Raw genomic sequence first — 144,179 nt, 5'->3', positions numbered from 1 at the left:
ATTGATCCATATCCAAGGAAGGCAATGCTTTTTGGGGAGTCAATGTAAAGTTTCCAGTGAAGGATTCAATATGACGAGAAACCTGGAGCGTGAAACGTTTAAGCTTCGGACAACACCAAAAGATGTGGTAAAGATTCACCGGTTGACCACAACCTCTCCAACAGAGGGGGGAATGGTCCTTGTTAATGTGAGAGTCTAATAGGCGTGAGATACCACCTGGTAAGTAGTTTAAAATGAGACTCATGAAGAGTCATCGATATGTTAGACTTATACGTATTTTTTATGGCAATGTCCCATTGCTCAATTGGAATAACAATCCCAAGGTCGGATTCCCATCTCCTTAAATATATATTCTTACAAGAGAGATCCTCTCTATTGAAAAAAAGAGTACACATTCCTTAGGCTCCAGGTATGTTTATTATTTAAGCTGCACAGCAGTGAAGACACAATTTCATAATTAAATGCTTTGCCTAAAAGGATTTTTTGTACCTTATCTTTTAACATTAAGTAAGGGAAAAATTCAGAGGAGGGGACATTATATTTGGCTTTTAATTCGCTGAATGTGAGAAAAGTAGACCCATCGTGTATGTTTTTTTTATTTTTTTAATACCCAAATTATTCCAAATTTCTGAGAGAGGGAAGATAAAATTAAAGCCACTACAGTCACGAAGCGGAAACCTCAAAGCCTCTTCAACTTTGTTACATTTTTTATATGGTTTGATCAGTGCTCTCCATGCAGAAATGATGGGACTGAAAATAGGATAAGAAGATACCTTTTGAGGCTCTTGAAACAAGAAATAGAAAAGCAATTCTTTTAGAGAGCCAAATTTACTTATCTTTCTTTCCAGGTAGAACCAAGCTGGGAATTTTTGTGTACTGTTGAGCCAATAACAGCTCTGCTTAATTAATAAGGCCAAGTAGTATGCATGTAAGTTAGGCATGCTCGTACCTCCTCTGCTCTTACTTTTATATAGAATTTCTGACGACACTCTAGGCCTCCTACCATTCCACATGAATGAATGATTTTAGCAAATTTTGTATAGATTGAAATGGTAGAGTGATCGGGAGCGTCCTAAAAAAAATAGAGAATTTTGGGCAGAAAGATGGATTTCGCAACCATCACCCTACCAAACATAGAGAGTTCAAATTGTCTGAAAAAGGAAATATCCTTGGAGACAGTTGCAAGGATCCCATTTGGATTTGCCTTGACAGTTGCTTGGATAGAACTAGCTATAGTGATCCCAAGATAAACTATCCCTTTATCTTCCCAGGCAAACTCAGTACTTCTCTTTAGCTCCTCGATTTCTACCGAAGTCATGTTGAGGGTCAAGAATTTCGACTTGTGAAAATTAATTTTGAAATAAGAGGCCCTTGAAAACATTTCCAAATCTGCAGCAAGTGCTCTGATGGAATTCAAGGGGTCCAGTAAGGACAAAAAGAGGTCATCAGTAGAGATGAGCGACTTTTCCTTTTTTCGGGTCGAGTCGGGTTTCATGAAACCCGACTTTCTAAAAAGTCGGGTCGAACGAAATCAGCCGACTATAGGGAAAAGTCAGAGTCCGACTGAAACACGAAACCCAATGCAAGTCAATGGGGGAGCAAAGTCGGCAGGGAGTGGAGGACAGTAAACACACCTACAGTGCCCATTTCAATGCCAACGACATCAATTCTTATTACTTAAGCTTGGCAATCTTAATTTACTTTATAATAATAGTTACACATTGAAAACTGGGGGTTATTTGGCTAAAGTTGTGGGGGGGTAGGGCTGGCGCCAGGTTTTTTTTGGCCTGGGCCAAAGAGTGTCAGTGCGCCCTTTTAACACATACCACAATTCATAATGCTCCGATACGGTACAGAAATATAGGTATAGTACAATGAAAAATACTTCACTGCTTACATGACTGATATCTATTTTAAATTCTACAATAGCTAAAAACCGGACAGTATATTACTCCATACAGTATTATGGCCATCACCTAGTGCGCCATACAGAATAATGAGCCCCATATATTTCTCCATACAGAATAATTGGTCCCATATAATGTTCCACACAGTATATGATGAGCTCCACATAATGCTACAGTATATGTTGGTCCCCATGGACGATGCTCCAGTGTGTTATGGGCCCAAATAATGCTCCATATATAATGGGCCCCATTTCTAATGCTCCAGTGTATAATGGGCCCCGTAAATGCTGCTTCAGTGTCTGATGTCCCCCATTTGGAATGCTCCAGTATATGTTGGTCCCTATGGACGATGCTCCAGTGTGTTATGGGCCCAAATAATGCTCCGTATATAATGGGCCCCATTTCTAATACTCCAGTGTATAATGGGCCCCGTAAATGCTGCTCCAGTGTCTGATGTCCCCCATTTGGAATGCTCCAGTATATGTTGGTCGGTCACCATGGACGATGCTCCAGTGTGATATGGGCCCAAATAATACTCCATATATAATGGGCCCCATTTCTAATGCTCCAGTGTATAATGGGCCCCGTAAATGCTGCTCCAGTGTCTGATGTCCCCTATTTGGAATGCTCCAGTATATGATGGGCCAAATGGATGATGCTCCAGTGTATGATGGGCCCCATATATCATTCTTCAGTGTATATTGCTCCCCAAAAAATGCTCCCAACATTTAAAAAACTTAAATACCTCTCCTCACTGGGCACTGCTCTACTCTGGACTCCTCAGCATTGCCATTTTAAAGGTCTCTGCACTTGTACTGTTTCGGTAGAGGGCATACAGACGTGATGTCATCGTGCTCTGTAACCTGAATGTCACTGTCAGGAAAGGCGGAAGACGTCACGGTGGTGGAGCAGGGAGAGGTAAGTATTACAAGCATGGGGGGCCCACTCGGCGACAGCACTGGCACAGGGCCCCCTCATAGTAAGACGGTATGTCTGACGGCGAGTGGGCCCTCCCACCGGCAGAGACACTTTTGCGTACTATGAGGGGCCCTGTGCCACTGCCGTAGCCCACGAGTAGGACCCCCCCACCTGCTCAGGGAACTGGCACTTTCATCTGCACCTTCTTCTGTGTCACCGTGTAAGGAGGTATAGTATGCGGGACGGGGAACCTGAGTTTAATCAGTGTCACATTCTGGCTCTGTAGAGTGCAAGGGGAATGTAGTGCTGTGGGTCATTGTACTAGCAGAATCATCTAGCAGTGGCTGTGCATCAGTGCACTCCATCTCCGATTCATGTTGGACTGGGGAATTCAGAATTTCACTTGATAACACAGGCATGGCCTGTGAAAAGAGCTCCATGGAGTAATCTGAAGTGTGGGCTGCCGCAGCCTTCACTTTTAGTGGGGGTGAAAGAGACAAGGAAAGGGGTGGTTCCTGACCAGAAGCCTGCACTGACGACTCAGTGCTTGCATTTTTTTAAACTTCAGAAGAGGAGGTGATAGAGCTGGAGGCTTTTTCAGCAATGTAAGGCAAAACCAGTTCATGATGCTCTGGCTTTAAAAGAAGTTTACCTACTCCCAGAAAAGGGAGCATTAAGGCCTTCTTGTGCCAACTGATGACGCAGGCTCAATACCTCCTGCCTTAGCTGCTATTGTGCTTTTGGCAATACCAGCAGATGCACCACCATCAGTACCAGCTGGCCCCCCCACACCCACGTCCACGGCCTCTTCCACCATACGTAATAATTTTAGTGAAAATGGACTTAAAATACCAGCAGATATATGGTACTGTTTCAGAAGCGGACAGCTCTATATAGTCTAGGGATAATTGTAAAACTCCGTATATATTTCATGAGTCAGACACAGATGGTCATAGGCTCAGTATGGATTAGACAATAATCTAAAAATTTGCAAAAGGGTACAGTATCACTAGATACAAAGTATATATAGTATAGTTTAAACATACTGAATCTCTGTCTACATTTCAGGAGGCAAACACAGAAGCTCTCAGACCCAGTATGGATCCGACAATATAGAAAGTTGAGAAAGGGTACTATGGTGCCCCTGAGGGTACGGTCGCCACAAAGGTACTGCACCTCATCCAAAGGTGTAGTATCCCACCCTCAGGTAAGGAGGGATCACCACTCAGGACTCCTAACCCTGCACTCAACACACACATGTTAGTCAGTGCTTTCTGGGTGTACCTGACGGGAGGATGGCCTTATCCCAGACTGACTAGGAAAGGGTATTGGGGGTTAGTGTGGAAGGTAGGTACAGTGGGAGGAGCTTAGGTAGTGGAGTGATTGTGGACCAATCAGAGAGAGCAAGCTGACAGTTGATGAGTGGAGCTAGTCAGAGGTAAATGGATCTTTCAAGAGAGTTGTCAGTCGGTGACAGGACAGAGTAAGAGTAGGATTGCTATGAGAGGGCTGAGGGTCAGAGAAGAGAGAAAAATCTTGTCCAAGCTCCTAGACTGGAAGGAAGGGGTCCTTGGGGCACGGGAAGTGCAATAAGCTACCTGTGAAGCCTGTTTCTGGAGAAGGAATAAAGGACCCCGGAGCATGACCCACGTCGCCCGGTGTGATCCGTGGCTGCCGGCTTGGGACACTGCGAAGGTCCACAGCAGGAAGGAAGGGAGAGATCAGCGCAGAGACACGGCCTAGAAAGGATACACAAGGAGGAGTCTTGAACAGGTGTTCCTGATCTAACTTGGAGTTTGCCGGAACCCTCCCTTGGATGACACAGTACCAATCGGGTCATCTTGTGCACAAAACTTTTGAGGAAAAACTCAAACTGCACCCAACTGCGTCCTTGGTGGCTATTACAACTCACCTGCTACACACGCTACACTCACCATCACCGGCTCACAAACACCATCTCAACTGCCCAGGGATACAGCTCCACCTGTGGAGAGCTTCATCATCTTGTCTGCTTTAACACCGGCACAGAGGATCTGCATTGCAGCGTCGGCTACCCTAGCCAAGTACCACGGATGGCGTCACGATCCCCCTTTTCCAATTTAATTATACCATCTTCCCCCTCATCTGAACTGTCATCTTTACTGGACACCCAGGGCCACGGACCAGGTCCCAATCACCACCATGACATACTTCCCCCTTAAAAGCCTGAAAGGTCCGGTACTGAGTAACCCCCAGCCCTACGTGGCGTTTCATTTTAGCACCAGATAACAGGGATATATTGTACAGTTTCAACATTAGAAATCTACGTATATATTTGAGGAGGCAGACAGACGCTGTCATGGCCAGTATGGATTCGACAACAAACTAAAAAGTAGAAAAAGGGTACAGTATCACCAGATCCAAGGTATATATAGTATAGTTTCAACATTCAAAATCTCCGTATTTATTTCAGCAGGCAGATACAGACGCTTTGAGGCCCAGTATGGATTACACAACAATATAAAAAGCAGTAAAAGGGGAATGGATCCCAAGCGTACTGCTGTATACAGTGTTGGGGTCATTTGGCGATCTACATATATATTTCAAGAGTAACACAGCCTCTCACAGGCTCAGTATGGATCACACCATAATATAAAAAGAAGATCCGCAAGAAATAATCACACACGTGTGCCAATGTTCCAGGTGTCAATGATGCACTTTGAGTGGTGGGTGAAGGATGAATTTCGGGCACAAAGGGTACTGGATCAACAGATAAAAGGTATATATAGTCTACTTAAAATACAAAAAAAATTCCGTATGTATTTCAGGAGGCAGACACATATGCTCACACGCTCAGTAAGGATTTGACAATAATGTAACAAGTTGAAAAAGGGTACAGTAGATACAAGGTATATATAGTATAGTTTCAACATTCTAAATCACCGTAGACATTTCATGAGGCAGACACAGACGCTCTCAGTCCCAGTATGCATTAGCCAAGAATATAAAAAGTATAAAAAGGTTACTGTATCACCAGATGCAAGGTACATATAGTATTGCTTAAACATTATAAATCTCCTTATTTTTTTCAGGAGGCAGACGCTCTCAGGGTCAGTATGGATTACACAATATAAAAAGCAGTAAAAAGGTAATGGATCAGAAGTGTACAGCTGCATACAGTGTTGGGGTAACTGTAAATCTCAGTAGATATTTCCAGAGTCAGAAACAGACTCTCACTGGCCCAGTATGGATTAGACCACTATATAAAAAGCAGTAAATGGGTAAGGTATCACAAGCGTACAGCTGTATACAGTGTTGGGTTAATGTTAAATCTCCGAATATATTTTTGGAGTTACAGACAGACGTTCACAGGCTCAGTATGGATTACATAAGAATATAAAAACTTGAAAAAGGGTAATGTTTTACAATCGGTCAGATGCATACAGTGTCATTTTAAATCTCCTTATATTTTACCAGAGTAAGACACAAACTCTCACAGACTCAGTATGGATTACACCCGAATATAAAAATGAGAAAAAGGGAAATGTATTCAAAAGTGTTGGAGTACTTTAAAATCTTCGTTTATATTTCTGTGTCAGTCTGCCAGTCCAGACTCTCCACTAGAGGAAGGTAGATGGATAAAAGTACAGACGTAAAGTCGAGTGATTTTAGATGTTTTTGAATTTGTAATCACGGGAAAACCTCCCGGGAGAATTCGCAGAGGCGATGCTGACCCTCAATAACTTTAACTGTGGATACAGCTAAAATGCAAATTAGTGAAGAAAGGGTTGCTGTATCGCAGTTGCGTCGATCCCATCACCGTAACTCATCTCCATCAAATTGTGATCACAGGGAGAGCTGTAGACATGGTCCTCACTGCCTATCATGATCTGTCTGGTCACTTTGGAGTGCAAAACACACAAGGCCGTAGGGGATTCTATTGGATTGGTATGACAGGACACATTGAAAAATGGTTGCAGGAATGTCACGTCTGTGACTATGAAAAATGTGAAAGGTGATCATAAAGAACCATTGCATCCGATTGGGAGTTGACGTCCATTACAAATGGTAGCCATTGGTAATCTGAAGGTAGAGGCCAGCAGGACAGGACATGGGTACATCTTAACCATCATCGATCAGTACACCAAATTTGTAGTGGCCGTCCCTGTGACGGATTTAACTGGCCAGACTACACAGCGGTGGAGCAGGGAGAGGTAAGTATTGCAAGTGCTGTGTCCCTGAGCAAGCAGGGGGACCCACTCGTGGGCGCCGGTACTGGCACAGGGCCCCTCATGGTACGCCAGTGTGTCTGACGGCGAGTGGGCCCCCCCACTGTCAGAGACACTTTATTGTACTATGAGAGGCCCTGTACCAGTGCCGTCGCCCAAGGGTTGGGCCACACACCTGTTCAGGGCAACAGCACTTGCCCGGGTGCGGCAGGTGTTGACCCTGGGGTGGGGGGGGCAGCCCATTTTGGGTGGTTTAAAAAATGGCATATGTTGATGTGTAGGCTGGACTTTCAGCTGCTGCAAATGGAGGAATTGGAGAAGTCAGAGGAAGAGGAGGACAAAAGCGAGCCTTTTTTCTGGCAACCTATGTGTTATCAGAGGAGGGTGGGACAAAAATCTTTTGAAACCCATGCATGGTTCGTTTTAATGAAGGTTAGATCATCAACATTTTGGGTCGACATACGGGTCCTTTTTTCTGTCAGAATTGATCCAGCAGGACTGAAGACTCTTTCAGATAGCACACTACCAGCAGGGCATGCGAGCTCCTGTAAGACATATTGTGCCAATTCAGGCCATGTGTCCAGTTTTGAGGCCCAATAATCAAAGGGGAATGACCTGTGAGGGAGAACCTCGATATGGAAGTAGTAACCATAGTTGACAACTGCTGTCTCCTGTCACTTGCAATCGATTCTGTATTAGCTGTCGTGTGCACGGGACTTGAGAAATCAGACCACAACATGGTCAGGAAACCCCTGTCTCCAACGCCAGTTCGGCTGTGTGCACCACGAACACCACTTCCATTTTGCCCACTACTGCTCGTGGGAGAACCAGCTCCGCTGCTGTGTGCTGGGAATGCCTCAAACAACCTGTTTACCAGAATTGCTTGTTTGTTAGCCAATATTAGCTCTAGGTTCTCCTGTGGAATGATGTGTAATTTGCCTTTATAGCGTGGATCGAGGATGCTGGCCAACCAGTAGTTGTCATCCCTCATCATTTTTGCAATGCGGGGGTCCCTTTTTAGGATCCGCAAGGCATAGTCACACGTGGGTCAATGTTCCATGTATCATTGCTGCACTGCCAGTGGTGGGTGGAGGAGCACTTTCTCACAAATCCACATCCTTCCAGTCACGCACTAACCCTGTACCTGACCTTGGCACACCCACATGTTCTCTTGCCCCCTGAGAAGCATCCTCCTCCCCAAAATAATCATCCCCCTCATCCTCCTCATCTTCCTCTTCTTCCTCCACCTCGTCCACGACAGTTCCCTGACCAGACAATGGCTGACTGTCATCAAGGCTTCCCTCCTCCTCCTCCTCCTCCTGTTGCTCCTCAGCTGCAGACGCCTGATCCTTGATGTGCGTCAAAGTTTGCATGAGCAGACGCATAAGTGGTATGCTCATGCTTATGATGCATCGTCTGCGCTTACCAGCCGTGTGCATTCCTCAAAACACTGAAGGACTTTACAGAGGTCTTTCAGCTTTGACCACTGCACACCCGACAATTCCATGTCTGCCCTCAAACTGCCTGCCCGTGTATCCCCCCACAAATGCATTGCAGCCTGCCACTGTTAGCACAGCCTCTCAACCATGTGCATGGTGGAGTTCCATCTTGTAGCAATGTCTATGATTAGGCAGCGCTTGGGGAGGTTGAGTGATCGCTGCAGCTTCTGCATACGACTTGAGCGGACGTTTGAGCGACGGATGTGCGAGCACACTTTTCGCACCTTATGGGGCAGGGTTGTTAACTTCGGATAATTATTTAGGAAGCACTGCACCACCAGGTTCAAGGTGTGAGCCAGGCAAGGTATGTGTGTGAGTTTTGAAAGGGCTATGGCTGCCACAAAATTCCGCCCATTAGCACTGACTACCTTGCCTGGCTCAAGATGTAGACTGGCTAGCCATGACTCAGTTTGTTGATGCAAGTACTCGGCCAGTACCTCCGCGGTGTGCCTACTGTTGCCCAAACACATCATTTTTAAAACAGCCTGCTGCCGCTTACCACTAGTGGGACACCTCGTATGCAACACTGACAGATGTGGATGGAGTGCTCGTGCGACTGCGCTCTGTGGACGAGCTTTCGCTTCTGGAGGAGGAGGAGGGTCGAACGCCTACACCCAACTGTTTCCTATACCGTGGGCTAGGCAGCACTGTTCCACCGCCGCTGTCCCCTGTGGAGCCTGCGTCCACCACATTAACCCAGTGCGCAGTGATGGACACGTCATGGCACTGGCCATGCCTACTGGTCCATGCATCTGTTGTGAGGTGCACCTTTCCACTTACTGATTGTTTTAGTGCATGGTATCACGATTTGTAGTTTTGCCCTGTCCTGTATTTGTATAATATGTCATTTAACTTTTCTCTGGTTGCATTTGCTGTAAATTAACCATGTCTCCTTCCCCCAATACTTTGCAATGTCTTGTGATGTACCTGGACCATAATCTAATTTAGGCTTGTGTCAACAGCTAGTGGAACTTTGGCTATTGTTTCCTAAGCAGAAGATAACCTACAATACACATCCTGTAGACTCAGTGGAGCCCTTACATTTCTAGAATCTTCTGATGGACAAACCATTGAATAGTAGGTGTGACCCCTACCCCCTTTCAGATGGGCTGATCCCAGGAGCCCTGACAATACATTCTTTCTTTAAGATCAGTTGTGATTTGAGTGCAGACGTGAAGGAGTCACGATCTGAGTTGAGGCCAGCTCGTGACGTCCGTGAGATTGTGTGGAATCCTGTGGACTATTGCAAGGATTATTCTTATCGCATCTGGCACAAGGACTATCGTGAGGTGCCCGGATTTGTTTCCATTGTGTGGACTTATTGTGGACTTCTCATGGACTCCAAGGACATTATGGATATTTGATGTTGTATGCTCCCTGCCTTAATAAATCTTGTTGGATCGTCCCTCGGCCTGTTGTCCCTTCTTGCTCTGTCGTATACCCCGTCACACATGGACAATGCGGTCTTTCACATGCCGGTGGAGGGCAGGGATGGCTTTTCTAGAAAAGAAGTGCCGACTGGGTAGGTCATAGCGTGGGACAGCGTAGGCCATGAGCTCTCGGAAAGCTTCGCTTTCTACCAAACGGAAGGGCATCATCTCTAATGAGATCAGTTTGGCAATGTAGGCGTTCAAAGCCAGTGTACGCGGATGAGTACTTTCTTGTCCTACTCAGAGTGTCTGGTAGGGTGAGCTGGACTTGAGAGCTGCATATGGGGGAACTAGCATTGGACATGACGGACTGAGAAGGAGTTGGTGATGGTGAGGGTGTTGATGGCCTAGATTCAGTGTTTCCTCGCGAAAATATTGTGTTTGCGGGACTGGTTTGGCCTAGCGACGACACCTCAACATTTCTTGATGGTGGTGTGCTTAGCAGTGGCCTTACAGTGGGGGAAGCGATGGAGCGTTGCCGGCTAACGAGTCGGAGTAGGTGCACATGTGCTACCTGAGCTTTTGTAGTCCGTCCACGCTTGCAAGTGCATGTTGGTTAAATGTCTAAGCATGCAACTGGTATTCAAATTTCTTAGATTTTTCCCTCTGCTAAGGGTCCTTCGACACTTCTTACAGATAACCTTTGCGTTATCAGTAGGATTTTGTTAAAAAAAGTGCCACACTGCAGTCTTCCTACTATGGTACAAATTTTCAGGGCTTGCACGCTGTGTTAATTTTACCGTCTGGCCAAGCTGTCCTGCAACTCTTTTAGTTTTCTTGCCAAGGTTTTTGACAGCTACGGGCCTGCCGGATAACCACTGCTGCGATGACGATGCCTGCTGCGGATCCTTCTCCTGTTCTGACCTATTGCCACCAGCAGCCTCTTCCCCCAATGGATGCCAATCCAGGTCAACAACTGGGTCATCCATGACCTCGTCTTCAATGTCATACAGCAAAAGACAGCCAACAGCACAGCAGGAGTTTTGTGGATGCAAGCTCCAAGTTCACGAACCCAAGTGAACACAAATGTCCAATAAAAAGAAAGAGAGCAGCATCCCATCCAGGTAAAAAATTGTGTCAAAGATTTACTCGTCTTCAATGTCATCTGCACCTTCCTTTGTACCTTCCTCTGTGTCACCGTGTAAGGTGGTATAGTATGCGGGAAGGGGCACCTGAGTTTCAACAGGGTCTGATTCGGGCTCAGTAGACTGCGAGGACAATGTAGTGCTGTGGGTGAATGTACCAGCAGATTTGTCTAGCATTGGCTGTGCATCAGTGCACTCCATGTTAGATTCATCTTGGACTGGGGAATTCAGGATTTTACTTGATAACCCAGGAATGGTATGTGAAAAGAGCTCCATGGAGTAATCTGAAGTGTGTGCTGCAGCATCCTCTTTTGGTGTGGGTGAAGGACACAAGGAAAGGTTGTTCCTGACCAGAGGCCTGCACTGATGACTCTGTGCTTGCAGTTTTTGTAACTTCAGAAGAGGAGGCAATAGAGCTGGAGGCTGTTTCGGCAATGTAAGCCAAAACCTGTTTCTGATGCTCCGGCTTTAAAATCAGTTTACCTACTCCCAGAAAAGGGAACCTTAAAGGCCTTCTTGTGCCAGACGATGACACAGGCTCAACACCTCCTGCCTTAGCTGCTATTGTGCTTTTGCCAGAAACAGCCGATGCACAACCACCACCATCAGTACCAGCTGCGCCCCCCCACCCATGTCCGCGGCCTCTTCCACCAGACTTCCTCATGTTTGGGAAAATGTACCAAAAATACCAGCAGAGAAATGTAAGAAGTGAAATCTCTATATATTTTGTGAGTCACAGATGCTCACCCAGTATGTATTTCACCGTAATCCAACAAGCAGATATACGGTACTGTATCAGAGGTGTGCAGCTGTATATGTTGTTGGTGAAACTGTCAATCTCCGTATATGCATTTTCGGAATGTCACACACACACACGCTGACTCTGTGTAGATGTGACAGTAATATGAACACCAGATATCCGATACTGTTTGACACTCGGACTGCTCAATACGGTGTATAAAGAAATAGAAATGTCCGTATATGTATTTATGGAGTGTCACACACACACGCTGACTCTGTGTAGATGTGACAGTAAAAAGAACACCAGATATTCAATACTGTTTGACAATCGGACTGCTCAATATGGTGTATAAAGAAATGGAAATAATAGAAATGTCTGCATATGTATTTATGGAGTGTCACACACACACACACGCTGACTCTGTGCAGATGTGACAGTAATAAGAACACCAGATATCCGATACTGTTAGATAATCGGACACCTCTATACGGTGTATGTATGGAAAAATGTTAATCTCTGTGTATTTTTTTACGGAGTCACACACATATAGCATGTATTTGTCCGTGATACCAGCCGGTACACGGTAGTGTGTGAGGAACGTACACCGCTATATGGTGTGTGAAAAAATGTACGCTCAGTATCTACTGTGCATAAAAAAAGGAATAAAAGGATTTCTGCTTATAAAAAAGCAGTCTGCACAGCAGTGTGCAAACAGCAATGCAGCTATCAGGGAGTCTATAAGGCAGTCTAATCACCAACAGAGCTGCTGCTCACAAATATATCCTCCCCTGTCACTGCACACTATACAGTTGTGTTTTACAGTGACATTCGCTATCAGCACAAGCAATTTTTTTTTTCCCTGCCTAAACACTCTCCCTATTGAGAACGATCAGCAGCAACCTCTCCCTATGCTAAGATCAGCAGAAGTAAGATGGCGGTCGGTGGTCACGGCCTTTTATAGGGACTGTGATGCCACACACAGCCAACCAATCACTTGCATGCCCTTCTCTAACATTGTGGGGGCCGCTGCCGACGTAATCGCGTTGCCCACAGTGTGCGTCCTTCATGATTGGCTGAAAATAGTCGCTGGAAGGATTGTCGGCGACCTCATGGCCGACCTCACGCTATGGTCGGGTTTCGATTGGTGAAACCCGACTTTAGCAAAACCGGCGGATTCTGAATTTGGCCGACTCGTTTCGCTCAACTCTAGTCGTCAGCAAATAATCCAATTTTAAAACGACGGGAGGGGAAATCAAATCCTTGTTCCGTTTGAAATAGGGAACGGGTTTGAGAGGCAATGATTAGCATAGATTCTGGCAGTGGCGGCAAAATATAATGCGAAGACTGATGACTGGAATCCTTGGCTGAAACCAAATTTAGTTAAAGCTGCTTCCAGGTAAGACCAATTTATCCTGTCAAAGGCCTTTTCTGCGTCCAATGCAAGAAACGCCGATCTAGTATTGGATAGATTTGCCCTGGTAAGTAGATTCAAAACTCCTTGTTCCATCTGCCGCCTGACGACCCTCGATAAAGCCAATCTGGTCATAGGATAACAACCGAGGGAGTATGCCTTTTAACCTTTCGGCAAGCAATTTAGAATAAATTTTAATGTCAGCCTTTATGAATGATATTGGCCTGTAATTTTGCATAGTCTCCGGTCCCCCCCCCCGCTTTTGGAATCAGAACAATTACAGCTTCAAGCATCTCCTTTGGGAAGGAGCCTCGAGAGGACGCTGCATTAAACACTGAGACCATATGTGGAATCAAGGCTTTAGAAAAGGACTTGAAGTATTCAGAGGAGAAACCATCCGGTCCCGGGGATTTTTGGGCCTTTAATTTATTAGTAACGGACAACAATTCTCCCTCCAAGAAGGGGCAATCAAGGAGTTTCAGGTCAGAATGAGTCAACCTGGGAAGGTCAATGTCCGCCAGAAAATTATTAATAGATTCGTGGTTCACAACAGGGGCCCGAGGGTCATCTTTAAGATTATACAAACACTGGTAAAATTCTGCAAATGAGTTAGTGATGTCTCTAGGGTGTGTTCTTGGTTCGCCCGAGAGGGAGACTATCTTGCTTATCCTTCTGTTGACTCTTTCCCGTTTCAGTTTCGCCATCATGTATCTGGTAGGTCTGTTCAATGATGTATAAGTCTTATATTTTGAAGCTTTGATTACTGCCTCGAATTCTTGGCTAATTTTGAGTTTTAGGCTTTGTCTAAGTTTTAAAATTTCCCCTTGAAGGGCAGGGGAAGGAAGTGACAGATTATTTTGTCGTTCCTCTCTCTCATTGATCTGTTTTTGCAAAGTGGCATTTTTTTCTCTGTTTTTCTTTCTATACCTCGAGGAAATCTGGATGAGTTCCCCGTAATACAGCCTTGTGGGCATTCCACATTGTGAAAATATCAATTTTGTCTGATTGGTTTTCATTGAAGAAGTTGGCAATATGATTTTCAATCTCTTGTTTAAACTCAGGTATTTTAAAAAGTGATGGGTTATTTTTCCAGAGACGGGTATTCTCTAGAGATGGGCCTAGTGTGAATTGTGCTAAGACCGGGGAGTGATAAGATAAGGACTTATTCAGGATTTTAATACTTTGAAACTTAGTCAATGAAAAAATATTTGTGAGAATCAGATCAATTCGTGAGGATGTCATGGACATCGTAATAGTGGGTGTATTCCCTTGAAGACGTATTAAGGCAGCGTAATGTGTCGTAGTATTCATTTTGAATAAGCCAATGTTTAAGTACTGGAGCCCTATACCTAACCGATGATGTAGAATCCATGCTGCTGTCAGGTATTATGTTAAAGTCTCCAGCCAGGACAAGGTCCCCAGATTTAGTTTTGATAATTTTCTTTTGGAGTTTATTTAGGAAAGAAATTTGTCTTTTATTGGGAACATAGGTGTTCACTACCGTGCAGAGCCTATTATTGAGGAGACAGACAAGGATGTGATATCTCAGTGAGCTCATTGAGCAATTTGAATGGGACATCGCCACTTACCAAAGTAATGACTCCAGCTTTCTTAGAGGGACCTAAGGACTTGAATTGATGAGGGTAGTTTTTGTGCTGGAAATATGGTTGGTGGTCGACCGCCATATTAATTTCCTGTAAACAAACAATATCAGGGTGAATACAATTAATCTCCTTTCATATTGCAAATCTCTTATTGGGACTATTAAGACCCCTGACGTGGTAAGATAAAATCTTCATAACACTTCCTGAAAAGGAACAGCAAGTTAACAAACAAATAAAAAATAAGAAACAAATAGGCAAACTTGCCTAAAATTTAAACCAAAAAAGAAGAAATGGAGAGCTATCTAATAATAGGTAGCAAAAGTTCTCCTGGCGGACTTCAATACAGCTGAAGACTCACCTAAATTTGGGGCAAAATAAAAAAAAAAATACAAATAAGTGGCCGAGATCCCAGAAAGACATCATACATTTAGAGGTATAATGTATCATACTAAAAAAACATGTGGGAACAAAGATAGGCATTAAAGACAACAGACATAAACATCCCAACGCCTAATCTTTTTCCCTAAAAGCTGGTTCTTCCCTGAGAAATGCCAGGAACCGCTGTCCCTCCTGAAGGGTGTTGATTATATAGTTTTTACCATTATACCAAGTAATCAGTTTGGTAGGAAAGCCCCACCTGTAGGAGACTCTGAAGTCCCTGAGTTTTGTGGTAGTATCTTTAAAAGACCTGCGAGCGTCCATCGTGGCTTTAGAAAAATCGGAAAAAACCTTGATATTTCCATGAGGATCTGGACAGGAGCCCCTCTCCCTATTGGCCTTCAAAATTTTCTCCTTAGTACCGAAAAAATGGATTCTAAGAATGGTGTCCCTAGGCTTTTCTTGAGAAATCCCCCGTGGGCGAGGGAGACAATGGATATGGTCAATTTGTAATTCAAGGTCTGTTAAGTGAGGGACCAGTTTTTTAAATAGGTTCTTTGCATACCCTGAAAGACACTCTGGTGAAATGGACTCTGGGATACCCCTTAACTTCAAATTGTTTCATCTATTTCGGTCCTCGAGATCGGTTAATTTATTTTTAAGAAGTAAGACCTCTTCCTGAAGGACCGAATTCTGTTTAGCGAGGAATCCAGTGTCTTTCTCTACTGTGGTTAATCTTTTTTCTTGTTTTTCAAGCTTTTGGTTAAAACTGTCACATGTTTCTTGTAGAGTCCTGGTTTGTGTTTCGAACCCTATTTTCATTGCGTCACTGAAAGATTTGAAGACACTTGCTAGAAAACCTTCTGTAACTTGTTTACTAGAAATAAGATATTGGTCTAGATCAAGTGAAGGAGGTGCAACTGCCATAATTGGTGCCCAGTTTTGTGTGTTCTTTTAACCCTTTGTCTCTCCGGACTATTGTTAGAGGAATAATCATCCGAGAAACTTTCAGATTCCGGAGTACAAGAATGGGAAGTACTCTCCTGATCATTATGAACTTTTCGTTTGGCGGAAATAGTGATGTCCATCCCCTCTAAAGGAGAATTAATCTGGTCTGGAGGGCTGACTACCCCTTTAGGCTATGTGCACATGTAGCGGAACTCTCGCGGAAATTACCGCGAGAATTCCAGATTCCATTTCGCGGGAAAATCGCATTTAAATTCCCGCGATTTTCCCATGGAAAAACTAGCGTTTTGCAAGCGTAATTAGCTTGCAGAATGCTAGCGTTTTCCAAGCAATCTATAGCATCGCTTGGAGAACTGATTGACAGGTTGGTCACACTCGTCAAACATAGTGTTTGACAAGTGTGACCAACTTTTTGCTACTGATGCTGCCTATGCAGCATCAGTAGTAAAAGATAGGATGTAAAAAATAATTAAAAAAATAAAAAATATTGTTATTCTCACCTTCCGGCGTCCCGCGCAGCCTTCCCGCCTCTCTCCACGCTCCCGATCCCAGTAATCCTTTGTGCGAATGACCACGAGATGTCGTACTCCCGCGAGATCGCGACGTCATCGTGGTCATTCTCGCAAAGGATTACTGGGACCGGGAGGGTGGAGAGAGGCGGGAAGGCTGCGCGGGACGCCGGAAGGTAAGAATAACAATATTTTTTATTTTAAAATTCTATTTTTTACAGGGATATGGTACCCAGAGCCCGGAGGACAATCTCCTCTCCTCCGGACCGTGGGTACCATCCGCAAATGTTCTGCTTACTTTTCACATGGTGGGCACAGCCACATGCGGAAAGAAAGCAGAACAATGCATTCCTATGGGTGCGGGATAGCTGCGATTCTGCTAAATTAATGAGCATGCTGCGTTTTTTACCGCGAAGCGATTCCGCCGCGGAAAAAAAACGCAGCATTAGCACAGCATTGCAGAATCCCATAGGGATGCATGGGATACTTATTTTTCACGTTTTCGTGGCAAAATTGCGCATTTAAAACCGCAACCACGACTTGTGAACATAGCCTTAGAGTTACCTGTAGAGGAGGGCAAGTTAGTTTGAGATTTTGACACTGAATTTTTTAAGCCAGAGCCATTACCCCCCTTATTAGGAAAAGGAAGGCCTCGACTAGTCTACTTTTGGTGGGGACCTCAACCTTCCCAGGTCTAACAGGCTAGGAAAGTCTTCATATGACTGTGAGGTAGCTCCCATGTGGGACAGAGTGTTTTTTTGAGAATTAGTTTTGTTTCTCAGTTTTGCAGCATCCATTTTGTTCAAGAACCCTTTTAGCAAGGTTTGGGTTGCAAATATATGAGAATTAAATGAAATACTAGAATTCAATTTTTAGAAATAGACTCAATGGGATATAACATAAATATCACTAGATTTAAAAAAAATGTACGAGAGTTAATGTGGATTATCAGACAAATAGAGAAATTACGAGATTTCAGAAAATATACGAGAATTAATAACACTTATCAAACAAATCACGATATTAAGATCTCCTAACTATAGAAATAGAAATATACTCTCCGAATGTCCCTAAATTAGAGTACTATGACCCGGTTGTATAACAGGAATAAGGAATAGAGTAGCAGGTGAGTGTCCCTTTAAGAACTAGTTTTGCACCAGCAAGGTATCTTCATGGTGGACTCTTCCTGATTGGTTCCAAAGAGAACAAGGGTGGGGTATAAAAAGCAGGAATCCAACAAACGAATCCTTCAGATGTGTAGGTTTCAAAATTTGACAACAATGAAACCTCAGTTTTTACAAGTACTCCTGGTAGACCAGAACAGACAGTCAGCTGGGTGGAGGTTGAATTATAATAGCCAGAATCTCCTTTAATTGATGCAGGGATTGTAGGTTTCTCCAGAGGAGATCACAGCATACTCTCGATGATTTCTGAGGGAACAGCTTTATGTAGTCTGCTTTGTTACTTGACTATCACTACAGATGTCTGCCCAGTAATGATGGCTGGACCAATGGAGTAAACAGGTATATACTCTTTTGCGGCAAAACCTTTATATTTTGTGCAGGCTGAGTGAAAAGATCCAGGACCCCAGCTGTCAGATGTCACCGAAGTTAGTAAAAGGGTCACTTAATAAAAGAACTCAAATGGGAAGAGTGCAGAGTCCACTGTATGTAAATAGTACTAAGGCTAGTTTCACACTTGCGCCATTTTGCGCAGCGCTTCAAGCACACATGAAACGCATGCAAAAATCACTTGTGAACGCAGCAATTTTTCGTCGCATTAACGTGCGCAATACGACAAAAAAGCAGCGTTTGTATGCATTTGCAAGTGTTTTCCATGCGTTTGCGTTTTTTATGCGCATGGGTTGTCTTGGTGTCACATTTCACAGGAGGAAAATCCTTGCAAAATTCTTGCAACAGACCAATGGGACACCAGTGGGCGTGTGTCATGGGAATTCTTTATATAGACCCTGTTTACAGCTGAATTCTTCACATTGGCTTGCATTTTCTCTTGTCAACATGGATCTGCGCTGGAAGAGTTTTCACTTCAACTTGGATCTGGACATCAGGATGGCTCAGGCTTATGCAGTTGCTTGCCAGCAACAAAGGGAGAGAGAGACAGTGAAGACGGCAGCGGCGGTGTTTGTGGATACATCCGATTGTTGAACTCCGGGAGAGCCGTGGAGCGTACCACACCCTCTACAGCGAGCTCCAGGCAAACCCGGAGAAATTTACGGATTATACCCGGATGTCCCAACAAAGCTTCAAGGATTTGCTTAGTTGTGTCCAAGAAGTCATCCGGAGAAAGGACACACAGCTCCGTCGTGCGATTACTCCTGAGGAACGGCTCCTGGTCACATTACGGTACGTAGTATTGCAAAACCAATGTCTGCATAATTTTCTTTGTTGTGACATGTAACATTCCAAAGTTGGCAGAATTATTGTTCTGCCATGTAGTAAACAAAAGGCTGTGGTATTTTTTTATGACATGTAACATTCCAAAGTTGGCAGAATTATTGTTCTGCCATGTAGTAAACAAAAGGCTGTGGTATTTTTTTTATGACATGTAGTAACCAAAAGGCAGCAGATGTATTGTTATGCCATGTATGTTTTTTTTTCTTTATTTATTTTTAAATCCATTTACATAAATATTAATTTTTGTTCTTTCTCGGTTTCACAGATTCCTGGCTACTGGAGAGACCCTCTCTTCACTACACTTCCAGTACCGGATTGGAATATTCACCTTGTCTGGAATTGTTGCGGACACCTGCCAGGCTTTGTGGAACGTTCTATGTCCTGAATTTATGCCCCTTCCCACCACCGAAAAGTGGATGGAAATAGCTGAAAAATTCTTGACAGTCTGCAATTTCCCCAACTGTTTTGGAGCGGTGGACGGGAAACACATCCAGATTATCAAACCAAAAAGAACTGGATCGGAGTACTATAACTACAAAAAGTACTTTTCTACAGTACTCATTGTCATTTCGGATGCAGACTGTATGTTTGTAGCAGTGGGCATTTGGCCGTGGGAATGACTCCCAGGCTTTTAAGAACTCTGACATGGGCCAGAGGTTGTATGGCAACCACTTTAATTTCCCCATGCCACGGCCTCTTCCCAACACCGAAGGTCTGCCACAGCCCTTTGTGATGGTTGGGGATGAGGCATTCCAGATGTGCCAAAACCTGCTCAAGCCCTACTCCAGCCGGGACTTGGACGCCGCCGAAATAATTTTTAATTGCAGGCTGACCAGGGCCAGAAGAACTGTAGAGTGTACCTTTGGTATACTTGCCTCCAGATGGCGCATTCTCAGCACAGCCATTAATCTGAAACTGGAAACAGTGGATGAGGTGGTGAAGGCGTGTCTGGTTCTACGTAATTTTGTGACGGCTAGAGAGCACCCGAACTTTGAATTCGATGATGCTGCTCCTAATCCATTGCCTGAATTTACTCAGCACCCTCTCAGGTCATCCGTTAAAGTGGCCCAAATGAGGGATCAATTTGCGGCCTACTTTATCTCATATGTAGGATGGGTGGAATGGCAAGATCAAATGGTCTAAAAATGTTTTCTTGTGTGTGTTAATAAAAGACCTTTTTTGATACCTGTACCGAGTGCACTCTGTATTTTCACACTCCAATGCAATAATCAAATGGCCAGGTGTACCAGTCAATTCATGATGCTGTGTTTGTGCATCATAATTTTGCTAGTACTCCTGACCAGGTGACTATACACACACACACAAGTTGTATGACCTTTATCATCTCTACAGTGTGTTTTCAATTAGCAGGGACAGTGGAGATAATACAACTAATATTTGTGTCACAAGCCCTGATGTTACAATTAGTGATTTTGCACTAGCATCCGTCACTCTTTATGACAACTAACCATGTGACTACAATATTATTTGTAGGATCACCACTGTGTTTGAACGCAGACTGGAGACATAATAAAGGTTATACAACTTCTACAATACCCAGGACCTGGTGTCATGCTGAAGTGAGGACGCACAAAGTAACGCATCCAGACTTCAGAAAGTTATCACACATGGGCAGGAGAATACATATGAGTGAAACTACAGCATTGCTAGAGTCTGCTTGAAATATATGCAGACTGAAGCGACGCTGCATGTTAAATATCATGTGTATTCACCTGCCCAGGTGTGACAAATAGGTATGATACAAGGCCATTACCCCCATCATGTCATCAGTTTAGTTACCACACACTGAATAGAGGATGTGGTTAATTAAAAGGTATATCTAGAATCCCTTGCCTTGTCTCACTAATATTGAAATGATGATGGTAAAAAACCAACATGGTCAATTAACATTTGATGATACCGGGCAAGGTAACATTAGATATGCCTTGCACTCAACACCATCCTCTATAGCAGGGTTCCCCAATGCCAGTCCTCAATGCCCACCAAAAGATCATGTTTTCAGGCTTTCCTTTGTAATGTACAGGTGAAGCAACACAAAGAAAAGCATGAAAACATGATCTGTTGGAGGACTAGAGTTGGTGAACCCTTTTCTATTCAGTCTCAGCAATATTAGGTGACTGAAGCGACTGGTGTTGAAAATTCAAGTCATACATTTGTGTTTTTGACACCACATAGCTAAAATACTGACACAAGAAACATGAGTCAGTAATGGAGCTATGTGCTATCAAAAAGGCAAAGTGTACGTCGCTGTGTGTGTATGGCGCAGTGCGTGGAGGCGGCAAAAGACACATTAATCCAAACCGTGTTTTGTGAAAGCAGATTTGCAAATTTATTTTTTTTTTTTTAAAAATATTAATTTTAATGTCAAGGACGTTTGGGGAAAGATTGGGATACCTTGGGGGTGTGGAGAGAGGAGGAACGGTTGGAAATTGAGGAAGGGGTTCTAGGGGAAGGGGCCAACTCGCGATGATAGCGGTACTTTCATCTGGGCCTTGCCGCTGACAGGGCCGGCGTTATGGGCAGGCAGACCAGGCAGCTGCCTAGGGCCCCCGCTCCTCCAGGGGCCCCCAGCCAGCGGCACATCACACAGCCACTATGGGGCCCCTGTGAGGCAGGAGGGCCCGCCTGCCCCCAGCGCCGACTCCCACCGCCGCACTGAAGGAGGCAGTGATGGGGGAGAGAGCGTCAGCTGACGCTCCCTCTCCCATCATTCCCCGCTCTGCCTCTGACACAGCGGGGGCGCAATGACGTCATCGCGCTCTCACTGTGTGCAGGAAGAGACAGGAGCAGCCAGCAGCGCGGGCATGAGGAGAAGGTGAGGAGTGTTTTTTTTTTTTTTAAATCAGTGCGAGTACTAGACTGTGGGGCCACTTTAGGGGGACTATATACCATGCTGGGGGGGCGCTATATACCATGCTGGGGGGCTATATACCATGCTGGGAGGGCCATATACCATGCTGGGCTGTATTATACCATGCTGGGGGGACTATATGTATACCATGCTCGGCTGTATCATACCATGCTGTGGGGCTATATACCATGCTCGGCTGTATTATACCATGCTGGGGGGGCTATATACCATGCTGGGCTGTATTATACCATGCTGGGGGGGCTATATACCATGCTGGGCTGTATTATACCAGGCTTGGGGGGGGCTATATACAATGCTGGGCTGTATTATACCGTGCTGGGGGCTATATACCATGCTGGGCTGTATTATACCATTCTGGGGGGGGCTATATACCATGCTGGGCTGTATTATACCGTGCTGGGCTGTATTATACTATTCTGGGGGGCTATATACCATGCTGGGCTGTATTATACCATTTTGGGGGGGGGCTATATACCATGTTGGGCTGTATTACACCATTCTGGGGGGACTATATACCATGCTCGGCTGTATCATACCATGCTGGGGGGGGCTATATACCATGCTGGGCTGTATTATACCATGCTCGGCTGTATTATACCATGCTGGGGGGGCTATATACCATGCTGGGCTGTATTATACCATGCTGGGGGGGCTATATACCATGCTGGGCTGTATTATACCAGGCTGGGGGGGGCTATATACAATGCTGGGCTGTATTATACCGTGCTGGGGGCTATATACCATGCTGGGCTGTATTATACCATTCTGGGGGGGCTATATACCATGCTGGGCTGTATTATACCATGCTGGGCTGTATTATACCATTCTGGGGGCTATATACCATGCTGGGCTGTATTACACCATTCTGGGGGGACTATATACCATGCTCGGCTGTATCATACCATGCTTGGGGGGGGGCTATATACCATGCTGGGCTGTATTACACCATTCTGGGGGGACTATATACCATGCTCGGCTGTATCATACCATGCTCGGCTGTATTATACCATGCTGGGGGGGGCTATATACCATACTGGGCTGTATTATACCAGGCTGGGGGGGCTATATACAATGCTGGGCTATATTATACCATGCTGGGCTGTATTATACCATTCTGGGGGGCTATATACCATGCAGGGCTGTATTATACCATTCTGGGGGGGCTATATACCATGCAGGGCTGTATTATACTATGCTGGGGGGGCTATATACCATGCTGGGCGGTATTATACCGTCCTGGGCTGTATTATACCATTTTGGGGGGGCTATATACCATGCTGGGCTGTATTATACCATTCTGTGGGGGGATATATACCATGCTAGGCTGTATTATACCATGCTGGCCTGTATTACACCATTCTGGGGGGTGCTATATACCGTGCTGGGCTGTATCATACCATGCTGGGGGGCTATATGCCATGCTGGGCTGTATTATACCGTGCTGGGCTGTATCATACCGTGCTTGGGGGCTATATGCCATGCCGGGCTGTATTATACCGTGCTGGGCTGTATCATACCGTGCTGAGGGGCTATATACCATGCTGGGCTGTATTATACCATGCTGGGCTGTATCATACCGTGCTGAGGGGCTATATACCATGCTGGGCTGTATTATACCATTTTGGGGGGGCTATATACCTTGCGGGGCTGTATTATACCATGCTGGGCTGTATAATACCATTCTGGGGGGGCTATATACCATGCTGGGCTGTATTATACCGTGCTGAGGGGCTATATACCATGCTGGGCTGTATTATACCATTTTGGGGGGGCTATATACCTTGCGGGGCTGTATTATACCATGCTGGGCTGTATAATACCATTCTGGGGGGGCTATATACCATGCTGGGCTGTATTATACCATTTTGGGGGGGCTATATACCATGCAGGGCTGTATTATACCATACTGGGCTGTATTATTCCATTCTGGGGTGCTATATACCATGCTGGGCTGTATTATACCATTCTGGGGGGGGCTATATACCATGCTGGGCTGTATTATACCATTCTGGGGGGGCTATATACCATGCTGGGCTGTATTATACCATTTTGGGGGGGCTATATACCATGCAGGGCTGTATTATACCATACTGGGCTGTATTATTCCATTCTGGGGTGCTATATACCATGCTGGGCTGTATAATACCATTCTGGGGGGGCTATATACCATGCTGGGCTGTATTATACCATTTTGGGGGGGCTATATACCATGCAGGGCTGTATTATACCATACTGGGCTGTATTATTCCATTCTGGGGTGCTATATACCATGCTGGGCTGTATTATACCATTCTGGGGGGGGCTATATACCATGCTGGGCTGTATTATACCATTCTGGGGGGGCTATATACCATGCTGGGCTGTATTATACCATTTTGGGGGGGCTATATACCATGCAGGGCTGTATTATACCATACTGGGCTGTATTATTCCATTCTGGGGTGCTATATACCATGCTGGGCTGTATTATACCATTCTGGGGGGGGGCTATATACCATGCTGGGCTGTATTATACCATTCTGGGGGTGCTATATACCATGCTGGGCTGTATTATACCATTCTGGGGGGGCTATATACCACGCTGGGCTGTATTATACCATTCTGGGGGGGGCTATATACCATGCTGGCCTGTATTACACCATTCTGGGGGGGCTATATACAGTACCATGCTGGGCTGTATTATACCATACTGGGCTGCATTATTCCATTCTGGGGTGCTATATATCATGCTGGGCTGTATTATACCATGCTGGGGGGATATATACCATGCTGGGCTGTATTATACCATACTGGGCTGTATTATTCCATTCTGGGGTGCTATATACCATGCTGGGCTGTATTATACCATTCTGGGGGGGGCTATATACCATGCTGGGCTGTATTATACCATTCTGGGGGGGCTATATACCATGCTGGGCTGTATTATACCATTTTGGGGGGGCTATATACCATGCAGGGCTGTATTATACCATACTGGGCTGTATTATTCCATTCTGGGGTGCTATATACCATGCTGGGCTGTATAATACCATTCTGGGGGGGCTATATACCATGCTGGGCTGTATTATACCATTTTGGGGGGGCTATATACCATGCAGGGCTGTATTATACCATACTGGGCTGTATTATTCCATTCTGGGGTGCTATATACCATGCTGGGCTGTATTATACCATTCTGGGGGGGGCTATATACCATGCTGGGCTGTATTATACCATTCTGGGGGGGCTATATACCATGCTGGGCTGTATTATACCATTTTGGGGGGGCTATATACCATGCAGGGCTGTATTATACCATACTGGGCTGTATTATTCCATTCTGGGGTGCTATATACCATGCTGGGCTGTATTATACCATTCTGGGGGGGGGCTATATACCATGCTGGGCTGTATTATACCATTCTGGGGGGGCTATATACCATGCTGGGCTGTATTATACCATTCTGGGGGGGCTATATACCACGCTGGGCTGTATTATACCATTCTGGGGGGGGCTATATACCATGCTGGCCTGTATTACACCATTCTGGGGGGGCTATATACAGTACCATGCTGGGCTGTATTATACCATACTGGGCTGCATTATTCCATTCTGGGGTGCTATATATCATGCTGGGCTGTATTATACCATGCTGGGGGGATATATACCATGCTGGGCTGTATTATACCATACTGGGCTGTATTATTCCATTCTGGGGTGCTATATACCATGCTGGGCTGTATTATACCATGCTGGCCTGTATTACACCATACTGGGGGGGGGGCTATATACAGTACCATGCTGGGCTGTATTATACCATACTGGGCTGTATTATTCCATTGTGGGGTGCTATATATCATGCTGGGCTGTATTATACCATGCTGGGGGGATATATACCATGCTGGGCTGTATTATACCATACTGGGCTGTATTATACCATGCTGGGCTGTATTATACCATTTTGGGGGGGCTATATACCATGCAGGGCTGTATTATACCATACTGGGCTGTATTATTCCATTCTGGGGTGCTATATACCATGCTGGGCTGTATAATACCATTCTGGGGGGGCTATATACCATGCTGGGCTGTATTATACCATTTTGGGGGGGCTATATACCATGCAGGGCTGTATTATACCATACTGGGCTGTATTATTCCATTCTGGGGTGCTATATACCATGCTGGGCTGTATTATACCATTCTGGGGGGGGCTATATACCATGCTGGGCTGTATTATACCATTCTGGGGGGGCTATATACCATGCTGGGCTGTATTATACCATTTTGGGGGGGCTATATACCATGCAGGGCTGTATTATACCATACTGGGCTGTATTATTCCATTCTGGGGTGCTATATACCATGCTGGGCTGTATTATACCATTCTGGGGGGGGGCTATATACCATGCTGGGCTGTATTATACCATTCTGGGGGGGCTATATACCATGCTGGGCTGTATTATACCATTCTGGGGGGGCTATATACCACGCTGGGCTGTATTATACCATTCTGGGGGGGGCTATATACCATGCTGGCCTGTATTACACCATTCTGGGGGGGCTATATACAGTACCATGCTGGGCTGTATTATACCATACTGGGCTGCATTATTCCATTCTGGGGTGCTATATATCATGCTGGGCTGTATTATACCATGCTGGGGGGATATATACCATGCTGGGCTGTATTATACCATACTGGGCTGTATTATTCCATTCTGGGGTGCTATATACCATGCTGGGCTGTATTATACCATGCTGGCCTGTATTACACCATACTGGGGGGGGGGGGGCTATATACAGTACCATGCTGGGCTGTATTATACCATACTGGGCTGTATTATTCCATTCTGGGGTGCTATATATCATGCTGGGCTGTATTATACCATGCTGGGGGGATATATACCATGCTGGGCTGTATTATACCATACTGGGCTGTATTATACCATACTGGGCTGTATTATACCATGCTGGGCTGTATTATACAGCCCAGCATGGTATACAGCCTGTATACCATGGTGGGCTGTATACCATGGTGGGCTGGGCTGTATACTATGCGGTGTGTTATATACCATGTAGGCAGCGTCGGACTGGCCCACCCTACGGTGGGCCCTGGCATCTGGTGGGCCCTGGCACCTGCTGGCTTACAGGGCCAGCAGTTGCCTAGGGCCCCCGCTGCTCCAGGGGCCCCCAGCCAGTGGTGTGTCGCACACCATGCAGCTGCTATGGGGGCCCCTGCCAGCGGAGCAGCAGCGGGTGTCAGGAGGCAGGAGCCCCTGTCCCCGCTGCTAAAGAGAAATGAATATTCACTGCGAAGCAGTGAATATCATTTCAGGTCTCCACCCCCAGAGGCCCCGCCCCCAGCCCAGTAAGTCGCTCTGCATCAGGGCCGGCGCCGCCCTCAGTCCCCTCTGCTCCTGACTCACAGCCAGTGGGCGATGACGTCACTACATCGCGCACCCGCTGTGTGTCTGGCAGAGGGGGCAGCTCCTGACACTGAAGCCGGGATCAGCGTGGGAGCGAGGAGGAGAGGTGAGTATTGTGTTTTGTTTTGTTTTTTTATATCTCTCTCACTCTCTCTATCTATCTATCTATCTATCTCTCTCTATATATATCTCTCTCTCTATCTCTTATATCTATCTATCTTTCTATCTCTATCTATTATCTATATCTATCTATCTCTATATCTATCTCTATCTATTATCTATATCTATCTATTTCTATCTCTATCTATCTATCTATCGCTCTATCTTTATATCTATCTTTCTATCTCTACATCTATCTATCTATCTATCTATCTATCTATCTATATCTATCTATCTTACTCTATCTATCTCTATATCTATTATCTCTATATTTATTATCTATCTAGCTACCATCTATATCTATCTATCTTTATCTATATATATCTCTATCTAATATCTATATCTATCTATCTCTATACCTATCTATCTATTTATCTATCCGTTATCTATCTCTATATCTTTTCTCTGTATCTATCTCTATATCTATATCTCTCGCTATCTATCGCTATATCTCTATATCTCTCTATAGCTATCTATATATTTATCTATCTCTATATCTATCTCTCTGTATATCTATCTATCGCTCTATCTCTATATCTTTCTATCTCTATATCTATATATCTATCTATCTCTATCTATTTATCTCTATATCTTTTCTCTGTATCTATCTCTCTCTATATCTATCTCTATATATATCTATTATCTCTATATCTATATCTATTTCTCTCTATATCTCTCTCTATATCTATCTATCTATCTCTATATCTATCTCTCTGTATATCTATCTATCTTTCTATCTCTATATCTATCTCTATATCTATCTATCTTTATCTATCTATCTATTTATCTCTATCTATTATCTATATCTATCTCTATCTATCGCTCTATCTCTATATCTATCTATCTATCTACATCTATCTCTATATCTATATCTATCTATTATGTCTATCTATCTAGCTATCTCTATTATCTATATCTACCTATCTCTGTATCTTTCTATCTTACTCTATCTCTATATCTATCTGTTATCTCTATATTTATTATCTATCTTTATCTATCTCTATCTATTATCTATATCTATATCTATCTCTCTATCTATTTATCGATCTCTGTATCTATCTCTCTCTATATCTCTCTCTCTCTATCTACTGCTCTCTCTATCTCTATCTATCTTTATATCTATATCTATCTATCTATCTCTATATCTATCTATTATCTCTATATCTATCTACCTATCTATCTCTATATCTATCTCTATATCTATCTCTATATCTCTCTCTATATCTCTCTCTCTCTATAGCTATCTATATATTATCTCTATATCTATCTATCTATCTATCTATATATTATCTCTATATCTATCTATCTCTATATCTATCTATCTCTATATCCATATCTATCTCTATCTCTATCTATCTCTATATCTATCTTTCTATCTAACACTATATCTCTGTATCTATCTCTATATCTCATTATCTATCTATCTCTATCTCTCTCTCTTTATCTATCTTGATCTATCCATCTATCTCTATATCTATCTCTATATCTATCTATTATCTCTATTATCTATATCTATCTATCCATCTATCTATCTAGCTATCTCTATCGATCTCTATATCTCTCTCTATATATCTGTCTATCTTTCTAACTCTATATCTGTCTATCTCTATACATATCTCTATATCTAGCTATTATCTCTATATCTATCTATCTATCTATCTCTATATCTATTATCTCTATATCTATCTCTATATATATATCTCTATATCTATTTTTATTTATAGCCATCTATCTATATTTATCTCTCTATCTATCTATATATGTCTATATTATTATTATTATTATTATTATTATTATTATATCTGTATATCTCTATCTATTACGTATCTCTATCTATATATCTATCTCTTTATCTTTCTATCTATAGCTATCTATCTCTATATCTATCTATCCATTATCTATTTTCTATCTATCTCTATATCTATCTACCTATCGATCTATCTATCTATATTTCTTTCTATATCTATCTTTATATCTATCTCTATCTATCTCTATCTATCTCTATGAATCTTTCTATCTATATCTATCCATTATCTATTTTCTATCCATTATCTACTATCTATCTCTATATCTATCTATTTCTACATCTATCTTTCTATCTATATCTATCTAACTCTATATCTATATATCTATATAGCATTATACCCTATGAGGGGGTGCATTATTCCCTATGAGGGGGGCAGTATTATACCCTATGAGGGGGCAGCATTATACCCTATGAGGAGGCAGCATTATACCCTATGAGGAGGGCAGCATTATTCCCTATGAGGGGGGCAGTATTATACCCTATGAGGGGGGCAGTATTATACCCTATGAGGGGGGCAGTATTATACCCTATGAGGGGGGCAGTATTATACCCTATGAGGGGGGCAGTATTATACCCTATGAGGGGGTGCATTATTCCCTATGAGGGGGGCAGTATTATACCCTATGAGGGGGGCAGTATTATACCCTATGAGGGGGTGCATTATACCCTATGAGGGGGTGCATTATACCCTATGAGGGGGTGCATTATACCCTATGAGGGGGGCAGTATTATACCCTATGAGGGGGGCAGTATTATATTCTATGAGATGGCTGCATTATATTCTATGAGATGGCTGCATTATACTATGTGAGGGGGCTGCTTTATATTCTATGAGGGGGCTACCCCAACTCCTGCTACATAATTAAGACATGTACAACCTTATATTATACCCGGATATTAGCATTTTACCGCATAATTGGTGGTCTGGTATTTAACTCTATGCAGCTACATAGTGGGCCCCAAGAATGATTTTCTCTGGTGGGCCCAAGGTGTTCCAGTCCGACGCTGCATGTAGGGTACATTTTACACTATATTCTATAGGGGGAGGCTGTGTTAAATAATATGAAGGGCTACATTATATTCTATGGGGAGGTGGGCTGTATTATATTCTATGGGGGACGCTGTATTATAGTTATTATATGAGGAGGGCTACATTGTATTCTATGGAGGGGCTACATTATACTATATAAGGGGCTTCATTATATCCCATGAGGGGGTTGCCATATATTCTATGGAGGGGCTGCATTATACTATATGGGGGGTGGGACTGCATTATATACTATGGGGAGTTACATTATATTCTGTGGAGTGGCTGCATTATATTCTATGGGGGTTACATTATATTGTATGGCGGGGCTGCATTATACTCAGTGGGGTGGCTGCATTATACTATATGTGGGCTGCATTATGCTGTATCGAGGACTATGGGGAATACATTATATGAAGAACTATGGGGTGCATTATGCTATGGGAAGTGATTTGTACTACATGGGTGACTATGGCGGTGCATTATACTATATGGAGTGTATTATACGGAGGACTGAGCAGTGTATTTTAATATATGGAGGGCTATGAGGAGTGTAGTATACTATATGGAGGACTGAGCAGTGTATTTTAATATATGGAGAGCTAAAAGGAGTGTATTATACTATATGGAGGACTTTGGGGCAGATTATATTATATGGAGGACTATGGGGTGTAAACTGTAGATGTCCTGCTGATAACATGATACTGTATGGTGATCTGTTAGGGTGGTTTCACATTAACGTTGCAGGCCGCTAAGCCCCCCGCTCTCTGCCGCACCTCCTTCGGTAGCTCCGCCTACGGGCGCATGACGCTTTAGCACTGGGGACGCACACGGCCGCCGCTAAGCCCCGCCACCTGCCGCACCTCCTCTGGTAGCTCCGCCTATGTGCGCATGACGCTGCATGCGTCCTGCATCCCCTATCTTTAGCACTGGGGACGCAGGCTGTGCGCAGGTATGTGTTTGGCGGTGCATGCGTCCTTTTGACGGTGCGCCGAGCGCACCAAATTGCAACAGGTTGCGTTTGGCGCTGGTCGGCACACCGTCAAAAGGACGCATGCGCCGCCAAACGCATATCTGCGCACGGCCCTTCGTCCCCAGTGCTAAAGATAGGGGACGCAGGACGCATGCAGCGTCATGCGCCCATAGGCGGAGCTACCGGAGGAGGCGCGGCAGGTGGCGGGGCTTAGCGGCGGCCGTGTGCAGGCCGATGCTGCGGCCTGAAACGCTAATGTGAAACCACCCTTAGGGTGTGTGCACACGTTGCGGATTAGTCTGAGGCTTTTTCTGCAGAGAATCCATATCTCTTGGCAGAAACTGCAGGGTAAAACACATGCATTTTTTCTGCGGATTCCTAGCATGTGTACAGCGGATTTGATGCAGGTTCTAGTGCGGTTTGGCAGTGTGAATGAGAGAGAGATTGATTTGTATGTCCCGGAACATACACTGCAGCTGCGGTCCCGCAAAAAAGACGTAACATGCTGCGGAAAATAAACCGCAGCAAATCGGCGCGGAATTTTCCGCAGCATGTGCACGGCGGATTTGGTTTTCCATAGGTTTACATTGTACTGTAAACTGCATGGAAACTGCGGCGTAACCGCAGCAAAAACCGCAACATGTGCACACACCCTTAGTGATCTTTCTGTTCCCATCATTCTTTCTCAGATGGTGGAAAGAGGCCGGGAAACAAGCATTGAACAACTTCAATTTTGACGATCATTTAGCGGCCCGAACTCAGTGCATGTAAATACAATCGAAATGCTTCTGTGTGATGTGCAGTATGTTAGCATTTGGGTCCCCATTTTAAACTTTGCCTAGGGCCCCACTTTGCCTAAAACCGGCCCTGGCCGCTGAACCACTGCGAACCTGTCCCTCAGCACGAACATCAGTGTTGAAGCGGTCCTTCATCGAGCGCCAACGTGTGCAGACTTTGTTCACTGTTGGAAAAACAAATAAAAAATGTTATACAATGCACTGATGGCAACATCATTACAGCACACAAACCGAAGTGAACTTTGCAAACAGTCAATGCGGCATCACAAAATAATTCTAAACACAAAGCAGTCACTGTTGATCCAGAGAGCACTGCTGTGTTTGAAGCAAAAATATATCTTGCAACAAACACACCAGTACCTTCAGGAGCAAGACTGACTCCAGAGTCAATACAGCAGTCCAATACACAAAGCAGTCACTGTTGATACAGAGGACACTGGTGTGTTTGATGCAAGAATATATCTTGCAACAAACACACCAGTACCTTCAAGAGCAAGAGTGAAAACAGAATCAATACAGCAGTCCAATACACAAAGCAGTCACTGTTGATCTAGAAGACACTGGTGTGTTTGAGGCCAGAATATATCTTGCAACAAACACACCAGTACCTTCAAGAGCAAGAGTGAAAACAGAATCAATACAGCAGTCCAATACACAAAGCAGTCACTGTTGATCCAGAAGACACTGGTGTGTTTGAGGCAAGAACATATCTTGCAACAAACACACCAGTACCTTCAAGAGCAAGAGTGAAAACAGAATCACAGAGCAGGTTTATACTTACTGAACGCCTTTTTGGAAGCTGCAGAGGCGCTGTCCCAGCCATCCATCACCGCTGCAGCCACCTCATTCCAGAGCTGCCGGGTCACCACACTGTCCTTGTACTGCTGGTCACGGCTGTCCCACAACGGAATACGCTCCTGTACGAGGTTAATCAGGGCTCATTAACTATATAGATGTCTTCGGCATCCCGTTGTGGAACCTAGAAAAAAAAAATTATCTTTGAAATTTTGGAGAATGAACGCCCTCCCCTTAGTGAATACGAGGGGGGTCGCATGATGGCACGGCTCCCGTAAATAAGGAGTTATATGTCAGTCAGTTGGTACAAGTTTTTTGCTTTGATAATAAAGGGTTAACGTTTTACAGTAAGCTGTGCAATATCACGAGCAGGTTCTTATGGTTTGTGGCAGTTGGTCTTTCCCGCTCTTTTTTGAACCCCTTTTTGATTGGCTGTCAGAGGAATGAGCGGGAAGAATGTCAAGTATAGAAGCTGTCAAGTATAGAAGAAGCTGTTTTGAGCCGTTTTTTCAGTTTACCTCAAGAAGATTCAAGACAACCAGGACGGGGATGGATTCGTTACTTCAGCAGCTAGTTCTGAGGGCTGAAGAAGAAGGTGTCATCGAGTGGTTAAGGAGCTGCCTTGAGAGGAGTCCCGCTGTCGAACCGGCATCTGCTCCAGTGGTTTTACCGGCTTCGGTGACAGAATTCCCACTCCCTTCCCACTCTTCAAGAGCGGATTCTATGCCGTCGGATTCAAGCTGCAGCTCAAGGAGGAACAGGAGGGCCCGTGCTGCATATTCTCCTCCACCGCAGGCATCCAGGTCGGCTGTCAGCGCACAGGATGTGCGTAGTAGGAGCCGCGAGAAGTCACACTGGAACCCGGGCAGCCCAACGCGAGAACTCCAGCAAGGCCAAGGAAGCTCAAGGCCCGCGTCATTAGATACAGCCGTAGTCTCGTCAGTGAGGCGACGGGGAGGAGCGCTCATGGAACCAGCGGTAAATTTGAATATGTCAGAGACATCTAGCCACGGTAGCCGTAAAAGAGCTGCGGCAGCCCAGGGAACCCCAGCACCTGCCAGGTACCGATCATCAGCAGTTTCTACTGCAGAACACAGTGAGGCTGTTGCCGCTGCTTTATCTTGGAGGGCTTTTTCGTCGGCAATGGATTCCGATGGATGTCAGCTGTCGTCTCCTCACCAGCATTCGCCTGCCGTTGCAGGCTCGAGTGCCGAAGCTTCTCCGGTCACGCACGCAATACAGGATCAAAGGGGTGAGAGTTTTAATGTCCCTTTATCCACCCCATCTTATGCTAATTTGAGGTCTTTAGTAAAAGATGTCCTGAGTGAAAGTTTGGCTGGATCTGAGTCTGAGTCAGTCTCGGTGTTGCTCCCCCCTGAGATTTCAGCTAACAACAGGGTGGTTGTAACACCGGGGCTGCCAGAAGTCTTGTTAAAAGAATCACTGTCATGTGAGATGTCCCCACTGGGTTTCCACCTTAGTATGGCGGTTAAAGAGCAAATTTGGCACAGGGAGTATATTGATATTTTCTCCCTTTTACCATCAGTTAAGGAACAGCAGCATAGATACGAAAGGAAAGATGAAGCTGAAGACAAGAAATGTGTTGTTATTCAGAGGTCATTCAATAATTGGCTTCAGGCATTTTCTATTTATGCTGCTATATTGGGTGAAAGACACCATTCTTTATGTTCGGGTCTGTTTCAGCACTTGGACTCCATTTTGGATGCATATCGGAACTTTGGGGGCATGTCATGGTTACAATATGATGAAGCATTTCGTCAAAAATTAGCCATGCATCCATATCTGGCATGAGGTAAAAAAGACCTGGGATTATGGTTAAATTTGATGTTGCACCAGAAGTTCCCATCATACAGACAGAATGCGAATATTCCTAGTAAAAAAGGGGTTTGTTTCGCATTCAATGATGCAAGCTGCAATTGGGCTGCGAACTGTCGTTTTCGACATGAGTGCTCCTTTTGCGGGGGTGCACATGCAATGTTTAAATGCTTAAAACGTCAATTGCATAACGGGCAACAAGGCCCCAATAAAGAGTCACTTCCAAAAAGCTCTGACCCCGGTGATGCTACAAAATATGGTCCCATGGTTAGAAATCTATCCAGACAAGGAGATCAGTGATCTACTGTGGAATGGTTTCTATAATTTAGATTGTGAGCCCCATCGGGGACAGTGGTGATGATGCGTGTAAAATGTAAAGCGCTGCGGAATATGTTAGCGCTATATAAAAATAAAGATTATTATTATTATATTATTATAATGGTTTTTTTGTGCCGCCATTTTTGGGTAAAGGTTGCAAACAATGGAACAATCTACAATCAGCTTTAGAGTACCCAGTGATAGTCGAGGAAAAAATATTAAAAGAGATTGAAGCAGGTAGAGTAGTGGGTCCTTTTGACTCTCCTCCTTTCACTGACTTTAGGGTCTCTCCTTTGGGATTAGTTCCTAAAAAAGAATTGGGTTCGTTTAGATTAATTCATCATTTATCATATCCCAAAGGTAGTTCCCGAAACGATGAGGTGAATACAGAAATTTGCTCAGTAAAATACGCTTCGTTTGACGTTGCTGTAGAGTTCCTTCAAAGTTTTGGTCACAGGTCACTGTTGGCAAAATCTGACATAAAAGCTGCTTTCAGAATATTACCAGTTGACCCGAGAGGTTTCAATTCACTTGGTTTTTGTTTTAATGAAAATTTTTTCTTCGATAAATGTCTCCCTATGGGGTTTTCATTATCTTGTTATTATTTTGAGTCATTTTCGACTTTTATACAATGGGTAGTGGAGTTTGATTCGATAGGTGGTGGAGTGTTACATTATCTAGATGACTTCTTGTTTATTGATCTTAGAGATTCTGAAGTTTGTTTTTCTTTGTTAGATAAGTTTTTGAAGGTTTGTGAGCATTTTGGGTACCCATTGCAAAGGAAAAAACTGTGCCTCCGTGTACTTCGTTGGAATTTGTAGGTATTCGGATTGATTCTGAATCCATGACATGCTCTCTACCCACTAAAAAGATTGTCAAGATTTGCAAAATAATTAACCTGTTTTTATCAAAAGAAAAAGTTTTACTGAGGAATCTACAGTCGTTATTAGGTTCATTGAATTTTGCCTTAAAAATCATACCCATGGGTAGGGTGTTTTCTAGAAGGTTATACGATGCTACAGCAGGTAACCTTTCACATAATTCACACCTGAGATTAGGCAGCAAGCTGAAGGAAGATTTGAGGACTTGGTTGTTGTTCCTATCCAAATTTAACGGCAAGTGCATGTGGCAGACACCGTTCGCAGTTGCTGATTAGTTGAACTTATATATTTTTACGGATGAGACAGAAGGTTTTGGCTTATCTTTTAATTCTCATTGGGCAGCGAAAAAATGGCCTCTCTCTTGGGTTTGCAGTAAAATTACGAAGAGCGGGGCAATTTTAGACCTTTTTGCCATATATTTAGTCATTCATTTGTGGGGATCTAGCCTGTGTAATAAGCGTATAGTATTCCGTTCTAACAACAAATGTTTAGTTTTTATGTTAAATACGTTTTCAGCTAAAAATAGATGGGCTAAACAAATTCTTAGGCCTTTGGTCTTGGCATGTATGGAATTTAATATTTGGTTGAAAGCCTTGTTTTCAAATGAGTTGTTTAATGATCGTGCTAAATTTATTTGTCACCACCAGTGGTCAAAGTTTTTGGAACATGTTCCCAGAGTCGACAAGGAAGGAGCAAGTTGTTCGGAGAATATATGGGACATAGTACAGGCCTAATTTAACATTTTATTGAAAAATCCTTGGCTGATAAAACTTGGTCTGATTATTCAGGCGCTTGGAATGTATGAGTAAAATTTTGTACCATAAACGGTTACTCATATAACGAAGCTAACGAAGGACCAGCTCTAAGATTTGCTGAGCATTTAGTTCTGAATGGTATGTGTTATTCCGCGTTGGCAAAACACATTGCTGGTGTTTCATTTTTTCTTAAAATTCTTGGCAAAAAACCGTTGAATGACAATTTTTTAGTAAAACAATTTTTAAAAGGTTTCAGAAGGGCTAATTTTAAGCAGGATGATCGTCGTCCCGTATCATTTCATATATTAAAAGACATTTGCTCATCCCTCTCATCGGTTTGCATCAATTTTGAAGAAAGCTGTTTGTTTTCAGCGATATTTTCATTAGCATTTTTTGCGGCGTTGAGAGTCGGGGACATAGTTTCTCATTCAAAGAGCTCACCTTGTGGCCTGGAGATAGAAGATGTAAAAGTATATGAGTCCTCTGTTGTTTTATTTATTAAAAGGTCAAAAACGGATCAGTTAGGAAGAGGATCTTCGGTTAGCTTATCTGCAATTTCGGATTCTGTTATTTGTCCGGTGTCGAACGTGAAGAGATGGCTTAGCATGAGGCCAAAGCTTGTAGGTCCATTTTTCATTCACCACAATGGTACACCGGTGACGGTTTTTCAATTTAATTTCATTTTGAAAAAATGCTTGGTCCAGTTGGGTTTGGAGAGCCTTAAAATTACATCCCACTCTTTTCGTCTTGGAGCAGCAACGGAAGCTGCTAGGTTGGGTTTTCAGGATGATAAGATAATGAAGATTGGAAGGTGGGAGTCGAGAAGGTTCAAATTGTATGTTCAGCCAAATTTATATGAATGTTAATGTTTTATTCATTTTGTAGATCCTATAATTGTGTGGATCATCGGACACTCGTTTATTTATTGGGCCGAAAGAAGGGCGATGATGAGGTGCTATACAGAGAATCTCTCATTTAATACTTCTTCTCTCCACATTTTTTGGTTTAGCAGAAGAGGGATGTTATTGAAGAATTTGATAGTATTTATGCAACAGCTGTTGGAAAGTCATCCTTATCCGGATTTAATAATTTTGCATCTAGGGGGTAACGATTTGGGCAAAGTTAACACTCTTGATTTGTTAGCCTTCATGAGGAGGGATTTGAGTTTATTAAAAATGGAGTTTGTCAAATCAGTTTTCGTATTCTCAGAAATTGTTCATAGGCTGTTATGGGCAGAACACAATATGTCATTTTTGGAAAAAATTAAAAAAAAGGGTCAACAGGAGTATACAGAAGCTTATGGTTCTGATTGACGGATTATCTTTCAGGCATTTTGACTTGGAGGAAGCAATCCCAGGAATGTATAGAAGGGATGGATATATTTTAATGGTTTTAATTGTTATGATGAAATAAAATTGGTTTTAAGTAACTAAAAATAAACTCCACGGCCATTTTATGCCAAACCAAAAAATTCTGTCTCCTGTGTGTTTTTTATTTTGAGAGTGGGGCCTGTGTCATCATGGAAAAGATAGAAAAAAAAAAACAGAAAAGAAGCAAGATAGAAGATGAACATCAGGACAGAAAAAAAAATTACAGAAAAAATGACATTGAAAGACTATATACTTACATAACGTCTCCTCGCCGGGACTTGGCTACGCTGCTCCCGCTCTTCGGCCTCACTTGCCATGTCCAATGTCTGTAAAGAAAACAAATTATTACACATTTCTAGAGGCAGCTATACTTACCAAAGGCAGCAAGATCCTCACCTCACGATCTGCTTGGGACAGTTCTTGCCGGGATGGAGAATATTGCGTTCCAGAAGACATGCTGCAATTTAAACAAAAAAAAACATTAGTACATAAAAAATTTTACAGGACAGGCAGACATTATGTTGAAGAATACTCACTTTTTGGATGCTGAAGCTTGAATCCAAGGCTCTTGTCTGGGCTTCTCTTCAAGGCTGTCTGTAGCTGGTTTTCTCTTCAAGGCTGTCTGTAGTGGTGTGGCCCTGCAGACACCTACTTTTATGTAGACTGCTTCCAAACAATATTGCTTGTTTAGATATTTGTTTAAACCTCCCCCTAGACATTGTTTAATGAAGTCACGTGCGCGCACAAAGCACTGATGTGCGCACGTCTAAGTGCACACCAGCGACCCCATGGACTGTAATGCTATTTTTTGGGCATACCGTGCGCGCGCGATTTTTTTAAGAGGTTGGGCGGAACAAAAAATGCAACATGTAGTGTACGGCGCGTCTGGGGGCACACCTGGAAAATGCGCAGCGCACGCAAACGCTGATGAGCGTGTGCAATCGCTATACACTGCACACGTCATTTTAAATATATGGGACCACTGCGCGTGCGCCCGATAGCGCACGATGCGCTGCGCGATAAAACGCTAGTGTGAAACCAGCCTAAGACGGTTTGTGAGGAATGGGTTAATCCTTTCCTGTCATAGAAATACTGCAGGCTGTCCAGACTGTTTCACAGGTGGATAAGGACCCAAAATTGCCTCTCATAGATATTAATAGGGCTCAGAGAAATGGACCCACGGGTAGAAAAAGTTATTAGTAATACATCATGAGCTGCTGCTGTCTGAGAGCTGGTCCCGCTGCTGTGTGTACAAGCGTCACAGCTGGGACTATTTTTGTAAGCTGCAGATGTAGATCCAGCCACTGCAAGCCCGTCCGCCAGGATTAAAAGACAAAGATGTCGGTGTGAAGCAAAAAAAGAAGAAATATGCAGCACTCACCAATGTAGCTGAAAAACTGTGAGTCTTTATTTCACATAATTTCCATCAAATGTGTGGACATGCAGGATGTGGAGGAATGCTAGGGGAGGGAGGTGCCGGACAACGGCCGTTTCGCGATTACTCGCTTCTACGGGTACAGGTAGAAGCACCTGGACCCGTAGAAGCAAGTAATCGTGAAACGGCCGTTGTCCGGCACCTCCCTTCCCTAGCATTCCTCCACGTCCTGCATGTCCACACATTTGATGGAAATTATGTGAAATAAAGACTCAGTTTTTCAGCTACATTGGTGAGTGCTGCATATTTCTTCTTTTTTTGCTGAACATTGAAATATTCATGTTTTTCATGCAAGCACCTCCATTTTTTGACTGAATCATATGCTGCAATACTTCAGATAAATAGCTCCGTCTGGTGATGTGGTGATTTGTGTGCCCTAGTATGCTGTTCATCTGTTTGCTCTTTGCAAAGATGTCGGTGTGCCTCAGTCTAGAGGGTAGGGATGGGTACCTCAAGGCAGGAAGGGACGTCCCCACCAGTTCTACCCGAAAACCGCTGCACTCGTCTTCAGATATCATCGTGGGCTTCCCTGAGGAGACTAAGTGTTATCACTCCGCCCCTCAGCTCTGATCCGTCACGCTGCAAGCCCGCTGAGATTAAAAGTCAGGAACGTTGTTGTGCCTCCCTCTAGACTGAGGAGACTGGTACCTCTTGGCAGGGGGTGATGAATTTAGTAATCCTCTTGTCAGAAAATAAAAAATCAAATGCTGCACTCGATATGAAATTATCTCCTCAGGAAGGTTGACAGTGATGAGCGGTATCCTTATGCTGCTTCCGCACTGTTCACGCTGTCAGTTCCTGAAGGGCTGATATTTCACTCTTTCCCAAAAAATTAGATTTTAAACTCTGCACCACCTCTGCAAACAGCTGAAATTCAGTGACAGTAAATTCCATGGTGCTGTTTCGTGTTAGTCACAGAAGAAAGAATTGTTTGGAGTGTGGATGAGGCCTGTATGAGAAAGAAATACTACAAACAGTTTGAAAGTCAGATGTCCCCTACTGTATGATAGGAGCACAAGAATTTTTTGTAGCCTCTTGATTAGGCCTCTCTAACACACTAGATGCTACAAACTATTTGGAAATCAGGTCCCCTACTGTATGACACTAGGAACAGAAGAATTTTTCGTGGCCTCTGGATCAGGCCTCTATAACATACTAGATGCTACAAACTATTTAAAAGTCAGGTCCCCTACTGTATGACGCTTAGCAACAGAAAATTTTTGTTGGTTATGTGCGTGACATCTGCAGACAGCTTAATTTCAACCCAACAAAATGACAAAGTATTATATGAGGGGCTGTCTAACTTTTCACAACTGAAAAAGTCTAATTTGTTTTAATGTGTGCTAGATCTGCAGACAATTCCATATCACCACAGCAGTAAATGACAAGGTTAGATGCAGCAGGTTGTTTTACATTTAGCTATTGAAAAAATATTATATAGACTGCTATACTCGTGCAAGGAGTGCAATACACTTGTAGGACATGTGCCCTGCTGGCTTTGTCTGTGACCAAAAAAAAGCTAAAATCTTGCTAACAGTGCCAGCATCAGGAGTAGCCTCTCTGCGCTGTTACAGTGTCTAAGTGACGCTAAGGCCAGTTTCACATGCGTACGCAAGAATTTACATAAGACACGCCCATTTCGCTGGGAAATAGCATATGCATATATACACACACACACACACACACACACACACACACACACACACACACAGTTAGGTCCATATACATTTGGACAGAGATAACATTTTTCTAATTTTGGTTCTAGACATTACCACAATGAATTTTAAACAAAACAATTCAGATGCAGTTGAAGTTCAGACTTTCAGCTTTCATTTGAGGGTATCCACATTAAAATTGGATGAAGGGTTTAGGAGTTTCAGCTCCTTAACATGTGCCACCTTGTTTTTAAAGGGACCAAAAGTAATTGATCAGATTATATAATTGTAAATAAAATGTTCATTTCTAGTACTTGGTTGAAAACCCTTTGTTGGCAATGACTGCCTGAAGTCTTGAACTCATGGACATCACCAGACGCTGTGTTTCCTCCTTTTTGATGCTCTGCCAGGCCTTCACTGCGGTGGTTTTCAGTTGCTGTTTGTTTGTGGGCCTTTCTGTCTGAAGTTTAGTCTTTAACAAGTGAAATGCATGCTCAATTGGGTTGAGATCAGGTGACTGACTTGGCCATTAAAGAATATTCCACTTCTTTGCTTTAATAAACTCCTGGGTTGCTTTGGCTTTATGTTTTGGGTCATTGTCCATCTGTAGTATGAAACGACGACCAATCAGTTTGGCTGCATTTGGCTGGATCTGAGCACACAGTATGGCTCTGAATACCTCAGAATTAATTCGGCTGCTTCTGTCCTGTGTCACATCATCAATAAACACTAGTGACCCAGTGCCACTGGCAGCCATGCATGCCCAAGCCATCACACTGCCTCCACCGTGTTTTACAGATGATGTGGTATGCTTTGGATCATGAGCTCTACCACGCCTTCGCCATACTTTTCTCTTTCTATCATTCTGGTAGAGGCTGTTCTTAGTTTCATCTGTCCAAAGAATGTTCTTCCAGAACTGTGTTGGCTTTTTTAGATGTTTTTTAGCAAAGTCCAGTCTAGCCTTTTGATTCTTGATGCTTATGAATGGCTTGCACCATGCAGTGAACCCTCTGTGTTTAATTTCATGCAGTCTTCTCTTTATGGTAGATTTGGATATTGATACGCCTACCTCCTGGAGAGTGTTGTTCACTTGGTTGGCTGTTGTGAAGGGGTTTCTCTTCACCATGGAGATTATTCTGCGATCATCCACCACTGTTGACTTCCGTGGGCACCCAGGTCTTTTTGCATTGATGAGTTCACCAGTGCTTTCTTTCTTTCGGATGGGTTTTTTCTGTTTTTGCAGCTTAAGGATGGCATGTTTCACTTGCAAGGAGAGCTCCTTTGACTGCATGTTTCCTTCACAGCAAAACCTTCCAAATGCAAGCACCACACCTCAAATCAACTCCAGGCCTTTTATCTGCTTAACTGAGAATGACATAACGAAGGGATTGCCCACACCTGTCCATGAAATAGCCATGGAGTCAATTGTCCAATTACTTTTGGTCCCTTTAAAAACAGGGTGGCACATGTTAAGGAGCTGAAACTCTTAAACCCTTCATCCAATTTTAAAGTGGATACCCTCAAATGAAAGCTGAAAGCCTGAACTTCAACTGCATCTGAATTGTTTTGTTTAAAATTCATTGTGGTAATGTCTAGAACAAAAATTAGAAAAATGTTGTCTCTGTCCAAATATATAAGGACCTAACTATATATATATATGCGTTTTTGCATGCGGTTGCGGACGATACGATGCGGGCTCAACCGCAAATGTGAACCTAGCCTTAAACAAGATGTTTGCTTTTATATGGAAAGGGACATGTGATTTCAGAAGCCAATGACACAAGCCATTGTGTCAGGACATTGTGGATGCTTCCTACACCCTGATTGGCTAGCCGCAATGTGCACGTTTTGGCGCTTTTACACAATAAAAACTATTTTATAGAAAAAAATATTTTTGCATCGCTTTATTCTGAGAGCTATAACTTTATTTTTCTGCTGATAGAGCTATATGACGGCTTGTTTTTTGTCTGGACAAGAAGATTTTTTTCAGCTGTACCATTTTTGTTTACATTTGTCTTTTTGATAACGTTTTATTGCACACTTTGTTCGGCGGCATGATGATAAAGCATTTTTTTTCCTCTTTTTTTTTAAAGGTGTTCACTGAAGTGGTTAACTAGTAGGACAGTTTTATAAAGCAGGTCATTACGGCATGGCAATACCAAATATGTGTACTTTTATTGTTTATTTACTGTATTTATTGGAAAAATCTTTTTTTTTTCCTTTGGGGACTTTTTTTAATATTTTTCTTTTTTTTTTGTTTTACTTTTTTACATTGTCCCATTCTGGGACTTCACTATATAGTGCCAGATCACTGATATGATACTCTGCAATACTTCTGACAGGCAGGGAAGGAGGCATGTCGTATCACCTTCCCCGCAGGACCCCGCAGCCATCTTGAGGACAGGGGTCTCCATGGAGACCATCAGGACAACGCGATCGAATTGCGTTGTCCTGATGGAACCGCGCAGGGAATGAGTTCCCTGCGTGATGCTCCTCTGTCGCTGTCAAAAAATTTTTTCGATAAAGGGAAAAACATGCAATTATCATCACTTTCCATCAAAATCAGAATGCTCTATGGATGAAAATATTTGGTGCATGGACAACTATACTTTATGTATAGATTAGTGATTTTGTCCCATTAGGACAACCCCTGTCCACATGCCGTGTTGAGGCATATGGCTATCGTAAAAATGGGTACCCTGCATGAGATCCCCTTCTGAGCCAGTGTGAATAGATGCCAACAAGCATAGGTCTTGCTCTGGGAGGCGTGGGTTCTTCATGTTTTACATAGTCAGCCATTAATGGGAATGGCTCTGGTGTAATACTAAATTTCCCATTCATCTTCCCCAAGCAAAAATCAACTCGTCACGGGCATTAAATTTTAACTACAGTGTCCAAAAACCCCCATCTTGCATGAAAGCTTTTTATTAACCAGACTCAAGTGAATAATTATAATTATTGTGGTTGGTAAGAGGTTCGTGACCATAGTTTCCTGCAGAAGAAGACCACTCATAGTCCATCCCTACATGGAGGAATCTTTCTATATGGTGCTCACCCATTGATTGTACTACTTAAATAACTACAAAATTTTTTTATTTTTTTTTACCAAAGTAACTTGATGTGTAGGGTGTAATTATTATTTTACTTAGTCCGGAGTCACACTAGAGAGAAACACGGACAAGTGCTATGAGAGAAAAAAAAAAAATCGCATAGCACTCGGACCAATGTTAATATATGGGGCAGCGCTCATCATCAAAATAAATTAGTAAAAAAGCAAGTGCATTAAATAACATAGGGTACTTGGTAAACACTATTTTGATCAAAAAAGTATAAAGATGTCCCACCACGGCAAGGTGTACCCATTACCCATTTGAGACAGTAACTACACTAATGGTTAATGCACTTGCTTTTTTACTTATTTATTTTCATTAGGGTATATACACACATTGTTTTTTCCTTTGGTTTTGCTTGCTTTTATGGCCAGTGTGAACATGCTTTTACATCATGCATGTCATTCAAGTCTACTCCAGTTCAGTTTTTTTGGTTTTTCTTCAGCATTTTTGTATTCAGTACAAACAGGGTGTGGCCTCCTTTCTACTGAGCTGTGTAGTTCACTTATAGTCCCTCTGAAGCTGGGTATCTGTTTGGGACCCAGAGACTCTGCCACTATTCACACTAGGTAGGTTTTAACCGTTAGTGTAGTTACTGTCTCAAATGGGTACACCTTGCCGTGGTGGGACAGCTTTATACTTTTTTGATCAAAATAGTGTTTATCAAGTACCCTATGTTATTTAATGCACTGGCTTTTTTACTTATTTATTTTCATTAGGTTATGTATACACATTGTTTTTTCCTCTGGTTTTGCTTGCTTTTATGGCCAGTGTGAACATGCTTTTACATCATGCATGTCATCAAGTCTACTCCAGTTGTTTTTTTGGTTTTTCTAATGTCACAATGGGGGCAGGCTTTGCAGCGTTGAGAATCCCCCCCATGTGCTCACCCACCTATCCACTCTCTCTTTCCCCATGTGCTGACTTCTCCCGTCTGTGCTCTCTTCTTTGACCTGTCTACTCCATGTGCTATCCCCCTTGTCTGCTGTTTCTCTCCTTCCTGTGCTGTCCCATTTGAGCTGTCTCCCCCTGTGCTCTGTCTCTCTCACCCCTGTGTCTGACCGTGTACAGAACATACCACAGCTCCTGGGCAGGGGAGGAAGCAAAGGACAATACTGACATTACAGCAGGAGATCACAGAGGATAGATTTTGTGAGTTAAAATATTGTTTAAAAACAGTCAGTGAAACATTTTACCTCACAAAATGAATCCCCTGTGATCCCCTGCTGTAATGTCAGTATTGTTTTTTGCCTCCTCCCCTGCCCAGGAGATGTGCTATGCTCCGTACACGGTTGGACACAGACAATTTTTAAAATGAACTTTCGTTCGTGGGAAAACCCCTTTATTGTGACCGACTTCCTCTGCCTGTAGACATGTCACGCATCTGCTGCCGGGATCAGCCGAATGATTCACTGCACCTGCGTGTAATTCGCGCAGGCACAATGCGACGGTGTTCCGCTGGTGGTACCGTGCAAGAGGCTGTGTGTGTGAGTGTATGAGTGTGACTGAGTGAGAATGTGTGTGTGTGTGGTGCGTACGGCATATAGAGTGTGTGTGGTGCGACGGTGTTCCGCTGGTGGTACTGCGCAATAGGTTGGTACCAGCAGCATCACTTGGGTGTCCCAATATAGCGGTCAGTGAACTTCCTCCGCTTGGAATTCTTGAATACGGTGACATCTGGACAGAACAGGAAATGAAAACATTACAAGGCAATTATATCAATAGATATATATTTATATTTCATAGAGATATAGATAGCAGAATAGGTGAAAAATCAATTGTTGGCATCTGTAAAATGGACACCCCTCCATTATTAACCAGGCAATTAGCAAGGTGACATTAACCCCTTATCACCCCATATGCCACCCCTACAGGGCAATGGGAAGAGAGCAGGTAAGTGCCGGAATTGGCGCATTTTACAGATGCTCCTTTTCTGGGGTGGCTGGAGGCAGATTTTTTTTTTTTAGCCAAGGGGGCACAAAAACAATGGTCCCTCTCTAGGCTATTAATTTCTGCCCTCAGTCACTGGCTTTCCCTCTCTGGCGGAGAAAATTGTGTGTGAGCCCACACAAGTTTTTTCAGTGAATTAATCCTTTAATTAATCACCTACAGCTCCAAAATTTTACACACACACTACAAACATGATTAGTGAGGGATATATGAAAATATAACGGCTATGCAATGGTTTACTGTATGTAAACCATGTCTCATATCCTGTCGGGTTCTGTAATGATTTTACAGAAGCTGACAATTGAATTATTGGCTATTCTGCTATCTACCTCTGTATGAAATATAAATATATGTGTCTCACTGATAATATATATATAGATTATTAGACTGTATATATGTTTTCACGAAGATTTGAGGCTATGGACACATTATATGTCCATTTTGCAAGCCGGCGAAAAAATATCGCCGTACGGATGTCACACGGTTGCTTAGATGCGAGAAAATCGCATCCTCGCATTGCACACGGATGACATACAGATCACTGTTCAGGGACCATTTCTGCAATTCTCGTCCATTTAAAATGGACCGTATTTTTTATACGTTGTGTGTGACTCCAGCCTTGTGATGTGTATCACAAGAAACAGACACAAAATGAATGAAACCACCAAAGAAAATCTTCAGGAATTATGTATCAATATATCAGGGTTTCATGGGGACTCATTTGTTCTTTCTAATTAAAAAAAAATCCTGTGCAAGCCGTATTTGGCTATGAAAGGGGCACATATTCATCTGTTAGAGAAAAAAAAACCCCTGTGACTCTGGTCCGTTTACTTGACTGTATCTAGGAGACCATGATATTTCCAGAGTACTTCATTTTAGCAATGCTTCACATTCAGCCTTATGATTCCTCTTTTCATTTTACTTTCACCCTGTACAACCAGCAGCCTAATTAGGACATCATAGTAGCTCCATATACAGCTTCAGTACCAAAGACATGACTTTGTGAAGGTCCATCTACCCATGCATGGTCTGTATTTATTCCACATGGATCTATGGAATAACAGGGTTTGGTTTATGTAACCTGGAAGTAAAGTAAAGAACCTCAGAGTGTATTTGCTCCTCATATCCCCTTAAAGGGAACCTGTCAGCAGGATTGTGCACAGTAACCTACAGACAGTGTCAGGTCGGCACCGTTATACTGATTAAAATGATACCTGGGTGATGAAATCCATCTTGTGGTTGTTAAATCTGTATTTTCAGTTATGAGTTAATGATATGCTCGCTCGTGCTTCGGGGCGGCCTGTGGGGGTCTTCATGTGGTGCTCTGATTAGGTATTCATCTGTATGGCTTCTGACAGGTCACCGATCCCTCACTGACCTGCCTCCTAGTTTATGTAATGAATATACTGTATGTACATACTGAAAAAAATGGATTTTTGTGATAACTCACCGTAAAATCCTTTACGCCGAGACGTTCATTGGGGGACACAGGTACTGTGGGTGTATGCTACTGCCGCCTGGAGGCTGACACTAAGTGAAAAAAAGAAGTTAGCTCCTCCTCAGCCGTATACACCCTGCTCTGATTGCTGGCGGAAACCAGTTTGGTGCAAAAGCAGTAGGAGATCAAACATAAGACAAAATCAACCTTAATGCAGGTAACAACATGACTAGAAAGGGAAAAACCCACCTAAGGCTGGAGTCACACTAGCGATAAAATCGGACGAATGCAATGCGATAAAAAAAAATCGCATTGCATTTTTCCCAATGTTATTCTATGGGGCAGCTCCCATCATCTGTTTTTTTTTCGGAACGCTTCCTCGGACCGAGACAATCGCAGCATGCTGCGATTGTCACCGATTTTCGGATCGGACTCGCCAATGCAAGTCTATGGGTGCGATTAAAAATCGGATTACAAATGGACCACAAGTGTGACTTGCGATAAAATCGCAAGACTTCTCCAGGTCAACAGGAAAGAGCATCAGGCATTGGCATTGAATGTCAATTTGATGCTTAGATGCGAATAAAATCGGTTCATTGCCGAAAATTCGGATGACAGACGGATCCCTGGACAAGAAATCTTTGTGCGATTTCGTACCGTAAAAATCGGACTGAATTTTTAATGGTTGTGTGTGGCTCCAGCCTAATATCAAAAAATTCATATTAGTTAAACAAACAAGAGCCAATTGGTTAACGGGGTGGGTGCTGTGTCCCCCAATGAGCGTCTCACAAAAATTCATGTTTCTCCTTCGCCTCATTGGGGGACATAGGTACTGTGGGACGTCCTAAAGCAGTCCCTGGGTGGGAAGTTGACTTACCGATCCAAGCGACATGCACCGCCTGTCTAAAGGTGTGCCACCGCTGCTTGGAGAATCCTTCTAGCCAGGCTCGCGTCCGCTGAAGCCTGAGTATGGATATTGTAGTACTTGGCGAGTGTGTGCAGGCTGGACCAGGTTGTCGCCATTCAAACGTGTTCTGCTGATGCCTGGTGCCAAAGAGCCCAAGAGGCGCCCAACGCCCGAGTAGAGTGTGCTCTGATCCCAGCTGGAACCGGTGCGCCTCTGATGCAGTAAGTCTCTTGAATAGTCAAATGAATCCACCTGGCTATGGTCAATCTCGAGGCAGCGAGCCCCTTCCTGCGACCCTCAGGGAGCACGAACAGCACGTCTGACTGACGAAAGGGTGCAGTCCGTGACACGTACCTCCTGAGAGCTTTCACCAGGTCCAACGTGTGAAGAGCCTTTTCCACACGGTGTACCAGTGCCAGGCAAGACAATATCCTCATTAATGTGAAATGAGGAAACGACCTTTGGCAGAAAAGGAGGAGCTGGTCTGAGAACCACCTTATCCTTGTGGAAGATTAGAAATGGAGCTCGACAAGATAGAGCTGCCAGCTCCGAGATCCGCCTGATTGAGGTTATAGCTATGAGGAATACCACCTTCCAGGAAAGGTATGACAAGGAGACATCCTGTAACGGTTTAAATGGAGCTTCCTGCAGAACGCTTAGGACCAGATTAAGATCCCAGGCGTCCAGGGGCGCCTTGTAGGGAGGCACCAAGTGGGAGACTCCCTGGATGAAGGTCTTTACCTGCAGATTGGTAGCAATCCTGCGCTGGAACAGGACGGATAAAGCCGATATCTGTCTCCTGAGGGAACTTTGGGCCAAACCTGAGTCTAGGCCAGACTGGAGAAAGGCCAAGATGTTGGGAATAGAGAATCTCAGTGGGGAACAGCCGTGATCCCGACACCATGAGAAGAAACTCTTCCAGGTGGCGTGGAAAATATGTGCTGAGGCGGGCTTCCGGGCGCTAATCATTGTAGCAACCACCTCACGTCCAAACCCAGCCTGGGTCAAAATCCAAGATTCAACGGCCAAGCCATCAAACAGGGCCCCTGAGTTCGGCTGGGAGATCAGGCCCTGGGAAAGTAGATCTGGGCGCTCTGACAGCCGCCAGGGCATGACGGTGAGCAGCTGCACTAGATCTGCGTACCACTCCTGACGAGGTCAGTCTGGAGCCAGCAGAATCACTGGAACCCCTTCTGCCTTGATCTTTTTGATGACTCTCGCATCTACGGCGACTGCCTGGGGGTCCCTGGACCGAGTGACAAAAACATGCACCTTGGCGTTCACCCTGGAGTCCATCAGGTCCACATCCAGTGTTCCCCACCGTTGGCAAATTTGCTGGAAGACCTCAGGGTGTAATGACCATTCCCCGGATGCAAGACCCTGCCGGCTTAGGAAGTCTGCTGCCCAGTTCTCTACGCCCGGGATGTGGTCTGCCGATATCACAGAATGGTTTCTCTCGGCCCAGTGAAGAACGTGCCCCACCTCGCGCATGGTTGCTTTGCTGGTGGTGCCCCCTGATGATTTATGTAAGCCACCGCCGTGGTGTTGTCCGATTTGAATCTGGACGGGGCGGCCTGCTAGAAGATAATGAAAATGTTGCAGAGCCAGCCGGATCGCTCGTATCTCTAACAGGTTGATCGGGAGGCCTGCCTCCTGTGGCGACCACCGTCTCTGGGTCGTGTGATGGCGAAAAACTGCTCCCCAGCCGATGAGGCTGGTGTCAGTTGTGACCACCAGCCAATGGTCTGGGGGAAATGGTTTCCCCTGGAGAAGGGAGGAACTGATTGTCCACCACTCGAGTGCCTGTCTGACCTGTGTGGCCAACTGGCACCGGTGATCGAGCATGAATGGGTTCTTGTCCCAGGATGACAAGAAGGCGTGCTGCAGTGGGCAAAGATGGAGCTGGGCGAACAGAACCGCATCTATTGCTGCCACCATTTTCCCTAGGGTCCTCATGCAGAAACGGATGGTATAAGGGACTGGTTGGCAAAGTGTCCGGACTCCCTGCCGGAGAGCTAGGGTCTTGTCGCGAGGGAGAATTACCAACCCTCGGGCGGTGTCGAAGATCATCCCTAAAAAGGAAATCCTCTGAGCTGGAACAGGGGATGATTTCTTCAGGTTGACCAACCACCCTAAGTGGGAAAGAGTATCTAGCATGATGTTGACACTCTCCTCGCCCACCAGAAATGAAGGGCCCTTGACCAAGAGGTCGTCTAGGTAAGGTAAGACGACTATGCCCCGGGAGCGCAGGATGGCCATGACGACTGCCATGACCTTTGTGAACACTGTGGGGGCGGTGGCTAGCCCGAAGGGCAGTGCTGTGAACTGGAAATGTAGGCCGTTGATGGCGAAGCGTAGAAATCTTTGATGCGGAGGAAAAATGGGGATATGTAGGTAGGCGTCCTGGATATCGATAGAGACCAAATATTCCCCCTGCTCCATGGCAAATATGACTGAACGGAGGGACTCCATCTGGAAATGTCTGATCCTGATAAATCTGGTCAGGAGCTTCAGGTCCAGAATGGGCCTGACAGACCCGTCCTTTTTGGGGACCGTGATCAGGTTGGAATAGAAGCCCTGAGATTTCTCGTTTTCTGGTACGGGAACAATAACTCCATTGTGCTGGAGCAATTCGATGGCCTTAAGTAAAGCCCCTGCCCAGGTATCCACCCTGGGAAGATAGGAAATAAAAAACCATCTTGAGGGGTACTTGACAAACTCTATTTTGTACCTGAGGACACCAGCTCTCTTACCCATGTGTCGTGTGCGACGGTAAGCCAGACGCGGTGAAACCAAAGTAGGAGACCGCCTACCTTGCTGGTGTCGCCTGGAAAATGCCTCGAGTCATTTGGCTGAGGATCTCTGGGACCTGGGTCCCCTTGATCTGGGCTGGCAAGTACGCATCCTCCCCCAACGGGTTGGCTCTATATGAGAACTGACGATCCCTGTCCTGGTTGGGACGACCTGAAGCGGTGGAATTGGCCGCTGTAATCCACCCGGGGTTGCGAAAGGCCCGAAAACGTGCCTGAAACTGGTGACGAAACGGCTGTTTGACCCTTTGTTGAGGGAGAAAACCGCTCTCCCCCCCCCGTGGAGTCAGAGATGAGCTGATCTAACTTCTCTCCGAATAGGCGAACGCTCTGATAAGGCAGAGAAGTCAAGGATTTCTTGGAGGTTATATCGGCCCGCTATGTTCTTAACCATAGGGCTCGCCTAATGGCAATTGCATTTGCGGCAGCAAGTGCCTCATAGTTGGCCGCATCTAAAGATGCATTGATTATGTAGTCACCGGCCATAGTGATCTGATTTGCGACCTCTGATACTGTAATAATAAGTACGATATGGCTTCGCTCGAACATTCCAGAATCTCCCATTGTTACACTACAGATAAGACCCTGCCTGTCACGCAGCTGCAACCCCCTTTCCTCCCCCCTCGGCTCACATAAAACCAGTCTAACCTGAATCCCCAGTGTGAGCTCCTTCCTGCCTCACAGCGTGGGGTCTCTTTGTCTCTGAACCATGTGCTCAGCTACTCTCATAGAAAATAATAGAGATCTAATCATTCGGTCAAAAACGCGGCGCGTTTATGATAAAAACACGAAAATTACATTTCTGTGTAGGGCACGAAACCTGCGTTCTGGATCATAATTTTCACGGTTCCAGCACCCACAGAAACCGAGAACTGGATTTCTCCTAAACGGTGGGACATAATTACTGCATGTTTGGTCTTTATTTATTGTCTGTGACACGCTGAAGAAAATGATACCATGTGCGTGTTTATATGAGGTACCCTCTGCGAGATATAGTCATAAGTTTTGTAGTTAGAATTGTAACTCCTAGAGCAGGGGGAGGAACATCCCTAGACCACCCCTTTCGTGATGTCACAAACCCAAAGCTATAAGGTACTCCCTCCCTAAAATTGGTCATTTGAGCTGGAGGTTTGATGCCAAAAGGACCCCAGATGCAGGGCGATGTATGGCCCCGCCTCCCCACATGGTTAGCCTAAAGATCATTAAGCAACTGTAAGTGTTGATCTCTGGTAATTCCATTTATTTTATATTTGCATTGTACATACCTAATGTCTCAACATTGTAACATCTTTTATCTGTGTAATCACTACCCCCTTTTGGGGAATAAATTATAACTTTATTAGTCTGTCTTCATGCTCTAAAAACGAACACGTGCCTTTAAGATAATTGCTACTGAATTGGGTTGGCTTCGAACCCCTATATTAAGTTTATAACTTAATCAGAGAAACTCTGGAGCTGGTGGCGGCAAAGTGTGATCTGGGCTCTGGGTACTGCTGAGTGACGAAAGGGATTGTATAAGCTGATTGGGTGGCTGCGGCCAGAGCATTTTATAATTCCCTCACTGCAGCGTGCCGGGTGGCCAGACCTCATTGAAGCAGCCGGCCGGTGACCAATTATCTCAGGTGTAGTTCCCTGACTGACCTGAGGGTAAGGGGGGCGCCGAAGAGCTGTGAGTTCCAAAGTGGAACTGAAAGTTTCGTGAAGTATTGTGGGCAGTGGTGGGACAACCAAAATAACCCCCTGCGATAAATTGTTAGGGCAAGACTAGCTTGCTGGGTTTTTTTATCACGTGCCAGCGGTGGGATAACTAAGATAAGCCCCCCTGTGCCTGTGATAGCCGTGTGTCGACAGTGCATCACATCCCTCCGTCCGTGACATACCGGTGTCAGCAGCAGGATCGTGACAGATACCTCTGCCAGTAGGTCCATATCCTGCAAGGTTCTGTTCAATGATTCCGTCCAAGAAATCATGGCCTTGGCCACCCACGTTGCAGCGAACGAGGGAGAGAGAGCTGACCCTGATGCCTCAAACACTGAGCAAGTCAAGCTCTCTATGAGGCGATCAGTGGGATCCTTAATAGAAGAACCACTAGGTACGGATAACAGGGTTTTAGAGGCCAAGCGTGACATGGGTGGTTCTACCGCTGGAGATTCCGCCCATTTCTTACGGAGATCTGGGGCAAACGGATACCTTGTTTCTGACCCGAGAAGCGCCTGTCTGGCCCTTCCCTGTGTCGCTGCACTATATCCTCAAACTCTGGGTGAGTGCAAAATACTCTGAGGCCACTTGACTCGCTTAAATGACACCTTATGGACTGAAGCTGAGGTGGAATCATCCTCAATCCCCAGAGTCTGGTTGACGGCCTCGATGAGGCTGTCAACTGTTTCCTGGTAACCCGGAGTATCTAGGTCAAGGGGTTCGTCCGAGTCGTAATCTGAGCTTTGCTCGCTATCGACTACTGGTGACGGAGAGCGAGAAGAACTCACGGATGCCGAGGCACCGCATGGACCGGGAGACGCCATGTGGGTTTGTTTTCCCCGCGCCTGCCTGGTGTGAGAGCATCCCCTTCAGGCCGGAGGCTCCTGTGAGGTGGAGGACCCCTCTAAGACAGGCGAGCCACTATCCCTGCCCCTATCTGGGGCGTGAAGTGACTGTCATGGTATGCCTAGGTTACTTTAGGCTAAAACCCCGGGACCTCTGCGGGGTCCCTCAGACTGGGGAAAACCCTGTCTGTCCCTCAACCCAGGGTTTACACTGAAGGTGTGCCTGCCTGGGCCTCCACCCTGTCCCTGTCTCCTGTCCAGCCCTAAGCTGAACCCACCACCCTCCACCCAGTGAGGGGACCAGACACCAGACCCCACAAATACGTATGGACAGGGGTAAAAGAAACACCACACCGTTAATACACAAGGGAATACAATAATTTGCAAGGGCAACCAAATATATATATATATATATATATAACAGATAGGAGAAAGAACAACTGAGAGATATACTGCACCAGATATCAGACGCTCCAAAACCACCACTGCTGACCGGTATTGCTAGCACTAGGCAAAAGCTATAGTCGGCGACGCCCATAGTCAGGACGGACTATTTAAAGACCAAGGGCGTGGCCCAGCCCTCAGCCAGCATGACAACCTGGTTAACCCTATCCCGACTGGAACAGAATACCCAACAAAGTCCCTGAGCATACTGTAGTGGAATAGGGTATTACCGCTGTCTGCCGGACACCCTGGTGTGAACAGTGTCCGACATGACAATACTGTAGTGGAATAGGGTATTACCGCTGTCTGCCGGACACCCTGGTGTGAACAGTGTCCGACATGACAGTACCCCGCCTTCTACGAGGGACCTCCGGAACCTCACCATGTCGAGGACCTGGCTTGTCCGGATGGCGACGATGGAACATAGTAACCAGTCGATCAGCATGAATGTCTGAGGCCGGCACCCATGTCCTCTCCTCAGGACCATAGCCACGCCAGTGGACCAGGTACTGTAGAGTGCGACGCACAACCCTAGAGTCCACCACTTTGGACACCTCAAATTCCAACGCGCCATCCACCAAGACGGGAGGTGGTGGCCCGGGAGAACCATCCACCAAACCCACGACCTTTTTTAGCAATGCTTTGTGAAACACATTATGAATCTTATACACAGCCGGCAACTCCAAACGAAATGCCACGGGGTTGATCACTGCGGAGATCCTAAATGGGCCAATGAACCTGGGACCCAACTTAAGTGACGGTATCTTGAGCTTGATGTTCCTTGTAGATAACCACACCCAATCACCCACACACAGGTCCGGACCTGGCACACGTCTGCAGTCAGCCACCCGTTTGTACCTGGAACCCACCTTCAACAAGCGCTGCTTGACTCTCCTCCAAACAGACGACAATTGAGCTCCCAACTGGTCCTCCTCAGGGATGCCAACCGAGCACCCCTGACGCAAGGTGCTAAATTGAGGATGTTGACCATACACACAAAAAAAAGGAGATTCCCCAGACGATTCCTGGCAATGGTTGTTTATTGCAAAATCTGCCAGAGGAAGAAACGCTGACCACTCTTCCTGATTGTCGGAAACAAAGCAGCGCAAGTATTGCTCCAGGTTTTGGTTCATCCGCTCAGTCTGCCCATTCGACTGAGGGTGGAAAGCCGATGAATGAGATAATTTGATCCCAAGGCGAGAACAAAAAGCTCTCCAAAACTTTGCCACAAACTGCGTACCTCGATCAGACACAATGTCAGACGGGACACCATGAAGTCTGACCACCTCGCGAATAAATATCTGAGCAAGAGTCTTAGCATTGGGCAAAGATGGTAAAGCAAAGAAATGTGACATTTTGGAGAACCTATCAACAATTACCAAAATGACCGAGTTCCCCGCCGAGGTGGGCAAGTCTGTAATAAAATCCATGGAAATCTCAGTCCATGGCTTACTGGGCACCCCGAGAGGCTGCAACCTACCAGCGGGACGGGAACGAGGAGTCTTGGCCCGTGCGCACGTGGTACAGGCAGACACATATGAGGCCACATCCTGCCGGATTTTAGGCCACCAAAAACGACGCGATACCAGTTCCAGAGTGCTCTTAACCCCTGGATGACCTGCCAGTACCGTGTCGTGATGTTCGCCTAACACTCTAGAGCGTAGATGTAGTGGCACAAAAGATTTATTAGCAGGCAACCCCGGCGGTACCTCCTCCTGAGCCTCCGCAATCTCTGCCTCAATTTCTGTCGTGATGGCAGATACCACCACACCCTTTTGGAGAATAGGCACCGGCTCTTCACATAACTCTCCACCAGGAAAACACCTGGATAAAGCGTCTGCCTTAATATTCTTCGAACCAGGTCGATAGGTAACAATGAAGTTGAACCGGGTGAAGAATAATGCCCAGCGAGCCTGTCTGGAGGACAGGCGCTTAGCAGATTCTAAATACAGCAAATTCTTATGGTCAGTTATCACAGTAATCTGATGAACAGCCCCCTCCAAGAAGTGTCGCCACACCTCAAATGCCAATTTGATGGCCAACAATTCCCTGTTGCCAATATCATAATTACACTCCGCAGGCGACAGCTTCTTGGAGAAGTAGGCACACGGATGCAACTTGGCCCAAGATGGGCCCTGAGACAGTACAGCCCCCACTCCAACCTCCGACGCATCCACCTCCACGACAAACGGTAAGGAGACATCGGGCTGCACCAGAATGGGCGCTGAGGCAAAACTATTCTTGAGGAATTCAAACGCCTGTACCGCAGGCTCAGACCAGTCAGAAAAGTCGGTACCCTTCTTAGTCATGTCAGTAAGTGGTTTGGCAATCATAGAGAAATTCTTAATAAATTTCCTATAGTAATTGGAGAAGCCAAGAAATCGCTGAAGCGCCTTAAGATTATCAGGCCGATCCCAATGTAGTACCGCCTGCACCTTTGCGGTGTCCATCTTAAACCCTGAGGCGGAGATTATATAACCCAAGAACGGTAGCTCCTGTACGACAAACACACATTTTTCAAGCTTGACATAGAGCCTGTTTTCTCTGAGCAACTGTAGGACCTGTCTAACATGCTCTATATGTGTATCATGGTCGCGAGAGAAAATAAGGATGTCGTCTAGATAAATTATAACAAATCTCCCCAACAAATGAGAGAAGACATCATTTATGAAATGTTGAAAGACCGCCGGTGCCATAGTCAACCCAAACGGCATTACCAAACTCTCAAAGTGACCCTCAGGGGTATTGAATGCCGTCTTCCACTCATCCCCCTGACGGACTCTTATAAGATTGTACGCCCCCCTGAGGTCCAGTTTGGAGAACCACTTGGCACCAACCACTTGGTTGAACAAATCGGGTATAAGTGGCATAGGGTAAGGATCACGAACCGTAATCTGGTTGAGTTCTCTGAAATCCAGACACGGGCGTAAACCGCCATCCTTCTTTTTAACAAAGAAGAAGCCAGCAGCCAGAGAAGAGGAAGGTCTAATATGACCCTTGCTCAGACTATCCGCAATGTACTCCTTGAGAGCTAGCCTCTCGGGACCTGAGATATTAAACATTCTAGCTTTAGGTAACTTGGCCCCTGGTTTCAACCTAATAGCACAGTCATAGGGGCGATGCGCTGGTAGTTCTGAACAACCATTCTCAGAAAATACATCCGCATAGTCCAGCAACGGCTCCGGCTCCAGCAACAAAGCGGAAATACATGTAGCCAGGCACCTCTCCTGACACTCCCTGCTCCACTGAATTATGTCCTGGGTCTTCCAATCAATAACAGGATTATGCATTGACAACCATGGAAAGCCCAGAACCATCTGAGCCGGTAAATTACTAAGCACCTTACAAGTTACCCGCTCTGAGTGTAATACTCCAATGTGGAGTTGTATATCCAACACACACTCTGTGATCTCCCCTTGAGACAACGGGGAAGCATTGATGGTAACCACCCGGATGGGGTTCGGCAATTTCTCCACCGGAAATCCCGCTGTATGTGCGAACTTCTCATCAATGAGATTGGCAGCTGAGCCACTATCAACAAACACTGTAATAGAGAGCATTTGCCCCCCAAGTGCTACCCTAGCAGGGAGCATACACTGGGAAACCATGACGGAGGATACACAAAGGCTCAGACTAGACTCCTCCAAACCCTCTGAGCCTATCAGTTTTCCACCGGCGCGCCCTTCTTAGGTACCAGGGGGCAAGCGTTAATAAAATGTCCTCCTTTGCCACAAAAAAAACAAACCCCCTGCCTTCTGTGCCAAGGCCGTTTAGGCTTGTTAATCGGTGACTGTGCTATACCAGCGATTTGCATGGGTTCCACGGATTCACCCGAGGCAACCTCACCTACAACTCCCCCACCTCCCGGAGGCAACGAAACCAGCGCCCCCTGACGGAGACGGCGGTCTATGCGTACTACAAGTGCCATCGCAGCCTCCAGAGAGGCGGGAGTCTCGTACATTAGGAGAGTCTGTTTAACCCTTCCAGAAACCCCATGCAAAAATTGACTTCTAAGCGCAGGGTCATTCCACTGCGTGTCCACCGCCCAGCGCCGGAATTCCGTGCAGTAATCCTCAGCTGGTCGCTCACCCTGTAGTAGTGAGCGTATCTTAGACTCTGCCAAGTTTAATCTATCCGGATCGTCATAGATCAAACCCAGAGCAGAGAAAAAAAAATCTACAGACTCAAATGCCGGTGAGTCAGAAGGGAGTGAAAAGGCCCAAGCCTGTGGATCACCACTCAGCAAAGAAATCACCAAGCCCACGCGTTGAGCCTCATTACCTGAGGAATGTGGACGCATACGGAAATACAATTTGCATGATTCACGAAAAACCGTGAACTTACCACGATCACCAGCAAATCGTTCAGGAAGGGGAAACTTGGGTTCAGCTGCCCTGGCTGCAGCTTCAGCAGGTACTGCGGGAGCTGACAGGCCTTGTTGCTGGACCGCCCCCCTAAGTTCAGTGACCTGTATGGAAAGAGCCTCCAGCTGCTTGGTTAGGGAAAGTATAGGATCCATAGTAAGTAACCCCTATATTCCCTATCTATACCTTTTTTTTTTTTTTTTTTTTCCTCACTTTAGTATTTGGGCCGACTATAATGTCATGGTATGCCTAGGTTACTTTAGGCTAACACCCCGGGACCCCTGCGGTGTCCCTCAGACTAGGGAAAACCCTGTCTGTCCCTCAACCCAGGGTTTACACTGAAGGTGTGCCTGCCTGGGCCTCCACCCTGTCCCTGTCTCCTGTCCAGCCCTAAGCTGAACCCACCACCCTCCACCCAGTGAGGGGACCAGACACCAGACCCCACAAATACGTATGGACAGGGGTAAAAGAAACACCACACCGTTAATACACAAGGGAATACAATAATGTGCAAGGGCAACCAAATATATATATATATATATATATATAACAGATAGGAGAAAGAACAACTGAGAGATATACTGCACCAGATATCAGACGCTCCAAAACCACCACTGCTGACCGGTATTGCTAGCACTAGGCAAAAGCTATAGTCGGCGACGCCCATAGTCAGGATGGACTATTTAAAGACCAAGGGCGTGGCCCAGCCCTCAGCCAGCATGACAACCTGGTTAACCCTATCCCGACTGGAACAGAATACCCAACAAAGTCCCTGAGCATACTGTAGTGGAATAGGGTATTACCGCTGTCTGCCGGACACCCTGGTGTGAACAGTGTCCGACATGACAATACTGTAGTGGAATAGGGTATTACCGCTGTCTGCCGGACACCCTGGTGTGAACAGTGTCCGACATGACAGTGACGCCATGGACTGTGACAGAGAGCCCATTCCGGGGGACTTGGTACACTGGGCTTGGTCGCAGGGGAGGGCTCCTGGGTGCGTTCGGAATCGCAGGCTTCGCATAGTCGCTTGCTCTGTGCGTGCGGAGAAGCGGACCGACAGGAGATGCATGCAGCATATAGAAACGTGTGTCTTAGCTTTTCCGGACATGCTGTATCTGCCAGGCATCAGCGCTGCAGACTGTTGGGGGAGTGTGTGCACTCTTTGTTTTCACCTAGAGTGGCCTCTCGGGGGGGTTAGCACCCTAGTCCTGTGCCCCCTCACATCCTGGAAGTGCAGAGCGTTGCTTAATTCAAAAAAGTGCACGCCTCAGCTGCGGCGGGCCACCGGAAGGAGTCCTGGGGGCGGTACTCGGACCGGAGCACTCAACTTCATAGAAATACATGCAACTGCACACTCCGGTCCCGAGTGCCAGCGGCAGTGCCGGGTATTGAGACGCGAGACTCATGCAAGTTTCTCACAAGTGTGACCCCGGCCTAATCAGTATAACGGCACCGACCTAACACTGTGTGTAGGTTACTATGCACAATTCTGCTGTCAGGTTCCTTTAAATCCTACCATTAGGTCCACCAATCTAAATATGTCTCTTACCATCTTCTTTTGGCACTTCATAGGTGCCTGTGTAGGTACGTGAAACCACCAGAAATGCCTGCCTGAGCATTCGTGAGAAACGTTTCCAGAGTTGAGACTGCCTCATGTACTTCAACTGCAGACCTGTATTTTTTAGCATAGTACACTCAGAAGTGATGTCGTTTATCCATGTTATGTAAATAAAAGCTTATAACCTGACGTTAAATTCATCCATTGTATAAATTATTCTTTTGAAAGCTGAAACCCTCCGAAATGTGGATAAGGGTTAAGGAAATTGGCATCAATGCAGAAATATTGATCATTTAATGGACACAGAATGGTCAGATTTTGGCAAGACAAAAGTTTTGTCGCCTGGTCATATAATGCACCCAATCCTAGTTTACATCCTCACCTGTGCTCAGTAAATGATTGGTTAATTAGTGGGTGTGTGTAAAAAGAAACCCAGCACCCCAGACCTTCACTTGAGCTGCAACTTGAGCTCTGACAACATGCCAAAAATCCACCCTGCGACCAAAGCCTGGATTATCAAGAGGCTGATGAACAGATCCACTGCAGAGGTGGCTGGCACCTTTAATGTGTCTCAGCATCAAGTACAAAGAATTAAAAAAAGATTCAAAGAGACTGGAGATGTGTTTGACAAGCCCAGGTCCGGCAGACCCCGCAAGACAACTGCTCAGGAGGAACGTTTGTTGGTTAGAAAATCCAAAGCAAGCCCCTCTTCCACTGCAGCCAAGCTCCAACAGGCCTGGTCACCTCAAGTCCCTGTGTCAAATAGAACAGTTTGTAGGATTCTGTCTCGAAATGGCCTCCATGCTCGAATCAGTGCCCAGAAGCCAGCACTAAACAAAAGGCAAATAGAAAACCGTGTGGCATTTGCAAAGTCCCACAGCCTGCTAAACAGATGGACACTGGAAAAGTGGCTGAAGGTGGATTTCTCTGATGAATCTTCAGTAGAATTACACCACAGCCGCCGCAAATACTGCAGGAGACCTACTGGAGCCCGTATGGATCCAAAATACACTCAGAAAACAGTTAAATTTGGTGGTGGAAAGACCATGGTCTGGGGTTACATACAGTATGGGGGTGTGCGAAACATTTGCAAGGTGGAAGGCAATATCAATAGCCTAAAATATCAAGAAGTATTAGCTACCTCTTATATTCCAAAACATAAAAGGGGTCAAATTCTGCAGCAGGATGGTGCTCCATCTCATACATCATCTCTACAACAAAGTTTCTCCAGGCAAAGAAGATCAAGGTGCTCAAGGACTGGCCAGCCCAGTCACCAGACATGAACATCATTGAGCATGTTTGGGGTAGGATGAAAGAGGAAGCTTGGAAGACAAAACCAAAGAATCTAGATGAACTCTGGGAGGCATGTAACTGCATACTTTGCTATTCCTGATGACTTCATTAATAAATTGTAGGAATCAATGTTGAACCGCATGGATGCAGTCCTTCAAGCTCATGGAAGTCACACAAAATATTAAATATGACTCTAATAGCATCACAACTTCATTGACCAATGTTATACAACATATATTTGTATTTTAAGTTAATTATTTGTTTGAATATCACATTACTTTCTGTGGCCGACAAAACTTTTGTCTTGCCAAAATCTGACCATTCTGTGTCCATTAAATGATCAATATTTCTGCATTGATGGCAATTTATTTTCTTAACCTAAACCACATTTAGCTTTCAAAAGAACAATTTATACAACCAATGGATGAATTTAACATCAGGTTATAAGCTTTTATTTACATAACATGGATAAGCGACATAACTTCTGTCAGGGAGTGTAATAGCACCCCAAACTCTCACTTTTGTACCATTTCACTCTAGTCATACTAATATGGAAGAGTTTATCAAACCATGTGAATCTTCTAAACATCTTTCACCAGATTTTACTATCACATCTGAGAGCTGCCTCATGTAGGGGCAGAGACCCTGATTCCAGCTATATATATCACTTAATGGGCTATTCGCTGCAGTTTTGATAAAGTCATGTTTTTATCTGCTGCAGATGTAACAGCTTTCTGAATGCTGCACTCTGTATAACCCCAACCCCACCAATGATCGGCAGCTTTGGCAACTTTCTGCCTATGCACAGTGTACACAATCAGTGGTGGGGGTGAGGTTATACAGAGCTTATGAGTATGGAGGACTACATGTCAGCAGTTTACTAGTCCTCCAGTGATAATCACCTGTGATTTGATCAAAACTACAGCAAGAAGCAGTCCAGTAAGTGACACAACGATGAGATCAGGGTCTCTGACTCTACATTATAAGGCTATGTGCACACGTTGCGGAATTGCTGCGGAAATTTCCACGGCAATTAAAGAATTCCATTCCGCGGGAAATATTCGAGAAAATCGCATTTTAATTCCCGCCCATTTCCCGCGGAAAAACTAGCTGTTTGCAAGCGTAATTAGCTTGCAGAATGCTAGCGTTTTCCAAGCAATCTGTAGCATCACTTGGAAAACTGATTGACAGGTTGGTCACGCTCGTCAAACATAGTGTTTGACGAGTGTGACCAACTTTTTACTATTGAGGCCGCCTATGCAGCATCAGTAATAAAAAGATCTAATGTTAAAAATAATTTAAAAAAAAATAAAAAATCATGTTTTTCTCACCTTCCGACGTCCCGCGCAGCGTTCCTGATCATCGCGATGCTCCCGGCAGGTCCCGTTCCCAGTGATGCATTGAGACAATGACCTTTGATGACCTCGCGGTCTCACGAGACCGCTAAGGTATCGCGAGACCGCGACGTCAAAGGTCATTGGCGCAATGCATCACTGGGAACGGGACCTGCCAGGAGCATCACGGAGGCCTGGTGATGCTGCGAGGGACATCGGAAGGTGAGAATATGACGATTTTTTTATTTTAATTCTATTTTTTCAGGGATATGGTACCAGAGCCTGCAGAAGAATCTCCTCTCCCCCAGACCGTGGGTACCATCCGCAAATGTTCTGCTTACTTTTCGCATGGTGTGCACAGCCACATGCGGAAAGTAAGCAGAACAATGAATTCCTATGTGTGCGGATTTTCCCGCGATTCCGCACAAAGAATGAGCATGCTGCGTATTTTTCCGCGATGCAATTCCGCCGCAGACAAATCCGCAGCATTAGCACAGTATGAGCGGAATGCCATAGGAATGCATGGGATGCTTTTTTTTTGCGTTTTTCACGGCAAAATCGCGCGTTTAAAATCGCCGCGAAAACGCAAAAACAAAACGCTACGTGTGAACACAGCCTAATACTCTCAGATTATTATAGGTGGCACAATGCCATTTAAGGCCCTCATACCTATTAGGCTAATGTTGGCCAAACCCATATCAGCTGACAGTCTCATGTTTATGGGATCCTCGTAACTCTCTTCCGACAGATGATGTTGGGGAGATAAGTATCTATCATACCCTACAAAGATACTCTCCACTCAATAGCTAAGGTGATATCATCCACAGCTGAGACCCCTTTTTGAAAGGTGTGAATAGTAGTAACACTAAAGGGGGTTTTACACATAGCGATATCGCTAAAGCATCACCGATTTGGTGACGCAGCAGCGATATCACTATGTGTGATACTTACCTCCGACCGGCTCCCCGCTGTCTGTCGTTGATCGCGCAGCTCCATTTCTCGTCGGGCGCTTCCTGCTGGCGCCGACGAGCAACGCGTGGACGGAAGGACGTCAGGTTCGCCGCGTCTGAAAGGTAAGTAACGACCGCTGTATCGCTCCTGCATCGCTGTGAGATCTGCCTGTCGGCAGCTCACTAGCGACCATTTAGCGATGCACCAGCGATCCTGACCGGGTCATATCGTTGTTGGGATCGCTGGTGCATAGCTAAATGTAAAGGGGCCTTAATTCGCAAATCAATTTGACACACAGACAGAAAGTCTATTTTTTTTTTTTTTTTTCAATATATTTAGAGTTTTTTTTGGATTGGGAAACACAGATTGCAAGTATTTAGAAACCACATACAACCCCAAGCACATTATCCTTTGCAGAAGCTTAAAAGTAGAGAAAGCATTTCATGATCACAGTAGATTCAAAACGATTAAATAGAAATCTAGTTTCTGGATTCATGCAAAACAGTGATCTTACATTTGGCACAAGAAATTTTATATGCATGTTCCTCCTCCAGAAAAGGAGTAGGCAAAGAGTGGGGCAACATGTTGTGTGCCAATTATGCTCTGTTTTGGGACAGAGAAAGTTGGGATCTATGGACTGTGGTGTCCATTAGTGATGATCGAGTATGCTCGTTACTCAAGTTTTCCGAGCATGCTCGGGTGTCCTCCGAGTATATTGGGCGTGCCCTTAGATTATGTTTGAGTTCCCGTAGCTGCATGATTTGTGGCTGCTAGACAGCCTGAATACATGTGGGAATTCCCTAACAAACAGGCAATCTCCACATGTACTCAGGCTGTCAAGCAGCCGCAAATCATGCAGCTGGGGTGACAGAAACTAAATCTCTGAGCACGCCAAATACTCGGAGGACACCCGTGCATGCTCGGAAAACTCGAGTAACGAGCATACTCGCTCATCACAAGTGTCCACTGTCTATCTCTCTCCATTCAGGAGTGATATATGCAGGAGGTAGCCTGGGGGACAATGTCTACAAAGACTTCCCCAAACATTGCACAGTAACATATATAACCAGTCCCACTTTGATTACATAGCACAAGTAACTAACACACAAGTGAGTGGCACTGTGGCTTAGGATAACACATAATGTTTTCTTTTAAAATGTGCAATAGGATTTAATATTGTTTCTTTATTTTTTTTTTTAATTAATTCACCAAACAGATGTCATCGGTGCCCATAATTGTGATCCTTGTCACTTCGCCAATAGTGATCATCATTGTGAATGGTGTGTAAAAATAATGAAATCTACCCCACCGCTATTTCCAAAGAATTACCCAAATTGTCTGACTGTATCTTACTTTTTTCATAAATTGATCCAAATGTTAAAAAGAGTCCTCCGGGGGCACCTATTTTGTGTTCGTCTTTTTTTAACCCTCAAATACTTGTAAAAAAATAAAAACTTAGGCTGCAATGACTTCTGACTGAGAAGGAGCTTGCTGCAAACAAAACCTCCCCCTCTGTTCTGTCTGCCTTGCGAGACCAGGCAGGCTAAGCCATGGCCCCTTTAACAAAGTTCTAGATCCTCAGCTGAAAATGGAGGAAAATTAATAGAGAATTTTGATGGATTTCCGTAAAACTGTTTTCTTAATAATTTAAAAGTTTACTGCTTCTTTAAAAGAATACCATCTCTTGCAATATATATATATATATATATATATATATATATATATTATATATACCAAAAGTTAGGACACACCTTTTCATTCAAAGAGTTCTCTTTATTTTCATGACTATGAAAATTGTAGATTCACTCTGAAGGCATCAAAACTGTGAATTAACACATATGGAAATATATAATTAATAAAAAAGTGTGAAACTGAAAATATGTCTTATATTCTAGGTTCTTCAAAGTAGCCACCTTTTGCTTTGATTACTGCTTTGCACACTCTTGGCATTCTCTTGATGAGCTTCAAGAGGTAGTCACCGGAAATGGTCTTCCAACAGTCTTGAAGGAGTTCCCAGAGATGCTTAGCATTTGTTGCCCCTTTTGCCTTCACTCTGTGGTCCAGCTCACCCCAAACCATCTCGATTGGGTTCTGGTCTGGTGACTGTGGAGGCCAGGTCGTCTGGCGTAGCACTCCATCAAATAGCCCTTACACAGCCTGGAGGTGTGTTTGGGTCATTGTCCTGTTGAAAAATAAATGATGGTCCAAGTAAACGCAAACCAGATGGAATAGCATGCCGCTGCAAGATGCTGTGGTAGCCATGCTGTTTCAGTATGCCTTCAATTTTGAATAAATCCCCAACAGTGTCACCAGCAAAGCACCCCACACCATCACACCTCCTCCTCCTCCTCCATGCTTCACAGTGGGAACCAGGCATGTAGAGTCCATCCATTCACCTTTTCTGCATCGCACAAAGACATGGTGGTAGGAACCAAAGATCTCAAATTTGGACTCATAAGACCAAAGCACAGATTTCCACTGGTCTAATGTCCATTCCTTGTGTTCTTTAGCTCAAGCAAGTCTCTTCTGCTTGTTGCCTGTCCTTAGCAGTGGTTTCCTAGCAGCTATTTTACCATGAAGGCCTGCTGCACAAAGTCTCCTCGTAACAGTTGTTGTAGAGATGTGTCTGCTGCTAGAACTCTGTGTGGAATTGACCGGTCTCTAATCTGAGCTGCTGCTAACCTTCGATTTCTGAGGCTGGTGACTCGGATGAACTTATCCTCCGCAGCAGAGGTGACTCTTTGTCTTCCTTTCCTGGGGCGATCCTCATGTGAGCCAGTTTCTTTGTAGCGCTTGATGGTTTTTGCCACTGCACTTGGGGACACTTTCAAAGTTTTCCCAATTTTTCGAACTGACTGACCTTCATTTCTTAAAGTAATGATGGCCACTCGTTTTTCTTTACTTAGCTGCTTTTTTCTTGCCATAATACAAATTCTAACAGTCTATTCAGTAGGACTATCAGCTGTGTATCCACCAGACTTCTGCACAACACAACTGATGGTCCCAACCCCATTTATAAGGCAAGAAATCCCACTTATTAAACCTGACAGGGCACACCTGTGAAGTGAAAACCATTTCTGGTGACTACCTCTTGAAGCTCATCAAGAGAATGCCAAGAGTGTGCAAAGCAGTAATCAAAGCAAAAGGTGGCTACTTTGAAGAACCTAGAATATAAGACATATTTTCAGTTGTTTCACACTTTTTTGTTAATTATATAATTACACATGTGTTAATTCATAGTTTTGATGCCTTCAGAGTGAATCTACAATTTTCATAGTCATGAAAATAAAGAAAACTCCTTGAATGAGGTGTGTCCAAACTTTTGGTCTATACTGTATATATATTTATTTATTTATAATCCCCCCCCTGGAGAATAAGGCCGGGGTCAAACTGGCGAGGAATACGAACGAGTGAGAGGCGTTAAAAGCACGCATTACACACGGACAAATTATTCTCTATGGGTTTGCTCCCAACAGCTGTATATTTCTCGGGCGTATTCTACGGTCCGTGCCAATCGCAGCATGCTGCGATTGTCAGCGTACTATGCCCATAATACGCCAATGCAAGTCTATGGGTGTGCAAAAAATACGGATTACACACGGACCACACATGTGACTTGCGAGAAATACGCACCCGGTGTCTTTTACAAAAGCCGGCAATTCAGGGCGCTATACAGTAAACTCACACTGACAGGTTTAATAAAGAAAGAAAGAATAGATATATACACATAGAATACATATATATAGATATATACATACATGTCATTGTGACAAACATATATATATATATTTATATTTCACAGAGTTCTTCATAGCAGAATAGCCGCTAATTAAATTGCCGGCTTCTATCAAATAATTCCCCAACCTGACATGAAATGACACATGGATAAAATTCAGTAAAGCATTTCATTTCATGTTTTTTTATATGTCCCTGACTAATAATTAGATTAGGGATTGTGTGCAAAATTTGGGAGTTGTAGTTGTTATTTTAAGGGGTTAATTCTTTGTTAAAAAATGTGTGGGCTTCCCATTGCCCTATATTGGTGGCGAGTGGGTTAATCTAACAAAGGGTTAATGTCATCATTCGATTGTAAGGTGACATTAACCCTTTGTTAGATTAACCCATTCGCCACCGCTACAGGGCTATGGGAAGCCCACGCATTTTTTAAAAACGAATTAACCCCTTAATATAACAACTACAACTCCCAAATTTTGCACACAAACCCGCATCTAATTATTAGTCAAGGACATATAAAAAAACATGAAATGAAATGCTTTACTGAATGTAAACCATGTGTCATTTCATGTCAGGTTGGGGAATTATTTGATAGAAGCCGGCAATTTAATTAGCGGCTATTCTGCTATGAAGAACTCTGTGAAATATAGATATATATATGTTTATCTCAATGACTTGTGTGTGTATATATATATATATATATATATATATATATATATATATACAGTGTATATATATATATATATATATATACAGTGTATATATATATATGTATTCTATGTGTCTATATCTATTATTTTCTGTTAGAAACCCTGTCATAGGGCTCCATTATACAGTCATGGCCAAAAGTATTGACACCCCTGCAATTCTGTCAGATAATATTCAGTTTCTTCCTGAAAATTATTGCAAACACAAATTCTTTGGTATTATTATCTTCATTTAATTTGTCTTAAATGAAAAAACACAAAAGAGAATGAAGCAAAAAGCAAAACATTGATCATTTCACACAAAACTCCAAAAATGGGCCGGACAAAAGTATTGGCACCCTCAGCCTAATACTTGGTTGCACAACCTTTAGCCAAAATAACTGCGACCAACCGCTTCCAGTAACCATCAATGAGTTTCTTACAATGCTCTGCTGGAATTTTAGACCATTCTTCTTTGGCAAACTACTCCAGGTCCCTGATATTTGAAGGGTGCCTTCTCCAAACTGCCATTTTTAGATCTCTCCACAGGTGTTCTATGGGATTCAGGTCTGGACTCATTGCTGGCCACCTTAGAAGTCTCCAGTGCTTTCTCTCAAACCATTTTCTAGTGCTTTTTGAAGTGTGTTTTGGGTTATTGTCCTGCTGGAAGACCCATGACCTCTGAGATAGACCCAGCTTTCTCACACTGGGCCCTAAATTATGCTGCAAAATTTGTTGGTAGTCTTCTGACTTCATAATGCCATGCACACGGTCAAGCAGTCCAGTGCCAGAGGCAGCAAAGCAACCCCAAAACATCAGGGAACCTCCGCCATGTTTGACTGTAGGGACCGAGTACTTTTCTTTGAATGCCTCTTTTTTCTCCTGTAAACTCTATGTTGATGCTTTTGCCCTAAAAGCTCCACTTTTGTCTCATCTGACCAAAGAACATTCTTCCAAAATGTTTTAGGCTTTTTCAGGTAAGTTTTGGCAAACTCCAGCCTGGCTTTTTTATGTCTCGGGGTAAGAAGTGGAGTCTTCCTGGGTCTCCTACCATACAGTCCCTTTTCATTCAGATGCCGACGGATAGAACGGGTTGACACCGTTGTACCCTCGGACTGCAGGGCAGCTTGAACTTGTTTGGATGTTAGTGGAGGTTCTTTATCCAACATCCGCACAATCTTGCGTTGAAATCTCTTGTCAATTTTTCTTTTCCGGCCACATCTAGGGAGGTTAGCCACAGTGCCATGGGCTTTAAACTTCTTGATGACACTGCGCACGGTAGACACAGGAACATTCAGGTCTTTGGAGATGGACTTGTAGCCTTGAGATTGCACATGCTTCCTCACAATTTGGTTTCTCAAGTCCTCAGACAGTTCTTTGGTCTTCTTTCTTTTCTCCATGCTCAATGTGGTACACACAAGGACACAGGACAGAGGTTGAGTCAACTTTAATCCATGTCAACTGGCTGCAAGTGTGATTTAGTTATTGCCAACACCTGTTAGGTGCCACAGGTAAGTTACAGGTGCTGTTAATTACACAAATTAGAGAAGCATCACATGATTTTTCGAACAGTGCCAATACTTTTGTCCACCCTCTTTGTTATGTTTGGTGTGGAATTATATCCAATTTGGCTTTAGGACAATTCTTTTTGTGTTTTTTCATTTAACACAAATTAAATGAAGATAATAATACCAAAGAATTTGTGTTTGCAATCATTTTCAGGAAGAAACTGAGTATTATCTGACAGAATTGCAGGGGTGTCAATACTTTTGGCCATGACTGTATGTCCATTTTGCAAGGCGGCGCGAAAATCTTGCCATACGGATTGCATACGGATGCCATACGGATTACATACGAATGCTGACATGCGCAAAATACGCGACCACACCTTGCTTACGGATGACATACGGAGCACTATTTAGGGGTCATTCATCCGTATTACGCCTGTAAACTACGGACCGTATTTTGCGTCAGTTAGTGTGACCCCGGCCTAAGAGTCAAACACATTTAGATGCCACATGATTCAATTTTCAAAGACAATAATAGATCTGATCAAGGTAACATTATACAATTTGATTTTCTTAGTAAAATTTGGTCCTAGGAACAAGCTACTATATTACATGTCACTTTTGTTCATTGGTGTGCTAATGGCAGAGGTGAAAATACCCCGTAAAACCCATAAGGATTGTTTTGAGGGTCGTGGCATGAATGTCACTGTTATTTCTTTCTGACCAGGTGCTATCTCACAAAATGGTGGCAGCTTCTGCATCAGAACTTCGAGGGTCTTTAATGCCAATAATAAGATCGTTGCTCCTGCGCGATCCATGCACCAAAGATAAGATGGGTGTGCGATCCAGTTGATGTCCCTTGGATTCTAGGTCCTGAGTTTCATTTTCCGGGAAGTCACCTAACATAGAAATATTTACATGTATTTAATACAGTAGGAGAAAATAGACCCTGTATTGTTTTACAGCTATGGATACCTTTGCACCTTTTTTTGCACTGCATGTATTATGTAAAAAAATGCAAGTAATTGGTGATAATTACAAGCTTTTAACCATTTTGCTTTGGGAGTTTGCATATAATACAATGCACTGCAAGCTGCTCAATGCTGTTTATTATCGATACTGGCAGCTGGGCTCCTTGGCAGCTCAGTCCTTAGCTCCTCCTGTCTGCTTCCGAGTGCCAAATTGAGCTCAGTTCTGATCATATCAAATATCAGAATTCAGATTAGATTGGCATTCAGGAGAACACAATACGGGCAGGCAACTAAGCTGTCAGGATTTATACTAATCCGCAATGAGCAGCTTGCAATGCATTGTAATATGCAAGCTACAGTAGCAAAATAGTCAAAACCCAAATTTTTATCACATAGAAAAGAGTAAATTGCTTCATGTAACCCTGGTTTCAGGGTCCAGGTCAATGATCTCTGACTATGGAAAGGAGCTGCACATATTTTCTGAGCTTCTGGGTTCTCTCTGATTCAACTGCCTAATGTGCCATTATCCTTGTAGTATGTGGCGCACAGGTGATGTCAATCATAAGCCTAGTCAGGGATCCCGGAGGTTAACGAAAATCATGCCACTCATTTCCATGGCCAGAGAGCACTAACCTGGATCATAGACCGGGATTGTGCTAAGTGATCCGCTCATCTGTAATGCAACATAAATAAAAATCAAAGGCATCAGCCCTTAAACATCATATTTAAATAGGTTGTCCACTACTTTATCATTGAAAGGTGATCAATGTCTGATTGGTCCGACACCCAGCACCTCCGCCAATCAGCTGTTCTTGTTCAAATCAATAGGAGGCGTATGTGTAGAACCCTGGCACAGCCACTATCAGAAGACTGAGCAACTCCGCAACTCAGCAGTTGCAGCCTCTGCCACCGAGAACTGCTGATTAGTCGGAGTCTGACATCTGGCACCCCCGCCAATCGGAAATTGATGACCTATCCTAAGGAAGGGTCATCAATTATAAAGTAATAGACAACCTCTTTAGTTAGCAGATTACAAGCAGGACATGGCATGCTGGGCAGGAGAAAGTGCTATCTGCCTTTCCCAAGCTATATGTACAGTGCTTATTCAGCTCTGTGTATGTAGCAATTAGGATTATTACTATTTCTTATATAGGCCCATTAATTCCGCAGCGCTTTGCAGACATTATCAGCACTGTCAACGATGAGACTCACAAAATTCCCTATCAGTATGTCTTTGGAGTTTGGGAGGAAATCGGAGAACCCGGAGGAAATCCACGCAAACACGGGGAGCACATACAAACTCCTTGCAAATATTGTTCTTGGGGGGATTTGAACCCAGGACCCCAGTGCTGCTCTAGATCAGGCAGGAATGGTAAACTTTTTCTGCATTCTCTGATCTTTTTTTTTTTTAACAAACCCTTTAAAACTGACGTTACAAGTTCAATTAGTGCAAATTCCTGACACACTATAACCACTGATATAAAATATATATATTTAATTATATTAAATAACTAATTGAAGAGCCCGGCGCTGTCCAGGCATAGTAACTAACTGTGGTTAGTTATAGCAAATTATAATTATCCTCCATCCCATAGTCCCGTGCTCATATACCCATCATACATATCCACGATCCCATAGGCCCGTGCCCATATACCCATCATACATATCCTCCATCCCATAGTCGAGTGTCCATATACCCATCACACATCCTCCAACCCATAGTCCCATGCCCATATACCCATCACACATCCTCCATCCCATAGTCCCATGCCCATATACCCATCATACATATCCTCCATCCCATAGTCCTGTGCCCATATACCCATCATACATATCCTCCATCCCATAGTCGAGTGCCCATATACCCATCACACATCCTCCATCCCATAGTCCTATGCCCATATACCCGTCATACATATCCTCCATCCCATAGTCCTGTGCCCATATACCCATCATACATATCCTCCATCCCATAGTCGAGTGCCCATATACCCATCACACATCCTCCATCCCATAGTCCCATGCCCATATACCCATCACACATCCTCCATCCCATAGTCCCATGCCCATATACCCATCATACATATTCGCCATCCCATAGTCGAGTGCCCATATACCCATCACACATCCTCCATCCCATAGTCCAGTGCCCATATACCCATCACACATCCTCCATCCCATAGTCCCGTGCCCATATACCTGTCATACATATCCTCCATCCCATAGTCCTGTGCCCATATACCCATCATACATATCCTCCATCCCATAGTCGAGTGCCCATATACCCATCACACATCCTCCATCCCATAGTCCAGTGCCCATATACCCATCACACATCCTCCATCCCATAGTCCCGTGCCCATATACCTGTCATACATATCCTCCATCCCATAGTCCTGTGCCCATATACCCATCATACATATCCTCCATCCCATAGTCGAGTGCCCATATACCCATCACACATCCTTCATCTCATAGTCCCCCATGCCCATATACCCGTCATACATACAGTATCCTCCATCCCATAGTCCCGTGCCCATATACCTGTCATACATATCCTCCATCCCATAGTCCAGTGCCCAAATACTCATCACACATCCTCCATCCCATAGTCCCGTGCCCATATACCCATTATGACATCATCATCACCATGGCAACCGTTATGACATAACCGTCACCATTGCAACCTATGATGAATCAGCGTCTCCATGGCAACCATTGTGACATCATAATGAAGGGCGGGGCTTGATGCACACACACTTTTTCCCCATTATGTAGATAGGGGCAAAATTGTTTGGTGAATTGGAATGCGCGGGGTTAAAATTTCACCTCACAACATAGCCTATGGCGCTCTTGGGGTCCAGACGTGTGACTGTGCCAAATTTTGTGGCTGTAGCTGCGACGGTGCGAATGCCTATCCCGGACACACACATACATACATACATACATACATACTCACATTGAGCTTTATATATTAGATAAATTAAAAAGCATAAAAATACAGTGCCATAATTTTCAATAAAAATTAAAACGAACAGAAGATACTCACTGTCTATCTGCAGAAAATTGGTCTCAAGATCAGGATGTAGTCTTCCCTGCGATACACTGTCACTTAAGTTTTTATTAAATGATAAAACATTTAAAAGCACCTGGATAAAAAGAAAACCCCAAAAAATAAAGAGATAACTTACAGAAGGAAAGAATACATCTAAAAGGATCAAAACATTTTTTTATAGAAAATACCACAGTCCCCCTCTGCTCTCTAGACAACCTCCTCAAATTCAAATCCTAGACCACGTACGTTACTGATTTTTAAGTGACCACTTAACACAATAAAGCTTAGAAGTAAACTAGGTCCTACGCAAAATCATACCTGGGTTATGCCAGATAGAGCTCGTTCCCCATTGGAACCACCAAGGGACAAGTATGTTCCGCAAAGACCCTGAGCTGGCCTCACCACTGTGGGGAGCAGGAAGGAGAGAGGCCTCTTCCCAGGCTCAACAATGTTCTGCTGCAGAAAAAAATGGAGTTCTTAAAGGTATAGTAGAGGAAACAAAATGGACAGTCACAGTAGATCAAACTGTAGACAACAATGAATATCAGAAGTGGAGGAAGAAACCCTGATCCTAATATGCTGGGACACTTGCCGGGCTTCTTGCTGTAGCTTTGATAAAACACTTGTTGATCCTCTAAGCAATGAGTTCCTTCTATGTAGTCTTCCATATTCATGAGCTACCCCTGCCCTCTCCATTGATTGGCTGCTTTACGCCTATGACAAGTCTAGGCAGTAGTGTGGGGCGAGGATAGGCAGAGGTCATCACTTAGAGGACTAGTAAGCCATGCAAAAGACATATTGCAGGAGTCAGAGAGCCTGACCATGCTTTAGATTAGAAGGTATAAACTTAGTGACAGATTTCTTTTTAAATGATACATACGATTTTTCTTGAGAACTTACTGGATTTGGAGAGGAGAGGTTGGTGCTTTTATTGCTCCAGGAGAAATCCAGGATCTGGCTGTTTAGAAGGATTCCTGAAGGGGTCATAATCATACTGCCAAAGGGGCGGTTTAGAGAGCTAAAAGTGGAAGAAATATATATCTAATGTGGTCACGGGACTGGATAGTTACGTAAGATAATGACAAATTGCCCAAATCATTTTTTTAATAAAACGAGCCCCCATGATATCAGGTGACTTACCTGACCACAGCCACAATGAAATCATCCGGACCAACTACTAAAGCTTGGCTTGCAGCTGGGCCAACATGTAGAGAATGGAAGGGCACGTATTCTCTAGGATACGCCGCATGGAACTCATTTATCTTCTTCCGGAAAAAACTTGCTTCCGCCTTACTGACAGAAGAGAGTTCAAGATATGTTTAGCGCAGAGAAAGTAGGCTTTTATAAACTGCGTGTAACCCCAAGCCGAACTGTAGTGTTCAGTTATTGCCATTTTTCGCTCTGCACCAGGGTAATCCATCATACATGTTTTTCACTTAGGGTTCCAACAGAACATTAGCCTTTCTTGCTTTCCATATGAACATCTACTCTATTAATGACTATTCACAGTTTCCACGTGTAGATGTGTAGTTACATACTACTAGTTGTAGCTGCTGTATAGTCCTCTGGGCTTATAGCACCAAAGTGTTGTTCAGAGGATAGGTTTCAATGAGTCATTTAAAGGGGAGCTAACATCAGAAAATAACCTATTGATAAAATCATTTTTTTGTGTTGGTGATTGTTTCTTAGTAATTTTTAGAGTGGAAACTCTCCAAATCCTCTTCAGAAACTCAAAAATAATAAAAAAAAGTTAAGAGTTAACTCTAAGTTTCTGCTATGAAAACTTGACAAAAAGACTCTGCATTTAATCTTATTTTCAATAAAAGGTTGGCAATGCTTATTTTTTTATCTTGCATATCACACTCTGTATTAAAAATAAAAAGCTAGAAGTCATGTAATTTTAGCACTGTTTACTGGGGGTTTTTTTAGACTCACACTTCCATTTGTTTCAGGAAACAAAATATGTACACAGCCACAATGGCCCCCGCACCTGTCTTTTGCAATGAAACACCTAATGAACATGAACAAAGGCCATCTAGTGTGAAACCATCATCTAGTGTGAAACCTGCAAAATTACTTTTTTTTTTTTTACACAGATCGTGATATGAAAATAAAACACACATTGCCAAATTTGGTTAATAAAATACACAAAGATCTTAAGTAAACAATGGGTCTTATTTTGAGGATACATTCACTTTAACAAAATTACAACAGGGCAAATTATCTAAAATTTCATGTAAGCAAATAGAATATTTTCCATCTTATTCACAACTTCACAAAAAATCTGATAATAACTAAGCTGCAATTTACAATCCATAGCATGTTCATTCAGGAAAATCCACAGTGTATTTGTCTTCATTTGCCTTAGAGTTCTAGTATTGGAATTTCTGAACAGCAGCAAATAGGTCTCTAAGGGTATGTTCACATGTTGCATATTTGCTGCGGATTTTGCTGCAGAAAGTTCTACAACTGTCCCATTTATCTGAAATAACTACTTTCACATGAATAAAAAAAAAACGATTGATTTTCAGCTGAATACATTTCTGCAGCAAAATCTGCAGTGCAGGAACTCAACCTAAAGAAACCTTTCCTACAGGAAATTTCTGGGGTCTCAAACATTAGTTTTAAAAGATCTTCATGAAGGTATCAGTGACATATTTGAAGGTTATTTTGAGTTAGTTTTATCTGAAAGGAATTGTCGGTCAGAATACACTATATTGATGATCTATCCTTTGGATAGGTCATCAGTAGTGATGAGCGAGTATGCTCGTTGCTCGGGTTTTCCCGAGCATGCTCAGGTGTTCTCAGAGTATTTTGGCGTGCTCGGAGATTTAAGTTTTCGTCCTCTCAGCTGCATGATTTGTGGCTGCTAGACAGCCTGAATACATGTGGGAATTGCCTGTTTGTTATGGAATTCCCACATGTATTCAGGCTGTCCAGCAGCCACAAATCATGCAGCTGTGTGGCCAAACACTAAATCTCTGAGCACACCCAAATACTCGAAGACCACCCGAGCATACTCGCTCATCACTAGTCATCAGTATTGAACTGCTGGTGTCTGACACCCAGGACCCCCACTGATCAGATGTTACAAGCTGCGGCGTCAGTTGGTTGTGCCCACAATCGGGATATATGGATTTTGATGCAGGTAAATCCGCAAGTGTTCACTGAACCATGCGGATTTACCGCATGTAATGAATGGCTGTGGGTGAGACTACAGGGCAGAGACTAGCGTTTCCACTGCAAATAACTGACATGCAGCAGTTCATAAACCGGCATCGATTGTGAGTTTATGCAGCGTCAAATAGAAGCACACTGGGTATTGGACTTATAGAAATCCCATCCACTGTGCTTCTAATGTAGAACGCAGCGTTTTGTAAGCAGCGCAGGTGAGTTGTGTCCAAAAAGCTGCTGTTTCGGAACCTGGGCAAATGCCCTAAGTCATGGTCAAATGACAGGATTGTGGCAATGACTGTCAATCAGGTACTTTATGCCTCATTCACAGACTCCAGAAAAATCTGCAGCAAGGTAATTATTTAAAAAAAAAACCCCAGACCAGCCCCACTGAAGTTCAATGACGCTCATCTGCATGTGATCCGAATACCCATAGGGCAATCCTGACTTTGCCCTCCTTGTGCCACACTGCACACACACAAATGGGTTTAAATGGCTAATAGTCACCTAAGAATCTCTGTTACATATCCAGCCACTGTGTGGTCAAAGGAAGGGTCTCCTAATTTACTGGCACATCCCAGGGCGATCTTAAGTGTCTGTAATACAAAAAAAAAGGAAGAGACTTAATTTAAGATAAGAAAATTCATTTATTTTACTCTCCCTGATCCCGTTGACTGACAGGTCAATCCTTATGAACACACATTTATGGAGTGACCTGTCAGTCAAGGGGAGCGGAGGTGGGGAGAGCAACAAGCGTCCTGCCGTCCAAGATCCATACAATAGTCCCGTTCCGACCCTTCTAAGTATGTTTTCTCAGAAACATGCCAGCGTTTCACCGTAAAACATACATGTCGGCTTTAATGCAGCCATCTGGTTCATGCTCCCTGTGGTTCGGGCAGCATTAATCAGATGGAATGTTCTTTTTAACTGCAAAGGACGAGGCCTATTTCGTACACTGTACGCCACAACTTTGCTTCAAGTTTGACACAAAGAAAGCCAACTAATAGATGGTGTAAGCATAGCCTATATGGTATAAAGATGCTCCAGATTTATCAAAAAGTATGAACCATTTTGATAAATCTGGCTTATTTTAAAAGGGAGTCACCTCGGAAAACGCCATTTATCTGCAGAAAGTGCGGCTGCCGGGAGAAAAGTAGAAGTTATTTCCTCCTGAGAACCTTTGGCCTTCAGTGATATCAGTGTGCAGGGAGTCACTGACTATACTGCGCGTGACGGTGTAAGCACTCCCCGACATTTTGATTGCACACATGCGCTGCGTTATAGATTGGGAACACTTTTCTTTGTAACCTAAAAGTTCAGTATAATTGCACAGGACAGTTTCATGGATTTTTATTGCAATTCATATTGCTACCAAGTAATGTATTTAGATTTTCTATGTGCCATGGTGAGTGTCAGTTCAACTTTTAAATACAGTATTATTGGGGCCTAGAAATGGATTCTCCTGCTTAACAATTAGCTTGGCGGAAATGTTTAAAAATGCACATTACAATTAGAAAAAAAATACTTAAAATATTTACAATTATGTAAAAGTTGCAGGCTCAAAGCCTGAGGCTGCACTACTGAAATGTGATGTCTCTGGTTATGAATTTTGTTAAATGCAACCCTGTCTGGAGGCTGAATCCTAAGGAGCGATTTACATTTCACAGTAATTATTACAATTCATTCATTTCTGAGTAGGGTTAATGTGGCAATACCGAAATATTCTGATCTTGTTCTGAATTGTCAAGTAAAATGGTGCCATTGTCATCTATCGCTACATCCTAACTGTCCTGCACAATGCACAGTATATGTGCGGACATTGATGTACCATATTTGATGATTCACATCCACACAAGGACAGACAACAGATCACACGTTTCACCACTGCCGCATATGTATTGTAAATGGCTGCTCATTAATGGGTTTAAATGTATGATTGGTAGGACCCCCACCAATATCTAAAGCAAGTCTCCTGCTCCTATACACGCCCACAATCAAGGTGAGCTCACTGCGGACTCCAGTGATTTGTTGCAGTGGTTCAGTGGAAAGTCCAGGACGTCGTTGATTCCAGCACCAGTCACTGTTTTATGTACTGCAGTGATAATTCCCCAAACTACCCATATGATTGCTGCAGCCAATCACTGGGCTTGTCTACATAGAGCTCAGTGATTGGCTGCACCGTTATACAAGTGCTGTCACTGCTGCAGCCTGTACGCGATCACCAAGGCAGCGGTGGAGGTACCGCACTGGCGCCATGTAGGGTGGCTCATTTTATTATTTTGAACATGGCCAGAATGATTTAATTAAAAAAAAACTGAAAGGGGGAAACACATTTAAGCTTTTGTATATTTCAGGAAATCTCTTCTCAGAAATGAATGAAGCGTAACGATTGCTGTAACACGTGAACAAGACTCATGGCTTCAGATTTCATCGTAGGTAGTGTTAAACATGATATAAAAGAGACACAAAATACATGATTGTTTTACTATCTCCATTAATTCTTTACCTTGGGCTAATTTCAGACACACACTGAACTTATCGGATCAGTCACATCTGTAAATTGTGAACGTGCATGGCCCCTTGTGGCGCTCCATGAGCCCAAACACACCGGACTGGTGCAGGAACCCTCCTGTTTGCATGCACTAGTCTGATCCACTACCTGGACCAAACTAGACCATGCTGGAAAAATCGCCTTTGAGCACTTGCGCATACACTACAGCTGGTCCATGTGTGGTCTTTTGCACATATGGAAAGCACACAGACTGAAAAAATGTAGGAACATAGCCTTACACAACCAAAAAAATTGTGTAAGGCTCAAACTCACTTCTGCTATCCAATGGAGGGCACTGGAGCGAGGTGTGTGCTTGGTCAGATTTGTTCCTTCCAGAATATTGAGGGCACTTATAAGAGCAGGACCTGCATGAGGAGCAGGAGGGGCAAACACAAGATGACCTACAAAGAAGACAGTAACTGTAGTAGGGAATGTTAAAGAATTGATAGTAACGGTCATATTCAGCATTAGGAGCCATTTACAGCATGACCCGAGATGCTCCAATACTCATTCATTATTATGACATAGATAGGATTTTATGATGTACATACCTTGATATATAGTTTGTACAGGCTTCTCAACAGAAGCATTATAGTTAGTAAAGTCTTCTTCAGCCATTACTCCACCTTGAGCATTAACCTTAATAAGAAACATAGACTTTACTTTTAGCATGGTTAATCCTTCGTTCTTCTGAAGATGCCACATATACTAACATGTCACTTGGGCAAGCTACTGTAAAAAAACTCATCTCTCATCTGGCAATGGCAGAGGTTATTACTGATGAACTCACTAAGGCTGGGTTTTCATACAGTGGCATGTAAACGATTGGGCGCAAGTTGAAGATGAAACGATCTCTAAAAGGCCTAAAGTTAAAGATGACACATTTCCTTTGTATTTTAGGCAAATAAACATATATTTTCATGTTTTACATTTTAAAAATTATAAAAAGGAAAATGAGCCAATGCAAAAGTTTGGGCACCTTTCATGCTTAATACCTAGTAGCACCCCCTTTTGCAAGTATCACAGCTTGTAAGTGCTTTTTGTAGCCAGCCAAGAGTCTTCAATTATTGTTTGAGGAATCTTCATCCATTCTTCCTTGGAAAATTATTCCCCTTCTGTGAGACTCCTGGGTCGTCTTGTATGTACTACTATTTTGAGGCCAATCCACAGATTTTCAGTGATGCTCCGATCAGAGGACTGTGAGGGCCATTGTAAAACCTTCAGCTTGCGCATTCCGAGCTAGTCTATTGTGGATTTTGACATGTGTTTAGGATCATTAAACATCTGTAGAAGTCATCCTCTTTTCAACTTCAGATTTTTTACAGATGGTGTAATGTTTACATCAAGAACGTGATTAAATTTCATTCAATCCGTTTTTCCCTCTACTCGTGAAATGTTCCCCTTGCCATTGGCTGTAACACAACCCCAAAGCATGGTTGATCCACCCCCATGCTTAATTGTTGGTGAGATGTTCTTTTACAGAAATTCTGTGCCCTTTTTCTCCACACATCCCTTTGATCATTGTGGCCAAAGAGTTATGTTTTAACCTCATCAATCCACAGAACTTGTTTCCAAAATGCATCAGGTTTGTTTAGATGTTCTTTTGCATACTTTGGATCCTGAATTTTATGGTGATAACGCAGGAGACGTTTTCTTCTGATGACTCTTCCACGAAGGTCATATTTGTGCATGTGTCTCTGAACAGTAGAACAATGTACCACAACTTCAGATTTTACTAAATCTTTCTGAAGGTAATTTGCAGTCAATCAGGGGTTCTGATTTGCCTCTCAAGCAATTCTATGTGCAGCGCTCACTGACATTTTGCTTGGTCTTACAGATGTTATCTTGATCTACACTGTTCCTGTTAACTGATATTTCTTAAATTACATTTTGAACTGAGGAAAGGGCAACTTGAAAACACTTTGCTATCTTCTTATAGCCTTCTCTTGCTTTGTGGGCCTCCACCATTTTCATTTTCAGAGTCCTAGGCAGCTGCGTAGAAGAATAGATGGCTGCTGTTTTTAGGCACAAGGCTAGAAGAAGCTGGGTTTCTATAAAGCTTTGCATCACCTGGCCTTTCCTAAGGATGATAGTGAACAAGCCATAACAGGTTAATTAAATGGAATCTGTCACCCCATTTTTGGCCTATAAGATGCGGCCAGCCATCAGGAGCTCATCTACAGCATTCTGTAATGCTGTAGATAAGCCCGCGATGTAACCTGAAAGATAAGAAAAACGAGTTAGATTATACTTACCCGGGGGTCCGGTCCGATGGGTGTCGCGGTCCGGCGCCTCCCATCTTCTAGCGATGACGTCCTCCTTCTTACTTCTGCCGTGGCTCCTGCGCAGGCGTACTTTATCTGACCTGCAGTGTGCAAGCGCCGGAGGACCTCTCTGACCTTTCCCGGCGCCTGCACTCTGCAGTACTTTACTCTACCCTCAATAGGACAGAGAAAGCACGCCTGCGCAGGAACCACGGCAGAAGTAAGAAGGTGGACGTCATTGCATGAAGATGGGAGGCACCGGCCGCGACATCCACCGCACCCGACCGCACCCCCCAGTGAGCATAATCTAACTTGTTTTCCTTATCTTTCAGGTTACATCGGGGGCTTATCTACAGCATTCTGTAATGCTGTAGATAAGCCCCTGATGGTGGTTCCGGCAGCTCATAGAGCAAAAATGGAGTGACAGATTCCCTTTAAGATCTGAAACCTTTGTCAAAGTTATCTGAGCACACAAATCTCCAAGGGTGCCCAAACTTTTACACTGGCCCATTTACCATTTTGTAATTTTTAAAATGGAAAAAAAAAATGACTATATATATATATATATCTATGTATATAAACGACTTATCGTGTCTTTCTGTAACCGAAATTGTGGACCGCAGATTGGTCGCGGCCGAGGCGCAGCTGTTTGTAACGGCAGGCGCAGGCCTTAATCTGTAAAAAAGAGAATTAAAATAACAAAAAGTTATTCTCACCTTCCGACGACCTCCTGTCTCTCCTCGCGCCCGGCCTCGCGTTACCAGTAATGCTTTGCGGCTTAGACCGCTGATGACATCACTCTCGCAAGAGTGAGAAAGCAGACTGATGTCACTCTCGCGAGAGCGAGAAAGAAGACCGACGTTATCAGCGGTGTAAGCCGCAAAGCATTACTGGGAACGCGAGGCCGAGCGCGTGGAAAGAAGACAGGAGGCCGTCGGAAGGTGAGAATAACTTTTTTATTTTTTTATATTATTTTTGTACAGGGCCGCGGCAGTGATTGGTCGCGGCTACAGGGCCGCGTTGCTGATTGGTTGCGGACAGAGGGCCGCGACGCTGATTGGTCGTGGCTACACGGAAAGGGGGGTGAGGGGACCATGCATACCAGGAAAGGGGGGTGAGGGAATCATGCATGCCACAATTGGGGGGTGAGGGGACCATGCATACCAGGATTGGGGGGTGAGGGGACCATGCATACCAGGATTGGGGGGTGAGGGGACCATGCATACCAGGATAGGGGGTGAGGGGACAATGCATACCAGGATTGGGGGGTGAGGGGACCATGCATACCAGGATTGGGGGGTGAGGGGACCATGCATACCAGGATTGGGGGGTGAGGGGACCATGCATACCAGGAATGGGGGGTGAGGGGAACATGCATACCAGCAAAGGGGGCTGAGGGGACCATGCATACCAAGAAAGGGGGGTGAGGGGACCATGCATACCAGGATAGGGGGGTGAGGGGACCATGCATACCAAGAAAGGGGGGTGAGGGGACCATGCATACCAAGAAAGGGGGGTGAGGGGACCATGCATACCAGGAAAGGGGGGTGAGGGGACCATGCATATCAGGATTGGGGGTGAGGGGACCATGCATACCAGGACTGGGGGGTGAGGGGACCATGCATACCAGGATTGGGGGGTGAGGGGACCATGCATACCAGGATAGGGGGTTGAGGGTACCATGCATACCAGTATTGGGGGGTGAGGGGACCATGCATACCAAGAAAGGGGGGTGAGGGGACCATGCATACCAGGATAGGGGGGTGAGGGGACCATGCATACCACGAAAGGTGGGTGAGGGGGCCATGCATACCAAGAAAGGGGGGTGAGGGGACCATGCATACCAGGATAGGGGGGTGAGGGGACCATGCATACCAAGAAAGGGGGGTGAGGGGACCATGCATATCAGGATTGGGGGTGAGGGGACCATGCATACCAGGATAGGGGGGTGAGGGGACCATGCATACCAGGATAGGGGGGTGAGGGGACCATGCATACCACGAAAGGGGGGTGAGGGGGCCATGCATACCAGGATAGGGGGTTGAGGGGACCATGAATACCACGAAAGGGGGGTTGAGGGGACCATGTATACCATGACTGGGGGGTGAGGGGACCATGCATACCAGGATTGGGGGGTGAGGGGACCATGCATACCAGGATTGGGGGGTGAGGGGACCATGCATACCAGGATAGGGGGTTGAGGGGACCATGCATACCAGTATTGGGGGGTGAGGGGACCTTGCATACCAAGAAAGGGGGGTGAGGGGACCATGCATACCAGGATAGGGGGGTGAGGGGACCATGCATACCAAGAAAGGGGCGTGAGGGGACCATGCATACCAGGAAAGGGGGGTGAGGGGACCATGCATACCAGTATTGGGGGGTGAGGGGACCATGCATACCAAGAAAGGAGGGTGAGGGGACCATGCATACCAGGATAGAGGGGTGAGGGGACCATATATACCAGGATAGGGGGGTTAGGGGACCATGCATACCAGGATAGGGGGGTGAGGGGACCATGCATACCACGAAAGGGGGGTGAGGGGGCCATGCATACCAGGATAGGGGGTGAGGGGACCATGCATACCACAAAAGGGGGGTTGAGGGGACCATGCATACCAGGAAAGGGGGGTGAGGGGACCATGCATACCAGGAAAGGGGGGTGAGGGGACCATGCATATCAGGATGGGGGGTGAGGAGACCATGCATACCAGGATTGGGGGGTGAGAGGACCATGCATACCAGGAAAGGGGGGTGAGGGGACCATGCATACCAGGATAGGGGGGTGAGGGGACCATGCATACCAAGAAAGGGGCGTGAGGGGACCATGCATACCAGGAAAGGGGGGTGAGGGGACCATGCATACCAGGACTGGGGGGTGACAGGACCATGCATACCAGGACTGGGGGGTCAGGGGACCATGCATACCCCAAAAGGGGGGTAAGAGGACCATGCATATCAGGATTGGGGGTGAGGGGACCATGCATACCAGGATTGGGAGGTGAGGGGACCATGCATACCAGGATTGGGGGGTGAGTGGACCATGCATATCAGGAAAGGGGGGTGAGGGGACCATGCATACCGGGAAAGGGGGTGAGGATACCATGCATACCAGGATTGGGGGGTGAGGGTACCATACATACCAGGAAAGGGGGGTGACAGTGAGCATACATACCAGGATTGGGGTGTGAGGGGACCATGCATACCAGGATAGGGGGGTGAGGGGACCATGCATACCATGATAGGGGGGTGAGGGGACCATGCATAGCAGGATTGGGGTATGAGAGGACCATGCATACCAGGACTGGGGGGTGAGGGGACCATGCTAACCCCAAAAGGAGGGTAAGAGGACCATGCATACCAGGATTGGGGGGTGAGGGGACTATGCATACCAGGATAGGGGGGTGAGGGGACCATGCATACCAGGAAAGGGGGGTGAGGATACCATGCATACCAGGATTGGGGGATGAGGCGACCATACATACCAGGAAAGGTGGGTGACGGTGAGCATACATACCAGCATTGGGGTGTGAGAGGACCATGCATACCAGCAAAGGGGGGTGAGGGGACCATGCATACCAAGAAAGGGGGGTGAGGGGACCATGCATACCAGGATAGGGGGGTGAGGGGACCATGCATACCAGGATTGGGGAGTAAGAGGACCATGCATACCAGGAAAGAGAGGTGAGAGGACCATGCATACCAGGATTGGGGGGTGAGAGGGCCATGCATTCCAGGAATGGGGGGTCAGGGGACCATGCATACCAGGATAGGGGGTTGAGGGGTAGCATGCATATCAGGATTGGGGGTGAGTGAACCATACATATCAGGATTGGGGGTGAGAGAACCATACATATCAGGATTGGGGGGTGCATTATTGTATTATTATATTAAATCTTCGAAAATAAACTGCATACATATTCTAGAATATCCGATGCATTAGAATCGGGCCACCATCTAGTATATATATATTTGCTTAAAATACAAATGAAATGTGTCATCTTTAACTTTTAAGCCTTTTAGAGATCATTTAATCTTCAACTTGCTTAACTGTCACAATAACAGTAATTTTGACCCTGGGTGCCCAAATTTTTATATGCCAGTCTACATAAGCCTTAGTGACGCAACTGACTACTTTGCTCCAGTGTCTATAGCCAAAACTAAAACTGCTGAATGCAATGGTTTTTAATCTGGAACCAACATCTTGGTTGGTAAAATGTGGACCTTTCAAGGAAGTGTGTCGTCAGAAAAAATACCTCTTGTTTATATCAGGTTTTTAGCGCTATATGTTAATTTTTTTTAATTTTGACATTTTTTTTCATATCAGTTAAAAAATAACTTAATCTTGCAATTTTGGCACGGGCCACAAAGGCTTTTTTAGACTTACCGTATATACGCCGAGATTTTCAGCCCATTTTTTTGGGCTGAAAGTCCCCCTCTCGGCTTATACACGAGTCATATACTGGGGGGGGAATTGGCGGGGGTGTCAGGGGGTGTTCCATGTTCTCGGCGGCCCCTGTTCTTCCTGCTTCAGCGGTCAAGTGGTACTGCTCATTAAACTCATGAATATGCGCATATACATGAGTTTAATGAGCGGTACCACGTGACTGCTGTAGCAGGAAGAGCAGCGCCGAGAACATGGAACAAGCAGGGGGGCTGCACTGCAGAGACAAGCGCCAGGAAGGGGGTGAGTATGAACGGGGGGAGGCATAGTCACCTGTCCCTGCGCGTCGCTCTGCTGTCTTGCATCCTCTGCAGTGACATTCAGGTCAGAGGGCACGATCGCGCCCTCTGCCTGCACAGTCACTGCAGAGCCCGCAACGCTGATGAGCAGGGGGCAGCGACAGAGGTGAGTACACAGTTTGTTTTTTTTTGGTAATGGAGGCAGCAGCAGCAACATGATGGGGCCACTCACTGTGCAGCATAACTGGGGCCACTCACTGTGCAGCATAACTGGGGCCACTCACTGTGCAGCATAACTGGGGCCACTCACTGTGCAGCATAACTGGGGCAACTCACTGTGCAGTATTATCTGGGGCCACTCGCTGTGCGCGCGATCGCGCCCTCTGCCTGCACAGTCACTGCAGAGCCCGCAACGCTGATGAGCAGGGGGCAGCGACGGAGGTGAGTATACAGTTTTGGTTTTTTTTGTAACGGAGGCAGCAGCAACATGATGAGGCCACTCACTGTGCAGCATAACTGGGGCCACTCACTGTGCAGCATTATCTGGGGCCACTCACTGTGCAGCATTATCTGGGGCCACTCACTGTGCAGCATTATCTGGGGCCACTCACTGTGCAGCATTATCTGGGGCCACTCACTGTGCAGCATTATCTGGGGCCACTCACTGTGCAGCATTATCTGGGGCCACTCACTGTGTAGCATTATCTGGGGCCACTCAATGTGCAGCATTATCTGGGGCCACTCACTGTGCAGCATTAACTGGGGCCACTCACTGTGCACCCTAGGCTTATACGCGAGTCAATAAGCTTTAAGTCAATTAGGGGGGTCGGCTTATACACGGGTCAGCTTATACACAAGTGTATACGGTAGACTTCCTGTCTTTTTAAGAAGAGTTTACAGCAGTTTCTTGACATTCAGAGGCAGGATTACAATGCATGAAAACACCTGTATTTAAACTCATAACAAAGGATCCACCAATCATAACAAGTGATCATCTTCCCCGTCTCTTCACAACTTTTTCTGCACACCCTCATTAGATGTTTCAATACAAAAGATAGAGTGAGAGTCTGATTATTGCTGCTAATGTACCTGTTGTTTCCTGAAACTGGAAGTTAGAGTCTCAAAAGAGACGAGTTGGTCAATGTCAAAATGTCAAAATTTCTGATTTTTATTTTTAATAAATATTGTGATATGGAAAAAAATACACTTAACGCAAAAAAAAATGAATAAACAAAATTGGTGATTTTCTGAAGATGCCTTTCTTTTCAGTCCTACTTGTATTACAGCCACAAAACCAGACAAGAACGCCCAATGGTGGAATTTTGGACAGGCGGATAAGTTTGCAAGGATCTTTCCCTAAAATTAGGAACAGACCCACATGTTTAGGGCTATTAAGAACTATGCTAAGTGACCAACCTTTCTCGGCATCTGACATGCCGGATGACTCGATACGATTCAATAGAGATCATGTGAACAGTTACCTAAATGGAAACAAGGCCTAAGACTAAACTGTGGCATAATGAAAAATCTTTACAAGGCAAGATAGGATCCTTAGGTTAAAATGTAGTAGCATCCTAGTCTTTAGATGGTTAGGATGGGGACCTTGACTTGCAAGGGGTGTCCCAAAAGCAAGCTCAGGAATCCTATCCTCACATTTCATCCCATATCTAATCTGATTATAGCATGTAATCAGTTTACAATGCAGAACATTTTACATGAGTTTCCGAGCATAAGAAATGTTAGCGAGTCTGAGTGCTTTAATATTGCTCCACCATTGACACCTTGTTTGCTGGAGCAATTTGTAATGGCTCTCTGATAGAATATGTTGAGTATTTAGAGATTATGATTCCACATTTAGATGAATTGGTCATTCTTAGCATAAAGTGACAAATTAAAACAGGCAGGGGATTAGATGTAAAACAGAGGCGGCATCAATAATCATCGTCTAAAGTAAGCATATCCTCATTTCGGGTCTCACCTCATTCACCATTTCTCGTGTTAAGTTGCTTGAATAGAACACATCTACCCCTCTTCTTGCTACATTGTGAAAAATGGCTGCCAGATCAAGCCTTCTGACAAATGTTCCCATTGTTAGAGGCAGGCCATGTGGGAAGAAAATATCTTGAAAAGTGTTTGAGAGTTCATCTTCCTTCAAGTCACTGATGGCCTTAGCTGTCAAATTGAAATAATCCAATGGTCACTGAGGTTTCAAGAAACTTTGCATAGTACAAACACATTTTGCAATATACAGGGAAGTATGCTTCTCTCTGCTCTTCTGAACCACTTCTTTCCCCCACCACCTCCTAAACTTATATAACTGGTAAGATCTATTTTATTTAAGATATCATTGACTCACTGAAGGATCAGATTGCAACCGCATATTAATGTCTATAGAGAAGGGAGGGAGGGGGAAAAGGTTGAGAATAATGAAAGAACAAAATAGACAAACACAGAGAGATGATGCTGCAGTTTTCTAGCAGTGACATAGGTCTGGATTCACAGTTACACTGATCAGTACTGCTGCATAAAGCTCCTCCACAATTCTAACACTAAACTAAATGGGAGTCTTGTCAAACATTCATATATACTGTCTGCAGAGTTTCCCAATAGCAAGACAACATTTTTTCAATTGACCCTCAGTCGAGATCTGAGATGTCAGCTCTTCTGGCTTGCCTGTTCAAGTAAATATAAAGCAATAATTCTGGAGTGTGTATTTTTAGCACTATAGCCCTCTATTATTCCTCCTAGAAATGTATTAACAAATTGATAAGTGGGTGTTTTCCTTGTCATTGGGGTGTGTCCCTAGGTAATGGTTAGCTGTAAATTTGTACATACATGAATATGAAGAGTAACAAAGAAATGGTGCAAAGCAGAGTTCCAAGAAAAGATGCCCTATTGTTATTGTGGGGGAATACAAGTACTTACCAATACAGAAAAGTCAGCATTGGTAAGTACTATAAACCTTCATCTTCAAAAAAAAATGTCTGCCTTGTCATCAGCCAAACATCATTAGTTTGCATTTGGACTCCCTGATGCTTCCCTCCTGATGGCTCGAATAACAGGGCCTGTTTTAAGATCTTAATGTACCGTTAACTCAGTTTTATGTTTGTTTTTTTTTACATTTTGTATGATTTTACAAGATAAATAATTTTATATCATTACTGGAAGAATTACAAAAAAAATCCATGTAATAAATGGGGGATAATTTTCAAGATAAATGTGCCAAAATTCTGTGAGTCAAAAACTACCTGCAGAGCTACAATTCTATCTACATCACCTACAGTGACCTTACTTATGAGAAAAAAATGAGCAGAAGTCATAAAAAATAAGGAGTTTAAGCCAAGCTGGTTCAACCAGTTCTTCCTGGCACCGAGTGTTGACAAAATCTTGGATTTTCTTTAATCACTATGTATTTAGTTGGTAAAGTAATATCAGTCTGTAAGCGGTCAGTAATATGAAGCTGAGGACATTTTTAAATAGGTAGAATAACAGGTAGTGATTGAGAAAACTAATTATCTGTCTGTCGATCTGCAAGACTCACTACATTCCCTCCATACTTTACTCGTGATCTGCAGAGGGGGGCGCGCGTTAGGTAAAGTGGAGGGGTTTCGCCTGTCTCGACTTTTTGCCGACTGAGAAGGGGGTGAAGATTCTGGTTGTAGCAAGATGCCTCCCTGGTAGTAACAATGCATACTTATGGTGGTCCTATACATTAGACTAAAGTGGTCCGACCAATCAGTAACTGCTCTGTAAAAAAAAATGTTGCAGTGCTGCTTTAATTAGTAGTATGAGATCTTACGAAAACACACGAGACACCAGTCTTAGCCAATGAGGGGGGCTTGGGAGGTCCCACGTAGCATGCAGGTGTTCCACAACCAAAAGTTTAAACCTGATGTTTGCACTTTTGTTAAAAGATAGGTCCTTACCCCAAAAGCGTGTTTCTAATTAGTGTTATTTGATCAAATCATCTACCTGTGGCTGCCTACTGTCTTCCTAAAAAAGGGGCATCCACAAATAGGAGAGGGGTACTCTTTCAGTAAATACATTACTATTAGGGTCCCTTTTGTTACTATTATACATTATACAATGATTGGGTGCTCGAATGTGACAAATATGAATCAGAAGGGGCGACTTATTCATGTCAATCTAGGCTCCAAATAAAGAAATACTTTTTTCTGATACTAATATATCTCCTTACCCAAGTCATGTGTTGTGTTAAATCCTCCACTGGCAACTTCTTCTACCTTCGATATAACATCTAACCAGGGCAGCCTGAGGAAATTAATTGATTAGAATTAAATTAGAATTGAACTTACCATGCATATATAATATTATAGTACATCTGATATTGGAAGGTTAGAAATAGAGATTAAGACTGAGTGATAAAAAGCTGTGCACAGCAGTGCAGACTGATATACACTGCTCACAAATATAAAGGGAACACAAACAACAGAATACAACTCCAAGTAAATCAAGCTTCTGTGAAATCAAACTGTCCATTTAGGAAGCAACACTGATTGACAATCAGTTTCACATGCTGTTGTGCAATTGGAATAGACAGCAGATGGAAATTATTGGCAATTATCAAGACACCCTCAATAAAGGAGTCGTTCTGCAGGTGGGGATGACAGACCACATCTCAGTACCAATGCTTTCTGGCTGATGTTTTGGTCACTTTTGAATGTCGGTTGTGCTTTCACATTCGTGATAGCATGAGACGTACTCTAGAACCCACACAAGTGGCTCAAGTAGTGCAGCTCATCCAGGATGGCACATCAATGCGAGCTGTGGCAAGAAATTTTGCTGTGTCTGTCAGCGCAGTGTCGAGAGGCTGGTGGCGCTACAAGGAGACAGGCCAGTACACCAGGAAACATGGAGGGGGCCGTAGGAGGGCAACAACCCAGAAGCAGGACCACTACCTCAGCCTTTGTGCAAGGAGGAACAGGAGGAGCACTGCCACAACCCTGCAAAATGACCTCCAGCAGGCCACAAATGTGCATGTGTCTGCACAAACGGTTAGAAACCGACTCCATGAGGATGATGAGTGCCCGACGTCCACCGATGGGGGTTGTGCTCACAGCCCAACACCGTGCAGCCCTCCAAAGAAATGCCACCCCACACAATTAATGACCCACTGCCAAACCAGTCATGCTGAAGGATGTTGCAGGCAGCAGATCGCTCTCCACGGCGTCTCCAGACTCTGTCACGTCTGTCACATGTGCTCAGTGTGAACCTGCTTTCATCTGTGAAGACCACATGGCACCAGTTGCGAATTTGCAAAATCCTGGTGTTCTGTGGCAAATGCCAAGTGTCCTGCACGGTGTTCAGCTGTGAGCACAACCCCCATCTGAGGATGTCGGGCCCTCAGACCATCCTCATGAAGAGGTTTCTAACCGTTTGTGCAGACACATGCACATTTATGGCCTGCTGGAGGTCATTTTGCAGGGCTCTGGCAGTGCTCCTCCTGTTCCTCCTTGCACAAAGGTTGAGGTAGCCGTCCTGGACTTTGCTAAAAAACATCTAAAAAAGCCAACACAGTTCTGGAAGAACATTCTTTGGACAGATGAAACCAAGATCAACCTCTACCAGAATGATGGAAAGAGAAAAGTATGGCGAAGGCGTGGTACAGCTCATGATCCAAAGCATACCACATCATCTGAAAAACACGGCGGAGGCAGTGTGATGGCTTGGGCATGCATGGCTGCCAGTGGCACTGGGTCACTAGTGTTTATTGATGATGTGACACAGGACAGAAGCAGCCAAATTAATTCTGAGGTATTCAGAGCCATACTGTGTGCTCAGATCCAGCCAAATGCAGCCAAACTGATTGGTCGTCTTTCATACTACAGATGGACAATGACCCAAAACATAAAGCCAAAGCAACCCAGGAGTTTATTAAAGCAAAGAAGTGGAATATTCTTGAATGGCCAAGTCAGTCACCTGATCTCAACCCAATTGAGCATGCATTTCACTTGTTAAAGACTAAACTTCAGACAGAAAGGCCCACAAACAAACAGCAACTGAAAACCACCCCAGTGAAGGCCTGGCAGAGCATCAAAAAAGAGGAAACACAGCGTCTGGGGATGTCCATGAGTTCAAGACTTCAGGCAGTCATTGCCAACAAAGGGTTTTCAACCAAGTACTAGAAATGAACATTTTATTTACAATTATTTAATCTGTCCAATTACTTGTGGTCCTTTTAAAAACAAGGTGGCACATGTTAAGGAGCTGAAACTCCTAAACCCTTCATCCAATTTTAATGTGGATACCCTCAAATGAAAGCTGAAAGTCTGAACTTCAACTGCATCTGAATTGTTTTGTTTAAAATTCATTGTGGTAATGTCTAGAACCAAAATTAGAAAAATGTTGTCTCTGTCCAAATATATATGGACCTAACTGTATGTGGTAAATACAGATGCTTCTCACAAAATTAGAATATCACCAAAAAGTTAATTTCAGTTCTTCAATATAAAAGTGAAACTCATAGTATATAGAGTCATTACAAACAGAGTGATCTATTTCAAGTGTTTATTTCTGTTAATGTTGATGATTATGGCTTACAGCCAATGAAAACTCAAAAGTCATTATCTCAGTAAATTAGAATAATTAACAAAAAACACCTGCAAAGGCTTCCTAAGTGTTTAAAAAGGTCCCTTAGCCTGTTTCAGTAGGCTCCACAATCATGGGGAAGACTACTGACTTGACAGATGTCCAGAAGGCAGCGACTGACACACTCCACAAGGAGGGTAAGCCACAAAAGGTCATTGCTAAAGAAGCCGGCTGTTGACAGTGTGGTATCTGAGTATATTAATGGAAAGTTAATTGGAAGGAAGAAGTGTGGTAGAAAAAGGTGCACAAGAAACCAGGATAACCGCAGCCTTGAAAGGATTGTTAAGAAAAGGCCATTCAAAAAGTTAGGGGAGATTCACAAGGAGTGGACTGCTGCTGGAGTCATTGCTTCAAGAGCCACCAAACACAGACATATCCAGGACATGGGCTACAACTGTCGCATTCCTTGTGTCAAGCCACCCATGACCAATAGACAACGCCAGAAGCATCTCACCAGGGCCATGGAGAAAAAGAACTGGGCTGTTGCTCAGGGGTCCAAGGTGTTGTTTTCAGATGAAAGTAAATTTTACATTTAATTTGGAAATCAAGGTCCCAGAGTCTGGAGGAAGATTGGAGAGACAGACAATCCAAGTTGTTTGAGATCTAGTGTGAAGTTTCCACAATCAGAGTTGGTTTCGGGAGCCATGTCATCTGCTGGTGTAGATCCACTGTGTTTTATCATGACCAAAGTCAGCGCAGCAGTCTACTCGGAAATTTTAGGGCACGTCATGCTTCCCTCTGCCGGTAAGCTTTTTGGAGATGGAAACTTCATTCTCCAGCACGACTTGGCACCTGTCCACACTATCAAAAGTACTAATACCTGGATAAAAACAACAGTATCACTGTGCTTGATTGGACAGCAAACTCGCCTGACCTTAACCCCATAGAGAATCTATGGGGTACTGTCAAGAGGAAGGTGAGAGACACCAGACCCAACAATGCAGATGAGCTGAATGCTGCTATCAAGGCAACTTGGGCTTCCATAACACCTCAGCAGTGCCACAGGCTGATCGCCTCCATTCCACGCCGCATTGATGCAGTAATTGATGCAAAATAGGGATTTTTGTGTCCTCACCGTAAAATCGTTTTCTCCGAGCCATTCATTGGGAGACACAGAGACCATGGGTGTTATGCTGCTTGCCACTAGGAGGACACTAAGTAAACCAGAAAAAAAGTTAACTCCTCCCCTGCAGTATGCACCCTCTCGCTGGATGAGACTTCTCCAGTTCAGTGAAAAAAGCAGTAGGAGCTTAAACAGTCAACAATAACAATAACTATGTCACAACCTAAGAATGCTACAATGAGCCAGTAGGCTAAACAGGGTGGGTGCTGTGTCTCCCAATGAATAGCTTGGAGAAAAGGATTTTATGGTGAGTACACAAAAATCCCTATTTCTCCTACGCCTCATTGGGGGACACAGAGACCGTGGGACGTCCTAAAGCAGTCCCTGGGTGGGGAGCATACATCTGCTAATAACTCATGTACCACTGAGTCAATGCTGAGGTACTGCTGATTGCAGGATGCGTCTGCCAAGAGCTGCATCCGCAGAGGCCTGAGAATGAATTTGGTAATGTTTGGTAAAAGTATGCAGACTGGACCAAGTCGCAGCCTTGCAGACCTGTTCTGCCAAGGCCTGGTGCCGAATGGCCCAAGAGGCGCCCACTGACCGGGTAGAGTGCGCCTTAATCCCTGCTGGGACAGGTGCGTTCCTGATATGGTAGGATTCCTGAATTGCCAAGCGAATCCACCTGGCTAGCGTTGCTTTTGAAGCGGCTAGACCCTTCCTATGCCCCTCAGGAAGTATGAACAGGACATCTGACTTGTGGAAGGGAACAGTCCGCGAGATGTACCACCTCAGAGCCCTAACCACATCCAGGGTGTGGAGGGCCTTCTCAATGCGATGGACTGGCGCCGGACAAAAGGAAGGCAAAACGATTTCCTCGTTGAGATGGAAAGAGGAGACGACCTTGGGCAGGAAGGATGGGGACGTCCTGAGAACTGCCTTGTCCTGATGAAGATTGAAGAACGGAGAACGGCAGGACAGGGCGGCCAATTCCGAAACTCGTCTAACTGACGTAATTGCCACAAGAAAGACATCCTTTCAGGAGAGGACGGTCAGTGACATGTCCTGCAGCAGTTCGAAAGGAGCCTCTTGTAAGGCCCCGAGAACCAGATTAAGGTCCCATGATTCCAATGGCCTTCTATAAGGAGGCGCTACATGGGAGACTCCCTGAATGAATGTCTTGACCTGAAGTTTGGTGACAATTTTGTGTTGGAAAACAACTGACAAGGCTGAAATTTGGCCCTTAAGCGAGCTAAGCGCGAGTCCTGACTTTAATCCGGATTGAAGGAATCCCAATATGGCCGGAATGGAGAACACCAGAGGGGATCGACCCTGATCCTTGCACCACGAAAAGAAGGCTTTCCAGGTGCGGTGATAGATGCGCATGGACACAGGTTTCGTAGCACTAATCATGGTGGAAATCACGTCTTCCACATGGGCAGCCAGACCACAGACCAGGACGTCACTTGCACTATACTACTCCAGAGGTTATATACCTACTGCTATTAGCGCTGTCTCCACTCCCTATACCAGTGACCCTGGAGGTCTATTCTCTGAAGCCATACAGTGCACAGCTGCCTGCTCTAAATTTGGACGGTTCTGTCCATATATGCTTCCCAGACGCCAGCTTCTTAACACATTCACAGGCTATCCAGACGCTCTACTTTGTCCTCTTTGGCTAGCATTTAAAGGATTTATCTGTTTCAGTAAACAAGATTGTTCTGATGAAGGTCCTATAGTGGACTGAAAACGTTTAACCCTTTCTGTCTGGATGCACGAAATAAAAAGTATCTGAATATTTCACACATTGGGGGGGCGTGGCCTGAGCGGCATGTGAGGAGGACGTGTGCCCGCTGAGCTCCCGCATATTCCTGCTTTATTCAGCCGTTTCGTCCCCACAGCACGGCTAGTATAACCCCTGGAGGCTGCACCGGAGTCGGTGGACACCGCGGGGCACCGGAGATTGCCGCTTCACCCCAGGATATGGGGAAAAGAGGTCAGAGAAGGGTGGCAGGAGAGGCTGGAGCGGGGAGCCAAGATGGCGCCGCCGCCTCAGCGCGCGCTTTGGAGGAGGCCGCAGAAGACAGCGCGGCTAGGAACAGGGCAGTGGCGGCCAGGCTGCAGCGCTTTGCCCGCACGGCTGAGGCAGAACAGGAGTCTCTCCAGGAATCTGATTTGGACCAGGAGACTGTGGCAGAGGACATGAGCCCGGGAATGGGGGAGGAGGAGGAGGCTGCCCATGCCAGAGAGCAGGGGGGGAAGGGAGCTGAGCCTAGTTGGAGTGATCTGGTGGAAAGAAATAAACAACACCTCACAGCCTTGCAATTACAAGTTCCAGATGAGCCCACCAACAAAGATGTAATGCTGGCAGGGGTGCACTGTGGGACTGCGATCTCACATGTCCTGACGCAACTGGGCTTTCTGCAGGAGTCCATGCAGACTGTGCGACATGACCTGCACAGTGTTAGAGACAGAACAAGCCAGCTGGAAAAGCGTATGGGTGCTGTGGAGAATTATGCCTCTGACTCAGGACAGCATTGTACAGAGCTCAAGAAGGATATGGCAGCTGTCTGGGCTAAAACCGATGACCTTGAAAATAGATCCAGACGGAATAATGTTCGTATTGTGGGCATGCCAGAGCGTTGTGAGGGAAAGAATCCTACTGCCTTCATTGAAACATGGCTTAAAGAAACAGTAGGTGAGGACAATCTAACACACCTGTATGCAGTGGAAAGAGCACACAGAGTCCCGACTCGGCCCTCCCTCCCTGGTCATCCACCAAGACCTGTGCTGGCTAAAATCCTTCATTACAGGGACAGATACGCTATCCTTAGATACTCGAGAGAACACCCTGACCTTACAATGGAGGGATCCAGAGTCTCCATTTACCCGGACTTTTCGCCGGAAGTTCAGAAGATGAGAGCGAAGTTCATAGACATCAAGAAGCGTCTGAGAGCCTGCGGCGTCAAGTACTCCATGTTTTTCCCGGCTAAACTGCGTGTTGAGGCCTGGAATAAAAGCCACTTTTTTCTGGACCCCAGGGAAGCCGTGGACTGGTTGGACCTTAACGAGCGACAATTGAGGAAGGAGAGGGAGGAGCAGGAATGTGGCTGATGGTTTCTCGACTTGCTTAGCTGTTATGGAGTCATGAGGTTGGAGTCTGCGGTCCTGATGCAATGGACTGCCTAAGAAGTTATATTTATCTATTCTTTTATTATTCTGTTATATGCTGTTCTTTTTTTAAGAATTTGTGGTCCTTGTGGGGCCTTAATCTGAATATGGATAAGGGACAATGCAAAGTGCTGTGGGGTTGTATCCTGTCAAATGCGGGTAGTGAACAGGAATTGAAGCGCCTGCTGAATGGGGTGGAAGGGTTCGACAGTACCCTTACTTGTTGCACCCTTGGTTCAGCCCAAGGAATTGTTGGAGGGTGTTTTTTGGGGGGAGGGGGGAGGGATTGGGTTCAAAATGTCCTTTGGCATGCTTGTACATTTCAATATTGGCTATGGTACGGCCGGGGGGGAGATGGTAGGCAATATGCTATGGTACGATAATGGCTGATCTTAAGATACTTAGTTGGAATATCAGGGGGTTGAAGTCGCCAGTAAAACGACAGGCCATATTCTCCTTCATAGCGGACCAGAAGCCGGCGGTTGTTTGTTTGCAGGAGACGCATCTCACACAGGAGACGCTGGGAATCCTGGATAAGAGATGGGTACAGGCGGGCTTTCACTCTACTCATTCCCAATACTCTAGGGGGGTTAGTGTATTGATTCACTCCAGGACTCAATTTAAGTGCCACCGAGTGGTGGTGGACACAGAGGGGCAATTCGTCCTTTTATCTTGTACAATCTTTTCCATCCCACTGGTTTTGACGTCTATATATGTACCTCCGCCTTATAGCAGTAGAGTTATCTATAAAGTTCTGGCCATTCTGAGAGATTTTCCGGGGGTTCCGCATTTGGTGGTGGGAGATTTTAATTATATTCTGGATTCACACTGGGACAGGGGTAGCCATGAACCTCTGAGGCTGGGAGGTAATCTTACGCCATTTGGGGTTCTCGTGCGGGATATAGCTTTGACCGACTTGTGGAGATGCCGTAACCCTGGCGTCCGTCAATTCTCGTGCTTCTCCTCTACTCACTCTTCCCTGTCTCGCATTGATCTGGCCCTGGGTGATGATCTTATGCTGGGTAAAACTTTAGAGGTTAAATATTTGGCGCGAACGGTATCTGATCACTCGCCTGTTTCAGTCATGCTTAGGGGGGGTGGGAACGGGAGGAATGATAGACCTCTCTGGCGTCTTAACCCGTTTTGGCTGCAGCTAATCGATAAGAATGGCGGCTTTATCCCTGAGTTGCAGGAATATCTTAATCTTAATAGAGGCTCGGCTTCTGTTGGGATCGTCTGGGAGGCCTTAAAGGCATACTTAAGGGGAATGTTCATACGAGAGATTTCTAAAATAAAGACAGCCTCCAGGGCAAAATCACAACTTACATTTAGGGAACTGGAGGATGCGGAAAGGGCCCTTGCAACGCAGAGCACACCTGCCACTCGGAAGCGACTGGGGGAGGCGCAGTCAAAGGTGACCAAACAGACATTAGAGGCGGCGGCGCAAAAACGGCTGTTTCAATCTACTCAGTATTTTGAGAGTGCGGAAAGTGTGGGGCATTTGCTTTCTGTCGTGACATCGGCACAGAGAGGGTCGGCGGTTATAGCGGGTCTTCAAGATGTGAATGGGCGACTGCTCACTGACGCACCGGGGATTTTAAAAATTCTAGAGATATTTTATGCTGACTTGTATTCCTCACATGCTAGGGCCCCGACAGAGGATGTTGTTTCCTTTTTGGAGGCTGCCAATCTCCCAAGGTTGACTCCTGAGGACAGACGCTCTTTAGATAGACCTCTAGGTCTGGACGAGTTGGAGGAGGCTCTGGGAGCCATGTCCAATGGTAAGGCTCCTGGGGTAGATGGGTTGCCAGCTGAGGTATACAAGCGGTATAGGACGGTGTTGCTCCCTGCTCTATTGACAGTGTTTAATGATAGTCTGGAACGGGGTGTTCTCCCACCGTCTATGCGAGAAGCTGTCATTGCCGTGCTGTTGAAAAAGGATAAAGACCCAACTCTGCCTGCGTCGTATAGGCCCATCTCCCTGTTGACGCTAGACATTAAACTTTTAGCGAAGGTCCTGGCCATTCGACTCTCAAAGGTAGTAGCTGTGTTAATACACCCTGACCAGACGGGGTTTATGCCCAACAAATCGACGGCTATGAATATTAGGAGATTATATCTGAATATGCAGGTGAGGCCTGATAATGCCGGGAAGAGGGTGGTTCTGTCCCTAGATGCCGCTAAGGCATTTGATAGTGTGGAGTGGGACTATTTATGGGCGACGCTTTACTGTATGGGCTTTGGCCCGGGCTTTATTGGCTGGATCAAGCTCTTGTACTCGGAGCCAAGTGCTCGGCTGAGGGCTAATGGTCAGTTGTCTGACCCTTTTTCACTTCATAGAGGAACAAGGCAGGGATGCCCTTTATCCCCGCTGCTGTTTGCTCTTGCGGTGGAGCCGTTGGCCTCGAGGATAAGATCGGATGCTGGCATAGAGGGATTCCGGTATGGGGAGCATGAGGAGAAGGTAGCATTATATGCGGACGACCTGTTATTATTTTTAGCGGACGCGGACAGATCATTACAAAACACGATGACACTTCTTGGGGCGTTTGGGGAGGTTTCGGGTCTGGTTATTAACTGGGAGAAGTCTGCGCTCCTCCCACTGGACTCAAGCTCCTGCGATGTGGTAGGTGTGCCGGTTGCAACGTCCCTTCAATATTTGGGCATAAAAATATCCAATAAGCTGACAGATTATGAGAGTCTAAATCTTGTCCCGTTGTTGGACAGGATCAAACAGAAGGTTAAGGCCTGGGCAAAGTTACACCTCTCTGTAGTGGGAAGAGTGAATCTGTTGAAGATGGTAGTTATGCCGCAACTCTTATATGTCCTTCATAATTCCCCTGTCTGGCTTCCTCAGAACAGGTTTCATAAAATTAATATGATTTTTAGAGAGCTCGTTTGGCTGAAACAAGGCGCGAGAATTAAACTTGAACACTTGCAAAAACCTAAGGATGAGGGGGGACTTGCGTTGCCCAACCCATGGCTTTATTTTTTGTCTTCCCAGTGCCAGCATGTGGCAGGAGGGATGGAGGGCGAGTTGGCGGATTTGGTGGGAGGTCAGAAGATCCTTCAATTTTTAGTGGGACGGGGATCACTGGTGTCGAGTCTGGAGTCGGGTAGATTTCGATCTCTTGCATCCAGGTTTCCTACGGTGCTTCTAATGGTGAGAGTATGGGATAAGCTGAGGCAGCTGAGAGGAATACGCGGTCTTACAAAGTACTCCCCCATATGGGACAATCAGCATTTGCCATGTATGAAAACGCTCAGAGGCTTTGCTCACTGGAGGCGGATTGGCATATGGTGGGTGTCGCAGCTGGTGGAGGGAGGGGTTTTTAAAACTTTCGAGCAACTGGGACGGGAATTTCCCCTCCAACGCTCTATGTTTTATCAATATTTGCAGCTGCGTCACGCGTATATGGTGCAGAGCAAAAAAGTTGACCTAACCATACACCATGACGTCCTTATTCATAGGCTCGGTATGCAAGGGTCCACCAGAGGACTGATTTCAATGGTGTATGGTGGCTTACTTGGACAGGTCCTGTCAAGGCATCCTATTGGCGCACTGATAAAGTGGGAACAACAGCTGGGTACGATATCAATGGAGCAGTGGGACTCGATTCTACAGATGATTCCCAGATTGTCTCTTAGTGAGCCTGGCCGCCTGTCTCAGCTATATGTCCTCTATAGGACATACAGGTCTCCCGAATGGTTGTTTAATAGAGGGTTGCGGTCGGATTCAAGGTGCCCCAAGTGCACAACAGATAATGCGGACATTTTACACATGATGTGGACATGTTCTTGCCTGCAGATATTTTGGATCGTGGTCCTTGGCCTTATACACTTGGTCACGGGACAGGATATTCCCAGGGACCCCATGATTTGTGTTCTGGGTTATGTTGATGAGGTGGGAGGGGATCAATATCTTAAAATTGCTGTGGCCAGAATGCTATTTGTGGCCCGAAAGCTGATAGCTTATCACTGGATTTCTGACAAAATCCCCTCAAGAAAAGAATATATTAATAGGTTGAACCAAATATTATATAGGGAAAAGTCTGTGTATCTTAGGAGAGGTGTGCCGCATATTTTTGGGAAAATATGGGAGGGATGGTTGAAGATTCCCAGCCTGGCAGCCTCGAATCTTCTGGATTAGTGGGTGGGCTTTGGAGGTGGTCTCCTGTCGGTTGTTTCTTGCCTTTTCTCAAGTGATTTGGCTGTGAGATACAATTGGGTTTATTCGCTATGTACCAGTCCATGCCATCGGACAAGGGGAGGGGGGTGTTATGGGGGAAGGGAATGTTTGATAACATGTTGTAAGTTGTACATGCCTGTCATTTCCAAAACTTTTAATAAAAACTATCTGATTAAAAAAAGAATATTTCACACATTGAGTGCCAAGATTTTTGTCATTTTGATTTGATGGGTGGGACACCCGACTTGAGCACCGATAACCGAGCTATTCCTGAGTGCCTTGCTCTCTCTACAAGAATGGTGGAAATCACATCGTGAGAGAACCCAGCCTGTGCTAAAATCCAGGATTCAACGGCCACGCCAGGGCCCTGGAGTTCTAGTAGCTCCATGCGATCTGGAAGTCGCCAGGGGACGTCGGCGACTAGTTGTATTAGTTCTGCATACCATGCTCGGCGCGGCCAATCTGGCGCGACTAGGATCACTGGTACTCCCTCCGCTCTGATCTTCTTGATGACCCTCGGAAGCAAGGGAAGAGGGGGGAAGATGTACGGGAGCCGGAACCGATGCCATGGCAGAACTAGGGCGTCCGCTCCGATGGAGCATGGATCGCGCGATCGGGCAATGAACCGAGAAACCTTGTTGTTTAGTCTTGAGGCCATGAGATCCACATCCGGAATCCCCCAACGACTGCAAATCTGCTGAAAGACTTCCGGATGAAGAGACCACTCTCCCGAGGCAATGCCTTGGCGACTGAGAAAATCTGACGCCCAATTTTCTACGCCCGGGATGTGGATTACTGAGATGGGCGAATGGTTGGTCTCGGCCCAATGGAGGATGTGACTCACTTCGTGCATGGCCATCCTGCTCCGGGTACCTCCCTGGCGGTTGATATACGCTACAGCCGTGGCGTTGTCGGATTGGATCCTGATGGGGTGACCCGCGAGGAGATGGTGGAAACTCCGTAGAGCTAATCTGATTGCTCGTATCTCCAAAATGTTGATGGGGAGACGTGACTCTCGGGTTGACCAACGACCCTGTGCCGTGTGTTGACGAAAGACCGCACCCCAGCCGAGAAGGCTTGCGTCGGTGGTTACTATCAACCATCTTACTGGGAGAAAAGACCTCCCTTGATTCAGGGAGGACCTCAGTGTCCACCACCTGAGGGCTTGCCTGACCCGCAGGGACAGAAGGATCCGGCGGTCCAGGGAGAGCGGGTTCTTGTCCCAAGCTAGCAGCAATGCATGTTGTAAGGGACGGAGTTGGAACTGTGCAAATGGAACTGCTTCCATCGCAGCCACCATCTTTCTGAGAACTCTCATGCTGAAACGAATGGAGTCAGAAACTGGTCGGGAAAGAGTCCGCGCTGCCTGTTGTAAGGCTTGGGTCTTTTCTGGAGGGAGAAAGACCAACCCGCGGGAAGTGTCCAAGATCATTCCTAAAAAGGAAATCCGCTGAGCCGGTGTTGGGAAAGACTTTTCGAAGTTTATCTTCCACCCCAGGCGAGAAAGTGTATTTATTGTTATACTGTATCCACGGATTCCTCGCAGGCTGGAAGGGACGGACCCTTGATGAGCAGGTCGTCCAGATACAGAAACACCACTACTTCCAGAGAGTGGAGAATGGCCATGACAGCCGCCATGACCTTGGTAAAGACCCTGGGGGCGGTGGCGAGTCCGAAGGGCAAGGCAACGAACTGGAAGTGTTCCTCGTGAACTGCAAAACGGAGGAACTGCTAGTGAGACGGCAGATCGGAATCTGAAGGTAAGCGTCCTTGATGTCGATGGATGCTAGGAACTCTCCTTTTCCATGGAAGCGACAACTGATCGGAGAGATTCCATTCGGAATCGCCGTACCTTGACAAACTGATTTAACAGTTTGAGATCCAGAATGGGTCGCATTGTCCCGTCCTTTTTTGGGACCACAAAAAGGTTGGAATAAAATCCCGTGAACCTTTCGTGATGAGGGCCCGGAATGATGACTCCGTCCCTTAGCAGAGCCTGAAGAGACCGAAGGAAGGCTCTTGTCTTTCCCTTGGGGGAGAGGAAGGAAAAAGCGAGTGGGAGGGGGAGAGGAAAACTCTATCTTGTATCCGGGAGACACCAGCTCCTTGACCCACTTGTCGTGGATGACCGCGAGCCAGGTGTGGCTGAAGGAAACCTACTCTGTTGGTGTCCGCCGGATACCGCAACGAGTCATTGGGTAGCTCTATGAGCTCTGGCTCCCCTAGATCCAGAAGCCCTAGGCCTGGGTTTCCAAGAGCGGTTAGGTCTGTATGAGAAATGGGAGCCTTTGTCTTCGCGCGGGGATGGACCTGATCCGGAAGAGAAGGTAGAGGAGGACCAACTGGAATTGTTTCGAAAAGATCGAAAGCGCGTTAGCTGTTGGTTGCAAAACGGCCGAACAGCCTTTTGTTGAGGAAGGAATTTACTTTTTCCCCCGGTAGCATCAGAAATGTGCTGATCCAGTTTCTCTCCAAAAAGATGACCCATTTGAAAAGGGAGAGAAGTCAACGATCTTTTAGATGTGGCATCCGCCCGCCAGTCGCGGAGCCATAGGGCTCTTCTAATGGAGATCGAATTAGCGGCAGTTTGAGCAGCGCAATTGGCGGCATCAAAAGAGGCGTCCACTACAAAGTCCGCAGCGTGAATTATCTGCCTGGTGACCGTGGTTGCCTCCGAAGGAACATTGGTGCCCTGGAAGGAAGTAACCAAGACTTCTGACCAAGCGGCCATTGCCATAGTGACCAAAATTGCCGCGAAAGATGGAAAAAGCGCTGCTCCTGAAACTTCAAAAACTGAACGGGCAAGGTAGTCAATCTGACAATCGGAGGGGCTTCTGATTGAGGAACCCTCAGAAACGGATAAGAGCGTTTTCGAAGCAAGACGCGATACAGGAGGGTCCACCGGAGGAGACTGTAACCAATCCTTCATTATGTCTGGATCCAAAGGGTATTTAGCCTGAGTAGACTTTTGTCCTGTGAACCGCTTATGCGGATGATCCCTATGTTTCTGGACAATTTCCTTAAAATCCGGATGGCTGGTAAATAACCTGCGCACACGCTTGGTTTTCTTAAGTGAGATAGGATGTGCTGGAGCGGGAACATTATCCTCATCCAACTTCAGAATCCTGTTGACAGATTCTATAACAGAATCAAGCGACTCTTGATCAGTTGGGCGATTCTGAGGGACTGACGTGTCAGATTCGAATTCAGAGTCGTGCTCGCTGAGAACTCCAGGGGAGGGAGAGCGAGAGACAGGAGTCGCAGAAGCTGACGCGCGACCGAGACTAGGGGACGCGTCATGGAGACCTGACCATCCCTTGAACCATTACGGCCCCTGCTGGTGGACAGTTCCCGGCCAATGCTAGAGCCTTCCTCAGGGCATTAGGACGCTTCCTGGCTTAAAGAGTCCTCCCGGAGGGAGAATATAGCCTGGGTCAGAGACTCCCCGACCGTGACAGGGACGCAGCCCACTCAGGGGTACTAAACGCAGGAGGCCCGTCAGCAGCGGCGGCGAGGAGCAATTGAGCGCAGGTCGAGGCGCAGGCTGGGTCGCAGTCCGTGCAAAACGGATTAGTCTGTGCACTGGGTAAGGCAGACTTGCAAGTGGTACACACGGCAAAAAATGCAGTGTGCTTTTTTGCAGCCCATTTAGCCTCCTTAGATTGAGACATAGTGCTCCTGTGCCAGGAAGGGGTTAAGCTTTAATCTGAGGGCAAACGTAGCTTACCCGGTCCTGTGCTGTGTCCCCCGGGAGGAATAGCGGTGGCCCTGTGGTGTCACCTGGTATCCGGCATAATGCTCGACTCACAGCTCGTGTCCAGAGCAGGCTGAGGTAAAAAGACATGGCCCCCGAGATTAGAATTGCGCGTCTCGTAAGGGATGAGATGCGCCAATATGAGGGGGCGGCGATAATAGCGCGGGCGGAGTTATTCAAATTCCGGCCTAGTAGGCCGGGGGCTAAATTTTTGGTAGGCGCCGGGCGGGGGGGGGGGGGGCGGTGCACTGCCACTGACGCTAAGTCAGTGCTTCTTCCGGGGGCCAGGACCCGACCCCATACCTCAACTCCAGTGCTCAGTGCTGTCCGGGCCATCCATGCAGGCTCTCATCCTCCTGGGCTGATGCAGCAGAGCTGGAGGAGTTCTTAAAGGGGCATGCTCAATCGATCCTCCCTATGGTAGGGGGATGGAGAGCTATGGGGCTGATTCAGGGCCTCCAGAAGCGCTGTCCAGTCTTTTCCATTTCGTGCGCCTGCCCTCATATCCGTGGATTACCGGAACCGGTCGTAAGGATCATCGCCATTATTGCTAGAGGAATCAGCCCCAGTCGTCGCAGGAAAGTGTACGGGGAGGTATATTCTGCGTGCTTGCCTGTTGGTTCGGGGGAGAACGGGCCGTAGAAAGGAACCGTCGCCCCCTTCACTCCGTTAATTAAAAAATAAAAATTTACAGAAAATTCAAAAATAAAATAAAAATGGTGGGGTCTGAAGGCAGACCCAAGTGCCTGCTACAGACACTAAGCATGAACTGGAGAATCTCATCCAGCGAGAGGGTGTAAACTGCAGGGGAGGAGCTAACTTTTTTCTGGTTTACTTAGTGTCCTCCTAGTGGCCAGCAGCATAACACCCACTGTCACTGTATCCCCCAATGAGGCGTAGGAGAAAGGAGCCGTGACCAAGTATTGAGTGCATTTACTGAACATACATTTCAGTAGGCCAACATTTCGGATTTTAAAATCATTTTTCAAGCTGGTGTTATAAAGTATTCTAATGTACTGAGATAATGACATTTGGGTTTTCATTGGCTGTAAGCCATAATCATCAACATTAACAGAAATAAACATATGAGTTTCACTTTTTGTATTGAAGAACTGAAATTAACTTTTTAATGATATTCTAATTTTGTGAGAAACACAGATAGATAGATATGGGATAGATAGATTAACAAGTGGGTAGTCAGAACACGGTACAAAGGTCAGCAGCAGAAGAAAAACTTACAGTATAGAGATTAGGCGAACACACACCAGCGAGCACAAGCTTAGAACAAGCTATGACTGGCAATACAGTAATCTGGGCCAGACAGCTCACCTAAATAGCAGGGCAATTACCAAGAACAGGGAGCACCTGTTGAAATCTCTGCACCTACCAGTCTCAGATAGGTCCACCGAGCTGTCAATCAACTGACAGCTCAGCACGCCCCAGCACAGGATAGGATGACAGAGCTGTCCATCATAGAGTCCCAGACACTCTGAGCCGAGGAATCGTTACAGATAGATAGATAGATAGATAGATAGATAGATAGATATGGGATAGATAGATAGATAGATAGATAGATAGATTGATAGATAGATAGATATGGGATAGATAGATAGATAGATAGATAGATAGATAGATAGATAGATATGGGATAGATAGAGGATAGATAGATAGATAGATAGATAGATAGATAGATAGATATGGGATAGATAGATATGGGATAGATAGATAGATATCTAGACCATACATGTGTACTTACTTTCCATACATATTGTGGGCTTTGGCCAATCCTTTCAACATGCCAGGAACACCAACCAGAATACCCGGCTAATACATGAAGAGAGAGGTGACACATGAGTAGACAGACATAGTCATTTATGCATTAGTTCTTATAAGTAAAATTGTACAGATATGCATTTACCTGCAGACATACAGTATTGTGCAAATGTTTTAGGCAGGTGTGGAAAAAATACTACAAAGTAACAATACCTTAAAAATAAGTGTTAATAGTTTACTTTTATCAATTAATAAAATGCAAAGTAAATGGGAAAAAAAAGATAAATCTAAATCAAATAATTGCAGTGATCTCTTTGCATTGGCATGGATTTTTCTAGATACACTTGCACACAATTTTTGTAGGAACTTGGCAAGGAAGTTGTTCCAAATAACTTGGAGAACTAACTACAGATCTTCTGTGGATATAGACTTGTGCAAATCCTTCTGTCTCTTTGTGTCACTCCCGACAGACTCTATGATGTTGAGATCAGGGTTCTGTGGGGGCCATATCATCATTTCCAGGACTCCCTGTTGTTCATTTGCTGACTGATTAATTTGGAGCCAATGAGACGCCTTCCCAATAGTATTACATGATGGCTCAGTATCTGCCCGTAATTCTCGGCATACAAACAAGACCAAAGTGACTCAATTATTGACAAAAAACATAGGAACAGGAGTGCAGAAAATGGCAGCAGGTCGTCTAGACTAATAAGTCAAATTGTGAAATATTTGTCTATAACAGAAGGCAGTTAGTTTGTGGAAAGGTTGGAGAGAGTGGTATAATAATGAGTGTCTGCAGGCAACAGTGAAGCATGGTGGAGGCTCACTGCAGGTTTGAAGATGTATTTCAGAAAATGCAGTTGGGGATTTAGTCAGGATTAGTGGTGTCCTCAATGCTGAGAAATAGAGGCAGATACTTATCCTTCATTCAATACCATCAGGGAAGCATCTGATTGACACCAAATATATTCTGCAGCAGAACAACGACACAAAACATACAGTCAGTATAATTAAGAACTCGCTTCAGTGTAAAAAAGAACAAGGACACCTGGAAGTGATGATATGACCCCCACAAAATCCTGATGTCGACATCCTCATGTCTGTCCTGGATTACCTGAAGAGACAGAAGGATTTGTAGAAGTCTGAATCCACTGAAGATCTAGGGTTCGTTGTACAAAATATTTGGAACCACCTAAGTTTCTACAAAAGCTGTATGCAAGTGTACCTAGAAGAATTGATGCTGTGATGCTGCTTTGAAGGCAAAGGATAATTACACCAAATACTGACTTGATTAAGATTTCTCTTTTGTTCATTCACCTTACGGTTTAATTGATAAATATGAACTACAAACACTTCTATTTTTTAATACATTCCTACTTTGTAGCCTTTTTTTTTTCCACACCTGCAAAAAAAGTTTTGCCCACTACTTTAGACTGCCAATTGGCATTGGACTGCTGTTGACAGATCCTGTAATTTAAGGCCCCTTTACACCGGCCAATCGTAATTCAGAAGAATTCTTATTCCCATGCATTGACGGGTGCAAGCATACTCGGTCGTCAGCTAATTGATTCAATTATACAGGCCCTAAAATTGATTGTTGTCGGAAGCACATCTCTGTGTAAACAGGGGATGTGCTGCCGACAATATGCTATCTGTATGGGTGCCGCGCTTGATCCTCAAGCCTTGGCCCATGTAAACGGAGCTTTAGCGAGCACCAACGGACTAGTTATTTGCTTGTCATGGGCATAAACATTACTACATTACACTATGTTGATTCACCCACGCTGGAATTTTTGGTTATTTGCTATTTTGTTTTCCTCCCCTGGAATAAGCGGTACCAGATGGAAGCGTCAGTTAGGTCTCAGCCCTCATCTTTCTGATAGGCTGATAATTATGGAGTATGGTAGAAGCGTTTGTATCTTACCTTGTGTTTCCAATACTGCAAAAAATCATTATGTATTCCAGATGGTGCTGTCTCCCGAAAATCAATGACGTCTGTGATGTTGTTTCTTATGTCATGGACCAGCATCACACCACCTCTGATAAAAAAAAGAAAATAACATAGACAAGCACTGACTATCTAATAATATCTTCTATAAAATATGGTGCAGTGATGATACATACTTTTCCAAACAAGTTGTTATTAATTCCACACAAAAGATGAAAACTGGAGACTAAATATTTCAACATTTCACATTTTTTTTAGCACTAGGTGGTGCTGTTTTATTGATTTCCTAACATCAGGGTATATACCTGCAGTAATGCATAGTGGCAGAGTAACTTTGATACACTCAGTCTTTATGAGAACCTATCATCCAACTATCTTAATAGTGTTTATTTAGTGAAATTCCTAAATCTTCTAGAAATGTCTATTGTGGGAAAGAAAGATCCTGATGTAAGGTAACAACCCGAAAAAGAGAGAAAGCTATTGGCAGAATGACAGAGGTTTGAATATTCATTTTTCTGTCCACATTTCTCATCGTGAGCCAAGCAAACAAGACTCATTATTAGGCAGGGTCACACTTGCGAGTGTGATTCGAGAAACTCACGAGAGCCTCTCGCCTTAATACCAGACACTGTCGCTGGCACTCGGGACCGGAGTGTGTGGCTGCATGTATTTCTATGCAGCAGCAAACTCCGGTCCCGAGTGCCGGGGCAGTGCTGGGTATTGAGGCGAGAGGCTCTCGTGAGTTTCTCGAATCACACTCGCAAGTGTAATCCTGGCCTTAGTCTCTGGCCTCCTCTCTTCAAGGGATTGTCAAGGATTAAGAAAAGGGTCTAGGTCGGCTTTTTTTTCTAGAACTGCACCATTCTTGTCTTTCAATTGTTTCTGGCATTCAAGTGCCACACTAATCAATGGACATGGGTGGTACTGTTTCTAAAGAAAAAGTTTTTTTTTGTTTTTTTTTTAATCCCGGACAATTCCTTTAAGTTTACCATGGAAAGGAAACCTTTATTTATAATAAAAGACCACAAATAAAAGGTAATTACTCATTGACACTTACCCTCCAATGCCTGATGTATGCGGATTAACAATCCCAAGACACAGGGCGGTAGCAATGGCAGCATCCACAGAGCTTCCCCTTTTCTCCAACACGTCAATACCCAAAGCTGTACAATGCGAAGCATCACTCACTACTGCCCCTTGGTGGAAGATCTAGAGGGGACAAATATCAAGTTATACATTCGTTTTTCATTACTTAAATTAAAGCAACTACACACCCTGACAACAATGAAAAGTGAATTTTTCATGTATAGTCACTCTTCCTCGTGTACACCATTTATCTCCTGCTGCTTCCTCCTCTGAAATTGGTGATTTGGTCCTCCTGCATACAAGATAGCCACCGTATTGACATATGGAGCAGTGGTTGGTCTAAACCAGGCCTCCACAACACAGGAAAGTCATGATTCAGGCCTACCATTGCGTTCTCCATGCCACTGAAACAGCCATCTTGGACGCAGGAGGACTATGACATTGGTCTCAGTGGAGGGCTCAAACAGAAGACACCAGGTAGGGTGGCTATGTATTTGAAAATGGATAGTTTCTTTTCAGTGCCACGGAGGGGGATCACTTTAAGTATATGTATTCAGGCACATTTTTGTCTGTGGGGTCAAAAATTTAAGGGATTAAAAAACATTATACCTGAACAGGTTTGGACTGGCTCATACCCTCTACTTACCCCTGACCATTAGCAGGAGTTGGCCCAATACACATGATTCACTATGTACAGACAAAAGCAACTTTTCATCAACTTTTCATCCAGAAAACTACCTAATGTGTTATTATATAGAAGCATATGTAAATTTGTTAAAGAGGGTAATGTAATATTGGAATATAGCTGAAAAGTGAGGCCCCAAAGTCAATATTACTGGTGGGCTCCTGCCACCCCAGTTCAACACTACATAAATATGCCTAAAATGGCAAGTTATACAACTTATTAATTAAAAATGGCAAATTATATAGCCAACAAATATAGTTCAGTATTCAACCACGGTCCATTTGTAGATATCCGCTCCAGTTGCGGATCCCAAGAGGTCTAGGTGTGACTTGTCTGTGAATGGGCTGGCTGGCTGGTTTACTTCAGTAGCTCAGCCAGTCCCCATTTCTGTATATGCATGGACTGAGACAGAGTGGAGGCTGGCTATGCTGTTGGAGTGAGTCAGCCAGTCCCCTTCGTACATAGCACTGATGAGGTTTCCTATGTCAAACACAAGCCAAAAGTGGAACTCCCAGGACTGGAAGTGATCTCCACAGATTGGAGCACATTTGATAATTGAGCTGCTTTAGTAAGGTGTAAAATTTGCTATATTTAAAGTTTAACCATTAATTTAATTTTTATTTCATAAGTCAATAGTACACATCAAAATAAGCAACGTTGCAATAAATCTTGTATATCAATATATTCTGTAAAAACAAAAACTGTCTTTGTGGCTTATGACAACTGATGACAGTGGTGCTTTTACGTTACCATAACTGTTAAAAAAAAACCTAAGCTCTGATTGGTTGCTAGAGGCAACAAGACTCAGTCTTAATAAATGAGGCCAATGTATCATGAGACTCCTGATGGCGGTGATGGCTTAATGGAGGGAGGAACATAGGTGACATAATATTGTCAAACCTGAAATGGTCATTTTATTTCTGTTTCCATAATTTGGAAAACCACAGATGACAAAGAGGTGTGTACCAATGACAAATATCTAATAGCTGTATGATAGATTCATAAATATAATCTCATAATATATAACGAGAGTCATACAATTTTCCAATATATATTCTTTGAAAATTCCTCATATTTTAAAGAATGTAAAGTGATTTTCTTTGAGTCATTTAATAGGAACCATCTGTCCTGGTTGTGTGAGGACACACAGCTACCCAGCTCAGTACAAGACACAACTCTGATAAGTGTACTGTAGTGAGTCAGGTGTCCATCACATAACCAGCACAGGGATTTTATCCACTAGAAGTAAACTATTAGGCTATGTTCTCATGTTGCGTTTTTGCTGCTTTTTTATGCAATTTAAAAGCTGCTTTTTACAGTACCAGCAAAAGTTGTGGGATTTCAGAAATCTCATGCACACACTTCCTTTATTTTTCCTGACTGAGCATTTTTGCAGCATTTTTCACCCCTATAAAGGAATAAGTAAGTGCAAAAAAACGCATCAAGAAAAGCAACAAAATCTGCGCTTTTACTGTACTGTCAAGAGATCGGGTTTTGGCTGCAGAAAAAAGCAACATGTGAATATAGCCTAAAGATTTGAATGATAGAATGCAGAGATTTTGGAAATTGCATCACAACCAGGGAATTGATCCATGTTCACTTATGCAACAGATAACTTTAAGAATTGAAATCTTGAAAGAGTGAAAATATACTAATATACAGCAAAAAAATATTATATTAAAGAATATAAAAGCTAGGAAAAGAAAAACTCTGATTTCTAAATAACACTTCCATCTTCTCTCTTACCTGAGGATCCCCAAAATATATCTGCATTATAAGTGCTATTGTGACACCCAGAGCAAACGTAATGCAGGCAGTGATGATGACAGTAAGACCATCCTGTCGACAGCTGCAGTCTGAGCTGAAAGGGTCCTTGACGGTCTCTCGAAGTGGGGAGGCGTCTTGGCTTCCCATTTCTGACGATGAAGATGGTAGTCGCTGCAGACGAGCCGACTTAAGGAATGCGTCTGGATCTGCAAAAATAAGTGCACATCAAAAATTCCCCAAAAATCCACAAAAACTCATCATCACTAATGTATGACTTATTTTCTATAAATTTCAATGTTACCCAAAGGCAATAAGATGGGTGTAAATGATAATCTGGAGTTCTTTACCCGGGGTCTAAGATTTAGACGATGTGAAGTTCTGGATACAAAGCCGGTGATAGTGGCGATGTGGTTTTCTGAGTCTTACGATGATGAGTTTGAAAATTCAGAGCTCAACGTTAAAGCACAATGTCGGTGACGGGATGAAGTTCTGTCCTCCAGGATAGTAGAGAGGATGATATGGGCTTCCCCCTACCAGGCTCATGTAGAATTAATAATATGGAGTGTGGCGTTCCAAGGTCATGCTATTCATCATATGGATGATTGTATTGTTGATGTGGAGTTTTCTGATGAAAGACTATCTTAGTGACGATCGTGAGTCCTGCATCCCCAATACTGTTATGGTGACTTAGATGTCAGAAAACCAGGGTAAAGATATTCAAGACGTAGAGTTTGTGTCCAAGGACAATGGTAATTTTGAGGTTCAGCCACAAACTCTTCTAGATACTTAAATAAACTAGAAAAATGTGACAAAAGTCCACCTAATGAGGATCCCGGTCCGACTATAACATTCAGTAGATGCTTCCCTTCCTACAAGCCTTCTGTGGAAAATTAGAAACACAGACTGAGATCTTGGGATTAGCAACGGTGTTCAAGAGCTATCAGGTTTCTACAGTAAATCCTTAAATTTAACTCTTTGTACTTCTATTGTACTTCTTACAGGAGAGTGGATTTATAAGACATACTGTATATAACATGCCTACTGGACTACTTCTCGGGACTGTCTTATTCCTCTGGACCCTAAAACAGAAGGTAGTGTTCTCCAACAACTCAATTTACAATAATGGCCTCAGGTTGGAATGTATAGGAGTCAATTAATCAAAGTGTTTATGCCACAATGTGGAATAGCACACAAATGTTGTGACTTTTCGTGTTTTTAAGCCAGTTTTGGGCAATTCTGTCAAAATGGTCACAGCAGGGAAAGTGCCAAGGCAAGACAGAGCGTGGATACATTTGTCGGTTAAATTAATCAAAAGTGGCAGCATTCCTTACACCAGCAATGTTACTCTAGTCTCTGAAGTAACATTTCTGGCAAGACGCACCCCACTGATAAGATGTGCCCAATGAATTAAGTGGATCAAGCGAATCTTATTCCTACATGCACTTCATTAAGATCGGTGTACCAGGGGCAGTATTCGGCAGCTTGCTCATAACTAAATGTGCGTCCTTGGACACACCTTCAGTTGATATCTATTGTTGTGATGGACCGCTTCCTGCACTGCAATAGGAGCCACCAACCATCAGAGGCCGGCAGCTGACAAGAACGCGCATGTCGCCGGGGTATGACGTCACTGTTATGGGTCAGCGTGTCCACGCCTCGAATGGTTGAGGAAGAGGACACTGATGGACCCAACCAGGTAAGGAGAAATCTTTTTTTATTTTTTTTTTTTAAACTTAAATTCGCAAAATGGGCGTGACATATGGGGGCAGAGTGATAGGATATATATGGGGGCAGGATGAGAGGACATGCAGTTGGTTCAGAAAGTATTCAGACCTCTTTAAATTTTTCAATCTTTGTTTCATTGCAGCCATTTGATAAATAAAAAAAGGTCATTTTTCTCTCATTAATATACACTCTGCACCCCTTCTTGACTAAAAAAAAAACAGAATTGTAGACATTTTTGCAAATTTATTAAAAGAGAAAAACTGAAATATCACATGATCATAAGTATTCAGACCCTTTGCTCAGACACTCATATTTAAGTCACATGCTGTCCATTTCCTTGTGATCCTCCTTGAGATGGTTCTACTCCTTCATTGGAGTCCAGCTGTGTTTAATAAAACTGATAGGACTTGATTTGTAAAGGCGCACACCTGTCTATATAACACCTCACAGCTCACAGTGCATGTCAGACCAAATGAGAATCATGAGGTCAAAGGATCTGGCCAAGGAGCTCAGAGACAGAATTGTGGCAAGGCACACATCTGGCCAAGGTTACAAAAGAATTTCTGCAGTACTCAAGGTTCCTAAGAGCACGGTGACCTCCATAATCCTTAAATGGAAGAAGTTTGGGGCCACCAGAAGTCTTCTTATACCTGGCCGTCCAGCCAAACTGAGCAATCATGGGAGAAGAGCCTTGGTGAGAGATGTAAACAAGAACCCCAAGATCACTGTGGCTGAGCTCCACAGATGCAGTAGGGAGATAGTTCGACAAAGTCAAGTATCACTGCAGCCCTCCACCAGTCGGGTCTTTATGGCAGAGTGGCCCGACTGAAGCCTCTCCTCAGTGCCAGACATATGAAAGCTCACATAGAGTTTCCTAAAAAACACATGAAAGACTCCGAGACTATGAGAAATAAGATTCTCTGGTCTGATGAGGCTAATACAGAACTTTTTGGTGATAATTCTAAGAGGAATGTGTGGAGAAAACCAGACTCTGCTCATCACCTGTCCAATACAATCCCAACAGTGAAACACGGTGGTGGCAGCATCATGCTATGGGGGGTGTTTTTCAGCTGCAGGGACAGGACGACTGGCTACAATTGAACAAAGCATGAATACGGTCAAGTACAGAGATATCCTAGATGAAAACCTCTTCCAGAATGCTTCTGGACCTCCGACTTGGCCGAAGGTTCACCTTCTAACAAGACAATGATCCTAAGCACACAGCTAAAATAACAAAGGAGTGGCTTCAGAACAACTTTATGACCATTCTTGACTGGCCCAGCCAGAGCCCTGACCTAAACCCAATTGAGCATCTCTGGAGAGACCTGAAAATAACTGTCCACCAACGTTCAACATCTAACCTGATGTAAATGGAGAGGATCTGCAAGGAAGAATGGCAGAGGATCCCTAAATCCAGGAGTGAAAAACTTGTTACATCATTCCCAAGAAGGCTCATGGCTGTACTAGCTCAAAGGGGTGCTTCTACTCAATACTGAGCAAAGGGTCTGAATACTTATGACCATGTGATATTCAGTGTTTCTTTTTTAATAAATTTGCAAAAATGTCTACATTTCTGGGTTTTTTTCAGTCAAGATGGGGTGAAGAGTGTATTTTAATGAGAAAAAAAAGGAGTTTTTTTGAATTTACCAAATGGCTGCAATGAAACAAAGAGTGAAAATTTTAAAGGGGTCTAAATACTTTCCGTACCCACTGTATATGTACAGTAACACATGTAGTATGGTGTGTATACCTATACTTTATTGTTCGCATACCTATTCTGATCCTTGGACTTGCCATAACATCCAATGTGAACTGACTGCTCTTTCTGTATAAAGAACAGTGTGTGTACCTTTATAGTACTGTAGTCAGAACATTGTGTGTATCAGTACAGTACTATATACAGAAGAGTAAGTATATATAGTATTATATATAAAGCAGTGTATGTACCTGTAAAGTATTATCTATTAAGCTTTGTGTGTACCTGTACAGTGCTATATACAGAAGTGTTATGTACCTGACAGAATAGCATACACCTGCACATTAGGCAGTATATGGTGTGTACATGTATAATAATGTATACACAGCAGTGTGTATTGTTATATACAATTCCTGCATATAGAAGATGGGTATGCATCCACATACTAACACTCATGGGGGGCACATTCTGAACATTCCAGTCCCACATACTTTTCACACCCATAAAATGATGACACATGACTTTGTCTTAAGATATCAGAATATTGGCAGTGAAGGCATGCTAAGTCTAAATCACAATGACGCAAGCACACGAGAGATGTACAGATAGGGCACAGGGGAATGGTCAGATGGACAAAAAAACAGCGGAGACTATGATACACTATAAGGGCTAGTTCTTTGCCCGAATCCAGCCTCAGGTAAGAACTATATCGGACACCCTTGTATCGGTACCACAAACCACATACATAACTAAGACTTAAACATTCCTACATTACAAGAGAAATACATGTCTGTAATGTTTTAACACAATGATCATATTGTGCTAAAACACTTAAAAGAGTCCACAGGAGCCTGCAATGTAATGTCACCTCAAATCTAGTATACACCTATATAATATGTACAGTAGTATGCACAGGTGTTCAAATAAGTACTTCTGTATTTTATTATAAAATGGTACATGAAGTGAGACAATAATATACATTAGTACATATACTGAGGAGATGAGATATACTGGTACGTGAAGTGAGGGTGGTAATATACACTGGTACATGTAATGGGAAGGTGATATACACTGGACATGTAGTGAGGGGTGATATACACTGGACATGTAGTGAGGGGTGATATACAATGGACATGTAGTGAGGGGTGGTATACAATGGACATGTAGTGAGGGGTGGTATACAATGGACATGTAGTTAGGGGTGATATACAATGGACATGTAGTGAGGGGTGGTATACAATGGACATGTAGTTAGGGGTGATATACAATGGACATGTAGTGAGGGGTGATATACACTGGACATGTAGTGAGGGGTGATATACACTGGACATGTAGTGAGGGGTGATATACACTGGACATGTAGTGAGGGGTGATATACACTGGAGATGTAGTGAGGGGTGATATACACTGGAGATGTAGTGAGGGGTGATATACAATGGACATGTAGTGAGGGGTGGTATACACTGGACATGTAGTGAGGGGTGATATACACTGGACATGTAGTGAGTGGTGATATACACTGGACATGTAGTGAGTGGTGATATACACTGGACATGTAGAGAGGGGCGATATACACTGGACATGTAGTGAGGGGTGATATACACTGGACATGTAGTGAGGGGTGATATACACTGGACATGTAGTGAGGGGTGATATACACTGGACATGTAGTGAGGGGTGATATACACTGGACATGTAGTGAGGGGTGATATACACTGGAGATGTAGTGAGGGGTGATATACACTGGAGATGTAGTGAGGGGTGATATACAATGGACATGTAGTGAGGGGTGGTATACACTGGACATGTAGTGAGGGGTGATATACACTGGACATGTAGTGAGTGGTGATATACACTGGACATGTAGTGAGGGGTGATATACACTGGACATGTAGTGAGGGGTGATATACACTGGACATGTAGTGAGGGGTGATATAGAATGGACATGTAGTGAGGGGTGATATACACTGGACATGTAGTGAGGGGTGATATACAATGGACATGTAGTGAGGGGTGATATACACTGGACATGTAGTGAGGGGTGATATACACTGGACATGTAGTGAGGGGTGATATACAATGGACATGTAGTGAGGGGTGATATACACTGGACATCTAGTGAGGGGTGATATACACTGGACATGTAGTGAGGGGTGGTATACACTGGACATGTAGTGAGGGGTGATATACACTGGACATGTAGTGAGTGGTGATATACACTGGACATGTAGAGAGGGGCGGTATACACTGGACATGTAGTGAGGGGTGATATACACTGGACATGTAGTGAGGGGTGATATACACTGGACATGTAGTGAGGGGTGATATACACTGGACATGTAGTGAGGGAGGTGATATACACTGGACATGTAGTGAGGGGTGATATACACTGGACATGTAGAGAGGGGTGGTATACACTGGACATGTAGTGAGGGGTGATATACACTGGACATGTAGTGAGGGGTGATATACACTGGACATGTAGTGAGGGGTGATATACAATGGACATGTAGTGAGGGGTGGTATACAATGGACATGTAGTGAGGGGTGATATACACTGGACATGTAGAGAGGGGTGGTATACACTGGACATGTAGTGAGGGGTGATATACACTGGACATGTAGTGAGGGGTGATATACAATGGACATGTAGTGAGGGGTGATATACACTGGACATCTAGTGAGGGGTGATATACACTGGACATGTAGTGAGGGTTGATATACAATGGACATGTAGTGAGGGGTGATATACACTGGACATGTAGTGAGGGGTGATATACACTGGACATGTAGTGAGGGAGGTGATATACACTGGACATGTAGTGAGGGGTGATATACAATGGACATGTAGTGAGGGGTGATATACACTGGACATGTAGTGAGGGAGGTGATATACTCTGGACATGTAGTGAGGGGTGATATACAATGGACATGTAGTGAGGGGTGGTATACACTGGACATGTAGTGAGGGGTGATATACACTGGACATGTAGTGAGTGGTGATATACACTGGACATGTAGAGAGGGGCGGTATACACTGGACATGTAGTGAGGAGTGATATACACTGGAGATGTAGTGAGGGGTGATATACAATGGACATGTAGTGAGGGGTGATATACACTGGACATGTAGTGAGGGGTGATATACAATGGACATGTAGTGAGGGGTGATATACACTGGACATGTAGTGAGGGGTGATATACACTGGACATGTAGTGAGGGGTGATATACACTGGACATGTAGTGAGGGAGGTGATATACACTGGACATGTAGTGAGGGGTGATATACAATGGACATGTAGTGAGGGGTGATATACACTGGACATGTAGTGAGGGGTGATATACACTGGACATGTAGTGAGGGGTGATATACAATGGACATGTAGTGAGGGGTGGTATACACTGGACATGTAGTGAGGGGTGATATACACAGGACATGTAGTGAGTGGTGATATACACTGGACATGTAGAGAGGGGCGGTATACACTGGACATGTAGTGAGGGGTGATATACACTGGACATGTAGTGAGGGGTGATATACAATGGACATGTAGTGAGGGGTGATATACACTGGACATCTAGTGAGGGGTGATATACACTGGACATGTAGTGAGGGGTGATATACAATGGACATGTAGTGAAGGGTGATATACACTGGACATGTAGTGAGGGGTGATATACACTGGACAAGTAGTGAGGGAGGTGATATACACTGGAGATGTAGTGAGGGGTGATATACACTGGACATGTAGTGAGGGGTGATATACAATGGACATGTAGTGAGGGGTGGTATACAATGGACATCTAGTGAGGGGTGATATACACTGGACATGTAGTGAGGGGTGATATACACTGGACATGTAGTGAGGGAGGTGATATACACTGGACATGTAGTGAGGGGTGATATACAATGGACATGTAGTGAGGGGTGGTACACAATGGACATGTAGTGAGCGGTGGTATACACTGGACATGTAGTGAGGGGTGATATACACTGGACATGTAGTGAGGGGTGATATACACTGGACATGTAGTGAGGGGTGGTATACACTGGACATGTAGTGAGGGGTGGTATACAATGGACATGTAGTGAGGGGTGGTATATACTGGACATGTAGTGAGGGGTGATATACACTGGACATGTAGTGAGGGGTGATATACACTGGAGATGTAGTGAGGGGTGGTATACACTGGACATGTAGTGAGGGAGGTGATATACACTGGACATGTAGTGAGGAGTGGTATACACTGGCACATGTAGTGAGGGGTGATATACACTGGACATGTAGTGAGGGGTGATATACACTGGACATGTAGTGAGGGAGGTGATATACACTGGACATGTAGTGAGGGGTGATATACAATGGACATGTAGTGAGGGGTGGTACACAATGGACATGTAGTGAGCGGTGGTATACACTGGACATGTAGTGAGGGGTGATATACACTGGACATGTAGTGAGGGGTGATATACACTGGACATGTAGTGAGGGGTGGTATACACTGGACATGTAGTGAGGGGTGGTATACAATGGACATGTAGTGAGGGGTGGTATATACTGGACATGTAGTGAGGGGTGATATACACTGGACATGTAGTGAGGGGTGATATACACTGGAGATGTAGTGAGGGGTGGTATACACTGGACATGTAGTGAGGGAGGTGATATACACTGGACATGTAGTGAGGCGTGGTATACACTGGCACATGTAGTGAGGGGTGATATACACTGGACATGTAGTGAGGGGTGATATACAATGGACATGTAGTGAGGGGTGGTATACAATGGACATCTAGTGAGGAGTGATATACACTGGACATGTAGTGAGGGGTGATATACACTGGACATGTAGTGAGGGGTGATATACACTGGACATGTAGTGAGGGAGGTGATATACACTGGAGATGTAGTGAGGGGTGATATACACTGGACATGTAGTGAGGGGTGATATACACTGGACATGTAGTGAGGGAGGTGATATACACTGGACATGTAGTGAGGGGTGATATACACTGGACATGTAGTGAGGGGTGATATACACTGGACATGTAGTGAGGGGTGATATACACTGGACATGTAGTGAGGGGTGATATACACTGGACATGTAGTGAGGGGTGATATACACTGGACATGTAGTGAGGGGTGATATACACTGGACATGTAGTGAGGGGTGATATACACTGGACATGTAGTGAGGGGTGGTATACAATGGACATGTAGTGAGGGGTGATATACACTGGACATGTAGTGAGGGGTGATATACAATGGACATGTAGTGAGGGGTGGTATACAATGGACATCTAGTGAGGGGTGATATACACTGGACATGTAGTGAGGGGTGATATACACTGGACATGTAGTGAGGGAGGTGATATACACTGGACATGTAGTGAGGGTGGTGATATACACTGGACATGTAGTGAGGGGTGATATACAATGGACATGTAGTGAGGGGTGGTATACAATGGACATGTAGTGAGCGGTGGTATACACTGGACATGTAGTGAGGGGTGATATACACTGGACATGTAGTGAGGGGTGATATACACTGGACATGTAGTGAGGGGTGGTATACACTGGACATGTAGTGAGGGGTGGTATACAATGGAAATGTAGTGAGGGGTGGTATACACTGGACATGTAGTGAGGGGTGATATACACTGGACATGTAGTGAGGGGTGATATACACTGGAGATGTAGTGAGGGGTGGTATACACTGGACATGTAGTGAGGGAGGTGATATACACTGGACATGTAGTGAGGGGTGATATACACTGGAGATGTAGTGAGGGGTGGTATACACTGGACATGTAGTGAGGGGTGATATACACTGGACATGTAGTGAGGGGTGATATACACTGGACATGTAGTGAGGGGTGATATACACTGGACATGTAGTGAGGGGTGGTATACACTGGACATGTAGTGAGGGGTGGTATACACTGGCACATGTAGTGAGGGGTGATATACACTGGACATGTAGTGAGGGGTGATATACACTGGACATGTAGTGAGGGGTGGTATACACTGGACATGTAGTGAGGGGTGGTATATACTGGACATGTAGTGAGGGGTGATATACACTGGACATGTAGTGAGGGGTGATATACACTGGACGTGTAGTGAGGGGTGATATACACTGGACGTGTAGTGAGGGGTGATATACACTGGACATGTAGTGAGGGGTGATATACACTGGACATGTAGTGAGGGGTGGTATACCCTGGACATGTAGTGAGGGGTGATATACACTGGACATGTAGTGAGGGGTGATATACAATGGACATGTAGTGAGGGGTGATATACACTGGACATCTAGTGAGGGGTGATATACACTGGACATGTAGTGAGGGGTGATATACACTGGACATGTAGTGAGGGGTGATATACAATGGACATGTAGTGAGGGGTGGTATACACTGGACATGTAGTGAGGGGTGGTATACACTGGCACATGTAGTGAGGGGTGATATACACTGGACATGTACTGAGGGGTGATATACAATGGACATGTAGTGAGGGGTGATATACACTGGACATCTAGTGAGGGGTGATATACACTGGACATGTAGTGAGGGGTGATATACACTGGACATGTAGTGAGGCGTGGTATACACTGGCACATGTAGTGAGGGGTGATATACACTGGACATGTAGTGAGGGGTGATATACAATGGACATGTAGTGAGGGGTGGTATACAATGGACATCTAGTGAGGAGTGATATACACTGGACATGTAGTGAGGGGTGATATACACTGGACATGTAGTGAGGGGTGATATACACTGGACATGTAGTGAGGGGTGATATACACTGGACATGTAGTGAGGGGTGGTATACACTGGACATGTAGTGAGGGGTGATATACACTGGACATGTAGTGAGGGGTGATATACACTGGACATGTAGTGAGGGGTGATATACACTGGACATGTAGTGAGGGGTGGTATACAATGGACATGTAGTGAGGGGTGATATACACTGGACATGTAGTGAGGGGTGATATACAATGGACATGTAGTGAGGGGTGGTATACACTGGACATGTAGTGAGGGGTGATATACACTGGACATGTAGTGAGGGGTGATATACACTGGACATGTAGTGAGGGGTGATATACACTGGACATGTAGTGAGGGGTGATATACACTGGACATGTAGTGAGGGGTGATATACACTGGACATGTAGTGAGGGGTGATATACACTGGACATGTAGTGAGGGGTGGTATACACTGGACATGTAGTGAGGGGTGATATACACTGGACATGTAGTGAGGGGTGATATACACTGGACATGTAGTGAGGGGTGGTATACACTGGACATGTAGTGAGGGGTGGTATACAATGGACATGTAGTGAGGGGTGGTATATACTGGACATGTAGTGAGGGGTGATATACACTGGACATGTAGTGAGGGGTGATATACACTGGAGATGTAGTGAGGGGTGGTATACACTGGACATGTAGTGAGGGAGGTGATATACACTGGACATGTAGTGAGGGGTGATATACAACGGACATGTAGTGATGGAGGTGATATACACTGGTACATGAACTGAGGGTGGTAATATACACTGGTACATGTACTGAGGGTGAAAATATACACTGCTACATGTAATGGGAAGGTGATATACACTGGTACATGTACTGAAGGTGGTAATATACACTGGTACATGTACTGAGGGTGGTAATATACACTGGTACGTGTAGTGAGGGGGTGATGTACACTGGTACATGTAGTGAAGGGGCGATATACACTGGTATATGTACTGAGAGTGGTAATATACACTGGTAAATGTATTGAATATGGTAATATACACTGGTACATGTACTGAAGGGTTGATGTGCACTGGTACATATAGTGGGGGGGTGATATACACTCGTACGTGTACTGAGAGTGGTGATATACACTGGTACATGTACTGAGGGTGGTAATATACACTGGTACATGTACTGAGGGTGAAAATATACACTGCTACATGTAATGGGAAGGTGATATACACTGGTACATGTACTGAAGGTGGTAATATACACTGGTACATGTACTGAGGGTGGTAATATACACTGGTACGTGTAGTGAGGGGGTGATGTACACTGGTACATGTAGTGAAGGGGCGATATACACTGGTATATGTACTGAGAGTGGTAATATACACTGGTAAATGTATTGAATATGGTAATATACACTGGTACATGTACTGAAGGGTTGATGTGCACTGGTACATATAGTGGGGGGGTGATATACACTCGTACGTGTACTGAGAGTGGTGATATACACTGGTACATGTACTGAGGGTGGTAATATACACTGGTACATGTACTGAGGGTGATAATATACACTGGTACATGTAATGGGAAGGTGATATACACTGGTACATGTACTGAGGGTGGTAATATACACTGGTACGTGTAGGAGGTGCACTGGTACATGTAGTGAGGGGTGATATACACTGGTATATGTACTGAGAGTGGTAATATACACTGTTAAATGTATTGAATATGGTAATATACACTGGTACATGTACTGAAAGATTGATGTGCACTGGTACATATAGTGGGGGGGTGATATACACTGGTACATGTAGAGAGGGGGGTGATATACACTGGTACAACTAAGGAGGGTGGGTATATACATTCGTACATGTACTGAGGGTGGTAATATACACTGGTACATGTACTGAAGGGGTGATGTGCACTGGCACATGTAGCGACGGGGGTGATATACACTGGTACGTGTAGGAGGGGGTGATGTGCACTGGTACATGTAGTGAGGTGGTGATATACACGTGTAGTAAGGGGGTGATATACACTGGTACGTGTTGTGAAGGGGTGATATTCGCTGGTACATGTAGTGAGGGGGTGATATACCCTGGTACGTGTAATGAGGGGGTGATATACACTGGTACATGTAGTAAGGGGGTGATATACACGTGTAGTGAGGGGGTGATATACGCAGGTACGTGTAGTGAGGGGGTGATATACGCTGGTACCCGTGTAGTGAGGGGGTGATATACGCTGGTACCCATGTAGTGAGGGGGTGATATATGCTGGTACCCGTGTAGTGAGGGGGTTATATACGCTGGTACCCATGTAGTGAGGGGGTGATATACGCTGGTACCCGTGTAGTGAGGGGGTGATATACGCTGGTACCCGTGTAGTGAGGGGGTGATATATGCTGGTACCCGTGTAGTGAGGGGGTTATATACGCTGGTACCCATGTAGTGAGGGGGTGATATACGCTGGTACCCGTGTAGTGAGGGGGTGATATACCCGTGTAGTGAGGGGGTGATATACGCTGCTACGTGTAGTGAGGGGGTGATATACGCTGTTACGTGTAGTGAGGGGGTGATATACGGTGGTACCTGTGTAGTGAGGGGGTGATATATGCTGGTACCCGTGTAGTGAGGGGGTGATATACGCTGGTACCCATGTAGTGAGGGGGTGATATACGCTGTTACGTGTAGTGAGGGGGTGATATACGCTGTTACGTGTAGTGAGGGGGTGATATACGGTGGTACCCGTGTAGTGAGGGGGTGATATATGCTGGTACCCGTGTAGTGAGGGGGTGATATACGCTGGTACCCATGTAGTGAGGGGGTGATATACGCTGGTACCCGTGTAGTGAGGGGGTGATATACGCTGGTACCCGTGTAGTGAGGGGGTGATATACGCTGGTACCTGTGTAGTGAGGGGGTGATATACGCTGGTACCCGTGTAGTGAGGGGATGATATACACTGGTACCTGTGTAGTGAGGGGGTGATATACGCTGGTACCCGTGTAGTGAGGGGGTGATATTCGCTGGTACCCGTGTAGTGAGGGGGTGATATACGCTGGTACCCGTGTAGTGAGGGGGTGATATACGCTGGTACCCGTGTAGTGAGGGGGTGATATACGCTGGTACCCGTGTAGTGAGGGGGTGATATACACTGGTACCCGTGTAGTGAGGGGGTGATATACGCTGGTACCCGTGTAGTGAGGGGGTGATATACGCTGGTACCGGTGTAGTGAGGGGGTGATATACGCTGATACCCGTGTAGTGAGGGGGTGATATACGCTGGTACCCGTGTAGTGAGGGGGTGATATACGCTGGTACCCGTGTAGTGAGGGGGTGATATACGCTGGTACCCGTGTAGTGAGGGGGTGATATACGCTGGTACCCGTGTAGTGAGGGGGTGATATACGCTGGTACCCGTGTAGTGAGGGGGTGATATACGCTGTTACGTGTAGTGAGGGGGTGATATACACTGGTACCCGTGTAGTGAGGGGGTGATATACGCTGGTACCCGTGTAGTGAGGGGGTGATATACGCTGGTACCCGTGTAGTGAGGGGGTGATATACGCTGTTACGTGTAGTGAGGGGGTGATATACGCTGGTACCCGTGTAGTGAGGGGGTGATATACGCTGGTACCCGTGTAGTGAGGGGGTGATACACATTGATATATGTGGTGAGGAGACATATATATACACGTTGGTACATGTGATGGAGAGATGAGCTCAGCGTCCATAGGATGCAGGAATACTACGAATGATCCATGCAGTGAGCATGCACTGTACACACGGGGTGATGGTGGACACTGTACAGCGCAGAGAACACATGCACGCCCGCTCTACGTGTACACATCATTTATTACACAGGGCAAGGCATCAGCAGGTTACCCGAATCATGCTCCCCCAGGAAAGTATCATCCTCCCCCGATCTCGGCACAGGCTCTCCCCCGGTCTCCTCTTCCGGCAGACGGGGAAAGCTGGTGATGCTCATGTAGTCTACAGGGGAATATGAGCCCAGAGATCGCCCAGGGCCCGGCTCAGCCATCGCCACCAGCCTGTGACGTCACCACTACTGTGCAGGGTTGGAGATGCAGAACAACGCAGACATCGGTAGGTGGCGCTGCTTCTAGCAGTGATGATAAGACAGTGATCACTGATGACACCGTTCCTCGTTTCGCATCCAGGTGTGAACAGTTCAGGGGGCTGTCAGTACCAGAGACCTATACAGGACAATCATGAGCAGCAAGTGAGGCAACCCAGGGATACTGATGATTGTCCTGCTTCCAGGATCTTCTCTGTGCTTCCCTAAGTGGCTACAATGAGGAGGGGGATGAGACTGCTGGCTGCCTGCCTGTGCTTGGTACCTGGGCTCTAATTTGCTGTCTTGTACTCTCATGGCGTGTGCTTCTTGTGTGATGTGTCTGAGCCTCTGCTGGGTCTGGGCCTTCTCTGGGTAATGGCCTCTGCTGAGTCTGGATCTGAGTCTCTGCTGTGCCTTGACCTCCCCGCTGGGTCTGGGCCTCCGCTGAGTCTGGGCCCCTGCTGGGTCTGGGACTGAACCTCCGCTGGGTCTGGGAGTGAACCTCTGCTGTATCTGAGTCTCCGCTGGGTCTGAGTCTCCGCTGGGTCTGAGTCTCCGCTGGGTCTGGGCCTCCGTTGGGTCTGGCCCTCCACTGGGTCTGAACCTCCGCTGGGTCTGGGACTGAGTCTCCGCTGGGTCTGGGCCACCGCTGGGTCTGAGTCTCTGCTGGGTCTGGGCCTCCGCTGGGTCTGGGCATCTGCTGGGTCTGGGCCTTCGCTGGGTCTGGGCATCTGCTGGGTCAGGGTCTCCGCTGGGTCCCAGACCCTGCTGGGTCTGGGAGTGAACCTCTGCTGTGTCTGAGTCTCCGCTGGGTCTGAGTCTCCGCTGGGTCTGGGCCTCCGTTGGGTCTGGCCCTCCACTGGGTCTGAACCTCCGCTGGGTCTGGGACTGAGTTTCCGCTGGGTCTGGGCCACCGCTGGGTCTGAATCTCTGCTGGGTCTGGGCCTCCGCTGGGTTTGGGCATCTGCTGGGTCAGGGTCTCTGCTGGTTCTGGCCCTCCGCTGGGTCTGGGCATCTGCTGGGTCTGGCCCTCCGCTGGGTCTGGGCATCTGCTGGGTCTGGGCACCTGCTGGGTCAGGGTCTCCGCTGGGTCTGGATATCTGCTGGGTCTGGGCATCTGCTGCATCTGGGCCTCCGCTGGGTCTGGGTCTCTGCTTGGTCTGCGCCTCCGCTGGGTCTGAATCTCCGCTGGGTCTGAATCTCCTCAGGGTCTGGGCATCTGCAGGTTCTGGGCCTCCGCTGGGATGCCCGGAACCCATTTGTGCCAGGCTGGAGTGACCTGAATTAGATGCGGGCATCACTATCTGTGTGTCTGCATTGTGAGATTAGCGGCCCAAAGTCATTTAACCCTTTCAATAATGCTCTTCGGTGCCCACTTTCAGGATTATTTCTGTGCCAGTTTCATAATTTTTGTAGCTGCTTCTAAGTGTACTCACATCAGGGCTCCTCGCTGCGTTGGGTTTTGTTAGAGTGATTTTTATTGTTAAACCTGTAAAAAAAAACAAAAACAGAAAAATAGAAACTGCTGAAATAGAAGCCAAGTTCAGCATCGCCAAGTTTTTTTTTATACAGTCATGCGAACTTTGCCTTAGAAGAATCTCATCAATCAGCTGAAATTTGGGAACATGTTAATTAATCTATGGCACCACTACATGAGAAATGAAGCATTTATTCCTTTTTATCTAAAAGCATGATGGGAAGAAATGAACGTTATTCCTCTGGGCAGCCTCGGGCTTTCAGTTATAGGGGTGGGCGACTGAAGCTGGCCGACCTACCTGTATGACTGAAAGTCCGAGGCTGCCAGAAGGAATAAGTTCATTACCTCCTGGAAGTGAGACTCCCAATGTGGGCAGAGGGCTACTTCACAACGCTATTAACTTGCTGATTAACCCCATATCTGCAAGTTAATGGTGTTTTTTATATTACAGGTTCCCTTTAAATATGCCATCTGTTGATAGATTGATATGTGTTGAATATCTTACTCTATAATGCCAAATTGTAAAATGCTTGAAAATAGATTGGCGCTATAGAAATAAAAATTCTTATTATCATGTGGCAAGGCTCATTGAAGGATCAATATTAACTTTTACGATTGCTACATCCAGTAGGTGGCGCTAGAGTCTCTCTTCCTTTCTGATGAGACTAATTGCATATAAAATTTCACTAAACAGTTCTTTGATTCTTGTCGCACAGGAACATATTCCCCGCAGCACCATTAGGGTGCTCACTGTATACAGAGCTTACATCATCTTTTAAGGTCAGTTTTTAGTTACACTTCTGTGCTTGTTTAGCAGCACTTTACGTCTATCATCCCTAATTCCCTATCAGCATGTCTTTGAAGAGTGAGAGGAAACTACAAACTCCTGTCAAATGTTGTCCTTTATGGGATTGGAACCCAGAACTCCAGCACTATTATGCTAACCACTTAGCCACCAAGCTGTCCTAGGGTCCCAGATATACTCCGGTGAGAGCTATGGCCCATAGGCCCGGTTCACATGTTTGTATGCATAAGCTTCCGAAAGTGACATTTTTCATAGTTTCATAATGTTTAAGGTTAAAAGTAGACATAAATGCAAGAAGTTCAACCTATAACCAAATATATTGATCCAGTGGAAAACAAAAAACTCAATAGGCAGAATCTACTTGCCCCATGTTAGGGTAAAAATTCTTTCCCGACTCCACATATGGCAATCAGACTAGTTCTTCGGATCAACATCTTTTCATAACCTGTAATATATCTTTCAAGAAAAGCATCTAGACCATCCTTGAAGTGCTTTTAGTGAATCACTCATTGCAACATCATGTGGCAGAGTGTTCCATAGTCTCACTGCACTTACAGTAAAGAATCACCGTGTGTGATGATGATTAACCCTTCTTTCCTCTGTAGAGGATGCCCCCTCGTCACCATTGCAGGCCTAGGTGTAAAAAGATCTTTGTACTCTCCCCTCATATTTGTATGTTGTAATAACATCACCCCTAAGCCTTTGTATTTTGCAAACTGAATAACACCAAGTTTGAATACCTGTCTTGGTACTGGCGTTCACCCATTCCCTTGACCACTCTTCTTTGCACCCGCTCTAGTTCAGCTATGTCCTTCTTGTACACTGGAGCTCAAGATTGTCCACAGTATTCTAAGTATGACCGTACTAGTGATTTGCATAGAGGCAAAACTGTGTTCTTGGCATGGTCATCTATGCCTCCGTAATATTAAAGGATCCTCCTCTGTATTGATTACCTTGCAGAGTTTAGTATCATCTGTAGATATTGAAATTCTACTCTGTATGCCCCCTACAAGGTCATTAATAAATATGATATAAGAAGAGAGCCCAATACTGACCCCTGTGGTACCCCACTGTTAACTGTGCACTCCATAATTAACCACTCTTTGTTTCCTGTCACTGAGTCAGTTATTAATCCAATTGCACATATGTTCCCCTAGTCCCATTGATCTAATTTTATCTGCCAACCTTTTATGTGGCAGTGTATCAAACGCCTTTCAAAAGTCCAGATTGGTGTTATCGCGGTCCGGTCCGGCGCCTCCCATCTTGTAGCGGTAACGTCCTCTTCGCTTCCCGTCGCTGCTCTGGTGCTGGCCCACAGTTCGGAGAGGTCAGGCGCCTGCGCACTGCAGTACTTTACTGTGCCCTCAAAGGGCAGGTAAAGTACGCCTGCGACGGGAAGCAAAGAAGAGGACGTCACCGCTACAAGCTGGGAGGTATCGGAACGCGACACCCATCGGACCAAGACCGGACCGCCCCACGGTGAGTATAATATAACTCGTTTTTCTTATCTTTCAGGTTACATCAGGGGCTTATCTACAGCATTACAGAATGCTGTAGATAAGCCCCTGATGGCGGTGTTGGCAGCTGATAGTCCAAAAATGAAGTGACAGATTCCCTTTAATTATTCAAACTATAGGTAGAAAAGAGCGCAATAGGGTCTTATCCGGGTGATTTATAAAAGACAATATAGAGATATACTCACCCTTTCCAAGAGAGAGCCGAGCATATAGAATCAATTTGTCAGCCTGCTGCACGTCCAACGGTCCACTCAGTGACCGCTACGTAAATCTCTTTATGGAATAAAATTCTTGGACTTATGTGCGCTGCTAGACAGAATATCAAATCCAGATCATGTAGATAAATTAACCTTTTATTTTCCAACGCGTTTCGAAGTCCAAGGAAGAAGTGTTATGGCATGGCAGACGAGGAGTGAGGACGCACTTTGGAGAGGCTCCCGCTCCTATACCGGTAACCGATTAAGAAAGAGCCCGATGCTTACCAGGAAGAGCAAGGGGAGTGTGTCCACCGGATCCGCAGCACCCGACAAGGCTCCCCAGAGCATCTCCCGCTACTTTTCGGGAGCGGGGAGAGAGAAAGCCGCAGGCGCCATGATGGATGCGGCGCGTGGTGCACAGCCATCCCCGCCGGTGACAGGAGGCAAGGCACAGGAGGCAGGAGAGAAGTCCGGGGAGAAGGTACACAGGGGAGCCTCTCGGGGATCTGGCGAGGTGACCGCGGGGGTCTCACGGGGGATGAGGCACTCTCCCCTTGATAAGACTGCTGAGCCCTGGGGATCCGTCTCTCACAGGGAGACCCCGCGGGCATACAGACAGAGCCAGGTGCCAGTGAGACAGGAGGGGGCCCTGGAGAGACTTCTGTGGAACTCCCCCCACTATGTCAAAAAGGAGACATTATCAATCCCCCAGATACCGATATTACTGCCTCCATTAACCCTTCCAAGGATTCTTTAATACAAGGGGAAGCGGAGCCCATACTAAGAGAGCAAGCAGATTACTCTCTGTCACCTATCCATCAGGTTAGACTGCCATCTAACACAGCCTCGCCGTCTGTCTGCCAAATGGATGCATCCCTACCACAATATGGGACACCGGCACCTCTGTTTGTAGGGCACTCCACGGCACCCATGGGAGTCGATTTCAATCTACTATATAACAGGTTAAAGGACATCCCGACAAAACAAGATATGGAACAGTACATTGTCCGCTTGGAATCTTCCTATAAAGCTGAACTTTCCATACTTAAGGATGATATCCAACAGTGTGGTGAGAAAGTTGAATCTCATGACCAGCTCCTGGCCTCCCTAAATGAAAGAATGGAAGCTCAGGAGAATGTCGCAGCAGCTCAAGCCAGACAGCTGCAGACCCTAGCAGAAATGCTGGATGATTCGGAGAACAGGGGGCGTAGGAATAACATAAGAATACGGGGACTACCCGAATCTATACCTCCCCAGGAGTTACATTCCACTCTGAGAGGCATCTTCAACTCGGTGTTGGATAGGCCCCAGGACACTCCATTGGAGTTGGATCGTGCCCACAGGGCTCTGGACCCGCGTCCTAGCGAGCAGGACCCACCAAGAGACGTGATATGCCGGGTACATAAATACCAACTTAAAGATGCGGTCATGGGGGCAGCCAGGAGGGCAAAGTCCATAAGCCACTCGGACACTCGAATACAGCTTCTACCAGATTTGTCCAGATGGACCTTGCAAAGACGCAGAGCTCTCCTCCCCCTTCTGGAGGAGTTGCGGCAGCGTGAACTTTCTTACACATGGGGGTTTCCGTTTTGTCTTCGAGTCCAGAAGAGCGGCAGATTACACCGACTGAGCCACCCTGGAGGCATCCCAGCTTTTTCGGCCGCCTTGGATATACCTGAGGTGGATATTCCTGAGTGGCCATCCCTACCATCGTTTTATAGGATGAAAGACCCTCGCGGAGGTCCAGATCCTCAACGTCAGCGTAGACGAGGAAGAAGGCCCAATGGACATGGGCGCGTACATCTCAGAGGGGAAGGAGCAGTCTGATCATCCAGTATTGTTCAACTCAATTTTTCTTTTCTATCTGATTTGACATGGGTCTACATATGTCTGGAGGGGGAGGGGGACTCGGGGATCTTTGCTACGAGTAATACAGGACTTAAATGTAAATATGCTTACACTATCAGATGATACTCCTCCATTCTTTCCCTTTCCTTTCACCCACCCCACCCCCCTTTTTTTTTTTGCTCCCCCCTCACGCCCTTAGACACAAGCTCTTATCTGTGGATTAAGGGGGGGTGCCCTAGTCTAAAGGGAAGACCTGTTTTCTAAAAGTTATGCTGCTTTAGGATTACAGATTGGAGTGCCTGTACGCATTAGCGGGTTGGTTGGGTTCTATTTTTTGATAACACGGACAGTAATTACGAAATGGGATGGGTCATGGCTCATGCGCTCACAGTTACGCTGGGTTGTATAGGGCCGGCTCTCTGCTTTAAAGGTTTGCAACTGATATATCATAATGGGGTCGGAAACCGGAGGAGACGGCGTCTCCGACTCTTCTTTTGCCGTACACTTACCCCCCGGAGGGCTGCTTGGCCATTGAGGCACGCAGCATTTAGTAATAACCTCCACTAGGCTCTAAATTGTTTGTCTATCCACATCCGTATTGTTATAATTTAATTTCTCTATTGTTTTCTTTAACCCTTACCTATTTTCTCTGCTTGTACCTACCTCCTCCTATTAGCTTCCTCCGCCCCTCCTTACAGTGGGCACCGGAATCCGAGGCTGACCTACTTCTCTTGGCGAAGTCTGTGTTCTTGACTTCGGACTACAAACATAATGCCGGGTAAGAAGGCCATGCAAAAGATTATATTGGGCTCTTTGAAAACTAGGGGTTTTAATATCCCGCAGAAGCGGTCTCAAATTTTATATGGTATGCACAAGAAAAGAGTAAACGTGCTGATTCTACAGGAGACACACTTTAAGAGTGGACATGTCCCTAATATACATGATCGCCATTATACAACATGGTTCCATAGCGCCAACCCGGACTCACGATCCCGAGGGGTGTCTATAGCACTCCATAAATCCCTCCAACATACAATGCTGGACACACTGGTCGACACGGAGGGCAGGCACGTGATCTTGAAAATTCAGATTTTTTCGACAACATACACTATAGCAGGATGGTACGCCCCCGGCCGGGACCAAATTCGAGCCACTAGATCCTTCTTAAAGACAATGGCTGATTTCGCTGAGGGGGTCGTCATACTAGGGGGGGACTTTAACATGACTCTCAACCCGACATTAGATTCCTCAGCAGCAAAATCTTACCTATCTCTACGTCAGCTGTCCTCTTTGAAAAGAGACCTTCATGACCTGCGTTTTACGGATGTCTGGAGACTTTTTAATCCCAACGGGAAAGACTATACGTTCTTCTCCACACCACATAACTCATATAGCAGAATAGATTTTTTTCTTCTTAGTCATTGTGCATTGGCGTGGGATCCGAGACCATCTATTGGAAGTTTGCTATGGTCGGATCATGCTCCAATCTTCCTAGATATTAGTCCTCCTGATTCAGTGACACGACAGTGGACATGGAGACTGAACGATAACCTTTTAAAGGACCCTACCTGTGTGGCTGACGTTAAGACTACCATAGCAGAATTCTTACAATTTCACAAACATGACACCACTGCCATGCCTATCAAATGGGAGACTCTTAAATGCATCCATAGAGGGGCTCTGATTAAACAGGGTTCTCGCTTGAAACAAAGGAAAAGTAGGGAAATTATGGACCTCACGGAGAGGATATTAACATTAGAGATGAAACACAAGAAAGATAAGGAGAGAGAGACGTTGTCTGAACTGATTAAATGCAGAGACGATCTGAAATCCCTACTAAATGAGAAGTCCCGGCATCAAAGAAACCGCTTTAAGAGTATATTATATGGGCAGGCTAATAAATGTGGACGCCTGTTAGCTAGATTTCTGCACCCCCATAATCAGACCACATATATTCCTTCTCTTCAGCGACATCATGGCCAGACAACATCAAACACAACGGAAATTCTAGATATAATGCAGCGATACTATCATACATTGTACAATATTAATAGTGATCGCTCCCCTCATTCGCCTCTAGACTCTCAACCACACATAAAATCATATATACATGACACAGCCCTTCCGATATTGGCCACGGATTTGACGACATCACTAGATACTGATATTACGACAGAGGAGATCGACGAGGTCATTCAAAATACCCCGGCAGGTAAAAGCCCAGGACCAGATGGCTTCTCCCCTTATTTCTATAAGATGTTTCGCGAACAACTTAATCCCATTATGACGCTAGTGTTTAATTCCATCGCGATCAATTCCCCATTTGTTCCACAATCCTTAGAGGCCTTTATTACGGTGATACCGAAACCAGGGAAAGACCCTAAAGTGGTAACCAATTACCGCCCAATATCTCTCATCAAAATAGACGTAAAGTTATACGCAAAAATTTTAGAAAATCGATTGGCCCCTCTTTTGCCTTCGGTGGTACACTCGGATCAGGTGGGGTTTGTACAGGGAAGAGAGGCAAGGGATGGTATAGGTAAAACCCTTATCCTGACTGCACATGCTAAATTAAAACATAAACCATTGGCTCTGCTGTCGATTGATGCAGAGAAGGCCTTTGACCTTGTACACTGAGGCTTCATGTTTTCGGCCCTACGACAAATAGGATTGGGTAATTGCTTCCTACAAAGGGTTGCGGCTCTTTATTCTGGCCCTTCGGCGAGGGTTAAAGTCAACGGGGCGATGTCGGATCCTATGACCATTGGTAATGGAACCTGGCAAGGATGCCCTTTATCGCCCTTGCTATATGCAATAGTTATGGAACACCTTGCGGTGGCGATTAGGAAGAACCCCAGTGTGCACGGGTTATAGGTAGACCATGTTCATTATAAGGTCTCTCTTTATGTGGATGACCTCCTTCTGTATATATCCCAGCCTCATATTACCCTCCCATCATTGATGGAAGAGTTTCAAAAATATGGAGCAGTAAGCAACTTTAAGATTAATTTTCAGAAAACCGAAGCCCTCAATATATCTCAGAGACAGACAAAGCTTACAAGAATCATGGGAAACTTCCCCTTTAGATGGAGGATTGGGGCTATTCAATACTTGGGAATTCAAATTCCTTCTGACATGACTGATCTGTACAAATTAAATTACTTGCCCCTCTTAGAATCGACCTTAAAACGTTTAAGGGAGTACGGACGGAAGAATATTTCCTGGTTTGGCAGGATGAACTCATTTAAGATGGATATTCTCCCCAGATTTTTATATTTGTTTCAGGCGGTCCCGATTGCACCGCCGAAAACTTTCCTCCAGACCATCAGATCGGTGCTGATCCGGTTTATCTGGCAGACCTCCAAACCCCGTCTAAAGTACTCTATCCTGACTGCCCCAAAGCCCAGGGGTGGCGCAGGCCTCCCTGACCTTGAGTTATACCATAGGGCGTCCATACTGGCACGCTTATTTGATTGGCAATTTGGTCATCACTCCAAACAGTGGGTTCAATTAGAACAGACATCTTATAAGGTTCCATTGCGCCACCTCCCATGGATCCGACGCTATGACTTGGTCACAAATGATTCTGAGGGAACTATAGGTTTCTTGACCCGAGAAGTTCTACAGTTATGGAATCGTGTTAAAACCAGAAAGAAATTGATCAGCACCCTGAACCCGCTGACTCCAATATTTGGTAACCCGGATTTTCCTCCAGGGTGTCACAGAGACCAATTTCTGGGTTGGCTTATAAGTTCTGACTTGCGTTTGGGACAGGTGTTGATAGAGGGGAGGGCTCCATCTTGGGAAATCTTAAAGGAGGGGTCCCCCACGGGAGCGCTTTCCTGGATGGAATATAATCAGCTGAGATCTTTTATTCGGAGACATTTGGGCGACCGTTCTCACCCACCCATGACACGGTTTGAAAACTTACTATCACAACAAGACCCTCCTTCTCACCTGATTTCTCTTTTATATAAGGTACTTCATTCAGAAGACTCGGATGCGGCTCCAAGTTACATCCGAGCATGGGAGGAGGAGATGGGACATAAATTTTCATCTGAAGACCTTGACAAAGCTTATTTTTTTACACATAAAATTTCTCCGGCTGGGGGCGCACAGGAGAAAAATTTCAAGATACTGACCAGATGGTACCTGTCCCCCGTCAGGCAAAAGTCAATTTATCCGTAAGTTGACGATACCTGCTGGCGATGTGCGACGGAAAGAGGCAAGCTATTCCATATCTGGTGGCAGTGTCACGCTATACAACCCTTCTGGGTAAAGGTGTTCGGAGCTTATCAAAAGATTTCTGGAGCACATGTTCCCCCCTCTCCGCAAATTGCCCTTCTGTCGATCCTCCCAGGTCCCATATCCACTCAGAAAAAAAGCCTTCTCAGATTTTGCATTACTGCGGCGCGCATGGTTATTCCACGCCATTGGCGCACAAAAACAATACCGACTATGACAGAATGGGTGACAGAATTTGCAGATATCTTTCGTATGGAGGAATTAATGGCCGAAATGGAGGGAGATAATACCCTCTTGATCCGTGTGTGGCAGTCTTGGATACTATTCAAGGAAACTCCAGAATTACCTCGCTTGGTCGAGGGAGCAAATTAAAGGTCGACTTGGAGGCCCGAGGTCTGCCCACCCCCTCCCCCCCTTTTTCTTTCCTCTCCCCATCACGCTCCCTATGAGTTTCTTATTTCCCTTTCTTAGGTTTCCGCACAGGGCGGCGTGACATCTCTTCCGTTGATATCTGAATACGCAATAATATATAACAAATGTATGTACAGTTAAGATTAACAAACCACGGGATGAAATACGTTTGTCCTCTGGTATACAACTGTACTGATGAATATGCACCGATTTTTATCCCACAGGGGAGTCACGAGCCGTAGAACCACAAGATATCTCGTCCTTATAAGTGAATGATTATAATGTGGCCTCATGTGCCTTGGTGTACACTGTTTGTTGTCTTGTACTTTGTTTTGTCTAATTGCTTTCAATAAAATAGATTCAAAATAAAATTCCAGCAGAGCATTGTAAGAAACTCATTGATGGTTACCAGAAGCGGTTGGTCGCAGTTATTTTGGCTAAAGGTTGTGCAACCAAGTATTAGGCTGAGGGTGTCAATACTTTTGTTTGGGCCATTTTTGGAGTTTTGTGTGAAATGATCAATGTTTTGCTTTTTGCTTCATTCTCTTTTGTGGTTTTTCATTTAAGACAAATTAAATGAAGATAATAATACCAAAGAATTTGTGTTTGCAATCATTTTCAGGAAGAAACTGAGTATTATCTGACAGAATCGCAGGGGTGTCAATACTTTTGGCCACAACTGTAGTACTGTACGCAGGGCTGAACTAGGATTAAAATTCAGCACTGGCATTCGAAAGTCCATAAGCCCTGCTGTACCTGCCCCCTGGCCACCACTGCCCCAGATGTGGTCTCTATTACAAATATTATCCTGCCTGGAGGAAAGAAGATTTTCAAGATCAATATTTCCAATAATACCGCAATAATATATACAGTGCTCAGTACAAATGAGTAAACCCCTTTGAAAAGTAATGTTTTAATCAATATCTCACTGAACAGAATAACAAATTCTAAAATTTTGACAAAATTGAGTTTTTTATTTTACCCATAACATGAATGTAAGGTTAATGATATAAATTTCATTACGAAAGTATCCAAATTATGTTCAGATTATTTAGTGCAAAAATAATAACACCCCACATCAAAAACTACTACATCTAGTATTTTGTGGCACAAACAACGAACAAAAGGAATGAATAAAAAGAAAGAACAATAACTGATTGGTATAAAAATCTAGAGAGGTGAATTGGCTTTCCTAGGCATCTTTGACATGGAATATATAGAGATAATTGGGGAATGAACACATATCCCAGAAAAATGGTGCATATTATGTTCCCTCTCCTTGTTAGATGGGAATTGAATGTAGAATACATTTATGTTTTAGGCAGTCATCATATATTCAACAGATACATTGTGATTATTTTACTTTGCTCCAGTAGTCTGTATATGATGTTAGTTTAGGTTTTGTAAAAACCTAAAGGAGACACACTTGACCACTGAATCCCTTTGCTGGTCTTCTTTAGAAATGCAACAGTGGCCTTAATGTGTGCTTTGTTTCATGTTCATGTAGGAAAAGTGCACGGCACGGAGTGATGGCAGCATCTTCTCTTTCAATATAGAGCAATACATCTGAGAATTCATGATACCATCAATGAAATGTAACTGCTGATGCCCTCTCACTTCTAACAGAATGTCAATTCCATCTGTAGGAGAGGTTTCGGGAGAGCCAGTGCCGACATCGCTGGAGGTAAGTATAAGTGTTATTACTTTACTGGGGGAAAACATAGGGAATCAGAAGGGGTTGTCCAAGTAGTGGATAACTCCTTTAATTAAAGCACTGTACTAAGACTGATATTACCACCATACAGCGACAATATAATAGTAATATTTCTACACTAGGGTCCTGCAGAATATATATATATATACTGTACACATAACAATGTTCTCAATGATCGTGATCATTCAGCTTCCCTTTCATTTTCCATTTGGCCCAGACTGCCATGATCACTTCTTCCATCCATAACTCGTCCCTGCAAAATGTAACACACAAAGACAAATCTTTGGCTTACTGCTTATCCAGCACCCTCCTCACATTCCTCCACCCTCTACACAAACCATATAGTGCTCTAACTAGTGACCTAAACAGTAATAATGCCCCCTGCGCTTTCTTATAATAATAATGCCTCCTGTGCTTTCCCTATAATGAAATTGATCCCCTAGTGTGCCTCAATATAATTATTCATCCCTCATCACGCTGTGCCTCCTTATGATGATTACCCCCAATGCCTCTTTATTGTTACATTGCCCCTGAGCATGGTCGTACATAGAGATCATAGGGCCCCAGAGCAAACGTCCTATCGCATTCATAGTCACAGTCACCTCCCAAATTTTAAAGACAGGTAGAGAGACAAGTATTGCTGGGCTAACATAGTTCTTTTGCCCTTTCAGAAGCCACTTTGTGTTCTCACCCACTACAATATCGCTTTTATGATACCATGAAAAATACTCCCACGTAATGTGATGCCCGCATAATGACCACCAAAGTCGAATTTGTGAATCCAGCCTAATAGTCTTGTCAGAGTTTTAAGGACCCCTGCCACATAAGAAGGTATTCAAGTAATACCTCTAATGCATGTCTCTGTGGTGTGTAGGCCCAACTAATGATTATCAACTTTCCATTTAAATCTTTTCTATTTCTGGAATCTGGAATTTATTTACCTATACATGGGTATTCTTTGAGGTTTGTCTTCCGTACTGCCTTCGTAAACTTCTCACAAAGAATTAATAACTAGTCTTTTAATTACAATGAAATTTGCTAGCATAGCTGAGAATAATTAGTGCAAGGAGTAGATTCCTCTGGGACATGACGTCCTTAAAGGCCCATAAATATACGTTTCTTGCGAATCACTGCTTCTGTCAAGTCAAGACTGGATGAGGACATTCAGCTGTTTATGCTCTATTTTTTTGGTGTGATCAATCACTATTTGCAACCATTTTTCACATACGAGTTCTATATGTTATTTTCACAGATAGAACTATTGCCTAGTATAGTCTATGGGGCTGTTCACATGTTACATGTCCAATCGCGGAAAAACATCCAATATTCATCCAAGTGTCAAATCAAAGTCTGCAACGCAAGGCTATGGGTCCCTAAAGAAAACAGAGAACACTTGCATGCCAACTGAATGCAGACTGATTTTCACAGACTGGTTGGTAGGAGAACGTAGAGAAACTATTTTTAAATCTTATCCAAGAAAAACCTATAAATCTTAGACCAAATTTGGATGGAAATTTGATGACACTATGAGGAAAATCACTGATGAATCTAAAACTGCTTAATAAAAATGTTGCACTACTTTTACTCACCTATTGCTTTGCATTTCAAGAGCACGTTAAATGCCCACCACCTTATTCAAGTGGGTATATATTTTTTAAAAGGCAACCTGGCACCACTTTTTTGGCCTTCTAAGTAAAAATATAATTTAATTGAGTGTCAGCTATGCATTCCACAACTAGTTCTGAAACCCGCTGACTCCCCATGTATCACCCATAAAAACCTTTTTTATTTGTCCCACGCTGTTTGGTAATCTGTTTGGTCCGGTCCGATCCAATGGGCGTTGCCTTTGTTCCATCACTCCATCTCTTCTCGGCTTGCTGTACGCATTCTTCACTGTGAAGATCGCAGATCGCGTACATATTTCCCGAGTGCGCATTGAAATGTGACCTCGCGCGTGCGCAGTCTGCTTTGCCCAACTGAGGGCAAAGCCGAAAATCAGTAGGGCGCATGCGCCGGCATACGCAGTTGTTTCTTATGTCCCGGAAGTATTTCGCGGCCATGCCAGCAAATAATGTATCTGGAAAACTTGTTTTTGATAGTCTTTCCCAGTTAAAGGATTTGTGTTTAGTTTTAAAGTAGTAATACGTTTTTCCAATGGAAAACTGATGGCAAGAAAGCATGGAAAGACAAGATATCTGGGAACATTATTATTGTGTATACTTGTGTTGGAAACTGCTGCAATCTTGCCAATTTTCCTGAGTTGTTGAGAATTTATCTGCGGAGAGGAGCACATTTTCTAAAAATGACAATAGCAAAATATCTAGCTACCGTTCTCAAGCCTGGGTAAATTTGGGATTTCCTTCACTCATTCAGGGATACTGCATGAGTAAGTAATGAGACCTTCACAATGAGTCCTTCAAAGGGAGTCGGGATAGAACAAAGAGGGCACTTTCACCCACAGGACTTGATCAATGACTGCAGTTGCATATATTCTAGCCAGGCAAGACTATATGTAGGGTTGCAGCTTCTCATTTGTGGGAAGGGGATAGCTGGAGAGAATGTGACGGAAATGTGAATCTTTGGTTGACGCTAGAGATGAGCGACTTTGGCCGGATCGGGTTTCATGAAACAAAATTTGCTTCAGATGAAACTCGTCCGACTAGGGCAAAAAAAGTCGGAGTTTCGTCCGAAACCCGACCCCAATGCAAGTCAATGGGAAATAAAAGTCGGCATTGAGCGGACGAACTCCGACTTTTTTTGCCCTAGTCGGACGAGTTTCATCTGAAACAAATTTTGTTTCATGAAACCCGATCTGACCAAAGTCGCTCAACTCTAGTTGACGCCAATATAGCAATCCTTCTCTGCGAAGGGCTGGGCCGAAGAACATTTATGTGAGGAAAATATTTCAATAGGCCATCCTCTTGTCTGAGTCATCAGTTGTAGACAGAATATAAATTGTATTTAAAGGGGTTATAAATGTTAGGTTGTTCACATGTAGCGTTTTTTTTGCTTTTTCGTGGCGTTTTTAAAAGCTCGATTTTGCAGCGAAACCGCAAAAAAAAGCATCCCATGCAATCCTATGGGATTCTGCAATGCTGTGCTAATTCTGCGGATTTTTCCGCAGCGGAATCGCATCGTGGAAAAATACGTAGCATGCCCATTAATTTTGCTGAATCGCGGGGATTCCGCACACATAGGAATGCATTGTTCTGCTTACTTTCTGCATGTGGCTGTGCCCACCATGCGAAAAGTAAGCAGAACATTTGCGGATGGTACCCAGGGGGTGGAGGAGAGGAAATTCTCCTCCAGGCTCTGGGTACCATATCACTGTAAAAAATAGAATTAAAATAAAAAAATCGTCATATTCTCACCTTCCGATCTCCCTTGCAGCGTCAGTAGGCCTCCGCGATCCTCCGGCAGGTCCCGTTCCCAGTGATCAATTGCGAAAATGACCTTTGATGTCGCGGTCTCGCAACACCGCGACGTCATCAAAGGTCATTGCTGCAATGCATCACTGGGAACGGGACCTGCCGGGAACATCACGATGATCGGGAACGCTGCGCGGGACATTGGAAGGTGAGAAAAGCACCATTTTTTTTTATTATTTTTAACATTAGATCTTTTTACTACTGATGCTGCATAGGCAGCTCAATAGTAAAAAGTTGGTCACACTAGTCAAACACTATGTTTGACGAGTGTGACCAACCTGTCAATCAGTTTTCCAAGCGGTGCTATAGATCGCTTGGAAAACGCTAGCATTCTGCAAGCTAATTACGCTTGCAAATCGCTAGTTTTTCTGCGGGAATTTAAAATGCGGTTTTACCGTGGAATGGAATTCCGCAACGTGTGCACATAGCCTTAAAGGGATTGGACATTTTCTCTTGTTAGTGCAGCTTCCTCGCAAGTTACACTGCACTTCTGTTCTTAAAACGGCTGTTGATAGAAAGCCATGTGACCAGACCTGTCCATCAGCCTCCTCAAATAGGAAAGCAGTTTTCCCATTGGAGGAGGCCAATGGATAGGGCTGGTCACATGCTCCTCCACCAGCAACCATTTTATGGAGAGAAGTGCTGCTCAGTTAGTGAAGAAAACTTCACTAATGAGAGAAAGTAGCCAACCCCTTTACAACTGACTGACTTGGGTCGATATTGGAAAAAATGTTTTCGTTTTGTTCTGATGGAAGATGAAGGCTGCAACTGATCAGTGGTTTTATGACACCCCCCAAAACGATGTTGATGCCCGATCACCAGCAGGGAATACAGTATAAAGTGCATAGGATAGTTTTCTTACACCATCCTGAGCCCATTAGGTTTAACTTTTATAGTAGTGGAAAACCACTTTAGTTAACTAAGGAACAAAAGCAGATTGATGCATATTGCAGTGCCTTGGCTTATCTGAACAGGAACAGGAAAATCCTCCGATGGGCCCCTTTGCAAGAGTGGGCCACCACCCACTTATATAAGCAGTACTTTGCACAATACACTTGATTTACCATATACAGGCAATTGGCAGCATCTTATTAATTTAACAATCAACTCAGTTTATTGCTGTGAAATTTTGTGAAAGAGGATAAAGTCATATTTTGCATGTAGCTAAAAAGTGGAGCCCTGGAGTTGATGTTACTAGTGGGCCCCTCGGCACCCCAGTCTGACACTATGTACAACCAGTTGATTTACCGGTACTTCTGTAATCAATGGCACAAGCCAGTAAATGTCATATACTAGGGCAGTTTGTGGTTCCTAATTGACCTCGACCTTTCCAAGAAATGAGTTATTGTTATGCTGGGTTTATACCAGTTGACTGGTACTATTAATGTATGTGATGACAACTTCTTTAAGATGCTTTTTCCTGAAGCAGCTTTGCTTGCGATTCTGCTGTAGTTTTTGCAGAGATTCCTGAACACCAGTGTCTGTTTTCTACAATTTGAGCTATAACTAGCAAGCAGCTTCCTAAGACTGATCATGCTGCTTCTTTTAACCGCTTAATGGTTTTAAAACCTTAAGTGATTAAAAGAAGTAACATAAGACAGCATGTCATTTTTGCAATGCTGTGCATTTGTTCATTTTGTGCAGTAGCTTTTCGGCGTTTTTTCAGGTGGTATCCGCCTGAAAAAGACATCATGTGCACATT

The 144,179-nt window shown here is 44.8% G+C and overlaps 1 protein-coding gene across 1 annotated transcript; it reads right to left on the bottom strand.

Moving 5' to 3' along the window:
* Positions 1-68,558: 68,558 nt before the first annotated feature.
* GGT7 (gamma-glutamyltransferase 7) lies at positions 68,559-126,824 on the bottom strand. The gene is made up of 15 exons (XM_073555362.1): positions 126,643-126,824; positions 112,538-112,764; positions 110,078-110,229; positions 108,997-109,111; positions 107,056-107,123; positions 90,712-90,785; positions 88,492-88,685; positions 80,118-80,205; positions 79,840-79,967; positions 77,523-77,611; positions 74,982-75,134; positions 74,742-74,859; positions 74,160-74,297; positions 73,836-73,935; positions 68,559-70,714 (listed from the first exon to the last, which is right to left on the bottom strand). The coding sequence occupies exons 1-15, from the start codon at positions 126,797-126,799 to the stop codon at positions 70,551-70,553; spliced, it is 1,965 nt and encodes a 654-aa protein (XP_073411463.1). The 5' UTR covers positions 126,800-126,824; the 3' UTR covers positions 68,559-70,550.
* Positions 126,825-144,179: the final 17,355 nt, after the last annotated feature.

The sequence above is a fragment of the Dendrobates tinctorius genome, unplaced genomic scaffold (genome assembly GCF_039654945.1).
Source record: "Dendrobates tinctorius isolate UK_male_01 unplaced genomic scaffold, ASM3965494v1 ptg000223l, whole genome shotgun sequence".
Classification (NCBI taxonomy): domain Eukaryota; kingdom Metazoa; phylum Chordata; class Amphibia; order Anura; family Dendrobatidae; genus Dendrobates; species Dendrobates tinctorius.
Note: the sequence above shows the minus strand (reverse complement) of the source record. Positions and strands in the feature narration are given on the sequence as shown.

Excerpts from the sequence above, each read along its gene's own strand:
- GGT7 (XM_073555362.1), bottom strand. The coding sequence starts at position 126,799 with ATGGCTGAGCCGGGCCCTGGGCGATCTCTGGGCTCATATTCCCCTGTA. Across the intron at positions 110,230-112,537 it reads TATATTTTGGGGATCCTCAG|ATCTTCCACCAAGGGGCAGT; the intron begins GTAAGAGAGAAG and ends TGTCCCCTCTAG. Across the intron at positions 74,860-74,981 it reads TTCATTGTGGCTGTGGTCAG|CTCTCTAAACCGCCCCTTTG; the intron begins GTAAGTCACCTG and ends TTCCACTTTTAG.